This window comes from Erinaceus europaeus, chromosome 2, assembly GCF_950295315.1.
Source record: "Erinaceus europaeus chromosome 2, mEriEur2.1, whole genome shotgun sequence".
Taxonomy (NCBI): domain Eukaryota; kingdom Metazoa; phylum Chordata; class Mammalia; order Eulipotyphla; family Erinaceidae; genus Erinaceus; species Erinaceus europaeus.
In genome coordinates, this window is record NC_080163.1 from 125,514,732 (window position 1) to 125,658,910 (window position 144,179).

A 144,179-nucleotide genomic window follows, 5' to 3' on the forward strand; every position below is an offset into this window, starting at 1 on the left:
AAGATTTTATTTACTATTGGATAGACAGAGAGAAATTGGTAATAAACGATAAATAAAAATTAAGAGGAGAGGGGGCATAGAGAGGCAGAGACAGAGAGGTACCTGTAGCCCTGCTTCACCACTCATGAAGCTTTCCTCCTGTAGGTGGGGACCAGGGGCTTGAACCCAGGTCCTTGAGCAGTGGAATGTGTGCACTTAACCAGGTACACTACCACCTGGCCACTGGAAAAATAATTTTTCCCCAAAGACTATTATTATCTTTACTTATTTATTGGATAGAGACAGCCAGAAATTGAGAGGAAGGGGAAAGATAGAAAGGGAGAGAGGCAAAGAGATACCTGCAGCCTTCATTCACCACTGATGAAGCTTTTTCCTTGCAGGTGGGGATTGAGGGCTTCAACCTGGTTCCTTGCTCATTGTAACATGTGCACCACCACCTGGCCCCCCTGGAACAATTCCTTACTGTAGAGAAATTTGGAAAGTACAGGATAATAAAAACTAGTGCATGTCTCACATGTGTGAGGCCCTGGTACTGAGCCCAGGCATCACATATGATGGAGGGTGTTCTGGTCTCTAAATAAAATTAAAGGAAAATAAAAGCCACTCATCATCTGATCACACAAAAAGAAGGACTACTGCTATTTAAGTTTTAATATATTTCTGTCTAGCTCTACAATGTGAGCTATTTCCTGGCCCTATGTGATGTATGTGTTTATAACATCAACTTTTTTTTTATATTTATTTTCCTTTTTGCCCCCCCCCCCTTTTGGTACTTATTGTTGTTGTTATTGATGTCACTGTTGTTAGATAGGGCAGAAAGAAATGGAGAGAGGAAGGGAAGACAGAGGGGGGAGAGAAAGAGAGATACTTGCAGACCTGCTTCACCACCTGTGAAGTGACTCCCCTGCAGGTGGGGAGCTGGAGGCTCAAACCGGGATCCTTATGCTGGTCCTTGCACTACACGCCATGTGCGCTTAACCCGCTGTGCTACTGCTGACTCCCTACACCAACTCTTCTGTGGAACAAGATAAAGATGAAATTTTAAAATGTGACTATAAGAGGACATGCTATTTTAGTCATGGTCACTGGATTTTCAACATAAGTAACTGATATATACCAGTTTCTAAATATCTTTATTTACAAACCTATGTCAGTTTGAATGACACATATATGATATAAAAAAAGAGTATGAAAAGTATTTACAATGAAGCAATTATTTTTATATAGCTTATCTGAATACCTGTAGCAACCTTCTATAATTATGAATTAACTAACTGTGAATGAAACCAATCTTATGATTCACTTAGAAAGTTTTAAGCTGGGTATGGTCTTGGTACTTCTGGAATTAAAAGCTTAATAGAAGTATGTCTGGAAATCAGCAACTGGAACTAGACTCTCCCAGGACAGAGGAGAGAGAAGAATTGGGACAAAGGACATGCTACATGATGCCCCACAGTATCAGCTGTGCTATTTGTCTGACTCCAGAGTATTCAGATGCATTCCAGATTAAGTCTACAGTTGTCTATATGTTCTGGTACATCTTGAGAGCCCATAGGTGCTATACTTTTAGACTATAGGGTGAGGGGGCACACAGTAGCCTAAGAAATAAACAGTCCTATATTTATTTGAATATCTGCTAAACTGTCAAGGATTCATTTCTAAAATACAAGTTTGCAGACAGAAGTGAGTCAGTTAATCTTTAACTGAAATGCATACACAATATAGTCCAGCAACTGCTGTACTTACAAAACCATGCACACCTTATTTATCTCTAATTTTAAAATAATTCATTTTCTTGTTGGGTATGCATGTGAGCAATGGAGAAAGTGGTGCATCTGCAATACCTGAAATAAAAAAAAAAAAAGAAAATAGTCATAAGGGCAGAGACATGAATATGTAATGCCAAGACTGGAGTTGATCATGTAACACCCATTAAGCAAAAAAGTAGAATATTCAAAATAGGGCAAGATGGGATAGCAGACTGGAGCTATGAGAAAGCTCAGAGATAATTCGTAAGCACAGAGAACTGAATGTAGTATGCTTTTAATTCTTCTAGCTTGTAATATAAGCTACTTACCAGCTGGTGCTAAGGATTTCAATGCTTCCAGAAGATTCGGACTAGAGAACTTTACTAGGCAACGGAGGGGTTCTTCTCTATCAGCCAAGACGCTTTGGTTTAAGTCACTTTTGAATTTTGTTTCCAGCTGTCAACACATATATTTATAAATGACTATGTCATTTGGAATGTGAAATGCAATGAAACCAGCTTGTACATTTCATTAAGTCTTATAATCAGAAATATAAGGACCAATGGGGGTGGAATAATTTAATTTGCTAGTTATGAATGTAGAGGGGCAACTAGAATATTAAATGGTATCACCTACAAAATGCTGACAATGTATCATGCTTGGCACACAAAAAAAGCTGGATGTCATTTCCATCCTCTGTTGTACTTTGCCAGGGCATTAAGTTTGCATTCTTAATGAATACTGTCTTTTGTAACCTGTCATTTTAATGTAAAAATGTATGCCTTTTGAGTCACTATCATGATTGCTAACTATGGAAAGTTTAAAAAACATACAAGAGGAGCACAGTGTAATGAGTCCCAGTGCATTGGTAAGCTGAAACAAGGATCAACTAATTCTTGTTTCATCTATGGTCCTACCTTCCTTTGTCTACTGCCTACCATAAGGTTATTTCTTTTTTATTTATTTATTCCCTTTTGTTGCCCTTGTTGTTTTATTGTTGTAGTTATTATTGCTGTTGCTACTGATGTCGCCGTTGTTGGACAGGACAGAGAAATGGAGAGAGGAGGGGAAGACAGAGGGGGAGAGAGAAAGACAGACACCTGCAAACCTGCTTCACTGCCTGTGAAGCGACTCCCCTGCAGGTGGGGGAGCCGGGGGCTCGAACCGGGAACTTTATGCCAGTCCTTGCGCTTTGCACAACGTGTGCTTAATGTGCTGCACTACTGCCCGACTCCCCACCATAAGGTTTATTATAAGCAAGTTAAAGATACCATAATATGTACCCTGGGAGGTGGTGCAGTAGGTAAAGGGTAGGACTCTCTAACATGAAGTCCCAACTTTGATCCCTTGGATCAAATGATAATCTGGTTTTATCTCTCTTTATACATAAATATTTACACAAATATACAAAAGCTAATATATTAAGTATTAGACCCCAAAAGGGCTATTTTTTTAAATGAAACCCATGTAACCATCATCACAACTAAAAAAATTTACTTATAATTCCTTAGTATCAAATATGCAAGTAATGCTACTTCAGTAGGCATTTAACTCTTGGATTCTAATTCAAAGTTTCTTTTTCTTAAATGGACTCTTATAACTTAAGAGGCTGTATATAGAAATATTTAGAGGATGATTAACTCTGAAGCTAATTCCAAGAAAGAAAGAAAAAGCAAATATAGCTAAATTTTAACAACTGGGAAATCAGAGGTGGGGGAAATGATGTTCACAGTAACATTCTTGTCAGTTTTCTAAAGGTTGACATTTCTCAAAATAGAAAATGTGGGGAAAAGTCAGTAGCAACTATGAATTAATGTGTACCTTGATTTATAGACTAGAGCCATTCTAAGATGTGTATAAAAGGAAAAATTTCAGATTAAATCTTGTCTTTGATCAGTGCTTCCTTTACTTTAGTGTATAAAATCAACTGAAGGGCTTGTAAAAATAGACAGCTGGGTACCCCTTCAGAGTTCCTGATTCATCAGAACTCCCTTGTGGCCAAGACTCTGCATTTTTTTCCCCATCAGCTAATCTCATGAATTTTTTTTTTTAAAAAGATTTTATTTATTTATTTATGAGAAATATAGGAGGAGAGAGAAAGAACCAGACATCACTCTGATACATGTGGTGCTGGGGATCAAACTCAGGACCTCAAGCTTGAGAATCCAAAGCTTTATCACTTCGCCACCTCCCGGACCACCCATGAATTTTTTTATTAGTGACTTCACAATGATTTAAAAGATTATAAGAGTACAGGGTGTAGTTTCACACCACATTCACCATCAAAGTTCTGTGCCCCTACCCTGCCAGTGATAACCACTATAATTCTCACAGAGTCTTAAGAGATGGTCTGGCTACTTTTTTCTTTTTTTTGGCAAGTTTATGTGTTTCAATTCTTTAGATTCTACATGTTAGTGAAACCATCTGGTAGTTGCCTTTCAACTCCTATTTTGCTAATAAAAATATACATTTCTTAGCTATTCCCTTGTCATGCTGATACTGCTTATCTGGAGACCACACTTTCAAAAGTCACTGTCCTAGAATAGGATTAAAATATGTTATTCAGGGAACCCAATTTAGAAGATGCCAATCTGGCATTGCAACTAAAAGAAATCAAAGTTCTGTGTTCCCACTCTCCCATCTCCCAAGGATAAGCACCATAGTTTCATAAGTCTTAGACTTAAGATTTCTTAGAAGTCTTAGAAACACAGCACTTTGGTGGTGGGTGTTGTGTGGACCTGTACCCTATAATTTTACAGTCTTATAACCCATTGCAATCACAAACAACAATACAAAACCCCAAACAACAACAAACCAAATCAAGTCAAAGAGGTGTTAGGCCTGAGTGGATCATGGTAGATTTAAAGTGTTGTCAGGTTTGTGGGGTAGAGGGTGCCATGAGTATGAACATGGGCTTCATTATATAAACTGATTAAACCTTTTTTTCTAAATTATCTTTATTTGGTAGAGAGAGAGCCAGACATGGAAAGGGAAGGGGGAGATAGAGAGGAAAAGAGACAGAAAGACGTCTGCAGAACTGCTTTACCACTTGTGAAGCTTTCTTCCTGCAGATGGGGATTGGGGGCTTGAACCCAGGTCCTTTGTGCATTGTAACATGTGTGCTCAACCAGGTGTGCCACCACCCAGCACCCCCATTTTTTAATGCTTTATTTTATTTTAGTGAGAGAGAGAGGGAGAGAGAGAGAGAGAGAGAGAGAGACCCTAAGACCAAGATCAGAGCACTGTTAAGGTCTAGCATATGTTAACACTGGGGATTGAAGCTGGGACCTTGGAGCCTCAGACATGAAAGTCTTTAGTAGACCATTAGGTTGTCTCCCTAGCCAAAAAGCTTGAGCTTTTTAATTATGGCAACTAGTTTCTCGCCTACCTAGCCTTCCTAGCAGGCAGTGGCACATTTCTGGCATAAGCTAAGTTTCTGGTGTGAATTATGCAACTGATTTCCTTCATGTGATGACAACTGCATCATATCATGACTCATTCACTCACTTTTTTTTTTTTTTTATTCAACACTTTCTTTTTTGCTTCTTTGCTTTTGACCACAGCACTGGTTAGCTCAGGTTGTTGACAGCGATGGGGATTAAACCTGGATCCTCTTACACACAGGTCCTTGTGCTACCACTGTGCTATTTCCTTGATCCTCAACAAGTATTTCTGAACACTGTGTGCAAGTATTTTTTTTCCAGGTATGTATGGACTACATTTTTTTCCTTCAAAATTTGTGTAGCCAGCTATACATAACTGAATTAATATGTAAGATGAAATGAAAAGACAAATTCAAAGGTCTCTTTTGCCAACAGAGGAACTTATAAATATGATAGCTCCTAAATTTATTATGTAAAATTAAAATGACAAATGAAAAGGAAACATTTATAAGAGAGAAATACTGATGTAGAGCATTACTCTTGGTACTTGTGGTGCTGGGGATCAGACTCAAGATCTTATACATCCAAGTTGGGTGCTCTGTCACAGAACCACCTCTGCAGTCACAGTACTTGTTCTGTTTGAAAAACTGCAGTTAGTGGATATAGGCATCTCCTACCTTATATTGTGCAAATTCCAGTCTTGGTAGAGGACAGTACCCAAAAGTTTCTTGAGTCACTCTTTGGACTTGCTCTTTTTCTATTCTATTTTCATGAATGATCCTTGAATCCACTGCAGGTGAGTTTTGAAAAGAAACAGCTATTAGCAATATATTTCACAATAGTAACCCCCTTTCATTTTAACTTTAAATGAATTTTAAATTTTCATTTTTAGAAATTTATTGGGGTGGGGCAGGTGGACAGTGGCAGACTCGGTTGAGTCCACTTGTCACAAAATTTAACTTTAGCGTTTTAACTTTAAAATAAAGCTATTTTTACTTTTGATTGTACTAACTTTTTATTTTTAAACAGGATTTTGCTGGAACTTGGTGTAGGCACAATTTCACCATTCCTGGTGGACTCTACTTTTCTCTTTTTCCAGATAGAGGGTGATGGGGAAGATAGACCGAGAGAGGGGAGAGACATCAAAGTACCAATCTGCTACTCATGAAGCTTCCCCTTTGCATGGTAATCCCATATGGTAGTCAAAGCCTCACTCCTGACTCCTGCAATGATTTCTTAGTGTAGAAAAAGTATAGGCTGATTAAAAAAAAAAAAAAAAAACAACTCATGTTTCACATGTGTGAAGTCCTAGTTTTGAGCCTAGGTACCACATATGATGGTGTTCGGTCTCTCTTGCAATAAAATGAAATAAAAAATAAAATAAAAAACACCCATAATTCTAGCACATAGAGATAAGCACTGTTAAGAAAGTCTAGTAAGAGTGGTGGAATCGTATAGGCACTGAGTTCTAGTGATAACCCAGGTGGCAAATAAAATGCTTATCTCATGAATTCTTTGCCTCATCACTGTAAAGAGAGAAAAATTTTCATTTTTAGAAATTTATGGAGTGGGGTGGGTGGGCAGTGGTTTACCTGGTGAGTACATATGCTACAATGTGCAAGGACCTGAGTTCATGGCCTCAGTCCTCATCTGTGTGTGTGGGAGGTTTACTAGTGGTGAAGCAGGGCTACAGACGTCTTTCTCCATCTTTATCTCCCTTGCTCCTCTCAATTTCTCTCTTTCCTCTCAATAACTATTTATTTATTTTTTATACCAGAGCACTGCTCTGCTCTAGGTTATGGTGCTGCAGGGACTGAACCTGGGACTTTGGAGCCTTAGACATGAATGCCTTTTCGTATAACCATTATGCTATCTACTTCCACTACCACCACCCCCCAAAAAACCATTCCTTATATGGATTTTGTGTTTCATTCTACTAGTTTCTTACTCTTTCCTCTTGACATTTCTAGGAAGAATTATGTCATCTGTGAGTAGTGATATAGTCAGTAATGATTCTTTGCAAGGAGCTTATTATTTAGTGCATTAAGATTGGGTTCCAAAAGTAGACAGATTGGGACTCAACACATAGTTTTGTCAGTTCCTCACTCTGTGACTTTACCTGCAAGTCATACCTTTTCAAAACCACTTTCCTGATGAACAGAGCTTATTCATGAAACTATGGGGAAAATTAGGGGGTATATGTAAACATCTTAGTATTTGGCAAAAAACAAATGCCCAACTACTAGTTAAAAATAAATTTTTTCCCCAACAACAAAAGTCCTGGACCAGATGGCTTCACAAATGAATTCTACAAAACTTTCAGGAAACAGTTAATACCCATACTTCTTAAGCTATTCCATAAGATTGAAGAAACAGGAATACTCCCTTCCACCTTTTATGAAGCCAACATCACCCTGATACCAAAAGCTGATAGGGACAGAACAAAAAAGGAAAACTACAGACCAATATCTCTGATGAACATAGATGCCAAAATATTAAACAAGATCTTGGCCAACCGGATACAGCAACACATCAAAAAGATTGTTCATCATGACCAAGTGGGATTCATCCCAGGAATGCAAGGCTGGTTCAACATCCGTAAATCAATCAATGTCATTCATCACATCAATAAAAGCAAAGCCAAAAACCACATGATTATCTCAATAGATGCAGAGAAAGCCTTTGACAAAATCCAACACCCATTCATGCTCAAAACTCTACAGAAAACGGGAATAGATGGGAAATTCCTCAAGATAGTGGAGTCTATATATAGCAAACCTACAGCCAACATCATGCTCAATGGAGAGAAGCTGAAAGCATTCCCCCTCAGATCGGGGACTAGACAGGGCTGTCCACTGTCACCGTTACTCTTCAACATAGTATTGGAAGTTCTTGCCATAGCAATCAGGCAAGAGAAAGAAATCAAAGGGATACAGATTGGAAGGGAAGAAGTCAAGCTCTCACTATTTGCAGATGATATGATAGTATACATAGAAAGACCAAAAGAATCCAGTAGAAAATTACAGGAAGTTGTTAGGCAATATAGCAAGGTATCAGGCTACAAAATCAATGTACAAAAATCAGTGGCATTTCTTTATGCAAACACTAAATCTGAAGAAGAAGACATACAGAAATCACTCCCATTTACTGTTTCAGCAAAATCAATCAAATACCTAGGAATAAAGTTGACCAAAGAAGTGAAAGACTTGTATACTGAAAACTATGAGTCGCTACTCAAGGAGATAGAAACTGATAGCAAGAAATGGAAAGATATCCCATGCTCATGGATTGGAAGAATAAATATCATCAAAATGAATATTCTCCCCAGAGCCATATACAAATTTAATGCAATACCCATCAAAGTTCCACCAGGCTTCTTTAAGAGAATAGAACAAACACTACAATCATTTATCTGGAACCTGAAAACACCTAGAATTGCCAAAACCATCTTAAGGAAAAGAAACAGAAATGGAGGCATCACACTCCCAGACCTTAAACTATATTATAAAGCCATCATCATCAAAACAGCATGGTACTGGAACAAAAATAGGCATACAGACCAGTGGAACAGAATTGAAAGCCCAGAAGTAAATCCCAACACCTATGGGCATCTAATCTTTGATAAGGGGGCCCAAAGGATTAAATGGAAAAAGGAGGCTCTCTTCAATAAATGGTGCTGGGAAAACTGGGTTGAAACATGCAGAAGAATGAAATTGAACCACTTTATCTCACCAGAAACAAAAATCAACTCCAAATGGATCAAAGACCTAGATGTCAGACCAGAAACAATCAAATACTTAGAGGAAAACATTGGTAAAACACTTTCCCACCTACACCTCAAGGACATCTTTGATGAATGAAACCCAATTGCAAGGAAGACCAAAGCAGAAACAAACCAATGGGACTACATCAAATTGAAAAGCTTCTGCACATCCAAAGAAACTATTAAACAAACAGAGAGACCCCTCACAGAATGGGAGAAGATCTTCACATGCCAGACATCAGACAAGAAACTAATCACCAAAATATATAAAGAGCTCAGCAAACTTAGCCGCAAAAAAGCAAATGACCCCATCCAAAAATGGGCAGAGGAAATGAACAAAACATTCACCACAGAGGAGATCCAAAAGGCTAACAAACATATGAAAAACTGCTCTAGGTCACTGATTATCAGAGAAATGCAAATCAAGACAACACTAAGATACCACCTCACTCCTGTAAGAATGGCATACGTCAAAAAGGACAGCAGCAACAAATGCTGGAGAGGATGTGGGGACAGAGGAACCCTTTTACATTGCTGGTGGGAATGTAAATTGGTACAGCCTCTGTGGAGAGCAGTCTGGAAAACTCTCAGAAGGCTAGACATGGACCTTCCATATGACCCAATAATTCCTCTCCTGGGGTTATACCCCAAGGACTCCATAACACCCAACCAAAAAGAGGTGTGTACTCATATGTTCATAGCAGCACAATTCATAATAGCTAAAACCTGGAAGCAACCCAGGTGCCCAACAACAGATGAGTGGCTGAGAAAGCTGTGGTATATATACACAATGGAATACTATGCAGCTATCAAGAACAATGAACCCACCTTCTCTGACCCATCTTGGACAGAGCTAGAAGGAATTATGTTAAGTGAACTAAGTCAGAAAGATAAAGATGAGTATGGGATGATCCCACTCATCAACAGAAGCTGACTAAGAAGATCTGAAAGGGAAACTAAAAGCAGGACCTGATCAAATTGTAAGTAGGGCACCAAAGTAAAAACCCAGTGGTGAGGGGTAGGCATGTAGCTTCCTGGGCCAGTGGGGGGTAGGAGTGGGCGGGAGGGATGGGTCACAGTCCTTTGGTAGTGGGAATGGTGTTTATGTACACTCCTAGCAAAATGTAAACATATAAATCAGTAGCTAATTAATATGAGAGGGGGAAATCAATTGTATGCCTCAAAGTTTCTCAAAAGACAAACTGAATCTTTTTAATATATAGGCTATGTATTTGATATGCGGACTCTCTCAAAAGCCTAGACCAAGTAGATTAGAAGCTTCCAATAGCACAGCTATATACAAGATACTGGGTACTGTCCAGCAAACCATAACAAAGGGACTTTTCAAAGTTAACCCAATTAACAAATAATGTGATGATAATATTAACTATTGATTGTCTTTTTGAACCCTAAGACAGCAGGAACCTCACATCTTCACTATAGAGCCCCTACTTCCCCCAGTCCTGGAACCCTTGGATAGGGCCCACTTTCCCGTATGCATCTCCCAATCCAAACCAAATAACACTGCATCTGCCGATTACAACCTAACCAAAGCAACGATTGCTACCTCAACATGCTTTACCTCAGAATGTATCCAGAGACTTCACATGTGGAATGACAACCCTTCAGCTTCATTACTCGGGTGAGACCTTTCCTTTAATAGTACACTCTAATTTCATCTCAGGTAGTTCACTTTCTAACAAAGTCCCATAACCTAGATATACACCAGTTTCTGTGAGAGAGAGCTTATGTGCACACGTATCCATAAACTATAAAATATATACCTGAAAGCAGGACTACACTAGAGTTTGCAGTGAGTACCTCCCTAACACTTCCTCTCCACTATTCCAAGCTTGGGATCCATGATTGCTCAACAAATTGTTTGGCTTCATATGTTAACTCTCTTTTCAATCACCAGGTTCCAGATGCCACCAGGATGCTGGCTAGGCTTCCCTGGATTGAAGACCCCACCAATGTGTCCTGGAGCTCAGCTTCCCCAGAGTCACACCCTACTAGGGAAAGAGAGAGGCAGACTGGGGGTATGGACCGACCAGTCAACGCCCATGTTCAGCGGGGAAGCAATTACAGAAGCCAGACCTTCTACCTTCTGCAACCCTCAACGACCCTGGGTCCATGCTCCCAGAGGGATAGAGAATGGGAAAGCTACCATGGGAGGGGGTGGGTTATGGGGATTGGGTGTTGGGAATTGTGTGGAGTTGTACCCCTCCTACCTTATGCTTTTGTTCACTAATCCTTTCTTAAATAAAAAATTTAAAAAAAAAGAAAAGAAAAAGAAATGGTAGAGAGACTGTATGTGTTCATTAGAACTTGATTTATTTAAATCATATTGACTTTAGTTTTAAATGCTACTAGCACAAATAAAACGAGATTTTAAAAGAAAAAAAATAAATTTTTTTGGGGGGAGGGCTATTATTTTTTTATGCCATGCTAGTAAATTTTATTTATTTACTTATTTAAATTATTTATTGGATAGAGAAAGCCAGAAATTGAGAGAAGGAGGGAAGATAGAGAGGAGAGAGACAGAGAGACACCTATAAACCTGCTTCACCTCTTGTAAAGCTTTCCCCCTGCAGGTGGGGACTGGGGGCTCGAACCCGGGTCCTCGTGCACTGTAATATGTGTGCTCAAACAGGTGCGCCACCAACCGGCCCCCTCTAGTGAATTTTAAAAGATCTATTGGGTTATAACTTAATTTCCCTCCTTCAAAAGGAACTTAACTGTTTTGAGGGTAGTAATTATGAATCGAATTCCTAGTACATTGTTTTACTGAATTAACAGAACTCTAAAAAGGTTTCCAAATTAGTTTTATTTTAAAACACACATACTGTTTATATCTAGACCAAGGCTTCTTTCTTGTAGAGGAGTAGTGTAGTTGTGAGTTTCAAAGGTCTGGGGAAAAAAAGGAAAAGGAAACATCTTAAAGTACAGATAGTAGTTTCAGTACACAAATATATTTCAAAACTTGTATCTATTTCTCCCAACAACAAGTCATTCAAAATCAAATCTAGCTCTAGTTGAGTATCTCTCTTAGAGCAGAATTTAAGTAGAAACTTGTGGCCACCAACATGACTATTTTGTTTGAGGAGCTTTGTATTTTGTTAAAATAGTAATGGTTATTACAAAAATACATGTGGTGACTGAAAAAGCCAGATGAATCAAAGGTAGTATTTGAAATTTGATGTTTCATCTTTATAGCTACGGCCTTAGAGGTAACATAGTGAATAAAGAGATGGACCCTCAAGTATGAAGACTCAAGTTTGATCCCTGGCATTGCATGTGCCGGAGTGATGCTCTGGTTTGTGCTCACACGCTCTCCCACTCCCCTTTTCTCTTCCCTCTCATGTTAATCCATAAATCAATCTTTTAAAAAATAACTAATATTCCTTTCAGAAAAATATCTTTCCTACTATATGTCCTAAATCTCTCAAATCCTCCTCCCACTTTCCTCCTCAATTTTTTTTTAAATAAGTGCCTGACAATGTGATTTTCCCTGAGAATGCAAAAGTCAGAGAGGGGACTGCTATAGAAGAAAATTATTATTTAACTTCTTGATGAAAGATTTTTTTTTTCTCTTAAAGAACAGCTTACAGAATGTCATTCTTTCTTCTTGAATAATTAATTAATTAATTTTTACCAGAGCACTGCTTAGCTCTGGCTTATGGTGGTGTGGCAGATTGAACCTGGGATCTTGAAGCCTAAGGCATGATAGTATTTTTGCATTACCATTATGCCATATTCCCCATCCACAGAAAGTCATGGCTTCATTCTACTTAGAACAGATGAAAAGTAAGTATAGTGTTACATCTAAGGGCTGAAAAGTTACTTATAGGACACTCAACATATAAGCATAAAAAATGCAGATGGAAAAATAAAAACCCTGAGCTTTTCAGTAAGAACAGGTCCACTTTTCTTTCTTTTTTTTTTTTCCCTTTTGTTGCCTTTGTTGTTTTATTGTTGTTGTAGTTATTGTTGTTATTGATGCTGTCGTTTGAAAGGACAGAGAGAAATGGAGAAGAGGAGGGGAAGACAGAGGGGGAGAGAAAGATAGACACCCGCAGACCTGCTTCACTACCTATGAAGCGACTCTCCTGCAAGCAGGGAGCCAGGGGCTAGGACCGGGATCCTTACGCCGGGTCCTTGCACTTTGCACCACATGCGCTTAATTAACCCACTGTGCTACCACTCGACCCCCCCGACCCTATTTCATTCATTTTTTTTTCCCCCGTATCTTATTTATTGGATAGAGACAGCCAGCAATTAAGAGGGAAGGTGGTGACAGAGCGGGAGAGAGACAGAGAGACACCTGAAGCACTGCTTCACCACTTGCAAAGTCTTCCCCCTGCAAGCGGAGACTGGGGTTCGAACCCAGGACCTTGCACACTGCAACATATGCGCTCAACCAGGTGCGCCACCACCCGGCCCCCCCACTTTTACTCTTAAAGGTGAACTAATGGACTACAATTTTAATGAATAAATTATATTGTGGAGCTTAATAAATTAATGCTTTCTCCTTTCCTTATAATTCCTATGTAAACTGCTTCACTGATAGGATAGTTTTTTTTCCCTTCCTCTTTCAGCACCAGGGCCTAGTGTAGTTCATGCACAACACTCCCCAGTAGACTTTTTAATTCCTTCTTTCTTTCAGATATTGAAAGAGATGAAGAGAGAATGGGAGAGACACACACTGTCCACAGTGTTTCTCCTGCTATCAATCATAGTTTCCATGTAGTACCTGAACTTGAATCCAGATCCTGTGCATGGTAAGGTATGAGCTATTGACAAAAACTTACATTCCATCCACTCTTACATAATAGAGTAATATAGCTAGTTTCAAAAAACAGTATCAAGTTACTTTAAAGAGAAAATAAATTCTAAATGAAACATCTTTTTAAAATTAATTAGTATAAATACAATTATTAAAAGATATTCATGGTAAATTATTGTTTCTATCCATGTTAACTAACTGAAAGCTTTCTCTACCTTGGTAATATCTGAAGTGATCTCTTTGTTGGAGGCAGAGTCCACTGGCTTCTAACTAAAGTGTGAGGAGAAAATGGAAACTTATCTTTAAAGAGAATAACTGATCAGCTTACCTGATTATATTGTTTAAAAACAATAGCTTTTAGAGAGTCCAGATAATGGCTTCTGAGGTCCATTTTTACAATCTGATGGTGTTTGCTAGCAACTATCAGTGCCTTGAAATGAAAATTAATAAAATTATTATGAGTACTGTCCCTGTGAATAGCTTCCAGTTAAGCACAAAAGAAACTCAAACATTTTAATTTCATGTTTTTTATTCAGTTAAAAAAGAAAAACCAAAAATAGGGGATAATGGCACTGTGATTCTCTCAGATGAGAATATTATACCAGTTTTAGAAAAGTGATCCCATTTAAGGTTAGGACTGAAAATAAATTTACTTTATTTGTAGGAAAAAACAATGAATACAATATACATTAGCATTTTAGAATATATATATATATTTTTTTCCTCCTCTAGGGTTATTGCTGGGCTCGGTGCCTGCACCATAAATCCACCGCTCCTGGAGGCCATTTTCCCCCCCCTTTTGTTGCCCTTGTTGTAGCTTCGTTGTGGTTATTATTATTGCCCTTGTTGACGCAATTTGTTGTTGGATAGGACAGAGAGAAATGGAGAGAGGAGGGGAAGACAGAGAAGGGGAGAGAAAGATAGACACCTGCAGACCTGCTTCACCGCCTGTGAAGTGACTCCCCTGCAGGTGGGGAGCCGGGGGCTCGAACCGGGATCCTTACACCGGTCCCTGTGCTTTGCGCCACATGCGCTTAACCCACTGCGCCACCGCCCGACCCCCAGAATATCTTTTTTAAAAACATTTTTAAAAATTTTCTTTATTTATTGAACAGAGACAGACAGAAATTGAGAGGGAAGGGGGAGAGAGAGAGAGAAAGGGAGAGAGAAAGAGAGACACCTGCAGCCCTGCTTCAACTTTTTTTCAACAGTTTTTCAAGGGAAAAACTTGTGAAGTTTTTCCCTGCAGGCTGGGCCTGGGGGCTTGAACCCAGGTCCTTTAGCACTGTAATGTGTGCGCTTAACCAGGTGTGCTACCACTGACCCACCAGTTTAGAATATCAATCACTTAATACTACAGTGATATTGCCACATAGAAATGTAAATATGTATGGCTTTAGGACAAATATTGAAGAAACAAGTGTATATCAAATGCAGCTTATAGAAGCTTCTCATCAGGGGAAAAACTGAGTGAATGTCTCAAAACTTTTTAATGTACTGACCATAGGCCCAGTCTTTTAATGTTGACTCCCTAAAAAGCTTAGACCAGGGAGAACAAAAGCAACCAGTGGCATTACTCTATAAGACACAACTACATATAAATAACGTCAAAGGACATAAATTATGGTGATGTTGTTGTATATGATACAGCAAATCCTAACAAAGGGATTTTCAAAGTTAACCCAATTGCCAAATAATTTGATTACAGTAATAACTATTGCTTTCTTAAACCTTAAGACAGCAGGAACCTCCTGCTTCCTCTATAGAGCCTATATTTCCCCCAGTCCTGGAACCTCTAGGGTTCAATACAACGAGTACCCCCTCAGCAAGCTTCACTTCAGACTGTGTCCAGAGGCGTGGAATGTCAAACCCTTCAGCCTCATGACTTGGGTGAGACCTTTCCTTTCATAGGATTCTCTAATTCCATTTCAGGTGGTTCATTTCCTAACAAAATCCCAAAACCTAGATATAGACCAGGTCCCATGAGATAGGGCATATGTTCACATGTATCCATAAATTAGGGCAACATATATACCTGAAAGCAAAAATGCACAATAGTCTTCAGTGAGTCAGTACATGCAGTAAGCAAGTAGAAAGACCTAAAAAGACACCATAAAGTTCCTAATGAAATAGTGTCTATTTACAAGTAGATAACCTCCTCACCTACTTCCTATTACACTTCCCTCAGTCATTCCAAAGCTAACCTTATCCAAGTAAGGACTGCAAAAGCTGAATAAGGGCAAGAGGCTGGCATACTTTAATGATGGCTCTTTAGTCACTATCAGGCCACCTCATCAGCTGGGGCCCTAGTCGGGGAGCCCTGAGATTTCCAAACAGACAAGATGGGCCTAGACTTTGAATAAATTTCTCTCTCCATTGTTACCGGTCATCTCTATCAGGGACAACACAATAGACCCCTCTGTGGGCCCCCATTGGATCTTGCCCTCAACATGGATCAACCATGGCAGACAATGTTCCATCCTCCAAAGGGAGGATGGGCAACATACTCTATCTTCCACTTGAGGAAGATGGGTTCTAAAATTGGGGCAGCTTGGAACGTTCCTACTTATGACCACAGAATGTGAGCTCAGACCTACAGGGATGCAAAGGTCACATAGGCTCCTAAGCTGAATATGAGCTCCAGATCACATCAAATTGATGGGGTTTACAGTCAACAATATTTATACCCCTTTCCCATTTTAGGGAGCTACTCTCTTCCCTGATCCAGCTTTCTGTGCCTTTTCCAGCCATGACATCATCTCCCCAGACAATAACTTGGGTCCACCTGCACATCAGATGTCAGGCTCAGAAAAAAGAAAAACTAGTATAGTCATGGGCCCTTTGGAATATACCTAAAATAGGCCTACTAAGTAGCTACAAAATGGAGACCCTCAAATCTGCATTAATCTATCCGTTAGGTTCATGATTAGTCAACAATTTGTTTGGCTTTATATATTAACTCTTTAATATATAAACTCTTTAATATATGTAACTCTTTTTCAGCCACCAGGTTCCAGATGCTACCATGATGCCAACTGGACTTCCCTGGGCAGACAACCCCACCAATGTGTCCTGGAGCCCTGCCCCACTAGGGAAAGAGAGAGACAGGCTGGGAGTATGGATCAACCTGCTAATGCCCATGTTCAGCAGGGAAGAAATTACAAAAGACAGACCATCCACCTTCTGCACCCCATGGTCCATACTCCCAGAGGGATAAAGAATAGGAAAGCTATCAGGGGAGGAGATGGGATACGGAGTTTTAGTGGTGGGAATTGTGTGGAGTTGTACCCCTTATTCTATGGTTCTTGTCAGTGTTTTCTTTTTATAAATAAAAATTATACATATATATTAAAGAAGCTTCTCATCTTTTGAGGAGACAGGTTAGAAAACTGAGGCAGGGGGGGCAGGCAGTAGCACACTGGGTTATGATGTGCACATAGTACAAAGCACAAAGTGCAAGAACCAGCACAAGGATCCTGACTCCCCACCTGCAGGGGCGGGGGGGGGGTTGCTTCACAAGTGGTGAAGCAGGTCTGCAGGTATCTATCTTTCTCTCCTCCTGTCTTCCCCTCCTCTCTCAATTTCTCTCTGTCCTGTCCTACAACAGCAGCAACAATAATATCAGCAACAACAATGGAAAAAAAAAAGATGGCCACCAGGAGCAGTGGATTCATAGTGCAGGAACTGAGCCCTAGCTATAACTCTGGGGGTGGGGGTGGGAGAAGAAGTAACTTGGGAGGTGGTACAGTGGATAAAACACTGGATTCTCAAGCATGAGATCCCAAGTTTGATACCTGGTATCACATGCACCAGACTGATAATCTCGTTACCCCCTCCCTCCATAATCAATCAATCAATCAATCAATCAAACAAATCGTTTGGAAAATCATCCACAAGAGAAATGGACATTAGCTCTGAGAGTAATATGACACGTGGACTCATCTGGCTGTAGGTGAATGTAGGATGGAGTATGGAGCATGTAGTATGGAGGAAGAGACCCCAAATGTAAAGAAGCATAGTTAAGTGTTAAAGAAAAGTAGAAGCTAGCAGTAGAAATCTTTGTGCCATTGCAATAAAGAGCCAAAGAACTGAAATGATACGAAGTCTGCTCACTGGCTTCTTGAAATTTAAGTCCTGAGTGTGCCAGTTTACTCTGGAGAGCAAACAGCCTGGACGCTGTAGCTGCTCACATACTATCACCTGAGAGTTGGCTCTGCAACCAGTCTGAGATGACTATGAGGAAAAGTAGTGGAAAAACAGCACCTGCCAGACCAATTTGGGTTGGTTTGTTTTTGGAGGAAGGTTCTAGGAAGCCTGGGGAACCAACCAAATAAACAAACATAAAGAGATCTTAGCAGACTATGAATAGACACACCACCTTCTGTTATGCTGTCTTCTTGTATACAGAATATTGAGGGGGGCATGGTTAAAAATGGAAATGATCACTAACAGGCAAATGATACAGTTGTAAAAAAGAAGTGAGGTTATTCAGATGTAACCAGATGGGAATGCTTTGTTACATTAGAAAAGCAAATTATAGGACTAGGAGATAGCATAATGATTATGCAAGAATTTCATGCCTGAGGCACTGAGCTCCAGGTTTGATCCCCCGAATCTCTATAAACCAGAGCTGATCAGTGCCCTGGGGTCAGTCTCTTTTTCTCTCACTAAAATAAAATATTAAAAAAATTATAGATTCTCTGTACCACCTTGGTTTTTTGTGGTGCACTCCCCCCCGCCCCCCAGCACTGCTCAGTTCTGGTTTATAGTGGTGGAGGTTTCCCCATGATAGGTATATTTTACCGTCAGCCAAATCATCATCATGTTCCACCATAGGGAATAATTTTAAAGGCTGTTTATCTTTAGAAACTTTTATGTTGAGTGAAGTGTTTATATTAAGTATTCATTATCTGTATAGTTTAAGACAGCAATGAAGAACTCCAAACTAATGCTTTCTTCTGAGTTTTCACTTACAGAATAGCACTAGGTCCTGTTGCTTCCTTTACTTAATGTGGAATAAACACAGGGCCTTGTACATACACAATACCACTGCTGATAGGCCTGCCTGTCCAACTTTTTTATTCTTTCCTTCAGAGAAAGAGAGAGGAAGACAGCATAGATTAATGCTTCAACACCCATGGGGCTCTTCTTGTGCCTCAAGGTAGTCCCATGTACTGTCTGAGCTCTAATCCAGGGCCTTGAGCATGGAAGCAGTACATTCTATCAGGTGAGCTATCACCCAGTCCTACTTCCTGCTTCTTTAAAAAGTACATATAGTATGTAAAAAAAGTGCTCACTGAGTAGTTTAAACTGACACAGACCTTTGGGATAAGCTTAATATTATTATAGAATTGTGTGTAATACATATTATATAATTATAATATATATATTATAGTAATATTGTAGCTTAGAGAAATTGGTTCCATACCTGACCCAGAAGGGGAAGAGTACTCTTCAGCAGAGAGGAAGAAATGAAGACATACGGAGACTGGGAATAATAGACCACATAAGTAGGCTTGTACTGGTTTGGCTTTTTATACTGGGTTCCCCAGGCAATTCGAATCCAAACTGCATTCTCCTCAGTGTCTCTGAAGCTGACCGTCACCTTATTAAAAAGAAATTCAAATTTCCTAATTAAATTATCATTGTGGCACCAACACAATGCTTTAGGTGTGAAAGAGGTCCTTATTGTTTGCACACGGACTGAGACATGGGTGCCTTTTCCTCTATTTTCTTTTCTTTTTTTTTTAAGATTTAAAAATATATTTATTCCCTTTTGTTGCCCTTGTTGTTTTATTGTTGTAGTTATTATTGATGTCGTTGTTGGATAGGACAGAGAGAAATGGAGAGAGGAGGGGAAGACAGAGAGAGGGAGAGAAAGATAGACACCTGCAGACCTGTTTCACCGCCTGTGAAGTGACTTGCCTGCAGGTGGGGAGCTGGGGGCTCGAACCGAGATCCTTACGCCGGTCCTTGTGCTTAACCCACTGCGCTACCGCTCGACTCCCGCTGAAAAGATTTCATTTTAAAGCAGTTATCTCATTTGTAAGGCTGCCTTCATAAATTTATGCAGGTAGAGGAATATAATTTTTTCTGGAGAAGCCCAAGAAAATAATGAAACCTGAGTCAATGAAATAGCTTACTTGGATAATGTAATGCTTTGCCACGTGTATGACCCAGGTTCAAGCCTGACCCCTACTATATTGAAGGAAGCTTCAGTGGTATGGTCTCTTTCACTCTTTCTGTTTAAAAGAAAATAATGAAAATATTTGATGCCACCCTGACTGGAAGTTGTTTGCTTTCTTTTTTCCTTCCTCTTTCAGAAGGCTTTGCAGGGTGTGTGTGTGTGTGTGTGTGTGTGTGTGTGTGTGTGTGTGTGAGAGAGAGAGAGAGAGAAGAGAGATTTGGGGGGAGCGGGTTAAGCACACGTGGGGCGAAGCGCAAGGACCAGGATAAGGATCCCAGTTTGAGCTCCCGGCTCCCCACCTGCAGGATTGTCGCTTCACAGGTGGTGAAGCAGGTCTGCAGGTGTCTATTTTTCTTTCCCCCTGTCTTCCCCTGCTCTCTTCATTTCTCTCTGTTCTATCTAACAACAATGACATCAATAACAACAATAACTACTACAACAATAAAAAAACAAGGGCAACAAAAGGGAAAATAAATAAGTATTAAAAAAAAAAGAAATGAAAAGGTACACACTCCCTTGTTTAAAACAAACAGGTGCTGAGTAGTGTGTCCTTTTCAAGTACAGCTCAGCCCTAAGAGGTGCTCAGTGTACTTCTGATAGCCTGAATGGAAGAAGATAGGGTCTTATTCTGAAAAGACTCTCTGTGTCATATTACAAACACAAAAATACAGTAAAAGGTAAAATAAAAGTACAAGAGACTGAATGTAGTAGATGAATGTGCCTGTTTACTAGAAGAAAACTGGTAGCATTCCATGTATATAGAAAGTCTATCTGTCTAGTCCAGAGTCAGGATACTTTAAATGGGGAGCTCAGAGAGGGGTGACCTCCATGAATCAGATGCACCACTGGTGTACATGTCAAAATGTATGTTCTTCTAGAGAGATGATGCTTCTCATCAATAGTTTGGTCTCTTAAGTAGTGTTGGGAAGACCACAGCTGCATGTGAAAAAATGCAAGTAGACAATTACTTAACACCACACACCCAAATCAGCTAAAAATGGATTAAAGATTTGTATAATAGACTTGAAACTACAAAATATGTAGAAGAAAACATACTTCAGGACCTGAATGTTAGAGACATAAATGGAAAAGTGAAACAAAACAAAATGCAACCAAACCTTCCACAAGGATAAACAGGTAACCTAGCAACCAGGAGAAGATATTTGCTTATCACATATTTGACAAGGAGTTGATATAGAAAATACATAAGGGGTCAGGTGATGGTGCATCTGGCTAAGTGCTCACATTACAGGGCACAAGGACCTGGGTTCAAGTCCCTGGTCCCCACCTGCAGTCGGAAAGCTTCACAAGCAGGGCTGCATGTGTCTATCTCTCTAGGTCCCTCACTCCTCTCTCAATCCAATAATAAGTAGTAAAAATATTATAAAAAAATACACAAAAAGTGGGGCTAGGTGGTGGCACACCTGGTTAAGTGCACACACCATGGTGACCTGGGTTCAAGCTCCCAGGCCCCATTTGCAGGGGTAAAGCTTCACAAGTGGTAAAGCAGGTCTGCAGGTGTGTCTGTCTGTCTGTCTGTCTGTCTCTCTAAATTTCTCTATCATATCAAATAAAATAAGTTTAAAAAAAATTAGGGCTGGGGTAGATAGCATAATGCAAGGAGACCCTCATGCCTGAGGCTCCAAAGTCCCAGGTTCAATCCCCCAACCACCATAAGCCAAAGCTGAGCAGAGCTCTGGTTAAAAAAAAAAAAAAAAAAAAAAATATATATATATATATATATACATATATATAATAAAATTAAACAAATAAATAACTGTGAATAATTAAAAAAAAAACCCAAATCATAAAAACAGTGGCCAAGATCTGAACAGTTGGCTCCAAGAAAGATATACAGATAGAAAAGGTGTGGTACATTGCAAGTTTGGACAGTGAATTGCATACACAACATATAAGAGTATAAAACTATACCCAGGAGTCGGGATGTAGCACAGCAGGTTAAGCACACATGGGGTGAAGCACAAGGACCAGAGTAAGGATCCCAGTTTGAGCTCCCAGCTCCCCACCTGCAGGGGTTTTGCTTCACAGGTGGTGAAGCAGGTCTGCAGGTATCTATCTTTCTTTCCCCCGTCTTCCCCTCCTCTCTCCATTTCTGTCTGTCCTAACAATGATGACATCAATAACAACAATAACTACTACAACAATAAAAAGGGCAACAAAAAGGAAAATTAAAAAAAAAACTATACCCATTAAATCTTATAATTTTGTAAGCCAATGTAAAAACACTAATAAAAATTCTTTAAAAGGCAAGAATATAGGTAAGATTTTGGGGGTCTCCATTTTGGAGAAAGCTAGTAGGTCTATTTTAGGTATTATTCCAAGGGGTCCATGACTTAACTAGTTTCTGTCTGAGCCCAACAGCTAACATGCAAGTAGACCAAAGTATTGTCTGGGAAGATGGTGTCAGAGTTGGAAAAAGGACCAGAAAGCTGGGTCAGGGAAGAGAGTAGCTCCCAAATATGGGAAAAGTATATCAATACTGTTAACTCTAAACCCCATCAATTTGATCTGGGGCCCATATTTAGCACAGGAGCCTGTGTAACCTCTGCATCCCCATAGGTCTGAGATCACATTCTGTGGTCATGTTGTGGGGTAAGCGTCAAGAGACCACCTGAGACCAGTTCAGTCAAATTTGAGAGTCTTTATTAAGGCAGCCGGTGACTACACTCACAGCTAAAAGCGCTGCTCAGAGTGCAGTGAGTTCAGTGTAGCACAAACATTTATAGGGGTAGGTGCAGGAAGCAAGCTAGGTTACAGAAACCCAACATGCGGTGGTTAAGGCAGTCTGTTACTGCAGTCAGGACAACCATTATGGAAACAATCAACAATTAATCAATAATTTGAGAACACTAAGATATACTCCTTGTTGGCAAGTAAAGTGGTTGCACAGGTTCAGGTTCAGGTCAAGATGGAGTCAGTTATGCTAAGGAAGTGGAGACCCTGTCACAGCCATAGCTAGCTAGGAACATTCTAGACTGCACTAATTGCCAGACCTACTATTCTAGATCTGTTCTGCTTTATATCTTAATGCTTTTTCAGCCACAAGTTGCAGATGCCATCATGACGCCAACCTGACTTCCCTGGTCAGACGACCTCACCAATGTACCCTGGAACTCCACCTCTCCAGATCTCTGCCCCATTAGGGAAAGATAGAAACAGGCTGGTAGTATGGGTCAACCTGCCAATGTCCATTTTCAGTGGAGAAGCAATTATAGAAGCCAGACCTTCCACCTTCTGCACCCCATAATGATCCTGGGCCCATGCTCCCAGAGGGATAAAGAATAGGGAAGCTTTCATTGGAGGCGATGGGATACAGAGCTCTGGTGGTGGGAACTGTATCCCCTTATCCTACGGTTTTGTCGATAATTTTTATTTTATAAATAAATTAAAAAAATACAAAGACAGAGAAATGGGAGGGTCACAGAGCTTTGGGGGAAGGTACAATGTGAAACTATATCCCTGTAATCTTACAATTTTGTAAGCTATTATTAAATCACTAATTAAAAAAAGAGAAGAAGAAAAAATTTGATGTGTTATCCAAATACCTTTAAAAATCAATGGGTTGGACTGGGAAGATAGCATTAACTGTTATGCAAAAGACTTTCTTGGCTGAGGGTCAAAGTCCCAGTTCAATCCTCAGCACCACTATAAACCAGAGTTGAGCAGTGCTCTGGTAAAAAAAATAAATACATAAATAAACACATAAATATTAATAAATAAACAGGCTAGGAGAGCTGTATTTTCACACAGTATAGTCCCAGCTCAGATTGTTTTCAGGTGTGCTATCTCACACTCTTGCAGCAAAGAAAATTCTCAGATACTTTAGATCTCCAGAGACTTGACTGTCTTCCCTAGAAAATTAACTACTTAGTAAGTAGCATCCTGCAGTAGTAAAGATATAGCATTTTCATAGAATTAAGTTTGACCATTCCTTAAGCTTAAATTGGATGATGAGTCCTACCCAGAATCCTAACTGGTTTGGCTAACCTGGGGCCCTATAACCACAGTACTTTCTTTTTTTTTTTAATTACTTAATTTTATTTATTTTTCCTTTTGTTGCTCTTGTTGTCTTTTTATTGTTGTTGTAGTTATTATTGTTGTTGTTACTGATGTCGTCATTATTAGGACAGAGAGAAACGGAGAGAGGAGGGGAAGACAGAGAAGGGGAGAGAAAGACAGACACCTGCAGACCTGCTTCACCACCTGTGAAGCGACTCCTTGCAGGTGGGGAGCCGGGGGCTCGAACCGGAATCCTTAAGCTGGTCCTTGCGCTTTGCTCCACATGCGCTTAACCCACTGCGCTACCGCCCGACTCCCACCACAGTACTTTCTTTTTTTAAAATTAAAAAAAAAATTTATTTATTTCCTTTTGTTGTCCTTGTTGTTTTATTGTTGTAGTTATTACTGATGATGTCGTTGTTGGACAGGACAGAGAGAAATGCAGAGAGGGGGAGAGAAAGACAGACACCTGCAGACCTGCTTCACCACCTGTGAAGCAACTCTCCTGCAGGTGGGGAGCTCGGGGCTCTAACTGGGATCCTTACGCCGGTCCTTGTACTTTGCACCACATGCACTTAACCCACTGTGCTACTGCCTGACTCCCCACAGTACTTTCTAATTCCCATAAATTGCCAGTAACTGTCCATAGTCCCACAAGCCACTAAACACTTTAGAACAAAGATTAGTATGAAAATCAGATGAAGCTTACAGCAGATAAAACTGCCAAGTCAAGAATTGGTGTAAGGATCCCGGTAAGGATCTATTTCACATAGACTATCAGAAAACATGATATACAGGCATTAGAAAAGCAGGAGTTTTCCTTCTTTTGTGAAAGCGAAAACACTGTCTTTGGTTTGTTTCTTCTTGGTAACTTTTTGGTGACTTACATTTCAGATAGTTTTACTGCTACAGTGTATAGTTTATTCTCTTACACACACACACACACACACACACACACACACACACACACACACACACACACACACACACTCTTTGTCTCTTTCAAAAATCCCTGTGCCACGGGCTCCACCCACCTCTCCACAGATGCTCTGTTCCTTTGCCTGCCTGATTCTTAACCCAGTTATTAAAGGGCAGGCGTTAATCTGAATTCTGTGGCTAGAATTCTGGGCATCTATAAATTGATATTTATCATCTCCTTTAACAGTGAAGGGAGGTTTTGTTGTCCACAGTCTTCTGATATCAAAACTAGGAGCCAGGCAATTACTAGCAAGGTCACTGGAAGAACTCCAGTTGGTCTGCCTACCAGGATGGAGCCAAGATCTGGAGGCCCTGCTGGCAGCTGTACTCCTGAGAAAGGTGAAGATAAATTGTGAAGAGGGTTGGGGGTCATGCACAGGAACCATACTATTTCATGTGCTAATGGGACTCCCATCACTGGAAGGAGACACCATAGAGAGAGAGGAAGAAAGAGTGAGAGTCTAAGCACTAAGCTTTCTTCAATGAAGTGGGGACAAGGCTTGAACCTTAGTTATGTACATGACAAAGCAACATACTATCCACGTGAGCTATTTGCAGGCCTAAGCAAGGAACTTTAATAATTTCCCTCAGAAATCTCATGGTAGGAAGCACTGAGGTTTTACAAGGATCAAGAGCCCTGAATTAGGAGGAAGGAGAGGAAAATGTTTAAATAATTATAGCTTATCTTTGATATGGGATAGAATAGTGTAGATAGTAACTAAGGTAGAGTCTTACCAAACCAATTCAAGGTAGTTGCAAATATTATGTGCACTGATGCCATGAGATTATATTTCATTAAAATTCAGATAAATTTTATTCTTACATTTTTTAATGCTCTCTGAAGTATTCTCTTAAATGAACTTTTGAATTGTTCCATATCAAAAAGGTCACTGTCTTCACCTGTCAAAGTGAAAATAAAAATCAAAACAAAGGAGCTGTAAGGTCTTCAACAAGTAGACTTAATAAGTAGTCTAGAAAGTATGTATCTAATACAATCTCAAAGATCAGTAATGATCAAATCTCACAAATGTTATTGGTACCTCTGATGTAGTATCACCAAATATGTTTTTCATTTTCCTACAAATGAGTAGAAATCATCTCCTTATATAAGAAAAAAGATTTAAGAGGATCATAACTATTATTCATTTTCAAACTGTCAAATTATCAAATATAAATGTTTCATTTAAAATTTAAAATAGCAGCTAGGTAAGTGTTCAGTAAGCAGAGTGCAGAACTTGCATGTGTGAGGCCCTGGGTTCAGAACACCAGGAGGGTGTTCTGGCCTCTCTTTCTCTTATTTATTTACTTATAAATAAAAATAAATGGAAGACATTACCTGGTTCTTTACTCATCTGGAAGACATCCCAAATTTTCCGGTGCCGATGACGCTGAGTATCTGAAAGGAGGAAGAAGAGCTTAGTACTATCCTACCAAACGACTTTCAAGTAGCATATATTTTCAATATTATGAAAACCAGAGACAATAACATAATTCATTAAGTTGTACAAGTTCTTATTCAAAATATATACTTTATAGGGATCAAGTTTGTTCTGGATAAAAAATTATAATTATTCAAATGTAGATGTTCAGCATTTATTCTACTCCTCCTTGGTCCATTCCATAGAGTACTGCATTTAACTAGCATGTCAGGTACCACATGTTCTCCTTCATGTGCATTTTTCAGGGCTGCTCACCTCTCTGGAGCACTCTTGTTTTTGCTTGCGGTGCACCTCACTCTGTTTTCTACTGAGATAGAAATGGCCAGAAACAGAAAGGTCTTACTATTATTATCTCTACTTTACTACGAGAACGCTATGACTTAGAAAGGTGATGTAGCTTGGCAAAAGTCACAAACCTGGTGAGTGACAGAGTTAGATTTTAAAACCAGTTTTACTTAATTCTAGAATCAGAATCCCTACCTAAAAAAAATGCCTTTCTCATTAAAGGTGGCTTGGTTAAAGATAAACCCAGACTTACAAAGGAGGTCTAAGAGGGCTGCGTCATTGAGACTGGCATGCTTCTCCTGAAAGAAAAGATAAATTACTTTGTTAATGTGGTAGAAGGTTTGGTTTTACCTCATTTACATCATTTTAAGGTTTCCTTAAACCAGACTTAGCTCCCAGTTAATAACAACTCCAATCTCCTGATCACTGTCTTGGCACTTACTCTGAAAACTATTTTCCCCAAATCTACTCCTCACTTGCTATATTTAACTGTCTATTTTGCTTAACTTTGTTGAGGTAATATTGATATAGAAAAATAGCATTTACTTATTTCTTATTTCTCCACCAGGACTTCAAGCCTGCATAACTCCACTATTCCTGACAAACTATTTTGTGTGCTTATTTATCTGAATGTTTTCAAATAGAGGATGAAAGGAGAAAGAGATGGTGAGAGAGACAGGAGGTGGAGAGACACCAAGGCACTGCTTCACTGCTTGTGAAACCTCTGTGTTGTGTGGTGGCCGAGGGGGTCACAAATGTGAACTATACTGGTGAGTCATCTCCCAGACACCCAAACTACACTTAACATGCATGCCTAGGTAAGTTTTGACATGTGACTGTATAATCAAAGAGTCACTGGTGGTGCACTGGTGGTACACTCAGTTGAAAATACATGTTACCAAAAGCCTGGCTGGGTTCAAGCCCTTGGACCCCACCTGCAGGAATGAAGCAATGCTGTGGGTGTCTCTCTCCTCCTCTCTATCTCCCCTTCCATCTCAGTTCCTCTGTCTCTATCCAATAGATGAATAAATTTTTAAAAATCACCATAATCAAGACCCTATTCCCAATTCTGTGTCCTATTCTTTCATTCTTTATCTTTCTAGCCCAGTCTTTTACTATATTTGAGAAATAAAAAAAGGGGGGCACTCTTTCCCTCTACCTCTTCCTCCTCTCTCAATTTGCCCCTATTCAATAATAAATAAATACATAGATATGTAATTTTAAAAATAGGGAGCTGAGCAGTGGTATACTTAGCTGAGTGTGTGGGTTACAGTATGCAAGGACCCACGTTCAAGAACCCAGCCCCTGCCCATAGGGGGGAAGCTTCACAAGCAGTGAAGAGGTGCTGCAGGTGTCTCTCTTTCTCTCTCTCGTCTCCCCCTTTCCTCTCAAATTCTCTGTCTCTATCCAAAATAAATAAATAAATAAATAAATAAGAAAAATTAAACAAAATAGAAAAAAATCAACTCCAATATCACTTTATTGAGGAAATGTTTATAGGGGCATGTTTCCACCTTTCCCCAGGATAGTATTTTATTTAAAAGTGCATGAGGGAGGGTACAGTGGATATGGAATTCTTTGTACTATACAAGCTACCTTGCTGAAAGTCTGAAATTAAAAACAAAGAATAAATAAGCAGTTATGTAAAAAAGGGTATTTCTTAGGCTGGGGAAACAGCATAATGGTTATACAAAAGACTTTCATGCTTGGTGCTCTGAGGTCCTAGTCCCTAGCACCACTGCAAGCCAGAGCTGAACAATATTCTAATTAATTAATACTAATTAATACTCACCCAGTATCGCTAATTAAAAAATAAAATAAAATATTAAAAAGGTATCTCCCCACACAATTATTTTCCCACTATTTCTTAATATACATATTTTAATTTTACTCATTTTATTGGATAGAGACAGACAGAAACTGAGAGGGGAATGGGGGACAGGGAGAATGACAGACATCTGCAGCAATGGTTCACTGCTTGTGAAGATTCAGGCTTTAATCTGGGACTTTCTGCACTATAATGTGTGCTTTACTAGGTGTGTCACTATCCAGCCCCATCTGCCCACACAATTGAAACATATTTGAGTATTATTACTTTTCATTGTTGACAATCTGATGGGTTAAGATAAAATACTACTCATTAGATTTGTATTGTTTGAGAGTCCAAGGCTTTATCCACAGTGCCACTTCCCAACCCTTACTTGTATTTTTTTTTTCCCCATGAAGTTCTTTTTTTCTAGTTGAGCATTATATATGTCAATAACTCAAAAATAAGTTTCGTCTCCAATATGCCCTCATAGTTTCAGAATTTTACAGCAGACTTAAAATTTTATTTTGGGGGGGGTTGGGTGGTGGCGCAGTGGGTTAAGTGGCACAGGGATCCCACTTTGAGCCTCCGGCTCCCCACCTGCAGGCAGGTCTCTTCACAGGTGGTGAAGGAGGTCTGCAGGTGTCTATCTTTCTCTCCCTCTCTCTGTCTTCCCCTCCTCTCTCCACTTCTCTCTGTCCTACCCAACAACAACAACAATAATAATAATAACAACGATAAACATCAAGGGCAACAAAAGGGAAAAAATATCTTCCAGGAGCAGTGAATTTGTACTGTAGGCACTACTAGTGTAGGAATCTCAGCAATAACCCTGGAGGGAAAAAAAAAATATTTTGGGGGTGGATGTTGGCACAGCAGGTTAAGCACACAGTATGAAGCGCAGGGACCTGCACAAGGATCCCAGTTCAAGTCCCCGGTTCTCCATCTGCAGGAGAGTTGCTTCACAAGCAGTGAAGCAGGTCTGCAGGTTTCTATCTTCCCCCTCACCTCTCAATTTCTCACTGTCCTATCCAATAGAAATGACCACCAGGAGCAGTGGATTCATAGTGCAGGCACTGAAACCCAGCAATAACCCTGGAGGAAAAAAAAAAAAGCCTTATTTTAACCAAAGGAAGAAAGAAAAAGTCATGGAGTTCTAGACTAACCATTTTACCTCACAAAGCCGAATCAAATCCTGAATAAGAACTTCCTTCCTCTGCCGGAAGTTAGTAGACTGCAGTTGACTTTCAGACAAAAAGTCCCAGGTTTTTAGGACTTCCATAATTTCAGTCATTGGGATTTTCAAGATGGTCCTCCTGATAAATTCAGCAATAGTTTCATCCATCTCTTTGACTCTAATAAAAACAAAAACAGCACAACAAAGTATTAATCAAATACAGAGTTTAATTTACTTTTTAGTTAAGATTTTGATATATAGGTTAAATATCCAAACGTTTCTGGCAATCTGCAAACAGCACAGGAGGATTACTTTATTTCCTCAAGTTATTTTTACATATGTATGTACATATATATACTTTTTAAAAAAGAATTTATTTATTTGTGAGAAAGATAGGCAGAGAGAGAGAGAGAAAAAGAACCAGATATCACTCTGATACATGTACTGCCAGGGATTGAATGTGGGACCTCATGGTTGAGAATCCCGTGCTTTATCCACTGAGCCAACTCCTGGACCACTATATATATTCTTTTTATTGGATAGATATAGCCAGATATCGAGAGGGTAGGGAAGATAGAGAGGGAGAAAGAGACAGCTGCAGCACTGCTTCATTACTTCACAGCTTTCCCCCTACAGGGGAAACTGGGTCCTTGTGCACTGTACCTGGCCCTTGTATATTTAAATTTGTTTTAGAGTTAAAAAAAAAAAATTAGCGCTGGGGATTCTGGTTAAGCGCACGTGGTGCAAAGCGCAAGGACCGGCATAAGGATCCTGGTTCGAGCCCCCGGCTCCCCACCTGCAGGGGAGTCACTTCACAAGCGGTGAAGCAGGTCTGCAGGTGTCTATCTTTCTCTCCCCCTCTCTGTCTTCCACCTCTTCTCTCCATTTCTCTCTGTCCTATCTAACAACGAAAACATCAATAACAATAACTACAACAACAATGGCAACAAAAAAGGGGAAAATAAATAAATATTTTTTAAAAAATTAGTGCATTCTAGCAGCCTAGAAGCTGGTATAGTGGTAGAGCTTTGAATGGTAGAGGTTCTGAGTTTGATCCCTGGTACTGAATATACCAGAGTGCTGTTCTGGCCTCTCTGTCTCTATTTCATGAAATAAATTAAGTCTGAAAAAAAATTAGTGCTATCTCTCTCTTATCTAGAGTAATGATATTTTTCTTTTCTTTCTTTTATCTATTTTCTTTTATTTGACATTGTCAGGGCCTCACCACTTTGGGCTCTTTTCAGACAGAGAGACAAAGAGACAAATACAACAGTCACCAAAGTTTCCTTCAGTGCAGTGAAGTTCTGGGTTGTGAGTATGGCAAAGCTGTCACACTATCCAGGTGAGCAATTTTGCTAGTCTAAGTGTGATCTTTTAATGGTAATGTTATGTAAATCATCAATTTATTATTTGTAGGTTCATTTAACAAAGTACAGAATACCAGTGTGTTTCAGGCTCTAGGCATAGGGGATAGTTACATCTTTAACTAAAACAACAAAAATCTCTGACAGTATGGGCTTTTTCATTTATTGTGGACAGAGAGGCAATAGGAAAAACACAACATATATATATTCAAAAGTGTTAAATGCTGTGGATAAAGTAGGGCAGTGTTAGAGGAAAATATCAGTAAAGAAAATGGAGCAGATGGAGGTAGTGGGAGTGGGAGGGAGAACAAGCCATATCCAGAAGCTGATATTTGAGCCAATCTTGGCAGAACAGTGAATATCAGGTGGCTAACTGGTAGACAAGCTTTCCAGGTAGAGGGAATAGCAAGCAAGTACAGATGTCCTGGGGCTTTTAATAGACTGAGAAAAGTAGCTGTCAGTGAAGCTGGAGGAAATGAAGGCAGAGATCATCGCTTGTATTCTGACAACTGGTTACTGGAGGAGCTTGGGAAGAGACTGAGTATGTTTTCACTTGTATTTCCTACCAGGACCCAATGGCATGGTTCTAAGAATGTGCCTAAGAAGCAGGGCAGAAGCTTACCTACTGCAATAATTCAGGTGAGGCAAATGTTGTGCCAAGACAGAGGTGGCAGCAAGAAGTCCATTTCTAGATCTATTTAGAGAGCTCAAAGGATTTCCTAATGGGTTAGATATGGGATGTGAGAGAAAGAGAGGAATCAAAGATGCTATCACCAGGCTACCTAAAGAAAGAAATGACTATAACCTGTGATGGGGATGTTTGGGCTAGGGAGAAGGCAGGAGAAAAACTCAAGAATTCCATTTTGAACTGGTAAAGCTGAAGAATCCATATTGAACTGGTAAAGATGAATTGTTAGACCTGGTTAGTTTATTTTATTATTTTTTTTAATTGTTTATTTTAGCAGAGCACTGCTCAGATCTGGCTTATAGTGGTGCTGGGGACTGAACCTAGAACTTCAGAGCCTCAGACATGAGTCATTTGTATGACAATTATGCTATCTCCCCCCCCATCCTAGGTTTAGCATAGAGTGTCTCTAGACATGCTTAATTCTAGGCGAAGTTGGCAGAACGCCATTCTATAGAATTCACCATCAGCAATGAAAAGCCCTTGAGTGAATTCTTGTGATTTCTGTAACTACTTAATGTCTTTTGCTTACAGCCTGACATGTAGGTAATAACTGAAATGACTCAGTGGAAGAAAGCAAAACTTAACAAACCTGAGGTTCTGAGTTGGTTAAGCGCAAGAATGGTGCTCCGGTTCTCCCTCTCTCATGAAATAAGAGATTCTTCGTGACGAAAAAGGTCCCTCTTTTCTCTTCAACAAACGTTGATGGAAACAGTGGGTTAAGACATGCAGAAGAATGAAACTGAACCACTAGATTTCACCAAATACAAAAGTAAATTCCAAGTGGATCAAGGACTTGAATATTAGACCAGAAACTATCAGATACTTAGAGGAAAATATTGGCAGAACTCTTTTCCACAAAAATTTTAAAGACATCTTCAATGAAACAAATCCAATTACAAAGAAGACTAAGGCAAGTATAAATCTATGGGCCTACATCAAATTAAAAAGCTTCTGCACAGCAAAAGAAACCACTACCCAAACCAAGAGACCCCTCACAGAATGGGAGAAGATCTTTACATGCCATACATCAGACAAGAGGCTAATAACCAGAATATATAAAGAGCTTACAAAGCTCAACAACAAGAAAACAAATAACCCCATTCAAAAATGTGGAGAGGACATAGACAGAATATTTACCACAGAAGAGATCCACAAGTCTGAGAAACACATGAAAAAACACTCCAAGTCTTTGATTGTCAGAGAAATGCAAATAAAGACAACAATGAGATACCACTTCACTCCTGTGAGAATGTTATACATCAGAAAAGGTAACAGCAACAAACGCTGGAGAGGGTGTGGGGTCAAAGGAACCCTCCTACACTGCTGGTGGGAATGTCAACTGGTCCAACCTCTGTGGAGAACAGTCTGGAGAACTCTCAGAAGGCTAGAAATGGACCTACCCTATGATCCTGCAATTCCTCTCCTGGGGATATATCCTAAGGAACCTAACACACCCATCCAAAAAGATCTGTGTACACATATGTTCTTAGCAGCACAATTTGTAATAGCCAAAACCTGGAAGCAACCCAGGTGTCCAACAACAGATGAGTGGCTGAGCAAGTTGTGGTGTAGATATACAATGGAATACTACTCAGCTATTAAAAACAGTGCCTCTGTCTTGGATGGAGCTTGAAGAAATCATGTTAAGTGAAATAATTCAGAAACAGAAAGATGAATATGGGATGATCTCACTCTCAGGCAGAAGTTAAAAAACAAGGTCACAGAAAAAAAAAACACAAGTAAGAACCTGAACTGGAATTGGCATATTGCACCAAAGTAAAAGACTCTGGGGTGGATGGGGGGTGAGGAAAATACAGGTCCAAAAAGGTTGTATTGTTATGTGGAAAACTGAGAAGTGTTATGCATGTATAATCTATTGTATTTACTGCTGAATGTACATTAACTCCCCAATAAAGAAATAAAAAATAGCGTCCCTCTTAGGTAAATCTATGTCGTCAGGAGCTGCAACAAGAAGCGGAATACGTAATGCAAAGCAGGAGGAGGAAGAAGACCGAGTCAAAGTTAGCTACAAATCAAAATTAAGTAACTATCAATCAAAACTTGGGGGCAGGCGGTGGCGCACTTGGTTAAGTACACACACTACAGTGTCCAAGGAGCCAGGTTTGAGCCCCTGGTCCCCACCCGTAGAGGGAAAACTTCAAGAGTGACGCAATAGAACTGCAAGTGTCTCTCTCTCACTCTCTCCCCTATGCAATAATGAATAAAGTAAAATTAAAAATATATATATATTAAAACTCCATAGGTGGCAAACCGGTAAAATCCACTCCTCCGACAGGAGCCCAGGTTCGACACGTGACATACCGGGGCGTGGCTACAGCTGACGCATGCCCTACGTAAGCCCCCGCCCACCACGGGCCGGTCGACGTCACGACAATCTCCCCGCCCCCTTTCACCTCAGCCTCCAGCGCTCCAGCGCGTCAGCCCGCCCAGTCTAAGACCGAGCGCCACCCCCGCACTATGGCAGTGGCGGAAAAGTCACCTTACAGGCCTCGGAGGTGGCTTCCTACAGGCCACCCTTGACTTCGGGGCGCGATGCTGTGTCTCCGGGGGTCTCTTACCGTCCCACATAGCCGGCAGCGTCCCTCCTGGGCGACCGGTTCCCGCCCGCCGCGCCTTCAAAGCCGCCAATGGCTCTTCCCGCTGCCGCGGGCCCCGCCCCGCAGCTCCCATTGGGGATCCGAAGCCAAAGCCGGAGGAGCCCTGGGGGGGGGCGCTGCAGGGATTCGACCCCCCCCATCCCATACGCCGCTCTCCTAAGCTGGAAATCTTGTGGAAACGAGGCGACACTCTGTCCTCACGGCCGGCGCGCGGACCTGGCGCGTTGCGTGGACCCCTCGGCGCCTCCGTGGTTTTGCCCTCCCCCTCCCAGGCGCCTGAGATAGAGCAGGCCGGCCGGCGCCTGCGCAATGGAGCCGGCGGGGGGGGGCAGGCCCACGGGGTCAGCGTGGAGGACGCCCCCGCCCCCACTCCCACCCCATCTCACCGCGCGATTACCCCGGCGGTGCCCGGGACTCGGGCTTCGGGGTCACAGTGTTGGAGGCTGAGTCCTGCCTCAGTCCTCCAGGTACAGCCGCGAGTCGGGTGAGTCTTTTGTGGGGTTGGGGGTGGGGGTCGCCCAGGACTGCGATGTCCTGCGAAGGTGCGAGCGCGGGGCTCCTCGCCTGTCCCTGCCGGGAGTACACGTCCACAAAGGGGGGAACTGGGGGTGACAGGCGCGCGCGCGGGGCGGGGTGGGGGGCGGTCGCTGCCCGGTCTCCGGCATTTGTATATTGGCAGAGCGCTGGCTTGGGGTTATTCCGCTCAAGGCCGGACTAGAGCTGGGTGGCTGTGCGACTCAAAGGGCACAACCTGCACCCACCGCCTAGGGGTGAGAGACGTGAACCCCGGCGCTCGAGAAGCTCTAGGGTGATGACTCTCTAGTAGGAGTTGGAACAGGCGAGTGGGAGTTGGGGGTTCGGTGGGCACCCTGCATTTGGGGAGAAAGTGTGCGCCCCCACCCCCACCCCCGTCCTGTCTTGTGTAGGGTCAGATAGGCACCCTTTGCAAGGGGACACCCCGTTTTTTGAGTTGAAATTTTACGGAGCTTGGAATGTCATCTACTGTTTTAATGAGGGGGTTCTTGAAGTCAATCCAAGTTCTGGAAAACTTCGACTTTTTAAACTTTAATATATTAATTAATTATTATTATTTTTAATTCAAAGCAAGCGAAGGGATTCTGTTGTGTTCTTTTGTACAGCCAGGGTTAGCTTAAGGACTCCGCACCAAGACTGAAGGAACGTGGAAGGTGGTCCCAGTAGCCTAGGGGTGTGGTGGCTTGCTTACACCTTGTAAATTGGTGTAATCACATTGTTGGCCACGGTGTGCACTATGAGCAGTTTGCCTCCTCAAGATGGATTTCTCAGAACTTACAAAGAGAGAGCCCTGACTGTATCTCCATTCATGCATATATGTCACCAGACTTGATTTTATTTGAGAGCGAGAGAACGCAAGAGCACACCAGAGAATCACTCTGGCACATGCTGTGCCTGGAGATCAGAATTTAGGACCTCATGCTTCAGAGTCTAGTGCTTTATCCATTGTACCGCTTCCCAGGCCGCAGGTCACTCAGATTTTCTAGTTGATTAAAAATGAACCTCGTTCCCCCTTATCTTAAAACAAAATCGACAAAAACAGACTATTGAGGCCTGAGCCAGTTCTCACATCTTTAGTCATTCTGAATTCCAATATCTGACAGACATGTTTGGGGCGTTTGCTTTGTACATTTATAATATAAGCATAGCTCCTCAACACCCTATGCTTTTTTGAGGTGTGTGGACGAAGTTCCTCCCGAAATTCAAGTAAGTTCTGACAAATGCTTGTTGGTGGTAAAAGCTGTGATGTAGCCCATTCAATGTGTGGTAGTGGGAGTTGGAGCCCTTGAGACCTCCTCCCCAGGCCAGCCCAAGGTTTGCTCTCAGTATCACAATGGGGCATGGTTTGTACTTGCACTAGTCACTTCATATCTGTTTATGTTTGGTCACTTAGTGGTTTTGTGCACTGATTAAGTGGTTTTTGCTGTCTGGGCTACCTCTGCTTAATAGGGTTTCATAAGTTTGAAAAAGGCAGAAAAGAACTAATTAAGCTAATACCAGAGCTGAGTTGTGAACTTAAACAATTAACTTTAGAAAGCTTTAAGCGTTAGTTTACAGTTTTTCCTGGAGAACACATTTTTCAGACTTTGGATAAAAGATTTTTCTGGCTTGTTTTGCTTGTTTTAAGATGACATTATAAATTGCAATTGTGGTGTAAATTTCTAGTGCAGCCACACAATAGCAAAATCTTTCTAAAGAACCTCAAGTGGCATTAAAATTGAGGATTTCCCTCCTGTGATTATAGATCTGCTGAAATGTGTTATTAGAATACTTACTCCCTGTTTACTAGAGTGAATGTTTTGCTTACTCTTGGTTTATTTATCTTCTAAGATTACGCCATCTGGTGGTTAAAATATGTTTGTCAAGGAATACTCAAGGAAAATTTTACCTGAGGTTAGGTAGATGAAGGTGGAGTGAATAAAAAAATGGACTCCAAAAATGGACTTAAAAAAAAAATCTTTCTTATGTGATAAAGTTTCCAGAAAGAGAAGGTGGGGGGAGAGGGAGAGAGAGAGAGAGAACACAGAGAGACACTTCTGTACATGCAGGTGCTGAGAGTCAATCCAGAAACCTCAGGCATGCAAACTACCACTTTGAGCTATTTCCCTAACTTCGGGTTTTATGCTTTATTCCCTTTTATTCCCTCTCATCATATTCCCCAAGTAAAAGTTTTTGATTTGTTTTGTGTTTTTTTTTTTTTTTTCCTGACCCCATTAGCCAGTTATGGAAACGTTAGATTGTCACAGCTGAACATTTTTAAGAATTTCATAAGTGGCTTGGGAGGTTGCACAGCAGAGCATTTGCTATGTAAACATGATGTTCTGAGTTCAATCCCATCATCATATGTGCCAGAGTGATACTCTAGTTTTCTCTTCCTTCTCTTGTTCTCTCATTAATAAATACGATTTTTAAAATTTTCACTGGATGATTTTGGTATTGATTTGGTTATTCTTGAGGAAGGAGTTGGTTCGCATGGGGAGAAAAATTTTATAAATGTGAGATACTATATCTCTTCCGATGTGTATTAAATGCCACTGAAATGTGGGACTGAAGTTTTCTTTAACAGAATAACAATTTGAATGGAATTTATTTCTCTATTGCAGAGGCCTATACAGAAAGCCTTATCAGAAATGAATATACCTTTTATCTTTAAGTAGTACAGCTGGTGTTCGTAATTATTGTGGCACTATTCTTGTGAAATTATTTTCTGTATTCTTAGTAGTAGCAAATGTTTATTCTTTGAGTGTGGGTTTTATTTTTTTATTTTATTTTTTTTAATTATCTTTATTTATTGGATAAAGACAGCCAGAAATCGAGAGGGTAGGGGAGATAGAGAGGGAGAGAGAAAGAGAGACACCTGCAGCCCTGCTTCACCATTTGCACAGCTTTCCCTCTGCAGGTGGGGATCAGGGGCTCGAACCCGGGTCCTTGAGCACTGTAACATGTGCGCTCAACCAGGTGTGCCACCACTTGGTCCCGTGGGTTTTATTTTTAAAGAAATGCCTTTTAAAAAGTCTAATTTTGAACTTGGATTTGAGAAGAAGCTTAAGAATCAATGCAAGAATACATGGTCTTCACTAATGGTTTCCTATTTAAACCTAATATCAGAGTTATTTTCATCCTGAGCATTCCCCTCTCTGGAATGTTGACATTATGAATAATATTTTTAATTTATTTTTTTTTTAAAAACTTACTTTACTTCTTGTGAGGTAAAGTTTCACAAGAGAGAGAAGCCAGGGCATGTAAGTTCTGTACTTTACCAACTGAGTTCTTTACCTAGACACCACATTTCACACATGACTCATTGGGAAAAATAAATTGTTCTTGATAATAGATGGACCTGTGTATGTGTGTGTGTGTGTGTGTGTGTGTGTGTTAGTGTTTTACTAGGACCTTACTCATGCACAATTTTACTACTCCAGGACTGCTATTTTATTAATTCAGAGAGAAAGACAGTTATATAGATATCCTCCACTAACCCCCCCCTCCAGCTTCCCCTGGTGTCATGATACTCCATGTGTTGTTGGGGCTCAAACTATCAATGAGCATGGCATATATGAAACCTCATTTTTCTGAGATAAAATTTTTGAATCATTAAAAAGACTATAGTTAGTGCCAGACAAATAAAACTTCAACTTTGGTGTATTTCCAGTTTATATGCTGGATACAGTGATCTGCTTTGTCCTTCATTTAATTTTCCTCACTAGGGGCCTCATTCATTTAGAATAACTTTTTCAGATACAGAAAACCCACAAGCACTGAAGCTTTCTTAAATGTGGGGAGCTGGACTTGAACCTGGGTTGTGTATACATGGCAAAGCAGCACACTAAGTGAGCTATTTTGCCAGCCCCTGATTTGTTATCTTAAGTGGTATGTTTTTGTATGTATTTCTAGTAGTTACTTAATGGAACTGGCATTTTTGTAACTTAAAAAAATTGAATTAGTAGGTATATGACACTTTTTCATAATTATCTATTTACACATTTTTAGTTATTTGATGAAAGTGGGTGGTGATTTGGCAGTTTGAATTTCTTGGAGTTTTTTAAAAGTGTATTACAGTATAGTTTACATCTAATAGGTTTTATTTTATTTTTTAAAGATTTTATTTATTAATGAGAAATGGAGGAGAGAGAAAGAACTCTGGTACATGTGTTGCAGGGGACTGAGTTCAGGACCGCATGCTGCAAAGTCCAGTGCTTTATCCACTGTACCACCTCTCAGACCACCATGCAATAGATTTTATTCATTGTAATTGTAATTTTATTAAATTTACATCATTGTACCATAATTGTCACAGTTCTGTTTTATAATATTTCATTACCCCAAAAGATTTTTCATTCCTATTTGAAAATTTAACCCAACTGTTATTTTCAGACATAGGCAACTAATGATCTGCTTTTTGGTCATGCTCTTTTCAAAACATTTTCACAAATTTATATTTATATAATATAGTCTTTTGAAATAACTTTATTGAGCTTAGTGTTTTTGAGATCCCTCCCTGGATTTTCTTCCTTTCTTTCTCTCTTTCTTTTTTTTTTGTTTTTGCCTCCAGGGTTATTGATGGGTCTCGGTGCTGGCACTACAAATCCACTGCTCCTGGAGGCCATTTTTTCCCTTTTTTTTTTTTGACAAGAGAGGAGGGGAGGATAGAGAAGGGAAGAGAAAGACAGGCATCTGCAGATCTGCTTCACAGCTTGTGAAGCAACCTCCCTGCAGGTGGGGAGCTGGGGAACCCGAACCTTCCGTAGGTCATTGCACTTCATACTATGTGCTCTTAACCAGTGTGCCACCGCTTGGCCCCCATCATTTTGTACCTCTCAGTTGCTAGTTGGTATTTTATTGTGTAGGTATGCCAGTTTTCTTTTTATTAATGATTTAATAAACTAAGATAACGGGTATAATTCCACATTATTCCCACCACCAGAGTTCTTTGTCCTCATTCCCTCCCCTCCATTGGAAACTGCCATAGTTCTCCCAAGGTCATATATGGGTTGGCTGTTAAACACACCTCTCTCTCTCTCTCTCTCTCTCTTACTCTCTCTGTCTGTCTGCAATAATTCTCCCAAGGTCATAGGTATGGGTTGGCTGTTAGTTCTATTAAACACACACACACACACACACACACGTTTTTTTCTATGGTCCTGCCTTCACTTCTAGGTCACACCTATGCATATTCTTTTCAGTATCCTTCCTTTTTTCCTCTCTTCTCTCAGGGTACTGATGGAATTGGGGTTCAGAGCCCTTTCTGATCATCTTCCCTTATCATTTCTCTTCCTCTGAGAATATGGACCAAAGTTCTTTGTGGGTGCAAAAAGTGGGAGTTCTGGCTTCTGTAATTGCTTTTCCACTGGACATGAGTGTTGGCAGGTTGATCCATACCCCCAGCCTGTTTCCATCTTTCCTTAGTGAGGTAGGGCTGTGGAGAGGTGGGGTTCTGGGACACATTGGCGAGGTCATCTGCCCAGGGAGTTCAAGATGGAATCATAGTAGCATCTGTAGCTTGGTGTGCCAGTTTGTTTTTCTATCTACCAGGTTATTGGACATTTTGATTATTTTCATTATTGGCTGTTGTCACTAATGCTGCTATGAATAATATATATCTGATTATATATTTTCATTTCTCTTGGAGAAATGTTAGGAGTACAGCCAATGAGTCATGTGGTAGGTTTATGTTTAACTTCTTTTTTTAAAAATTTATTTATTTATTTAAGAAAGGAGACTAACAAATCATAGTATGGGGGGGGGGGTAGAACTCCACACAGTTCCTGCCACCCAATCTCCATATCCCATCCCCTCCCCAATTGAGAAACTGCCAGATTATTTTCTGATGTGTTGATTACTTTATCCTAGTAACAATGCATAGCATCTATTTTTTTCACATCCTAAACAATGCTTACTCTTGTCTGACTCTTTGATTATAACTATTATGGTAGCTGTGTAGTATTGGCAAGGTTATAACACTGTTGGTGGGAATGTAAATTGTGCAAATAGTATTTCATTGTGGGCTTTTTTTTTTTGAGTTTCTAACTTCCTACTTTGTGAATGAATTAAACTTAATTTCAGCTTGTTTTAAGTATAACATTTTCATTTTGTACATGCATATGCTAAATTTGAAAATCTTTTTACATGTTTCTTCTTTTAACTTTTTTTTTTTTAATTTTTTATTTATAAAAAGGAAACATTGACTAAGCCATAGGATAAGAGGGGTACAACTCCATACAATTCCCATCACCAGAACTCCGTATCCCATCCCCTTCCTTGATAGCTTTCCTATTTTTTTCTTTTTAATACTTATTTATTCCCTTTTGTTACCCTTATTATCTTATTGTTGTAGTTATTATTGTTGTTGTTATTGATGTCATCATTGTTGGATAGGATAGAGGGAAATGGAGAGAGGAGGGGAAGACGGAGATGGGGAGAGAAAGACACCTGCAGACCTGCTTAACTGCCTGTGAAGGGACTCCCCTGCAGGTGGGGAGCCGGGGGCTCGAAACGGGATCCTTACACCAGTCCTTGTGCTTCGCATCACATGCGCTTAACCCGCTGCCTTACCGCCTGACTCCCGAGCTTTCCTATTCTTTAACCCTCTGGGAGTAAGGACCCAAGATCATTGTGGGATGCAGAAGGTGGAAGGTCTGGCTTTTGTAATTGCTTCCCTGCTGAACATGGGTGTTGGCAGGTCAATCCATACTCCCAGCCTGCCTCTCTCTTTCCCTAGTGGGGAAGGGCTCTGGTTAAGTAGAGCTCCAGGACACATTGGTGGGGTTGTCTGTCCAGGGAAGTCTGGTCGGCATTATGCTAGCATCTGGAACCTGGTGGTTAACAAGAGAGTTAACATACAAAGCCAAACAAATTGTTGACCAATCATGGACTTAAAGGCTGGAATAGTGCAGATGAAGAGTTGGGGGAATCTCCATTTTGTAGATAGCTAGTAGGCATATTTTAGTTATATTCCAAAGGGCCTGTGGTTATATTAGGTTTTCTTTTCTCTTTTTCCCCCGAGCCTGAAATCTGATATACATGTGGATCCAAGTTATTGTCTGGGGAGATGATGTCATGGTTGGGAAAAGGACCAGAAGGCTTGATCAGGGAAGAGAGTAGCTCTCTGATATGGGAAAGGGGTATAAATATTGTTGACTGTAAACCCCATCGATTTGATGTGATCTGGGGCCCATATTCAGCCTAGGAGCCTATGTGACCTCTGCATCCCTCTAGATCAGAAGTGAAGAAGTCCCCCTGCAGATGGAGACCAGGGGCTTGAACCTGGGTCCATGTTCACTGCCATGTGTGTATATAACCAGGTAAGCCACCGCTTGGCTCCTTACATCTGTTTCTTTTTTCTTTTTTTTAAAAGATTTTATTTATTTATGAATAAGATAGGAGGAGAGACAAAGACCCAGACATCACTCTGGCACATGTGCTGCCAGGGATCAAACTCAGGACCTCATGCTTGAGAGTCCAAAGCTTTATCACTGTGCCACCTCCTGGACCACCCATCTGTTTCTTACTTCTCTTTATTTAGGTCTTCTCAGCCAGATGTTAGGAAGAAACAGTCTGTATTAGTTTACAATGAGAGACTGATTAGTGGGTCTCTAAGCTTGTCAATGGACTACACTTTTTTTTTTTTTAAGTTATTTCTTTCACCATAGAGAGAAAGAAAGAACCAGAACATCACTTTGGCATATGTGATGGTAGGGATTGAGTTTATATTTGAAAGTCTACCTCTCTACCACTGAATCACTTCTCAGAGTGAAGAGCAGGGTCCTTTTTCTTTTCCTTTTTCTTTTCCTTCCTCCCTCCCTCCTTTCCTTCCTTTTTTCTTTTTCTTTTTTTTTTTACTATCATTATTTGTTGGATAGAGACAGCCAGAAGTCAAGAGGGAAGGGGGTAATAGAGAGGGTGAGAGACACCTGCAACACTGTTGCACCACTTGCAAAGCTGTCCCCCTGTAGGTGGGGACTAGGGGTTCAAACCTGAGTCCTTGAGCATTATAACACATATGCTCAATCAGGTGCAACACCACCGGGTGGTGGCCCCTCTTATATTTTCAAACGATGCTCTCTGTGTTTATTGGAGTCCGGAAACAGGAACAGAAACACAAATGAAGGCCAAAAGGCTAGGGTTCCTAATCAAGTGTGCAGAGAACAATGATGCTTCTCTCTCTCTCTTTTTTTTTTTTTTGGGTCTAGCAGGCTATCACAGCATAAATATGCACACAATTTATGAGACTCTTTATAGATCTCATTTTCCTCTCTAGTGTCTCCTCCTGGAGCTGTATTTGTTTTTATTATCAGTTTTCATCTGAATCCACAGAGGGATAGAATGAGTTTGCTTTTGCTTCTTGACCAAGAATTTGCTGATTTCTGAAAATTTTGTGAGAAGACATTGCAAGGACCAGTTGACCTGCACAATTTGATGGTGGAGAAAAGGAGAGAAAGCTTTCCCTTTCTCTCTCTCTCTTTCTTTCTTTCTAGAGGAAATAAATTTATTAGGGTATATCAAATGGGGCTTAAAGTGAATAGGTCAGGGAGAGAGAATGTTTAGGAATAGACACCAAGAATAAACATAAAGATTTAGAGGAATGGGGTAAAAATACTTGACCAGTCCCCTTCCCCAAATTCCCTACCTCTAGCCAGTGATATAGTTGTAGACGTTAGGGCCAGAGTAAGAGGGGGATCAGGAACCATAGTGGAGTTAATTTAAAGCCTGAGCAATCAAGGACTACACATTTTAAAAAGATAAATACACCAGTTCTCTTAACTGGTAGAATGTCATCTGAACAAAATGAGTCGTATCAGTTTCAGAAATGTGAGAAAAATAATTGAAAGCAGGCTTATTTATTTATTTATTTATTTATTTTGCCTCCAGGGTTATTGCCGGGGCTCGGTGCCTGCACCCGGAATCCACTGCTCCTGGAGACCACTTTTTCCCCTTTTGTTGCCCTTGTTGTTTTATCATTGTTGTTGTTATTATTATTGTTGTTGTTGTTGATGTCGTTGGATAGGACAGAGAGAAATGGAGAGTGGGGGAGAGAAAGATAGACACCTGCAGATCTGCTTCACCACCTGTGAAGTGATCCCCCATAGGTGGGAGCTGGGGGCTTGAACCAGGATCCTTACGGTGGTCCCTGCACTTTGCTTCACGCCAAAAGCAGGCTTATTAATGCAGGCACCGTTTCTGCTTGGACACTTTTAGGATTTGGTATCTTGCTTTTTTTTTTTGTTTTTTTTTCTGGACCTCTTAACACTCTAGATAACTTGCTGAATATGTTAAATCATTGGACAAAGAAACTGAGGCTGAAGTATAAAATTTTCTTTAAATTTTTATTTATTTATTTATTGGATAGAGACAGCCAGAAATCGAGAGGATAGGGGAGATAGGGAGAGAAGAAGAGAGACACCTGCAGCACTGCTTCACCACTTGCAGAGCTTTCCCCGGCAGGTGGGGACAGGGGGCTTGAACCTGGGTCCTTGAAGACTGTAACCACTACCTGGAATATAAAAATTAATCTAATTCATCACCAGCATTCTTTTCTGATAAAGATCACTTCAGTTCTCACTGAAAATAGTTTCAGGTAGCATTATCAGGTATATTCACACATATTCAAGACACTCTTGTATCCACAGGTTGTTCTGCTGTGCCTCATCACCTTCTCCTAAAGATGCATCCTGACTTATCTCCACACTTGCACACTGAAGAATGCAACGTGTTGATTAACTTGCTTAAGGAATGTCACAAAAATGTAAGAGTTCAAAAAACCACAAGCAGTGCACTACCGCCCAGCCCCCCTGACCTCTTTCTCTTTCTTGGTGGACAGAGAGAGAGGACCAGAGGTTTATTTATTTATTTTGCCTCCAGAGTTTTCATTGGAACTTCACACCTGTATGATTCCACTGCTTTTGATGAGTTCATTTTTTAAGAATGGAAAAAGAAGGAAAGACATCACAGCACCTCTTGTGAAGCTTCCCCTTTGGATGGTGCTCCCATATGTTGACCATGGGTTCAAACCCAGTTCCTTGAGCATGGTGAAGTATATACTCTACTGGTTAAACTATCTTCCACCCTCAGGTTCATAAAAGAGAAAATATGAAATATTTACTTTTTGTAAGGATCAACATTGATTTTTGGTGCTGACTTAGTGTTTAAATTCTGTATGTAGTCAGTTACAGAAAGAGACAGAAAAGGGAAGATGATCTACTCGCAGAAAGATGCACTACTTCACTGCTCATGATGTACCCTTTGTGTGGTGCTCCTTTGTGTTGACTGGGGTTCTTGAACCTGAGTTCTCAAAACATTGTAAAGTATATATCCTATCTGGTGAGCCATCTCCTAGCTTCCTTTCAGAAGAAAAAAAAAATATATATATATATATGTGTTTGATTAGGGGAGAGAAACCAGAGCATTCTTAACAAATGCAATGACAACCAAACTCAGTATCTCATACTTGAGAGTCCAATGCCACTTGCTGGGCTGCTCAGAAGAATTTTTTATAATTAAGAATAAACAGCTGGAGCTAAAGATGAACTTAAAAATTAGCTTTATGGTGTATTGCACCAAAGTAAAAGACTCTGGGGTGGGGTGGGGGTGGAGAGTACAGGTCCAGGAAAAGGATGAGAGAGGACCTAGTGGAGGTTGTATTGTTATGTGGAATACTGAGAAATGTTATGCATGTACAAACTATTGTATTTATGGTCGACTGTAAAACATTAATCCCCAATAAAGAAATTTAAAAAATTAGCTTTATAGTATAAAATTAACAGTTAATAAAATGAAGTCTGTTCACTTTATTGTATAAACTTTGTACAGTAAAATTCATCAGTTTTAAGGGTGTAGTTTGAATTTTGATAAATGTAAACACCCATGCAACTGCTGTCGCAGTAATTTAAAAACATTTACTTCACACCAAAAAGAAAAAGAAAATTTTGTTCCCTTGTATTCCTTTAATACTAGGACTGCCTTGCTTTCATTTCTGTAGATTTGTAGTAAGTTTCAAAGTCAGATAGTGTAAATCCTACAATTTTTGCTTCTTCCAAAGTTTATTTTAGTTAGTGTAGGCCATTTTCATTTCCATATAAGTTTCAGAATCAATTTGTCAATTTTTACAAAAAGGATATTTACCAATTTCTATTTGATACTGGACATTGCCATTTGGCAGACAGTTTGTTTACTTAAGTAAATGTTTGATTCTTAAGACATGTTTTAAAGTAATTTTAAGGCATGTTTGGAGTAACTTTTACTCTAGTATTAGTTTAACCCTATTTATTAAGGCATGATTCTCTATTTTGTTTTGTGAAAACTCTATCCTTAGCCCTGTGTGAGCTCTGCATTTTCTGCTTATGGCTACTCTGTTCTTTATAGTTATTCTGGCTTATATAATAAATTGTCATACTGTTTGAAAATAGTTGCTTCACAGTATTTTTTTTTCCCCCCAATTTTGTAGCTATTTACAATGGAAAGGCTAACTTTTTTTTTTTTTTTGTCTCCAGGGTTATTGCTGAGGCTCAGTGTTGGTTGTTGGCATTATGGATCCATTGTTCCTGGTGGCCATTTTTTCTTTTTTTGTTTCCATTTTATTGGATAGGCCAGAGAAATTGAGACGGGAGGGGAAGGTAGACAGGGTGAAAGACCCTGTAGATCTGCTTCACTGCTTGTGAAGTGTGATACCCCCCACCCCCATAGGTGGGGAGCTGGGGCCTTGAACCAGGATCCTTGCACAGGTCCTTGTGCTTTATACTATGTGTGCTTAATCTGGTGTGCCACTGCCTGACCCTTGGCTAACTTAACTTTTTACCAGTATTTCTTCCTGACTAGAAGAAGCCTTTTTTTTTTTTTTAACGGAAACGAGAGAGGGGAATTGAGAATCAGAACATCACTCAGGCATATGCGTTGCCAGGGGTTAAATTCAGGATCTCATGCTTGAATGTCTGACACTGTGTCTAATACACCAACTCCAAGGTTGCAGAAGTTTTTAAGGTGGATTTTATAGGAAATGTCTCCAGGAAAATTATATAGCCATTTGGAAAAAAGCTAAAATTAGAGCCACATTATATATATATAGAAATGAATCAGGTAATCCCGGGAGGTGGTGCAGTGGATAAATCATTGGACTCTCAAGCATGAGAAATCAGTCAGTTCTGAATGAACCAAATATATAAATGTCAAAAATGAAATCACTAAAATATATAAAAAAAAAAAAGGTGAATTCTTCTATGAGTGTAGAGAAAGGCTGCCAAATGAAGATTCAAAATTCTGAATGTTGCACTATGTGTTTTAAGACCTTCATGAAACTGGCTCCTATTTTATGGACTTGATCACTCTCCCACACTTCTTAATCCTGCATGTTCATTTCTGAAGTCATGCTGGAGCATGGTATTTCTTTTCTTTCATTTTATTTCTTCTCCTCCTTTTCTTTTTTTTTTTTTTAACCAGAGCACTGCCCAGCTCTGGCTTAAGGTAGTGCTGCTGGGGATTGAATCTGGGTCTTCTGGAATCTCAGGCATGAGAGTCTCCGCATATAACCATTTTGCTATCTCCCCTGCCCAGTATGGCGTTTCTCTCTTCTCTGTCTTATACTTGATTATTGCCTTCCTTGGAGCCTTCCTCACTAACTCCACTTCTTGTTTGCTAGACCAGGTTTTACCCCTGCCTCCCATTTTATTTAGCTTGATTTATCTTTCCTCTTCCCTTTTTCCTTTCCTGATTCTCTTGTGAAGTTTTTCTGTACTCTAGTGAAACCACATATAGTACATTTCCTATTTCATGGTGGCTTTCACACTTGATCACAGAATCTTACAATCTTAAAATAAAAATGAAAGCATAAAAGAACTTTTGTTTATGTGAATGCTATCTCCCAATATTTACTGAATTAAACATCGAAACTGAAAACTGGGAGATAGCTCACTGAATAGAGCATGCACATTACCATGAGTGAGGGCACCTGGCTTTGAGCCCTACCACCACGCCTAGGGAAGTTTTTATATTTATATATTTATTTATCTATCATCTTTCTATTTCTCTCCTCTCAGTAAACAACAACAACAAAAATACTGGTAGAGGTAGAGTAGGATAAGTACTGAACTCCAGTGATAACTGACAAAATTTTTTGTGCAAACGTTCTAATTATGGTCCTATTAAAATTCAGATTCTTGGGAGTTGGACGGTAGTGCAGCGGGTTAAGCGCAGGTGGCACAAGGTGCAAGGACCAGCATAAGGATTCCAGTTCAAGCCTCTGGCTCCCTACTTGCAGGGGAGTCGCTTCACAGGTGGTGAAGCAGGTCTGCAGGTGTCTGTCTTTCTCTCCCCCTCTCTGTCTTCTCCTCTCTCCATTTCTCTCTGTCCTATCCAACAATGATGACATCAGTAACAACAACAATAACTACAACAATAAAACAAGGGCAACAAAAGAATAAATAAATATTAAAAATATTTTAAAAATTCAGATTTTTTTTTAATTTATAAAAAGGAAGCATTGACTAAACCATAGGATAAGAGGGGTACAATTCCACACAATTCCCACCACCAGATCTCCTTATCTCATCCCCTCCTCCCCTGATAGCTTTCCTATTCTTTATCCTTCTGGGAGTATGGACCCATGATCATTGTGGGATGCAGAAGGTGGACGGTCTGGCTTTTGTAATTGCTTTCCCACTGAACATGGGTGTTGACAGGTCGATCCATACTCCCAGCCTGCCTCTCTCTCTCCCTACTGGGGGAAGGGCTCTGGGGAAGCGGAGCTCCAGGACACATTAGTGTGTTTGTCTGTCCAGGGAAGTCTGGTCGGCATCATGCTGGCATCTGGAACCTGGTGGTTAACAAGAGAGTTAATATACAAAGCCAAACAAATTGTTGACCAATCATGGGCCTAAAGGCTGGAATAGTGCAGATGAAGAGTTGGGGGATCCTCCATTTTGTAGATAGCTAGTAGCCATGTTTTAGTTATATTCCAAAGGGCCAGTGGCTATACCAGTTTTTTCTCCCCTCCCCTCCCCTCCCCTCCCCTCCCCTCCCCTCCCCTCCCCTCCCCTCCCCTCCCCTCCCCTCCCCTCCCCTCCCCTTCTCTTTTCTTTTCCCCCTGAGCCTGAAATCTGATATGCAGGTGGATCCAAGTTATTGTCTGGGGACCAAACTTCTGATGCTTGACTTCAGTCTTTATTAATCTACTTTGGCACAATTATATTTTCTGCTATGATAATAGTTTTAGGACTTGAAACAAGTAGGAGATTTTTATTTTTGCTTTTCAAGCCAAGGGGACATTGAGCTTCAGATAGCCATATATTTCTTTATATTGTGAATTAGTTTCTTAACTCCTAATAATATGGTTTTGTTTTTCTGATATTTAGTGATGATATTTTGACTGAAGGCAAATAAGAAAATGGCTCTGATACCAAGCATTTATGAGATAGCTTTTTTAAGTTTTAAAATTTTTTTATTATCTTTATTTATTTACTGGATAGAGACAACCAGAAATCAAGAGGGAAGGGGGGATAGAGAGGAAGAGAGACAGAGAGTGACACCTGCAGAACTGCTTTACCACTCGTGAAGCTTTCCCCCTGCAGGTGGGGACCGGGGACTCGAACCTTGGTCCTTGCACATTGTAACATGCACTCAACCCAGCCCCCTGAGATAACTCTTGTATAGGGCTGAGTATTGGCTAGTGAAGTTAATCTCACTTATGTTAGTATAGCTGTGCATTGATATCACTTCCTGTGGTAGAGGATGGATTATGCATGGATTTGAACATATACTTAAAAGAAGAGATATTAGGTAATAAAATTGTTGACACTGTGTGAGTCTTTGCCAGGTTACTATACTTTACTTACAATAAGAAAAAGCTTTCATTTCTACCCATAGAGCATTTATTCCTTCTTTGTAGGAAGCATAGGCTTGCTTATTTGTTTACTTTATACTTGTGATTTAACTATTTGACAAGGTAGCACATTAAATCCATTTCTGTTGGAATAAGAATTTAAATTTTATGTGCCAAAGATGTTAGCATATTATAGGATGAAATATTTTACTACTTTTATTCCTTTTAGCACAACATTCTGAAATTTTTTGGTCATTGCAATGATCTTGATCTGGAGATGAGAAAATGTTTGAAGAAAGAGGTAAGAAATGTGTCAAAGAGTGGGTATGGTTAAATAATAGAACATTTAAAAACCAAAGTTATGTATTAATGTTATTATTAAAATTTTCCTCTACAATTTAATATAATTAAAAATATTTTTGAGGGTCGGGTAGATAACATAATGGTTATGCAAAGAGACTCTAATGCCTGAGGCTCCCAAGTCCCAGGTTCAATCCCCTGCACCACCATAAACCAGAGCTGAGTAGTGCTCTGGTAAAAAAGAGAAAAAGGGAGTCTGGCAGTAGTGCAGCGGGCTAAGCACACATGGCATGAATTGCAAGAACCAGCATAAGGATCCTGGTTCGAGTTCCTGGCTCCCCACCTGCAGAGGAGTCCCTTCATAAGGGGTGAAACAGGTCTGCAGGTGTTTATCTTTCTCTCCCCCTCTCTGTCTTCCCCTCCTTTCTCTATTTCTCTCTGTCCTATCTAACAACAACAACATCAGTAACAACAATAATAATTACAACAACAATAAAAAGCAACAAGGGCAACAAAAGGGAAAATAAATATAAAAAAAAGAAAAACTTTGACAAATCTTTGACTTCATATATATGTCTTCTTCTAAAGCCAAAGGGAGAAATAAAAACCCCTCCTGGAGACAGTTTGAGAATAGTTCTGATTTTTCACAAGCACACAAATGAAAACAAATTTCTTATTATAATAGAAATTCCTTTGCATAAATTTTGAGGTTTGAGAAATTGAATCTCTATTTAGTAGAAAGATATCAGTTAGCTATTAGCTACTGTAGTAGCCAAAATTCTAGGCTTTAATTTTCTTTTATAAAATGAGGATGGTTGGGGCTCTTTGAAGCTTTAACTTTTTAAATTTACTTGTAATTATGGTATGCACAAATCATAGGAATCTAGCTTGACTTATTTGGAAAATTCCATTTCCATAACTTGGACTTGGAGCCAAAGTTCCTAGTGTTTTTGCTTTTTTGCTTCAGGGAGTGAGTGCAGAACCTTACATGTGTATGATACCACTGAGCAGCCTCCCTGGCCTAATTTTTACTCAATATTTTTAGAGAGACAGAGACACAAGCATCCTTCCACCACCCAGAGTTCTTTATTGTTGTACACAGCTCTTCCATGTGGTACTGAGTATCCAGCTTAGGGTTTAAATGTTTTTTTTTTGTTGTTGTTTTGTTTTGTTTTTGTTGTTGAACTACCTCCTGGACTCTCAGAATACCTAGAATATTATCTTTTAACAGAGATTGATAAACAAGCAGCGAGCAATTTACACCTTTGAAAAGACATTTCTGTCCTTTATATGAGATGTTTTATTGGCAGAACCTTTAAAAATATATAACCAAGAATTTGTCTTCTAATTTTTAATTTTGTACTTCTTTCCCATTCCTATTAACCTCATTTTGAAAGATATACAGTACTTGAAAAATGTCCAGCGTCTTTTTTTTTTTAACAGAGCACTGATCAGCTCTGGCTTGTGGTGGTGGTGGTAGGGGATTGAACCTTAGAGCATCAGGCATGAGAGTCTCTCTGCATAACCATTATGCGATCTACCCCCGCTCTGCATCTTTATTCTTTTATTTTCCACTGTGGTTCCTCCCACCCCTCACCTATTATTCCCTCATCTTCCTCTTGGAGTCTTTCAGTTTCTACTGTTTAAAAAACTGTTTGGCGGGGGTCGGGCGGTGGCGCAGTGGGTTAAGCGCATGTGGCGCAAAGCGCAGGGACCGGCGTAAGGATCCCGGTTCGAGCCCCCGGCTTCCCACCTGCAGGGGAGTCGCTTCACAGGCGGTGAAGCAGGTCTGCAGGTGTCTATCTTTCTCTCCCTCTCTCTGTCTTCCCCTCCTCTTTCCATATCTCTCTGTCCTATCCAACAACGAATTGCGTCGACAAGGGCAATGATAGATAATAACCACAACGAAGCTACAACAAGGGCAACAAAAGGGGGAAAAATGGCCTCCAGGAGCGGTGGATTCATGGTGCAGGCACCGAGCCCAGCAATAACCCTGGAGGAGGGAAAAAAAAAAAAAAGAAAAAGAAAAAAAAAAAAAAACTGGCGCTAAGCACAAGGACCGGCATGAGGATCCCGGTTCGAGCCCCCGGCTCCCCACCTGCAGGGTAGTCGCTTCACAGGTGGTGAAGCAGATCTGCAGGTGTCTGTCTTTCTCTCCTCCTCTCTGCCCGCCCCTCCTCTCTCCATTTCTCTCTGTCCTATCCAACAACGACGACATCAACTACAACAACAATAACTACAACAACAATAAAAAGACAACAAGGGCAACAAAAGGGAAGATAAATAAATAAAAAATTACAAAAAAAAACTGTTTGGAGTTCAGAGTTAATTTTCTTTTGTTTGCATAGATGTGTACATGCATAAATGCTTTAAATTGAGCTTTGCAAAAAGTTTATAAATCAAGGCTAATGTATATAGAAACTAAACTTAAGATGGTTTAATAAATTGTACATCGCTGGGGGCCAGGCAGGGCAACACCAGGTTAAGCACACATAGTACGATGCACAAGGACCCTTGCAAGGATCTCGGTTCAAGCCCCTGGCTCCCCACCTGCAGGAGGATTGCTTCATGGGTGGTGAAGCAGGTATCTGTCTTTCCCTTTCTCTATCTTCCCCTCCTCTCAATTTCTTTCTGTCCCATACAACAACAACAAAATGGAAAAAATGGTGCCAGAACCAATGGATTTGTAATGCAGGCACTGAACCCCAGCGATAACCCTAGAGGCAAAGAAAAAAAATATATCATCTGGGTGTGATTATGCTATCTGTGTTTGTAAATTTACACTTACTGTTGGCACAATAATGAAATCATGTCAGGGTACATTTCTCACTAAATAATGAATGACTAAAGTCCATACTGTTTTACTTGGTATGACAGCTTTTTCCCTAAGTTTGGATTTTCTTTTTCTCTTAACAATTCAATAATATTTCTATAGATTTAATGATTAGATCTTCATGTGAAAAATTTCTTCCCAGGTGATCCTGACTGTTTGTGACTGGTAGAATGTTGTAGATGTTTGTTTTGTGGTTCACCTGAGTTTGTTTTCATATAAATTTCAAATTTTCTCCTAGACTTATTTTCTAGGTTGTCTGTGTGGTTTTTATGTTGCTTCATTAACTGATTTATAGATGTTTTCCTGTCCTTTTATTCATTCTGCTATCTCTGAACCTGTGCTCATTTATTTTCTCTATGCTTTTAATGCTTTCTTGTTTTCCATTTATTGCTTTTAGTGTGCTCCCCCTACCATTTCCTTCATGTGTCATTTGAATACTTCACTCCTTGAAGCTTTTAACTAGAAAAAGAATCTGGCCACTTCTTTCTGAACTTCTTTTTGCTGCTATATTGCTACCCTCTCTCTTTCTATTGATTGAGTCATTGCTTTTGCAGCATTCTCTTTCTTCCTTCCACTTATTTTGGTTTTTGGTTGGTTAATTGACCTTATTCTATCTGCACTGTTTGGTAGAGTTTTGTGAATAACATCATCTTCATCCTCTCCCTTCCATTTATTCATTCATTCATTCATTCATTCATTCATTCATTCATTTATTGCCTCCAGGGTTATCCCTGGGGTTTGGTGCTGGCACTATGAATCCATTGCTCCTGGTGGCCATTTTTCTTTTCTTCCATTTTATTGGATAGGACAGAGAGAAATTGAGGGGTGGGGAGATAGGGAGAGAGAAAGAAAGATAACTATAGACCTGCTTCACCACTTGTGAAGTGTTGCCCTTTGCAGGTGGGGAGCCAGGGGCTCAAACCCAGATCCTTGCACTGGTTCTTGTCTGTGTTTAACTGGGTGCACCACTGCTTGGCCTCCTACTCCTCTTATTTTTATTGTTGCCCTTGTTGTCATTGTCATTGTTATTGGATAGAACAGAGAGAAATCGAGAGAGGAGGAGACAAGAGAGGGGAGAGAGAGAAAGATAGACACCTTTAGACCTGCTTCACCGTGTGTGAAGTGACCCTCCTATAAGTCGGGAGCCAGGGGCTCTAACCGGGATCCTTGCACTGGTTCTTGCACTTCTCACTGTGTACTTAACCCACTGCTCTACCACTCAGCCCCCGCTTATTTTTTATTTTATCTTAGCTGTGTGTGTGTAATTTTTTTTTTTTTTGTGCTGATGACTTATGCCTGTATGAGCTTACTGCTTCTGGACTAACCTTTTCATTCTTTTTACCTGAGAGAAGGACATGGCAAACAAGCGAGAGAGCAAGAGAGAAAACACAGCATCAGAGCTTTCTCTTGGGCTATGGCATTTCCATGTGGTACAGGGGCTCAAATTCAGGCCTTGAACATGGCAAGGCACATGCTTTATAGGGTGAACTATCTTCTGGCCCCTTAACATTTTTTTTTTTTTTAATTTTTGCTATCAGGGTTATTACTGAGGCTCAGTGTCTGCACTACTATATATTTGTAGAGGGAGAGAAGGAGAGGCATGGTTAGCATCACCTTGCACATAGTAATATGTGCACTGTACTGGGTGCACCTGCTAACTCCTGCCTTAATATATTTTAATTTAGACTGTATTTTACTTAGTTCTCAGACCTGTTTTACGCTTTACTGCAAAGTATTTTCTGAGCCTTATCCTTAAGACCTTTTCAACATGACTGCAGGTGAAATTGGAAGGTAAGTAATGTAATTAAAGACAGATAGTACATGCTTTTCTCAGAGCAGGTATTCCTCCATGTTCTAGGATAATTAGAAAAAAAAATTAAGTGACTTGTGAAATAGCTCACCTGGAAGGTACCTGCTTCACCATGTATGCAACCCAGGTTTTAACTCCTTGCCTCCGCAACACTGTCAGGAAGCTATGATGCCAAGTGTCTCTCCTCCCTTTGTCTCTCCCTTCCTTTCTGAAAAAGTCCAGAGTGGTGAAGCCCCAGTGGCAAATAAAAAACTTAAGAGCAGTGAAATGTCCTCTGCCAATTTAAGGAAAATTTAATGTGTAATAAGTAGTATTTGGTTTTGGTTAAAGACACTTTTTGCTTCATCTATAGTTTAAACTAGCCTGTTAATGAAGAAGAAAAAAAAATTGAAAGTGAGCATTCCAAAAGAAGATATGTAGAACTCTATTCAGAGCTTTAGACTTAGAAAACTTAAAGATCATCTGTTCCAACTTCTTGTATTTGAGGTTACTGTTCCATAAGATAAAATAACTCAGAAGATGTGAATCTTCACACTATTGTCTCCGATTGATGAAGGGAGTCTAATCAAGTCCTTAGTTTTTTTAATCACTAATTTTTCATTTCTGTAACTATTTCCATAACCTTGGTTTCTTTTTTATTTATTTTTAGATTTTTGTTACCTTTGTTGTTAAGTTATTATTGCTGTTATCGATGTCATCGTTATTGGATAGGACAGAGAGAAATGGAGAGGAGGGGAAGACGGGGAGAGAAAGACAAGACACCTGCTTCATGCACCTGTGAAGCAAATCCCCTGCAGGTGGGGAGCCAGGGGCTGGAACTGGGATACTTATGCATATCCTTGCACTTTGTGACACATGTGCTTAACCCGCTGCGCTATCGCCCAACTCCCCATAACTTTGGTTTCTTTTTTTTTTGCCTCCAGGGTTATTCCTGGGGCTCCGTGCCTGCGCTACGAATCCACTGCTCCTGGAGGCTATTTTTCCCATTTTGTTGCCCATGTTGTGCTTGTTGTAGTTGTTACTGTTGTCAGTAGCTGTTGTTGTTGTTGGATAGGACAGATAGAAATGGAGACAGGAGGGGAAGACAGAGAGGAGGAGAGAAAGACACCTGCAGACCTGCTTCACCGATTGGGAAGCAACCTGCAGGTGGGGAGCCAGGGGCTGGAACCATAACCTTGGTTTCTAAAAGATTTTGCTGTCAAACAGTTCACATACACTCAGTTTTTTCAACTTTGATTTTCTCTTACTCTACCCTTGTCCCTTGTATCATCAATGGACCCTTTATCTATATCAACTTAATATATTATAAGCATATAATATTTATATATTATAAGCATTGTTATAAATAATTTATATTTTATATTTACATATAAAAGCTACTACATCTAAGTTATTCTGCTTTAAACATGTGCTTTTTAAAAAAGTGCCAGACTCTTGTTTCCTGTCCTATTTATTGATTCATACACACACACACACACACACACACACACACACACACACACACACACACACCAGAATTTTAGGCTGAAAGCCTCTGAGTTGAAAGCTGCATTTAGATTTAATTCATTCTAGAAATAGTTTCAGTTACTATTCATGATAAAAAAAAAATCGGGGGTCCGTTGGTAGCGCAGCGGGTTAAGCACACTTATTGCAAATCGCAAGGACTGGCTTAAGGATCCCAGTTTGAGCCCCCGGCTCCCCACCTGCAGGGGAGTTGCTTCACAGGCTGTGAAGCAACTGCAGGTGTCATATCTTTCTCTCCCCCCCCTTTGCCTTCCCCTCCTCTCTCCATTTGTCCTATCCAACAGCAGTAATAACCACAACAAGGCTACAACAACAAGGGCAACAAAAGGGGGGAAAAATGCCTTAGGGGCAGTGGATTCATGGTGCAGGCACTGAGCCCCAGCAATAACCCTGGAGGCAAAAAAAAAAAAAATCAGTAGGGGGCCGGGCTGTAGCTCACTGGGTTAAGTGCACACTGCATGAAGCAGAAGGACTGGCTTAAGGATCTTGGTTCTAGTCCCCGGCTCTCCACGGGGAGATGCAGGGGCTTGGGTGTTGCCGGTTAAGCGCGCATAGCGTAAAGAAAGCGCAAGGACTAGCAAGGACTAGCATAAGGATCTCTGTTGGATCCCCCAGGTCCTCATCTGCAGGGGAATCGCTTCACAAGTGCTGAAGCAGGTCTGCAGGTGTCTGTCTTTCTCTCTCCCTCTCTTTCTTCCCCTCCTCTCTTCATTTCTCTCTGTCCTACCCAACAATGGCAGTAGAGACAAAAATAACAATAATAATAACAACAAAAGGCAACAAAAATGGGAAAAAATGGTCTTCAGGAGCAGTGGATTCATAGTGCAGGCACCAAGCCCCAGCAATAACCCTAGAGGCAAAAAAAAAAAAAAAATCAGTTGACTGTTACATATGATGCAATAGGATTATATGATTATTTAAGAGCCAGTTGCTCTTTTTATACTATTTGTATAGACATAATATGTCTATTCATAAGGACTTGTAGATAGACTTAATATAATTCTCATCTAGGTATAGTACAGCAGAGCACTGTTTTTAACGCTGGTGTTTTTTTTTTTTTTTTATCTCCCTGGTTGCTGGGGATCAGTGCCTGTACTATGAATCCATTGCTCCTGGTGGCCAGTTTTTCCATTTTGTTGTTCTCATCATTACTGTATTGTTGTTATTGCTGCAGTTGTTGGATAGGATAGAAAGAAATCAAGAAAGGAGGGGAAGGCAGAGGGGGAGAGAAAGACACCTGAAGACCTACTTCACTGCTTGTAAAGCGACCCCCTGCAAGTGTGGGTGGGGGTGGATCCTGGTGCTGGTCCTTGTGCTTCACACCAAGTGCACTTAACCACAGTGTGCTGCCGCCTGGCCCCCGACTGTGGTGTTTTTTATACGGGATACTTTTATTAAAGTGCCTTAGGAAAGGTGCTTTATAGATGGATAGTAGAAGACGGAAGCCATATTCTGTGGAATAGATGTTAGAGGCCAGTGATGTTAATCCTGAAAAAGAGATAGCAAGTGGGTTATCAGAAATCAAGAAACTAGAAAGATTATAGAAGACAAAAAAATAGAGGGTAGTAGGAGTATTAACAGGGAACCACTTACTGGTTAAACATAAAAAACTTTTAGGCGACATGGGTGGTAGCGCAGCAGGTTAAGTGCACATGGTGTAAGGAGGACTAGCATAAGGATGCTGGTTCGAACCCCTAGCTCCCCACCTGCAGGGGAGTTGCTTCACAAGTGGTGAAGCAGGTCTGTAAGTGTCTTTCTCTCCCCCTCTCTGTCTCCCCTCCTTTCTCGATTTTTCTCTGTCCTAGCCAACAACAACAATAACAGCTATAACAATAATAACAATAACAACCACAATAAGGGCAACAAAATAGGAAAAATGGCCTCCAGGAGCAGTGGATTCGTAGTGTTGGCATGAACCCTAGCGATAACCCTGGAGGCAAAACAAAACAAAACAAAAAACTTTTGAACAAATATAAGTATCCAACAGTTAAACAGGGTACTACCTCAGTGAGTGTCTTATAACTAGACATATTCAGACAGATTAAATGACGTCCTAGATTGTGAGCTTCTGGAGAACAGGAACAACACTTATTCATCCTAACTATTTATTGAGGGGCTCAGGTGGTAGCGCAGCGGATTAAGTGTGCATGAAGCGCAAGGACCAGCGTAAGGATCCCAGTTATAGCCCCTAGCTCCCTGCAAGGGAGTCACTTCACAAGTAGTGAAGCAGGTCTGTAGTTGTCTGTCTTTGTCTCCCTCTCTCTCTCTTCCCTTCCCCTCTTCATTTCTCTCTGTTCTATCCAACAACAATGACACCAGCAACAACAACAATAATAATAACCACAACAACATTAAACAACAAGGGCAACAAAAGGGAAAAATATTGAGTTCATATATTTGGTATATGGTATATTATGGTATCAATTCAGCAAATATTTGTGTAATATTATGTAGGTGCTGTATACTGAATGAAATGATATCAAATACTCTAAGGTCACTGCTTCCAATTTCAGATCCAATGAAACAAATGGAAAATAAAAATTTTGTTAGTAATTTTCATTTTGTAAAGCTTTCTAAATTTTTTAAGATGATGCCTTTTTAAATTTGTATTCCCTTTTTTTGCCCTTGCTTTATTGTTGCAGTTGTTGTTATTGATGTCATTGTTGTTGGACAGGACAGAGAAATGGAGAGAGGAGGGGAAGGCAGAAAGGGGGAGAGAAAGAAAGACACCTGCAGACCTGCTTCACTGCCTGTGAAGCGACTACCCTGCTGATGGGGAGCCGGGGGCTCGAACCAGGATCCTTACTTACGCCTGTCCTTGCACTTTGCACCATGTGTGCTTAACTCGCTGCACTACTGCCCAACTCCCAACTTTCTAAATGTTTAAACTGGTACAGATAGTGATCTAATCGATTTCTTTTTGCCCCTCACTTTCCTTTTATTTTCTAGTACCATGAAAAGAGGATGAAGAGCAGGGAGCATGGCGAAGCGATGCGAAAGAAACTTTTCAATCCTTCAGAGTAATCTGAAAAATGAATTCCATATTCACTGGAAACCTTGGTTGAGAGAAGAATTATGGACTCTTGGCTGATAGCCAAAAGAATTCTGTCTTCATTTGGTCTTCGTAATCCTTTGAATGGAAAGTGACCTATGAAAAGTCAAGCCATGGAGACATATGGAAGCTTGGATTTTGAGTATTTGTTGGGCAGAACCTTTCGTACTTTGTACTATACCAGTGTACTTCATTTCTGACTTCTTCTATTTGTCTGCAACTAGTTATCATTTAAGTAACTTATCAAATTCAATAAAATAACTGATGTTAAGCATATTTTCTCTATTCTCTTAGATCCTCCTAGATTAAGGACAGAATAGTTCCACAAAACTTCCCTTTTGACAATGTGACATTTTTGGAGCTTAAACACTGAAGACATAACCTAGGGCAAAAAACTTGAAGAAGTCCCATTCCAACTGTTAACTGATATGAAAATATTTCAACTTTATTGCTTATATGATAACTATTTTTTTAAAGATTAGTTAACAATGGTACAATTGCATTTGGATGGGATCTTTACTTTGCTGATTTAAGTGTCCCCCCCCTTCCCTCCTGTTTGTGGGGGGGCGGTAATGGTTTACAGCACAGTTGTTATTGACACATAAGTACAGTTTCCCAGTTCCAAATGATGGGTGCTTGTAAAACATCTTTATCCCTCAACTTAGGACATCAAGCCTCCTTCCCCTTACCCCCGCTTGCACTCCCTCCCAGAGTCCTTTGATTTGGTGCAGTAAACCATCTCTAGTCCAAGTTTTATTTTGTTTTCCTTTTCTGTTCCTGCTTCCCAAGTTCTACCTACAATGAGATAGTATTTATCCTTCTCTTACAGACTCATCTCACCCAAGCCCAGGTGAGGCAAAGATTAGGAATTTTAGAGTTTCAGGTCTTTGATCCATTTTGATCTGATTTTGGTGCATAGTGTTAAGTGGTGGTCTAGTTTCATTTTTCTGCACGTGGTTGTCCAATTTTCCCAACACCATTTGTTGAGGAAACCTTCTTTTCTCCATTGAGTGGTTTTGACCTTTTTGTCACTTTTAGGTTGTATATGTGTGGTCTCATTTCTGGGCTCTTGATTCTGTTTCATTCATCCAAGTGTCCATTTTTATTCCAGTACCAGGCTGTTTTAATTACTACTGCTTTATAATATAAACTGAAGTTGGGAAGTGTAATACCTCCATGTTTTTCCCTTTTTTCTCAGGAGTGCTTTGGCAGTTGATAGTTCATTTGTGATTCCACACAATTTTTTTTCCTTTATTGGGAGATTAATGATTTGCAGTCAAAGTAAAATACAGTAGTTGGTACATGTATAACATTTATCAGTTTTCCACATAACACTCTAACTCCACACCCCACAAATTTTTAGACAAGTCATTCAGTTTCTTTGAATGTCATTTGTCAGGCTGAGACGCAGAGGAGAGAGAGAGGAGATCAGGGCAAAGAGGGAACACAAATCTTTTTTCTCGCGGGCACCTCAGAGTTGGGTGAGAGTGCAGCAGTTCGGGCCACGTGGAGCTAGCAAAAATGGCCGCCTCCCACAGCACCCTTCTCTTTGTCTAATCCCCGAGGTGAAAAAGCGAGCGAGGGGCGGAAGAAGAAAGGCTTTATAGGGCAAAAACTGGGAGTGACGAGCCAGGACAGGATTGGTTGGGAAAGGCACTCTGAGAATATCGAATTAACTCTTGTGAAAACTGGCAACAGCCTGAGGGGACAACATGGCGGAACAGGCTCTCTGAGAATGTCCCAACTCTCGTGGGAACTGGCAATAGCCTGAGGGGACAACATGGCAGATGTGACTGCATCTGCACAATTCCCCAGCAGTCATTGGGTTGTCACAGGCATTGTATCTAACTTACAATATCTACAACTTTTTTTTTCTATTTTATAAACTAGTTTTTAATGTAATACTCTTTATATTCTGTGTCTTTTTTATGTTGACCTTGGTTAATCAACATTGATTGTATTGCTCTGTCCACTTTGCCATCTCCTTTTCTGTATCTTTATTTTCTCCTATTATTTGTGTTCCTGGTTCTATTCTACCACTGACCACTTAATTAAAAGTTGGAATTCCTTTGCTTGCTTATATGTGGGATTCCTTTCAGTTATTCTTGCAAGGCAGGATTGATGGGGGTGAATTATTTCAGTTTCTGTATGTTTGAGAAGATCTTTACTTCTCCCTTATAGTTGAAGGATAATTTGGCAGGATAGAGTTTTCATGGTTAGCAATTTTTTTTCCTTCAAGGTTATTGCCTGCACCATGAATCCACTGCTTCTGGAGGCTATTTTCCCCCCTTTTGTTGCCATTGTTGTTTTTTATCGTTGTGGTTATTATTATTCTTGTCATTGATGTCATTGTTGTTGGATAGGACAGAGAGAAATGGAGAGAGGAGGGGAAGACAGAGTAGGGGAGAGAAAGACATCTACAGACCTGCTTCACCGCCTATTAAGTGACTCCCCTTCAGGTGGGGAGCCAGGGGCTTGATCCCCTTTCGGGTCCCTGCACTTTGCACAATGTATGCTCAACTCACTGCGCTACTGTCTGACCCCTGGTTAGCAATTCTAATCTTTTAATACTTGGAATATGTCATTTCACTCCTTTCTTACCTAGTCTAGGGTTTGTGGTCAGAAGCTTGGTTCTACTTTGTATGTTAAATTCTCCCATTTCCTAGCAGGCCACAATATTTTTTCCTTGTATTTGCTTTTGTAAAGTTATACTATAATATGTCTTGGTGTGTTCATTCAGCTTGCTGGATGTATGTGTGTCTTGTTTGTTAGTTTTTGGATATTTGTGTTTTGAAAATTGCCCAAATATAGAAAGTTTTCCTCAATGACTTTGTTTTTTATTGCCGCCAGTGTTATTGCTTGGATTCTGTGCTTGCACTGCAAATCCACTGCTCTCAGCAGCCATTGTTTCTCTTCCTTTCTATATTATTTGATAAGAGAGAGAAGCTGAGTGGAAAGGGTGAGGTAGAGAAGGAAAGACAATTGCAGACTTGCTTCACCACTTGTGAAATGTCCCCCCCTGCACATGGAGAGCAGGAACTTGAACCCAGGTCCTTGTGCATGATAATATGTATATTCCAACAGGTGTGCCACCACCCAGACTTCTGCTATGATTTCTTTGAATATGTTCTCTCTTCCTCTCTTTTTTTTCCTCTGGGATCCCAATAACTCTCATATTTTTCTGCTGGTATCTGCTATTCTACATGTATTGCTTCATTTCTTTCAGAAACCTTTCCTCTTAACAGCTTTGAACTCTTAGACTGTGATAGTTTATTCTTCTAGCTCTGATATTCTCTCCTCAGCCTGATTTAGTCTACTTATTAGGCTTCTTTTGCATTTTTTTAAATTAACCGATAAACTAATTATGCAGGTGTGCAAAAATGACTTTTTAAATTTATATTTTATTTATTTATTTTTTTCTTTAAGATTTTATTTATTTATGAGAAAGATAGGAGGAGAGAGAAAGAACCAGACATCACTCTGGCACATGTGCTGCTGGGGATCAAACTCAGGGACCTCATGCTTGAGTGTTGAAAGCTTTACCACTGAGCCACCTCCCGGACCACTATATTTTATATTCTTGTTGGAGATAGAAACTGTGGTGGAAAGGGGAAATAGAAAGAGAGATAAAGAGAAACACTTGCAGCACTGCCTCACTCCTTATGACACTCCCCCCACTCCCCAAATATGGGGGTCAGGGACTTGAACCTGGGTTCTTGCACTTGGTAACATATGCATTCAACTAATTGCCATCCTCTGGCTACTACTTAAATAAGTCTTAACTCTATCCAAAGTGTCCTTTATATCTTGTGGCTGTGTTGAGAGTTTTCTTTGTGCGTTTTGTAACTCTTTAGTGAATTGATATCTGAGTTCTTGAATTTGTATCTGTATGTTATGGTTAGATTATTGAATTGCCTTCATAGTGAGTTTTCTGAATTCTATCTCCAACATTTTTTCCAGGTCTTGTGTATTTGATCATTTATGTTTTCTCCATGTTTTTGGTTAACTGTGGTTTCTGTTGTTCAGACATCAGGTGGCACTGTGGCAATGCTGTTTATATGTTGTGTGTATGGGGAGAGGGAAGATTGTACATATGTGCCTGGAAATTTTAGTTCCTGTGACATCAAAATAGGGTATTGCTGCCTTGTTTCTGTCTGTACTTTTCACTGTAGGCCTGCTGTTGGAGCCTGGGCAGAGTTCACAACACTTGTTGTTGAACATGCTTTCCTCTGATAAATTTATCACCTTCTTTGGGTCAACCATGTATTTGGCTGCTGGCTGCCACCTCAAGGTATTTCTATTATGAGAGGTTCTTCCAATGATAGCTCAGTTTCTTCAGAAGTTCCAGTTATAATGTGCTTGGATTCCAGGTGATTTTTCATTGCTTTATCTAGTTGGTAGCTGGAGTAATCTTTCCGTGGCTGCTACTCCATGGCCACATCCCTGGAAGCTCTATGGATAGGATTTGCTATACTATGCAAATACGCCTTTCCTGGATATTAATTATCTCTTGGGCATTGACCTTAGTCCAATATGTCTCTTCTCTGCTGGAGACAAGTTTCTGTCTCTTATTTGTTTATTTATTATTGGATAGAGAAAAATTGAGAGAAGGGGAGATACAGAATGAGAAATACAGAGAGACACCTACTGTGCTACTTCACCACTTGTGAAGCTTTCTGTCTGTAGGTGGGGACCAGGGATTGAACCCGGATCCTTGTGCACTTAACCAGGTGCACCACCACCTGGCACTGACAGTATTCTGTTTCATAAATTCATCTGTAGTAGTCTAGCAATTTTCTTTTTGCCAAGTGTTTCCAAGCCCTGTGACAATCAAAATCAGTATCTTCTATCCAGAGCCATAGCAGTAGTTTAATCTTAGCAGATGAAGTATCAACAGACTGAACTGTGAGTTTTGAATTCTGTGTATATGTTTAGCATGAGGCCTTGTTGGTATCAGTGTTTAATAAGTCATTTTCCTGTCATAAGAGGCAACCAAAGGACTGAAAATTCATTTAGTAAGGTATTTACTCAGGGTGACAGAAGTTGATGAGGTAGAGGAAGAGGAGACTTAGTTATAAGGTTCCTTTCAAGACTGGGATTTATGAATATTTAGTCTTCCTGTCCATCTTAAAGTCAGGCAGAAGACATTTTGCCCTTAGAATGTTTTTTTTTTTTGAGGTTACATGTTATATATTTTATTCTTTTTTAAAAACTTTCTTTATTGGGGAATTAATGTTTTATATTCAATAGTAAATACAGTAGTTTGTAAATGCATAACATTTCTCAGTTTTTCACATAACAACACAACCCCCACTAGGTCCTCTGTCATCCTTTTTGGACCTGTATTCTCCCCACCCATCCACCCCAGAGTCTTTGACTTGGTGCAATATGCCAATTCTAGTTCAGGTTCTACTTGTGTTTTCTCTTCTGACCTTGTTTTTCAATTTCTTCCTGAGAATGAGATCATCCCATATTCATCCTTCTGTTTCTGACTTATTTCACTTAACATGATTTCTTTAAGCTCCATCTAAGATCGGCTGAAAACAGTGAAGTCACCATTTTTAATAGCTGAGTAGTATTCCATTGTGTATATACACCACACTTGCTCAGCCACTCATCTGTTGTTGGACACCTGCGTTGCTTCCAGGTTTTGGCTATTACAAATTGTGCTGCTAAGAACATATGTGTACACAGATCTTTTTGGATGGGTGTGTTGAGTTCCTTAGGATATATCCCTAGGAGAGGAATTGCAGGATCATAGGGTAGGTCCATTTCTAGCCTTCTGAGAGTTCTCCAGACTGTTCTCCACAGAGGTTGGACCAGTTGACATTCCCACCAGCAGTGCAGGAGGGTTCCTTTGATCCCACAACCTCTCCAGTATTTGTTGCTGTTACTTTTTCTGATGTATGACATTCTCTCAGGAGTGAAGTGGTATCTCATTGTTGTCTTTATTTGTATTTTTCTGACAATCAAAGACTTGGAGTATTTTTTCATGTGTTTCTCGGCCTTTTGGATCTTTTCTGTGGTGAATATTCTATTTGCCCGTAGAATCTTATAATCTGACAGATAGACTATTATAGTTTTGCTGTAAATGCCTTGATTATGTAGGAGGCATAGAAAACAGAAACAACATCCATACCCTGCCTTAAGGAATAAGGAACCATCCCAAGCAAACTATTTAGCAGACATGACCTTTGACAAATGGAGTAAGAATGGAATACATTCTGGGGAACCTCAGGTCATTTAGCATTTCTGCACTATGAGACCTGGGTTTAGGAGGTTTAGAAGTGGCTTTGAATTCTGTTAGAATTTCACTGCTGAGGTGATCAGATGCAGATTTTAATAGAGTTTGGGAAATTTCTGGAGAGGGTTTAATTGGAAGTATGATATGTTTCAGTTTGTATTTTAGTAAGATTTTTCTGGCTGTAGTTTGGGGGATAAATTGAAGAAGAGGAGGCAGTTATACCACAAGAGAGCAGTTAACTTTCTTTGCCCTGAATTAAGTGAGAAATGAGGACCTGAATTAAAGATTTGGCTTAATAGGAGTAGCTAGATTTAAGGGAATATATAAAGGTAGTATCAAAGAAGGGTGAGCAGTGGCACATCCAGTTAAAAACACATATTACCAAGCATAAGGACCCAGGTAGGAGCCATGGCTCCACACCTGCAGGGGGAATGCTTCATGAATAGTGAAGCAGATCTGCAGGTATCTATTTTCTCTCTTTCCCTCCCTCCCTCCTCCCTTTCTTCCCTCCCTCTCTCCCTGTCTCTGTCCTCTCTCAAGTCTTTGTCCTATCTAACAAAAAGTAAAAAAAAAAAAAAAAAAAAAGGAAAAAATGGCCTCCAGGAGCAGTGTATTCATAGTGTCGGCACTGAGCCCCATTGATAATCCTGGAGGCAGAAACAAAAGTTAATGAACAAAAAGGTAAGAGTCAACATGACTAAGTTGGTGTAGGGCTTAAGGGAGAGTCTAGGATGTCTCAGGCATTTGGTGTAAGCCTATAAGCTAATGTTGCTCTCTCCTCGGGAAGGGAGTGCAGGGAGAGGTGCAGATGGGGAGTAAAGAGGTGAGTATGCAAGATCTTGTGAAATGGGCTTTTAGGTCTCTTGAGTATTCGGATGTGGAAAATTTTAGACTTAGTACCTGGAATAGAAGAATTGGGAAATAGCAGCATGCAGACAGATGGTAGCTAAAGGTTCTTTGTTGTACCAACAAAGTTTCATACAGTGGGATGACATTATGGGTTCATTTCATTTTTGAAAAGTATGTAAGTAGTAGTACACTTAGAGCATTCATACAATTAATAAGTTTCACAAAGTGAAAGGCTAGTATCCTTTAAATAATTTATTTTATTTTTATTGTTTATATTTTTATTTATGTTCTTTTTAAGATTTTATTTATTAATGAGAAAGATAGGAGGAGAGAGAGAACCAGCCATCACTCTGGTATATGTGCTGCCGGGAATTGAACTCAGGACCTCATGCTTGAGACTCCAGTGCTTTATCCACTGCACCACCTCCCGGAACACTTTTTATTTATTTTATTTATTTTATTTTTTAATTAATAGAGGAGTGTACATAAACACCATTCCCATCACCAAAAGGCTGTGTCCCAACCCCCTGCCCCATGAAGCCAAACATACTCCCTCACCCTTAACCCAAGGTTTTTACTTTGGTGCCCTACTCCAAATTCCACTTTTAATTTTTTTATTTATTTTTGCCACCAGGGTTATTGCTGGGGTTCAGTACCTGCACTAAAAATCCATTGCTCCTAGAAGCCATTTTTCCTATTTTGTTGCCCTTGCTGTTGTTGGACAGGACAGAGAGAAATCAAGAAGGGAGGGGAAGACAGAGATGGGGAGAGAAAGACACCTGCAGACCTCCCTGCAGGTGGGTAGCTGGGGGCTTGAACCGGGATCCTTACTCTGGTCCTTGCACTTTGCTCCATGTGCACTTAACCCACTGTGCTACCACCTGTCCCCCTAACTTTTATTTTAACGAGATGTAGAGAGACCAGAGCACAGCTGGCTCATTTCTGGCTTATGGTGCTTGGTATTACTTAACTTGGGACCTCTGAGCCTCCGGCATGAAAGTCTTGCATAACCATTATGCTGTCTCCCTCTGTTTCTCTCTCTTTCGTCAGTCCTTCCTAACTTCCTTCCTTCCTTCCTTCCTTCCTTCCCTCCCTCCTTCCTTCCTTCCTTCCTTCCTTCCTTCCTTCCTTCCTTCCTTCCTTCCTTCCTTCCTTCCTTCCTTCCACAGAGGAAAATTAAGGTGGAAAGGAGAGAGAAAGAGATACCTGTAGCACTGCTTTACTCCTGAAAGTTTCCCCCTGCAGGTGGGGACTGGGATGTTTGATTATAGGTTCTTGAGCATTGTAATAAACACACACTACCAGGTACATCACTCTTTGCCCCTTTTTATTTTTTATATCTAAGTGGAAAAAGTAAAATTTTATTTGTTTTGAAGATCATGTTGGAGGATATTTTCTTGACCTCATAGTACAAAGGATTTTTAAAAAAATTATATTAGTGATTTAATATTGATTTACAAAATTATGAGGTAACAGGCATAATTCCATACCATTCCAACCACCAGAACTCTGCGTCCCCATTTCTATCATTGGAAACTGCAGTAGTTCTCTCAAGGCCACACACATAGATTGACTATTATTTCTGTAACTATATATACATATATTTGCCCACTTTTTTTCCCTATGGTTCTGTCTTCTCTTTCTGAGTCACACCTATACCTGTTATTACTTCCAAAATACTCTTCCTTTTCTTCCTTTTCTCACTCCAGATCCTGATGGAATTGGAGGTCAAAGCCCTCTTCATATTTCTCCCCTTCTGGGAGTATGAAGCAAAATTGTTTATGGGGTGCATAAGGTGGGAGTTCTGATTTTCTGTACATGGACATGGATATTGGCAGGTTGTTCCATACCCCCAGCCTGTTTCTTTAGGGCTCTGGAGGGGTGAAGTTCCAGGACACCTTGGTGAGGTCATCTGCCCAAGGAAGTCAGGATGGAATCTTAGTAGTTTTTGCAACTTGGTGACCCCCCTTTTAATGTCCCTATACTATTTCACTTCCCAAAGTATTTTTAATTGACAAGATGAGTCTTCTGTGCATTTACATTAATATTTCTGGACAGGAGAGGGAGCTCCATATATGGAAAAAGATCAGGCATAGAGGTAGAAGGCAAACCATTTATAGGAAATTGTACCACAATTTTGCCAGTGCTTTTTACTGTCATCACTGGATCAAAGTAAGGAACAAGGTGTTAGTCAACTGGACCTGTCATTTGTGGCCGTAAACCCACACAGTGTCCTGTGATGACTAGGATATGAATGCTGAGTATTTATACAAATTTGAAAAGCCTGGACTCTGAGAGGAAGAGTAGTGTTAGGTTCTTAGAAGATCTTAAAAAGTCAAAAAGCAGAAGAAAATGGTGAGTGAGATCTGGAGATTAGTATATGTTGAAAAGAATGACAGAAAAGGAGAAATTAGTAAATTATGGAGAAGTTTTTTTTGAAGATGTAGAATTTTATTTGGTAATTTTGTTAGTGATTTAATATTGATTTACAAAATTACATGTCAACAGGGGTATAAATCCACTTCATTCCCACCATCAGGCTTCTGGATCTTCAGTTGCCCTACTGCAAGTCACCACATGGGCCAGCCATCATCTCTACAACTATCTGTCTACATTTATACATAATTGCCTCATTTTTTTCCCCCATCCAATCCTCTCTTGCCTTCCAAGCCACTCATAACAACTTTACTACCTCCATATGTCCCTCTCCTATTCCTTCTCTCTCTCGGTGCTGATGTAGCTGAAGGTCAGATCCCTCTTAGCTTCTTCCTCCTATCACTTCTCCCCTGCTGGGAGTATGGATCAAGGTTGGTTTTGGGGTATAGAAAGTAGGAGTTCTGACCTCTGTACTTGCTTCCTCACTGGATGTGGGTGTTGTCAGGTCAATCCATACCCCCAGGCTGTTTCTATCCTTCTCTAGTGGGCCAGAGCTCTGGAGATGTGAGGTTCCAGGACACACCGGTGAGGTCATCTGCCCAGAGAAGTCAGGTTGTCATTATGGTGGCATCTACAAATTGGTGTCTGAAAGGTGGAAGGACATAAATTGAGATAAAATGGTTTATAAATAGGAACCAAAAAGTAGGGATAAATCAGATGAGATTAGGAATCTTAGGGTAGAAGAAAGCTAGAAAGTCCATCTTAGTCATGTTCCTGGGGCCACACAGTTATAATAGTTTTGCTTGAATTTGATAACTAGCGTGAAGTTAGATATAAATATTGTCTGAGAAAATGGTGTTAGAGTAGAGAAAGGGCTAGATGGATTATGTCAGTGAATAGCTCCCATTCTTAAAAAAAATCTGAGGATACAATTAACTATTTACAGCCATCCACCTGACCCAGAATATATATGGCACTAGAGCCTGTATAACTTCTGAGTCCTTATTGGTCTGAGCTTGCAGGGAGGTAGGGATCCGTTAGAAGTCTAGGCCCATTATATTTGTGTGGGAGTCCAAGGATTCCCTAACTAGGGCCCCAGATGATGAGGTGATATACTATTGACCAAAAAGGCCATTATTAAGTGGGCCAGTCTCTTGCCCTTAGAGGATGTAGAATTTTATAAGACCTATGCTGACAATTACAAGATTTAAATAAACATTAGAAACTTGAAGTACTATAAGAAATGTGGGACCAACAAAATAACTCACTTCAATAGTGCACTGCATTGCCATGTGTGCAACCCAGATTTTTAAAATATTTATTCCCTTTTGTTGCCCTTGTTTCTTGTTGTACTTATTATTGTTGTCGTTGGATAGGACAAAGAGAAATGGAGAGAGGAGAGGAAGACAGAGGGGGAGAGAAAGATAGACAACTGCAAACCTGCTTCACCGCTTGTGAAGCGACTCCCCTGCAGGTGGGGAGCCGGGGTGGTCTGGTAGTGACTACAAGGGCCATCGTTAAAGTATGCTGGTCTCTTGCCCTTATTCAGCTTTTGTAGTCCTTACTTTATCTGACATGGTTGAATTTAGAGTGATTGAGGGACGTGAAATAGGGAGTCAGTGAGGAGGGTAGTTCGTTCTAAGGAGAAAATATTAAGTACCTTATGATGTGTTTTCTTAGGTCTTTCTACTTGGTTGCTGCATTTATTGAGTTACTATAGACTCTTGTGCAATTTTACTTTAAAGTATGTATTTTCCCCTAATTTGTGGATACATGTACACATGTGCCCTATCTCATGGGCCTTTGTCTATATAATAGGATCTGTGGCTTTGTTAGGAAGTACATCACCTGAAATGGAATTAAGGAGTCCTATGAGCTAGGACAAGTTTCGCCAAAGTATTGGATGGAGCTGGAGGGTTTCCATAGCAGGCCTGGCATCTCTGGACATGGTTCAAAGTAAACATGTTGAGATGGCACTGGTTGCATTGATTTGGTTGAGATCAGTAGATACAATATCAAATTGTATGAATCAAGAGAAGCATGAAGGAAAAGGAGTAAAGCCCCAGAGGTTCCAGGACAGGGAGAAATACAGGTTTATAGAGACTGAGGAAGGTTTTTTTGCTTTCTTAAAATTTAAGAAGGCAATAGATAATTATTCTTATAACCATGTTATTTGGGAACTTGGTTTACTTTGAAAATCCCATGGTTAGGATTTACTATACTATACAAGACCTTACTGTGATTTGTGTCATTTAATGCTATTTACAAATAACTATATCTTATATAATGGCAAGAACGGTTACTTCTGGTCTTGATCTGTGGTTATAGGTGATTTAATATTTCCAAAAAAGTTATTATTGCATTAACAATTTAAGCCCAGTGTTAAAATTCAATCAGTTTACTCGTTTGAAACCTTAGTGCTTCGATTGAAGGAATATATACTCAGAACTGAAGTCTAGGCATCAAAAAGCTCAGGATATTCAATCTATTTTCCCCCTCTCATATTGATTAAATAATGATTTATAAGACTATAGTTTAATGGGAGTATATATTAACACTATTCCCTCCAACAAAGGTCTGTGTCCCTACCCCCACCCCCTACAGTGGAAGCTGAAAATCTACCTTTCCTCACCACTACCACCATCCCCAAGATTTTTACTTTGGTGCAATACTCCAAACTCAGTCAAATTCTGCTTAGTGTTTCCCTCTCTGTTTTTCTTTATCAACCTCTGTTTATGAGTGGGATCATTTTCTTTCTGGCTTATCTCATTTAACATAATTCTTTCTAGCTCTATCCAAGATGGGTCAAAAAAGTGTGATTCATTATTTTTAATAGCTGAGTAGTAAGTATTCCATTGTATATACCACAACTTTTTCAGTCATCCATTTGTTGTTGGACACCTGGATTGTTTCCAAGTTTTGGCTATTACAAATTATGCTGCTTTGAGCATAGGTGTATACATATCTTTTTGGATGGATATGTTTGAATCCTTAGGATATATCCCTAGGAGAGGAATTACTGGGTCATAGGGAAGGTCCATTTCTAGCCCTGTGAGGCAACTCAAATTTGAACCCAGCCCCCACTGCATTGAAGAAAGCTTTGGTGCTGTTGTCTCTTTCATTCTCTCTGCCCCTTTCCCTTCTCTGTCTCTAGTTTAAGAAAGAAAAGGAAGGGAAACAAAATTTTTCTTTCAGAAAGTATTAAATGTCTCTGCAAGATTCAATATTTCTTCTATAAAGAATTGGAGCACTGTCTCCATTTCTGCTTTCTGAAGACCAAAAGTTCAATTTAAACATCTAACAACCAGTAGAAGTTCAGTAAATCCACTTAGGGGGAGGAGGGGAAAAGGAAGAAAAAAGAAAACAGACAATTTATAATATTTACTGTTTTTCTTTGGTATAAAAAACAGTGCTGCCAAGGCATATTTCATTCTATCAAGTCAACATCACTGAAGATGGAGCTGCTGAACGGGTGCAAAATAGTCTCTTGAGCTGGTACCAGTTTATTTATACCAACCAGGACACACTATTGCCATGTGGGAGAAACTACAAAGCATCACTGAATTGATTGATTGCCCATTGATAGTCTCCTTTCCCACATTCAGTCTTTTATCATTTGAAAATACCTGTAACCTAAGATGTACACTGAAGCAAGACTTGGGTGACAGAGCAGTTGGAGTCCAGGACTCCTGGAGTTAAGAGTCTCCAGAGACATGTCCTTTTGTGAGAGTGAGTAACCATATGCTAGGTGGATGTTGGAAGGAAATGTTACCTGCCTAGGCCATGATGGTTGGGTTTGTGCCCAGGAGCAGAGTTCAGAAATCCAGATGGCTCTTACCATCAACTCCCTTCTCCATAATCATATTACCTTTTTTTCTTCTTGTTTTTTGTTGTTTCCCTTTAAAGTTTCAAGGATCAGCTTATTGCCCTAATATCTCTTAATGTTGTGTGTGTATGGGGTGGGTGGGTGGGGGCTTGAGGGGTAGCACCTTTACCAACAGGATTATATCACTTTCCTCCAATATGGAAATAAAATAGTCAGAAAATCCTACTACTCAGAAATGCTTTCCCTGCTCCTGCCTATCCTCTTTCCAGGAATAATAATAATAAGTAGTAGTAGTTTTATTTATTTATGTCCAGGATCTACACTTGTATGATTATACTGCTCCCAGAGGACTCTTTGGTTTCATATTTGAGGGTGGAGTGAGGGGAGGCAGAGGAGTGCTGTTTCACTGTGCTTCCACAGTGTTACTTCACTGATTATGAAGCTTCTCTGGTGCTGTGCACATGCTCCCATATGGTCCTCGGGACATAGACCCAGATCCTTACACAATGGTTAAGTGTGTGTGTACTATACTGGGTTATTTCCCAGCCTAGGTATTTTTGTGGAAAATATTTTATTATTTTTTTTCTTTATTTTTCTTTATTCCTTTTTGTTGCCCTTATTTTTTATTGTTGTAGTTATTGTTGTTATTGATGTCGTCATTGTTAGATAGGACAGAGAGAAATGGAGAGAGGAGGGGAAGACAGAGAGGGGGAGAGAAAGACACCTGCAGACCTGCTTCACCGCCTGTGAAGCGGCTCCCCTGCAGGTGGGGAGCCGGGGACTTGAACCGGGATCCTTACGCTGGTCCTTGCACTTTGTGCCATGTGTGCTTAACCTGCTGCACTACCGCCTGACTCCCATGGAGAAGATTTTCTATGATATTATGTTCTCATCTTGCCAGCATCTGATCACAGATAGTGGCAGGAAACTGTTGAGAGAGAAAGGTGAATGAAAGCAGCTTGGCTGAGCAGTTCTCTGTGATGGAAAAAACTGGTTAGAAGTGTATTGCCTCTGACACAACTGTGAGAAGATAGTGACAGCTCCATGTTTGTGGGAATGACCTTTATTCTGTTGATATTATCACTGTAGCAAAAAGTTCACACACATGCCACACACACGTATATATATATATGTGTGTGTGTGTGTGCATACATTTAAATATCATTTTGCCATGTTGGTTTCAGATTTTTTTTTTCTCCAGGGTTATCACTGGGGCTCGGTGCCTGCACTACGAATCCACTACTCCTGGAGGCCATTTCCCCCATTTTTGTTGCCCTTGTTATTGTTGTTGGATAGAACAGAGAGAAATCGAGAGAGGTGAAAACAGAGATGGAGAGAGAAAGATTTGTATATCTGCTTCTCCACTTGTGGTTAGTTAGTAACAGATATAAACTATAGCAATAAGAGTCATTGAAAACAAACACCAGTTAAAGAACCTCAAGGTATTATATATGCTAAGAAGGATGATAAAAAAATATAAGGAGGAATAAAAAGTGCTAGAAAACTTACAGCATTTTGTTTCTTCTCTCTGATTCCTTACCCTGTTATACTACCTATGTTCACTTAAGCTAAATCAATGCTACCAGTGCTGCCATGCCATTTTATGCTGCTACTGACTTGTTACAGTGGACTGTCTCTAGACACCAAGCCTGAGATGACAATCTCCCAACTCCTCTAAACACTACAACAGCCAAGACATATACTGGCAAAAACTATATATCAAGTAAAGGACAATTATTGTCCCTATGACAACCTTTATTAAGATTATCAAACGAGTTAATGCAGAAAAAATTGAGGCTAAGACCCCACTTAAACCCTATTTCCTCCCTAACTTGAGGCCAAATCCCATAAATCTAATACCAATTTGGATACAACAAATGACTCTCAATTCTTTAACAACTGGGAGAAGGTCTAAGCTTATCAGATAAAGAACTGACTACAAAAGCTAGAAAAGGGCAAAGACTACCTCACTTAAGAATGGCCATTTTTTGGTCACTATCAGGCCACCCCATCACTAGGGTCCTAGAAAGGGAATCCTGGATTTTCCCATAGATATAATGAGCCTAGTCCTCTGGTAGATCCCTTTCTCTGCTATCACTGGCCACATCCATTGGGAATGTCATCATACGCCAGCCCTCTTGTGGGCTTCTTCAGGACTATACCCTCACTATGAACTAGCAATGGTAGGAACTGCCCCACTCACCTAAGGGAGGCTGGGTCATCCTACCCTGTCAACCAAAGAAGACTGCTCCTGAAATGAGTGCAACCTAGAGTATTATCAGCTATGACCATGGACTGTGAACTCAGACTGACAGGGACTTGGAGATTCTACAGACTCCAGTACTAAATATGAATAGTTATGGGCTTAAGATTGTTATGGTAAACAGTTAATTGTATTTATATACTTTCTTCAAGTTGAGAACTACTCTCTGTCCTAATTCAGCTTTCTATTTCTGTTCTCCACTCTGACACTATATTCCCAGACAATATTTTTGTCCACCTCCATGTTAGCTATCAAGCTGAAGCAAAGATTACTTATAAGCTCCTAGGAGCATACCTAAAATAGACTTTCTAGCTTTCATCCACCCTAAGGTCACTACATTGATCTGCTGTATTCATTCTTTATGGTTCCTGTGTATTAGACAGTTTGTTTTGTTTTCCATCTTACTGCATTTCAGCCAAGTTGCAGATGCTACTATGATTCCATTGTCCTTCTCTGAACAGATGACTTCACAAATACTTCCTGGAAACTCACCTTTCCAGAGCCCTACCCCTCTAGGTAAAGATAGGAACAGGCTGGGGCTATGGATGAAACTGCCAGCACTCTTGTCCAGTGGAGAAGTAATTACAGAAGTCAGAACTCCCACCTTCTGCACCCTAAAAAGAATTATGGCCCATACTCCCAGAGGGGTAAACAAAGAAGTTACCAATGGGAAAGGATGGGACACAGAACTCGTGGTAGTAATTGTATGGAATTATACCCTTACTATCTTATAACCTTGTAAATCAATATTAAACCACTCATAAAAAAATTAAGGAAAAAATAAGAAAATTACATCATTTAAAAAGAGGGGCACAAAGCGTAAGGATCCTGGTTCGAGCCCCCGGTTCCCCACCTGCAGAGGAGTTGCTTCACAGGCAGTGAAGCAGGTCTGCAGGTGTCTATCTTTCTCTTCCTCTCCTCTTACAATGAGTACCACCTCAGCATGGTTCACTTCAGACTGTATCCAGAGATGTCAGGCGTGGAATGTCAAACCCTTCAGTCTCATTACTCGGGGGAGACCTTTCCTTTCATAGGATTCTCTAATTCGATTCCAGGTGGTTCAATTCCTAACAAAGTCCCAAAACCTAGATATAGACCAGGTCCCATGAGATACACCATATGTTCACATGTATCCATAAATTAAGGCAAAATATATACCTGAAAGCAAAAGTACTCAATAGTCTGCAGTGAGTCAGTATAAGTTCACAATGAAATAGTGTCTACTTAGACTTAGATACCCTCTTCACCTACTTCCTATTACACTTCCTCATTCACTCCAAAGCTAACCTTATCAAAGCAAGGACTGCAAAAGCTGAATAAGGGCAAGAGACTGGCATACTTTAACTATGATTCTTTAGTTACTATTAGGCCACCTCATCAGCTGGGGCCCTATTCAGGGAGTCCTGAGATTCCCAAACAGACATGATGGGCCTAGATCTTGAATAAATCCCTCTCTACGTTGTTATTGGTCATCTCTATCAGGAACAACAAAATAGACCCCTTTGTGGGCCCCCAACTTGGATCAACAATGGTAGAGAATGTTCCGACCTAGAAGGGAGGCTGGACTCTATGCTACGCCTGAGGAAGATGGGTCCTGATATTGGGGCAGCTTGGAATGTTCCTACTCATGACCACAGGATGTGAGCTCAGATCTACAGTGATGCGGAGGTCACATAGGCTCCTAAGCTGAATATGAGCCCCAGATCATATCAAATCGATGGGGTTTACAGTCAACAATATTTATACATTTCTCTCTGTCCTATATAACTGACAACATCGATAACAACAACAATAATAACTACAACAATAATAAAAAACAAGGGCAACAAAAGGGAAAATAAATTATTAAATAAGAAAAAAAGATAGAGAACTGTATGTGTGGTGCTGTATATAAAAGTATTAAGGGGGCCGGCTGGTGGCACACCTGATTAAGTGCACACATTACTGTGTGCAAGGACCTGGGTTCAAACTCCTGGTCTCCACTTGCAGGAGGAAAGCTTCACAAATAGTGAAGCATTGCTGCAGGTCTCTTTCTCCCTCTCTCTCTCCTACTCTCCACTCAATTTCTCTCTGTCTCTATCCATAATAAATAAATATTTCATTTAAAAGTATTGCATATAACATATACAAATAGAGTCTATATAAATACATCTAAGAGTTTTTCTTAAACTGTTCTTGTCTCACCATTCTTTGCTTCAACATGTTCTAAGCATTTTTCCTCCCTTTTCACACTTTAAAATTGTCTCTTATTTCTATGGCTTGGCAGACATTTGGTGACACATCTTGTTAAGCACACACATTACAATGTACAAGAATGCAAGTTCAAGTCCCTGCCCCTTACCTGCAGGGAGAAAGTTTCACAAGTAGTGAAGCACTGCTGCAGGTGTCTCTCTCCTTCCTTCTCTGTCCCTCCATCTCAATATCTTTCTGTATCTATTTAAAACAAGTAAATAAAAGAAAAAAAATAAAAAATATTTCTACAACTTTTGTTTCTGGATCTGCTTCACTGTGTATCACCTTGCTGAGAATTAAATGTGCCTTGTTTCTTTCCCTGGGGCACTTTTTCAGTAATACTTGAAAGCAAACTCCTTTAGTTTTTATGTACCTGGTACTATTTTAATTGCTCCTTCATGTTTGAATCATAGGCTTGTGGGTAAAGTACAGCTGACTATTGTCTTAAAAACTCTACTCTCTCTGGTCTCAATGGTTCCTGAAGAAAAATCTGATTTGAGTCTGAATATAAATAAGTCACTTTTTTTTTTTTGCCTCCAGGGTTATCATTGGGACTCGGTGCCTACCTACACTATGAATCCACTGCTCCTGGAGGCTATTTTTCCCCTTTTGTTGCCCTTATTGTTTATCGTTGCTGTTGTTATTACTGTTATTAGTATTATTGTTGTTCGATAGGGCAGAGAGAAATCGAGAGAGGAGGGGAAGACAGAGGAGGAAGAGAAAGACAGACATCTGCAGACTTGCTTCACCACTTGTGAAGCAACCCCCCCCCCCCGCAGGTGGGGAGCTGGGGGCTCGAATCAGGATCCTTATGCTGGTCCTTGCATTTTGTGCCATGTGCGCTTAACCTGCTGTGTCACCACCTGGTGCCCAGTCACTTTCTTCTTTTCCCTGATAGCTCATACATTTTTTTCTTTGTCCTTAACTTTTAATTATTTCACATTGATGTGTCTTAGTGTACATCCATTTGGGTTTAGATATTTGAGAGTTCTGTCTACTTTCTGAATTTCTATATCCTTACCATATCCCAGATTTAAATATGGTTTCCACTCTCTTCCAAGACCACTAAAATTCTGATATTTGCTTTTCTAATGGAGTCTTCAGTCTCTTGAACAGTTGTCACTTTTTTTTTTTCTAAACCTTTTTCCTCCTTTTTCTTTGAAGTAAAGAACGTGGTCATTTTGCCTTCTGTTTCAAATGCTCTCTTTTCTAGATGGGTAAGCCTGCTTACTTGAGTTGCTATTTAGAAAGCATCCAAAGTGTTTCTCACACCCTATAACTGTTTTCGTGTTTTCTATTTTCCTATCAAATGCATCTTGTAAGTCACGGATATATATATATATATTTGGCCTCCAGGTTATTGTTAGGGCTTGGTGCCTGCACTATGGATCCACTGCTCCTGGAAGCCATTTTTCTCTTTTTTTTTTTTTTTTGCCCTTGTTGTTGTCCTTATTGTTGCCATTGCTGTTGTTGGATAGGACCAAGAAATTCAGACAAGTGGGTAAGACAGAGAATGGGAGAGAAAGATAGACACCTGCAGATCTGCTTCATCACTTGTGAAGTGACCCTCTTGCAGATAGGGAGCTAGGGGCTTGAACCTGGATCCTTATACCAGTCCAAGTGCTTCACTGCTGTGCTACCGCTGGGCCCCCAAATCATGGATTTTTAGCAATCTATTTCTCCACATTAAATTGAGTGCTTTGCATTTTTTCTATTTCCTGACAATGTATTCCCTAAATTCTTTCTCTGGTAGTTCTTCTTGATCTCCATCATTAAGTTTCTGTTTGCCATATTGGTTTTGCAGAGTCAGCATTTTACTAGTTTTACACATCTATTTTGGTTTTTGTTCTTGGCCAGCAGGTGAGATTGAGTTCTGCTTTGTATGTGAGTTGCATGGTGTGAGGGAAGGCATCTGAAGAAGTGATGTGGTATTATAGTGCCCTATGTCTCCTTAAACAGAGCCCTGGTCTAGGGTGTGGGTATAGGAGAGATCTCAGACCTTCTTCTCTTCCCAAACTGATTCCTGAAAGTGGGAACTATGCTTTGTCATAGTCACTTTCCCACCTGCTGGGTGGTCTGACCCATTCACCAAGGTCTCTTCTCTTGATAACTGAGATACCTTAGAGTTTTGTTAGCTTCCCTGGTGCTACAAATGTACTGTTCAGTTCCCTGGTTCCCCTGGATGTTTCCTATGGATTCTTCAGCTTTAAACTGCAGTACTGAGGTTTTTTTGTATTTTTAATTTTTTTTTGTTTGTTTGTTTATCAGAGCCCAGCTCAGTTCTGGTGTATGGTGATGTGGGGACTTTGGAGCCCTAGCATGAGAGTTTCATCACACAACCTTTCTTCATAACAACTGTTACGCTATCTCCCTTGCCCATCTGAACTCATATATTTAAGTTAATAGTTGTTGAACACCTGTGGTTAGATTCTTTCATTCTGCTGTGTAGATTTGAAGGAATTATGAATATGGTGCCCACTGGCTGCCATATTTCTGCTTGTTTCTTTCTTTTCCTTCCTTTCTGGTTCTGCTGTCCATGAACAATCACCAACCTTCAGTTTGTGATGTTTCTTTCTTTATCAGGAACTGTTCTTTGATGAAATCTGTAGCATTACTTTGTTGTATTTTTTTTCTGGGGGAAGATCCTGCTTTTCAAGATTAGGTCACCATAGCTATGCCCTGGAAGCCTTTAACTGCATTTTTAAAATTAGTAACTTAATACTGATTTACAAAATTATAAGACAATGGGTATAATTCCACAGTTCCCACTACCAGAGTTCTGTGTCCCCATTCTCTGCATTGGAAACTTCAGTAGTTCTCCCAAGTTCACAGACATGGACTGACTATTATTTCTATAGCAATCTATCTATATTTATACATATTTTACCATTTTTTTCCTGTGGTCCTTCTCTTCCTTTCTAAAGTCACACCTACATATATTACTACTACTGAATGTCCTTCCTCTTTTACTCTTCTGTCTCCGGGTCCTGATGAAATTGGAGGTCAGAGTCCTCTGTTCATCTCCCCCTAACACTTCTCCCCCTATGGAAGTATGAACCAAAATTCTTTATGGCATGCAGAAGGTGGTGCTTCTCTACTGGACATAAGCATTGGCAGGTATATTCATACCCCCCAGCCTATTTCTATTTTTCCCTAGTGGGGCAGGACTCTGGAGAAGTAAGATTCCAGGACACACTGGTGAGCTCATCTCCCTTGGGAAGTCAGGATGGAATCATAGTAGCATCTGCAACTTGGTGCCTGAAAGACAGTAAGATATAAAGCAGAACAAAATTATTTATTTAAACAGTTTTAAATAATTTTTTATTTATTATTATCTTTATTTATTGGATAGAGACAGCCAGAAATCAAGAGGGAGGGGGGTGATAGGGAGACAGACAGAGATACCTGCAGCCCTGCTTCACCACTCTTAAAGAGCGTATCTCCCAATATGAACCCTCTACTTATTAGCAGTTACTCCTATTCACAGCTCTCGCTTATTACAATTACTAATATATTTTATTATGGATTTGCCTATTTTGGATATTTTACATAAATAATACAGTATGTGTCGGGCTAGCGATGCGAGGGAGAGAGATGACCCAGGAACCAAGCTCGTGGCAGCAAGGCGTTACAAATCTTTATTCATTTGAGTGCCCCAGAGTCTGGCGGTAGCACACCTGGTTAAGCCACGTGGTGCAAACCGCAATGACTGGTGTCTGCCTCTAGGTCTGCACCTCTATGCTTCATCAGCTAGGAGAAGGAAGAGACCGAAATAGAAGTGGCTTGACAATACCATACATGGTTAGGAAAGGGGCGGAGAAGGGCAAAAGGTGCTGGGAATGGTATGGACCTCTCCAGCAACTGTTGCTAGGGGTTCAATTGGTAGGATTAGCAATATCCTGCGGGGAATTAGGAAGGAGACCTTTAGTCATTTGTAAGATAAAGCAGAAGATTGATATGTAGATAATAAAAGGAATGCAGGGTGGAGCAGGGTTAATGTTTTAAGGAATGCCAGCTCTGGCTCCTGGAGGCAGGAAGATGCAGGATGTTTTGTGAGGCAGGGAAGGCTTATATGGCCTGCGACCTTTTGAGGTTCCTGTGTCCCCTTTTGTTCAACCCCTCCGTAGAGAGAGAGACTAACAGGAAGGACTCACCTCTTAGGTCAAGCCCTACCAGGCTCCACCACATCCCCACAACCTCCCTACATAATATGTGGTATTTTGTGATGAACTTTCCACATAACTTAATGTTTTCATGGTTATCCATACCACAGCATATACCATTTCTTTTTATTGCTAAGTAATAGACAAAGTTCTTTCTTGAGGAATTTCAGCCTGAGGGGCTGGGCGGTTAAGCACACATAATACCAAGTGCAAGGACCCATGCAAAAATCCCAGTTTGAGTCCCCAGCTCCCCACTTTCAGAGGGCTTGTTTTGCAAGCAGTGAAGCAGATCTCGCTTATGATAATTACTAAGCTACTTTATTATGGATTTGCCTATTTTGGATATTTTACAAAAATAATACAATATATGTTGGGCTAGTGACGCAATGGTGAGAGATGACCCAGGAACCAAGCTCGTGGCAGCAAGGCAATACAAATCTTTATTCATTTGAGTGCCTTTTGCCTTCTTTCTCTCCCCTTTTGCCTTCCCCATCACTCTCAATTTCTCTCTGTCCTAACAACAATAATAACAGCAACAACAATGGGGAAAAAAAGATGGTTGTCAGGAGCAATGCAGGCACTAAGCCCCAGTGATAACCCTGGAGCAAAAAAAAAAAAAAAAAAAATCAGCCTGTAAACACCAAAGAATAATGGGATCAGAAAATTGATAAAATGATTGAGCCATAATCTTGTAAACCCCAGTATAATTGGGTAAATGGTATTTAAATTATCAAACAGGTGTTCAAAACCATTAAGTGAAAGAGAAAGTTTGATGGGAAAGTACAAAATGTTTTATTCAGACTGAGTACTGTTGAACCTATTGATCACTGTGTGCATTGTTGTATTTATTTGATAACATTTTGTTGAGTTTATTAGAGGAATGCTAGTTTAATAGAATGACTTGGGAAACATTCCCTCTGTGTTTGTCCACTGGAAGAGATTGTAGAAATTTGGTATAATTTTTAAAAATATCTTTAAGGAATCAGCAGTGACCCCATTTAGGCATGGTGATTTTGTTTTGAGTGTTTTATTAGTTGCTGATTCAATTTGTTTAATAGATATAGTCTTGTTCAGATTGTCTTTCATTTTGGGTGAGTTTTGGCTAATTAGATCACTGAAGGAATTGGACAATTTCTTCCAGATCATCAAAATTGTGGGCATATAGAACTATTCCTAGTTTTATTTTTTTTTTCCTAGTTTAATTTATATTTTTTTATTACTAGTTTAATTTTCATTTTTTTATTCCTAGTTTAATTCATTTTTTCTTTTTGGATGTATCTCCACACTGTTTTCCATAGTAACTGTACCATTTCACATTTCCTCCAATAGTGTGCAAGTGTTGCCTTTTCTTTACATCCTTTCCAATAATTTCTTTCTCTTTCTCTCTTGCCAGGGGCTTGGTGCCTGCACTATTAATCCACTGCTCCTGTGGTCATTTTTTCAGTTTTTTTTTTTTTGGATAGGACAGAGAGAAATTGAAAGGGGAAAGGAGACCGAGAAGGAGAAAGACACCTGCAGACCTGCTTCACTGCTTGTGAAGCAACCCCCTTGCAGGTGGGGAGCCAGGAACTCAAACCAGGATCCTTGTGCAGATCCTTTACACTTCATACTATGTGCTTAACTCAATCCGACATTGCCAGGATCTCTAATTTTTTTTTTTTTTAATTAGTGTTACATTCTAACAAGTATGAAGTGACTGACCATTTTGGGTCTGATTTATTTTTCTCTAATGATTGGTAATGTTGGGCATTTTTTTTCATATATCTGTGGATCATTTCTTAACATTTTTGCTTGAAAGCCTAACACTTTATTCCATTGTACCTCCTCTGAAGCTGCAGCCTCAATTTTTATTTATTTTTTTTGCCTCCAGGGTTATTGCTGGGACTCAGTGCCTGCACCATGAATCCACTGCTCCTGGAGGCCATTTTTTCCCTTTTTGTTGCCCCTGTTGTTGTAGCCTTGTTGTGGTTATTATTGTTGTTGATGTTGTTCATCGTTGGATAGGACAGAGAGAAATCGAGAGAGGAGGGTAAGACAGAGAGGGGGAAAGAGAGATAGATACCTGCAGACCTGCTTCACCGCCTGTGAAGAGACTCCCCTGCAGATGGGGAGCCGGAGCTCCAACCGGGATCCTTAAGCTGGTCCTTGGCGCTTTGTGTCATGTGCACCTAACCCACTGCACTAGGCCTGACCCCCTGTAGCCTCCATTTTTTTGGACAGTGTCTACTTGGTTCTTCAGCTCATTTGTTAATTGACTTGTTCTGTTTTTTCCTTTTATTAGAAGTTTCATATATGCATGTTTATTTATGTGATATATGACATGTACACATATATAGGCTGTTAACCTCTTATCAAATAATTTGCAATTTATTTCATCCATGGCGTATTTATTTATTTATGTCATTGGGGCTTTACTGTTATGAGCTTAATTTGTCAAGGAAGTAAAAAAAGAAAGCCAGAGTGGGAGAATGAATTGACCTGTCAACGCCCATGTTCAGTGGGGAGACTATTTTAGAAGCCAGACCTTCCACCTTCTGCACCCCATAATGACCCTGTGTCCATACTCTCAGAGGGATAAAGAATAAGAAAGCTATCAGGGGAAGGGATGGGATACAGAGTTCTGGTGGTGGGAATTTTGTGGAGTTGTATCCTTCTTATCCTATGGTTTTGTCAGTGTTTCCGTTTTATAAATAAAAAATAAAAAGAGAGCCAGAGAGAGGAGGATATCACAATACCAAAGCTTTCTCTGTTGCCCTACTCTCTCCAATATGGTACACCTGGGGGCTCCAACCTTAGTTGTGCACCTGGCAAAGCAGGCATACTATTCAGGTGAGCTCTTTTGCTGGCCTAGCATGACTCTCTTAGGTGGTGTCAGGCTTTCAACCTGGGTTGTACGCAAGGCACACATCTTACCCAGTGAGCTATCTCTTTGGCATTGTGATTATGCTTTAACATGGTAAGGTATCCTTACCAGAGTAATCATAGAAAAAAATGAAAAGTATATGGAATTTACTTTAAAATACCTACAGACAAAGTAAATGTAGAGGGATTAGATGAAACAAGATTGTCCAGGAATCAATAACTTTGAGATTGAATGGTAGATTCATAAAGGTTTATCAATAATGAATGACTAAAACTTTACACAATCCTTTTTCAAAAAGTTCCTAGATTCTTAGAGTCAGAGAATATTTTTCATTTAGAAATATAGCATGTCAGAAATATGTACTTCTCTGAGTAAATGACTCAGCTGTTGGGTCTTCTTGTTCCTAAACATTTAAGATTTATTTATTTATTGTAATTAAAGGTTACTGGGTTTTTCTGCTGAAGATAAGAGCAACCTTAAAAAAAATGCGGGATCAACTAGGAATACCAAAGGAGACCACCCGGGACCGAAACAAGACAGGACTAGAATGACCACAGGAACCCAGTAAATCACCAGTGAGTACAAACACATGTGGCTGGTGACAGAGAGGAGAGAGGAGCCTAAGGAGAGATTAAGTGACTGCTAACAGTTCAGCAGTTTATCAGTGGAGACACCACCTCCAGTCTGCTCCACCAACAAGGGGACAGCTTAAGGGAGGAGAGGACTCCCCAGAGACTCACCAAGTGCAACTCTGAGTCTCCATTGCTACTACCCTCAGAATCTGGAGCAGCGACAGGGAGGGACACCAGGGGACAGAGTTCTAACCAGGAATCTCAGGAGAAGACCTATACCTCGGTGGCATAGCTGAGGGGCTGTGAAAGTCTCTTTGCATAACCACTGGATTATCTCTGCCACACCCTGCTTTATCTCTTGGTCAGGAGTCAGTGATTAAGCTAAGAAGCCTATTGATAGTTTAAAAGCCCTCAGGCTCCCATAGCCTACAGGGAAGAAAAAAAAAAAAGAGGCTTTTAAACCACTGAGCTCCAACTCAGGGATTGAAACAACTTTTAACTTTCACCACTGTGAACCCTTTAATTAACTTACTTAGACACAAGTCAATCCAGGCAATAGTGATCAATAATTTGAAAAGTGCTGATAAAGGGAACTCATAACATAATATATAAAATGGTTAAAACGACAAGAAATAATATTGGAGAATTGAACCAGAACAAGAGTCCAGCTAAAAGTGCTCCAGAGGGTGAAGCACAAAATAATCAGTTCAACATCCAAACATTAGCTAAGGAAATAATAACAGGAGTGAGTAAAGAATTTGAGAAAATTGTAATCAAAAATACAGGAACAACAAATGAGAATATGGAAGAAAATACTAATTATCTTATGGTCATTAGAGAGCTGAAAGCTGAAATCGCTGAGCTAAGAATGCAACTAGCTGAACAAGCTAAAACAGTATCAGAGCAGGGCAACAAAATAGATGAACTCCAGAAAATAGTAGAGGGCAGAGAGACTAGAATAAATGGGGCTGAAGACAGAATTAGCAAGATTGAGGATGAATTAGAGACAACTAAAAAAGAAGTAAGAGATCTCAAAAAGAGTTTAAGAGATGCTGAAAACAACAACAGAGTCCTATGGGATGACTTCAAAAGAAACAATATACGCATTATTGGCATATCAGAGGAAGAAAGAGAAGGAGAGGAAGAAAGCATTTTTCCAGGCCATAATAGCTGAAAACTTCCCTAGTCTAGACAACATCAAAGACATAAAGATTCAAGAATCCCAGAGGGTCCCAAACAGAATTAACCCAGACCTGAAAACACCAAGACATATCATACTTAGAATGGAAAGGAATAAGGATAAAGAAAGGATCCTGAAGGCTGCAAAGAGAAAAACAAAGAGATACCTACAAAGGAAAACCCATAAGATTAGCAGCAGACTTCTCCATACAAACACTACAGGCCAGAAGAGAATGGCAAGATATCTATCAAGTGCTCAATGAGAAAGGCTTTCAGCCAAGAATACTATATCCTGCTAGACTGTCATTCAGACTAGAGGCATCAAAACCTTCTCAGACAAGCAACAGTTGAAGGAATCAACCATCACCAAGCCTGCCCTGAAAGAAGTTCTGAAAGGTCTCCTATAAACAACCAGACCATCACAAATAGGACATATATCAAAACACTCTAAAACTCTACAAGAATGGCGTTAAAATATCTTCAATCTTTGATATCAATAAATGTGAATGGCCTGAATTCACCTATTAAAAGACACAGAGTAGGAAGATGGTTCAGAAAACACAACCCAACAATATGCTGTCTACAGGAAACCCACCTAACTCAACAAGACAAACACAGATTTAAAGTAAAAGGATGGAAAACTATCATACAAGCCAATGGCCCACAAAAAAGGGCAGGAACATCTATTCTCATCTCTGACATGATAGACTTTAAAATAGACAAGATTAGAAAGATAGGAATGGACACTACGTAATGCTCAGAGGATCAGTCAATCAAGAGGACTTAACAATTATTAACATCTATGCACCCAATGAAAAGCCATCTAAATACATCAAACTTTTACTGAAAGAGCTACAGCAATATATTAACAGTAACACAATCATAGTAGGGGACTTCAACACCCCACTCTCTCAGCTTGACAGATCATCCAGGCAGAAAATCAATAAAGACATGAAGGAGCTAAATTAAGAGATAGATAAACTAGAACTATTGGACATTTTCAGAGTCATTCATCCCAAGAAACTGGAATACACATTTTACTCAAATCCACATGGGTCATTCTCAAGGATAGACCATATGTTAGGCCACAAAGACAGCATCAGCCAATTCAAGAGCACTGAAATCATTCCAAGCATCTTCTCAGACCACAGTGGAATTAAACTAACACTTAACAATCAACAAAAGATTAGTAACAGTCCCAAAATGTGGAAGCTCAACAGTACATTTCTTAACAACTTCTAGGTCAAAGAGGAAATCAAGGAAGAAATCAAAATGTTTTGAGAGTTCAATGAAAATGAAGACACAAGCTATCAAAATATTTGGGACACAGCTAAAGCAGTCCTAAGAAGGAAGTTCATAGCTATACAAGCACACATTAGGAAACAAGAGAAAGCACAAATAAACAGCCTGATTGCACATCTTAAAGACCTAGAAGAAGAACAACAAAGGAACCCTAAAGCAACCAGAAGGACAGAAATCACTAAAGTTAGGGCAGAAATAAATAACATTGAGAATAGGAAAACCATACAAAAGATCAATGAAAGTAAATGTTGGTGCTTCGAAAGAGTAAACAAAATTGACAAACCTTTAGCCAGACTCACAAAACAAAAAAGGGAGAAGACACAAATAAATCGGATACTAAGTGAAAGAGGAGATATCACAACAGACACCGCAGAAATTCAACATATCATGCGAGACTTCTATGAACAACTATATGCCACCAAGCTAGAGAACCTGGGAGAAATGGACAATTTCCTAGATACCTACGAACTTCCAAAACTAAGTAAAGAGGAAGTGGATAACATGAACAGGCCCACCACAGCTAATGAAATTGAAACAGGTATCAAAAATCTCCCCAAAAATAAAAGTCCTGAACCAGATGGTTTTACAAATGAATTCTACAAAACCTTCAAAGAAGAACTAATACCTCTACTTTTAAAAGTCTTCCAGAAGATTGAAGACACTGGAATACTCCCTGCCAGCTTCTATGAAGCCAGCATCACCCTGATACCAAAAGCAGACAGGGACACAACCAAAAAAGAAAACTACAGACCAATATCTCTGATGAACATAGATGCGAAAATATTGAACAAAATTCTAGCCAACTGGATAAGCAGTATATCAAAAAGATTGTTCATCATGACCAAGTGGGGATTATCCCAGGCATGCAAGTTTGGTTTAATATACGTAAATCAATCAATGTGATCCACCACATCAACAAAAGCAAGACCAAAAACCACATGGTCATATCAATAGATGCAGAGAAAGCCTTTGACAAAATACAACATCCCTTTATGATCAAAACACTGCAAAAAATGGGAATAGATGGAAAATTCCTGGAGATAGTGGAGTCTATATATAGCAAACCTACAGCCAACATCATACTCAATGGTGAAAAACTGGAAGCATTTCCCCTCAGATCAGGTACTAGACAGGGCTGCCCACTATCACCATTACTCTTCAACATAGTGTTGGAAGTTCTTGTCATAGCAATCAGGCAGGAGCAAGGAATTCAAGGGATACAGATTGGAAGAGAAGAAGTCAAACTCTCCTTATTTGCAGATGACATGATAGTATACATGGAAAAACCTAAAGACTCCAGCAAGAAGCTTTTGGAAATCATCAGGCTATACAGTAAGGTGTCAGGCTATAAAATTAACATTCAAAAGTCAGTGGCATTCCTCTATGCAAACACTAAGTTAGAAGAAATTGAAATCCAGAAATCAATTCCTTTTACTATAGCAACAAAACAATAAAATATCTGGGAGTAAACCTAATCAAAGAAGTGAAGGACTTGTATACTGAAAATTATGAGTCACTACTCAAAGAAATTGAAAAAGACACAAAGAAGTGGAAAGATATTCCATGTTCATGGGTTGGAAGAATTAACATCATCAAAATTAATATATTACCCAGAGCCATCTACAAATTTAATGCTATCCCCATCAAGATCCCAAGCACATTTTTTAGGAGAATAGAAAAAATGCTACAAATGTTTATCTGGAACCAGAAAAGACCTAGAATTGCTAAAACAATCTTGAGAAAAAAGAACAGAACCGGAGGCATCACACTCCCAGATCTCAAACTGTATTATAGGGCCATTGTCATCAAAACTGCTTGGTACTGGAACATGAATAGATACACTGACCAGTGGAATAGAATTGAGAGCCCAGAAATGAGGCCCCACACCTATGGACATCTAATCTTTGACAAAGGGTCCCAGACTATTACATGGGGAAAACAGAGTCTCTTCAACAAATGGTGTTGGAAACAATGGGTTGAAACATGCAGAACAATGAAACTGAATCACTATATTTGACCAAATACAAAAGTAAATTCCAAGTGCATCAAGGACTTGGATGTTAGACCACAACCTATCAAATACTTAGAGGAAAATATTGGCAGAACTCTTTTCCGCATAAATTTTAAAGACATTTTCAATGAAACGAATCCAATTACAAAGAAGACTAAGGCAAGTATAAACCTATGGGACTACATCAAATTAAAAAGCTTCTGTACAGCAAAAGAAACCACTACCCAAACCAAGAGACCCCTCACTGAATCGGAGAAGATCTTTACATGCCATACATCAGATAAGAGTTTAATAACCAACATATATAAAGAGCTTGCCAGACTCAACAACAACACAACAAATAACCCGATCCAAAAATGGGGGGAGGACTTGGACAGAATATTCACCACAGAAGAGATCCAAAAGGCCGAGAAACACATGAAAAAATGCTCCAAGTCTCTGATTGTCAGAGAAATGCAAATCAAGACAACAATGAGATATCACTTCACTCCTGTGAGAATGTCATACATCAGAAAAGGTAACAGCAGCAAATGCTGGAGAGGGTGTGGGGTCAAAGGAACCCTCCTGCACTGCTGGTGGGAATGTCAGTTGGTCCAACCTCTGTGGAGAACAGTCTGGAGAACTCTCAGAAGGCTAGAAATGGACCTACCCTATGACCCTACAATTCCTCTCCTGCGGATATATCCTAAGGAACCCAACACATCCATCCAAAAAGATCTGTGTACACATATGTTCTTGGCAGCACAATTTGTCATAGCAAAACCTGGAAGCAACCCAGGTGTCCAACAACAGATGAGTGGCTGAGCAAGTTGTGGTATATATACACAATGGAATACTACTCAGCTGTAAAAAATGGTGACTTCACCATTTTCAGCCGATCTTGGATGGACCTTGAAAAAATCATGTTGAGTGAAATAAGTCAGAAACAGAAGGATGAATATGGGATGATCTCACTCTCAGGCAGAAATTGAAAAACAAGATCAGAAGAGAAAACACAAGTAGAACCTGAAATGGAATTGGCGTATTGCACCAAAGTAAAAGACTGAGTCGGTGGGTGGGGAGAATACAGGTCCATGAAGGATGATAAATGACATAGTAGGGGTTGTATTCTTAAATGGGAAACTGGGGAATGTTATGCGTGTACAAACTATTGTATTTACTGTTGAATGTAAAACATTAATTCCCCAATAAAGAAAGAAATTAAAAAATAAAAAGGCAAATGCAGACACTGAAAAACAAGGAATGGAGTATATTCTGACCATGATGTGTATATATCCACATAGACATCTACTCATAATTTTGAGGGCTTTTTTGTCCTCCCCTACGACCTTATTTTTCATGATAAATCCACACAAATGCAAAATACCTTTCAGACTTTATTGAAGTCAGAATAGTGCTATGGTGAGGGGTTTAGAATCATACAGGCCTATTTCAGTTCCAACTCTGTCATGTGCAAGCTGTGGTAATGGAGGAAAAATTTACTTATAAGCATTGGGAATTGGTTTTTTCAACTGTGAAATGGGGATAATTATAGTACCTGCTTTATGCAGGATCAAATGATCACATTTCACATGTGGTGAAGTATAAATTATCACTTGCTTGGAATGCTGTGACTGCAAGTGGAATTCCATTGCTTGTATACTTATGTCCACGTGCTTGGTGTGTGTGTGTATCAGAAAATGGAAATAAAAGCTTTGCCCTTTGAAGACAAGTGTTTGTCTGCTTTTAAAACGTCATTTCACTTGAACTATATAACCTCTTATTTTAGCACAATAACTCTACTCCTCTATAGTGAATTTATGCAAAACTCTCATATTTTAATAATTGGCTCATCAGAAGTGTGAGCCTTCAGAATGGGGGGAAGCAAGCATTGGCCTTTCCATTCCCCCCTTGTTCCCCTATAACAATATGAAAGACAGAGAGAAAGAGAAAAAGGATGAGAGAAATAATAGCACTAGGGGATGGAGTCAAGATGGAGACCAGAAGCCAAACCTAGGGAAGTTCTCTTAAAGGAAATCTCTTCTGAACCTGATTTATCAAATCTGAGAAATGTTATGCATGTATACACTATTGTATTTACTGTTGAATGTAAAACATTAATCCCCCAATAAAGAAATTTAAAATGTAACTCCCAAATATTTGTCTAATTTTTCTTTGAACTTGATGAGTCTTCTCACCCTCCCCATGATGAAGAGCATGAAAACCAGGCTTATGGATTGAAGAAAGCACTATTAGATATCACCTGATCTACACAGTTGAGCAAGACCTAGCCTGTGTCTTACAGAAACTCTGGGACATAACCTGCATATCTTCTAGAAGGAAAATGCGGTAGTGATGTGAAAAGAAAGTTTTAGAGTAAAAAAAATTTTGTTGTTGGCATTTTGGCTTCCCCCAGTGTCTTTGGTAAGTCACTTCTTTCTTTGCACCTCAGTTTTCTCAGTTGTCAGACGAAGAGACTGCTTCACAACTGTGTGAATCAAAGAAGAACATGGCGTTGTTTTTGAGCTTTTAAACAGATGCAGATATTCATTTTTCTGGAGAGTGTGTATCAGATTTCTTTTGACATCCAAAATGCTGTCAGAACAAATTGGAGTGCCCCTGAATGGGCTATAGTTTCTCTGGACTGGGTCTAGGGAGGCTCTGAAGGAAAATGTTCCCCTTTAAGTCTTGTTCTCCACTTTCCCAGTTTCCTCCTGGAAGGAACCTTATTCACAGGATGTGGAAATTTTGCACAACCCATATTGCTGTGTCTCTCAGAACATGCAGAAAAGCCCAGCTCTGAAAGCAGAAGGTATGAGAGGTCACAACCCCTGGTGTCACTCTGTACTTTCATACAAATCATATGGAGCCATCAAGGCACGTCCTCCAGTGGACTTTATGTTGGACATTACGGTATGAAAAATCAGACATGGGGTTTCCAAGTTCTTTGAAAAATCTACTGGACTTTCCAAGTTTCAGATCTGGCATTGTCCAGCGTAATTTCCGATAGTGGTAGAAATGCTTATGTAGCTGTAATTCAGTAGCTACAAGTTGTGCAGGTGAGTATTGCACTCTTGAACTATGGCTTTCATAGCGGAGAGACTGATTTTTAGATTTTATTTCATCTTAATGAATTTATAATCATTCAGCCACATGTGTCTATCGATTCTCACATTGAACAATGCTGGACAATACTGGAAACATTCTGAGAAAGTTTGGAGGACAAGTAGGCAGGCCAAAGGTTTGACTTCTCTTCCTAAGGAAGATCTCTGGCTAGTAGACCTGGCACTAGTTTTGCCACACACTTTTTTTTTATATAAGTAAATATTTTTTATTTGAATGTTTTATTTATTGGATAGAGACAGAAATCAAGAGGAGTGGGGGAGGAGGAGAGACAGGGAGATGCCTGCAACACTGCTTCACTGCTCATGAAGCTTTTCTCCCTACAGGTGGGAACTGGGGGCTTGAACCTGGGCTACTTGTACATAGTAATTGTGCACTCAACCAAGTGCACCACAGCCTGGCCCTGACACCCATTTGTGTATGGATTTATCCTGACCGTTAGCTTCCTCTCTGTGAAACTTCCTGATCTGTAAAATGCTAATTGAGGGAACTGGATTAAATTCTTGACTCTTGTGATTTGCCTTTTACTTGCATAGCATGTGGGTCTTCTGTGACTGCTTTAATAAAATACCATAAACACTATGGCTGAAAAAACAAAAGGTTATTCTCTTTTAGTTTTGAAGATTGGAAGTCCAGAACTAGATTCACTGGGCAAAATAGTGTTCCTATCAGAGACTCTAGGGGGAAATCCATTTCCTATCTATTCCTACTTTGGGGTTGCTGATGGCATGCCTTGGCTGGTAGCCACATCACTGTAGTCTCTGTTCCCCTGGTCATATGCCCTTATCCTCATCTACATTTGATCTCCTTCTTATGAAGGCCCCTCTGATGGCACTTAGAGACTGCCAGATTGTCCAGGATCATTCCCCTCTCAAGACCCTTAATGAAATCACATCTGCAAAGATCCTTTTACTCCCCCTTTCCATACTAGATGCTATTTACAGATTCCAGTTATTAAAACTTCATTTGTCTAGGAACTGATATTCAGCCCATTCCACCTAATAATGTTTAATACTAGGGGTAGGGGGTCTCCTTTCTCTTTCTTTCTTTCTTTCTTTCTTTCTTTCTTTCTTTCTTTCTTTCTTTCTTTCTTTCTCACCAGGGTTATCACTGGAGCTTGGTGCCTGAATGAAGAATCTATCACTCTTGGTGGCCATTTTCATTTTTTTAAAATTATAACAGAGAGAAATTGCGAGGGGAGGAGGAGATTGAAGGAAAGAGACAGACACCTGTAGACCTGCATCACTGTTTATGAAGCTTCCTTCCTGCATAGGGAGCAGGGGCTTGAATTCATGTCCTTGTGCATGTAACAAGTGTGCTCAACTGGGTGTGTGCTGGCCTGCTTTAAATTAAATACTGTGGCTGTGCAATTGAATGTGTGAATGTGGCTGCTTGCCCACATTCTCTCCCAGGGAGATTTTTCTTAGTTTTCTGAATAGGGACTTGAGTTTGGTTAAGAAGCAAGCAAGCAAACAAACAAAACCCTTCCTTTTATCTTAATTTACTATGTCAGACCATCTTGACCAAAAGGCAATTCATTAATGAGTTCCAGTTCACACATAATCAGACTGAAAAAATTCCCTGTATTACCCTTAGTCTCCAAAACAGGTGAAGGGGGCTCTGGCTGGAATTCCAGTCACTGTACTATATCTGAGTGAGAGGAGAGAGCATTTGTTGGATCAGCTGGGTAAGTGATGTTTCTCTGGTGGTGTATCTGTAAATTTGAAAATATAAAGGATTGGCCCTGACACAGCCCAGGAACAGCTTGTAATGCTGATTTGGAATGTCATGTTTTACTGTTACTTAATCAAATCTGAGAGCAGTGGTTAGGAAAGTGGGTTTTGTAAATATTTCCATGAAGCTTTCACATTTCAGTGGAAAACAGATGCCAAATGTTTTCATTATTATCGATGTTCGAAGTTATTGGAATAAAACACAAATCTACTCTTCGGTAGACAGCAAAATGCCAGCAATGGCCTAGGGTGGGAGGAGGGTGGGGAAGAAGAATGAATTTGTTAAGTTTTAATGAGAAATAAGTTGGCTGGAAGACTTTTATTTTATTTTATTTTATTTTCAAAAGAGGCCTGAAAGGGAAATATTTATCACCAGAAGGATATAGAAACACGATTATAATTTTGTGTGAGTCATAACACTGTGTTGTTCAACCGGGGCACAAAAATGACTTAGAGGCAGAATACAATTACTTCACTTGTGTCTCTTAAGAGCACTGCATTCTGTTGGTCTGCTCATGTCCTTGGGTGAAAGGACTCAGTGTCTGTTCTGTTCCCCAAGGTGGTCAGTGACTTTATTAGTGGTTATTTGTCTGGAGTGCCTTTCGGAGACTTAATAGTGATGTGTTTGTTAGGTGCCAGGCACCAGTGTTTTGTGCTTGAACTTGTATTGTCTCAATTAATCTTCATGTTATACTGTCTAGTAAGCATCACTATCCCTGTTTTATAGATGAGGAAACTGAGGCTTATAGAAGTTTGGTGATTTGTCCAAAGTCTCTCAGCTATAGAAGTCACTGACAAGGTCTTGAGTCAGTGCTCTCTGATATAGAGCCAAGCTCCTAGTCACTTGCCCTTTCCTCTCTGAGTAAGATAAACATGAGAACTCCCTTCACTTTCTCTCAAAAGCCCAAGTAATGGCTCCTGCGTATTTTGCTCTGCTATATTCATTCTTGGTCACTGTCATGGGAATGGTCAGGGGGATTATTAGTTGCATAAAGTTTGGGATGCTTTGTAGTGTCTGAGCATTTATGCATTTTTTACAATAATTATATATGTATATATTTTTCCTCCAGGGTTATTACTGGGCCTTGGTGCCTGCACCATGTATCCACTGCTCCTGGAGGCCATTTTACCCCCCTTGTTGTCCTTGTTGTTTTATCACTGTTGTGGTTATTATTATTGTTATTATTGGTGTTGGATAGGATAGAGAGAAATGGAGAGAGGAAGGGAAGACAGAGAGGGGGAGAAAAAGATAGACACCTGCAGACCTGCTTCGCTGCTTGTGAAGCGACTCCCCTGCAGGTGGGGAGCTGGGGGCTCAAACCGGGATCCTTATGCCCGTTCTTGCGCTTCATGCCATGTGTGCTCAACCCGCTGCGCTACCCCCTGACTCCCTATAATAATTATATTTCTTCAACCTCCCTCATAATTCTTTATATATATTTGCCACCAGGGATGTCACTGGGTTTCAGTGCCTGTAGGATGAATCCATTGCTTGCTCCCAGTGGCCTTTTTTTTTTTTTTTTTTTTAAATAAAGACAGCAATGGTGGAGTGAGAAAGAGAGAGAGAGACACCTATAGTACTGCTTCACCATCCATAAAGTTTCTCCATTGCAGCTGAGGACTGGGGGTTTGAACCATGATAATATGTATGCTCTATAAGATAAGGCACCCCCCATAATTCTAAGTGGGAAAAGAGACAGAATTTGGTAGCTTCCTAGATAAAGAAAACAAAATTTTCTCACATCTAAGGAAAACGTCAATTTTTACAGGCAAGATTTTTTTCTTCAAATTTTGAGTCAGTTTTTTTTTTATTTTTTATGAGTTAACACCCTAGTTTCCAAAGTGTACTTGTAGTGGGCACTTGTTCTGTGAACTGGTTCCATAGAATACTTTGTTTGGGAGTCAGGCGGTAGCGCAGCGGGTTAAGCACACGTGGCGCAAAGCACAAGGACCAGTGTAAGGATCTAGATTCAAGCCCCTGGCTCCCTATCTGCAGGGGAGTTGCTTCACAGGTGGTGAAGCATATCTGTAGGTGTCTTATCTTTCTCTACCCCTCTCTGTCTTCCCTTCCTCTCTCCATTTCTCTCTGTTCTATCCAACAATGATGATATCCAGAACAACAATAATAACTACAACAATAAAACAACAAGGGCAACAAAAGGGAAAATAAATAAATATTTAAAAAATTTAAAGAAGAATACTTTGTTCATGCATACATTCTTTCACCCAACCTGTATTTAGAGTTCCCACAGTGTGCCAGACTCTGGGTTGGTGTTGGGGTCATAGGTATGGCCATGACGGGTCTTACTTCTTCTGGGTTCCCAGGGTTTATAGCAATGAGAACTCTGTTGCCATTTTAAGCCGACAGGTTCTCACTGTGTGACTCTGCTTCTTGAAGTGAATCACTGAAGTCCCTCACCAGGAGGTAGCACACAATACTACCACACATTTCCATCAGCCCTCAGAGGGTGCTATGGCCCATGGTGGAGAACAGGTGCAGAGAGGATAGATTTGGAACTAAGAGAAATTAGAAGTAGTCCCCAATGCCTTGTGTATGATACACATTTGTCTTTTTCTAGGAACCTGGGCAGACTAAATTAGGGTAATAGAAGGAGGTATTTTTTTCCCCATTAAAAAAATTTGTGATTAAATAGTGGGTTATAAGGTTACAGTAGTTCCACACCACACCAGAGTTCTATTTCCCCACCTTCCCACCACCTAGAGATAATCACCATAGTTCTTACAAGTTTTAGAAACAGTTTTGCTTGCTTCTATTTTTTTCCTAGTTCATGTGTATTAGTTTTCTAGATTTCACATAATGAGTGTAAGGTACCCTGTTTCAGACCTTTGTTTCCCACCTGCGGGGGGAGAACTTCAAGAGTGATGAAGAGGTGTGCCAATTGTCTCTCTTTCTCCCTCTCTATCTCCCCTTTTGCTCTCAATTTATCTCTCAAAATAAATAAATTAATTAAAAAACAGTATTGGGAAAAATCTTATTAAGTCCACTGTGGTTAGTGTGTCAACTTGTCTTTTTCTCAGAACATGTATTTTTATTTATTTATTTATTTGTATTAGTGACTTATAAAAATATGAGATAACATGGGTATAATTCCACACCATTCCCATCACCAAAATTTTGTGTCACAGGAGTAGGGCTGTAGCACAGCGGGTTAAGCATAGGTGGTGCAAAGTGCAAGGACCTGCTTAAGGATCCCGGTTCTAGACCCTGGCTCCCCACCTGCAGGGGAGTAGCTTCACAGGTGGTGAAGCAGGTCTGCAGGTGTTTATCTCTCCCCTTCTCTGTCTTCCCTTCCTCTCTCCATTTCTCTCTGTCCTATCCAACAACAATGACATAAATAACAACAACAATAAAACAACAAGGGCAACAAAAGGGAATAAATAAATAAAATAAAAAATAAAGTTAAAAAAAAATTTTGTGTCACCATTCCCTCCTTTGGAAACTATAGCAGTTCTCCCAAGGTTGCGGATATAAGCTATTATTTCTATAGCTATCTATCTCTTGTTATATGTATTTGGCAATTTTTTCTATGGTTCTGCCTCCATTCTTTTCCTTTTTAAAAATTTAATTTATTTGTAAAATAAAAAATAGAAAATATTGACAGAACCATAGAATAAGAGGGGTGAAATTCCACACATTTCCCACCACCAGATTCCATATCCCGTCCTGAGCATTGGAAGCTTTCCTATTCTTTATCTTTCTGGGAGCATGGATCCAGGGTCATTATGCGGTGGGTGGTCTGGTGTTTATAATTGTTTCTCTGATGGACATGGGCATTTGACAGGTTGATCCAAACTCCCAGCCTGTCCCTATCTTTCCCTACTGGGGCAGGGTTCTGGAGAGGTGGGGTTCCAGGGTACATTGGTGAGGTTATCTGTTTGGGCGAGTCAGGTTGACATCATGGTAGCATCTGCAACTTGGTGTTTGGAATATGTATTCCTTTGCTTCCTCCTTTCTTGTGGGGCTCAGTTCAGTAGTTCTTGTAAGGTGGGGCTGATTGTGGCAAATTTCTTTAGTTCTTGAATATTTGAGAAAACCTTTATTTCTCATTCATATTTAAAGGATAATCCTTTTTAAAAAATGGACTTATTTTATTTAAAAGTACAAAGTTGACCTAATGTGTAAGGATCACAATACAGAATCCTAAACTCCATCAAAAGAATCATGAGCTTAGGTGTCAATGTGAAACTATAATTTGATTGAAGAATTATGCATTTGTCTAGGTTGTCATACTTAATTTTTGGGATATCATCCTTTATATTTTATATAAATAGGATTATTTCCTTTTTTATAAAAGAATTTTATTTATTTACTTATTCCCATTTGTTGCCTTTGTTATTTTATTGTTGTAGTTATTGTTGTTATTAATGTAGTTGTTGTTGGATAGGACAGAAAGAAATGGAGAGAGGAGGGGAAGACAGAGAGAGGAGAGATAGATAGACACCTGCAGACCTGCTTCACCACCTGTGAAGTGACTCCCCTGCAGGTGGGGAGCTGAGAGCTCGAACCTGAATCCTTATGCTGGCACTTGCGCTTTGCGTCACCTGTGCTTAACCCGCTGCGCTACCACCCGACTTCCTTTTAACGTTTTTTTTAAACATTTATTTATTCATTCCCTTTTTGTTGCTCTTGCTTTATTGTTGTAGTTATTAGTGTTGTTGTTATTGATGTAATCGTTGTTGGATAGAAGAGAGAGAAATGGAGAGAAGAGGGGAAGACAGAGGGGGAGAGAAAGAAAGACACCTGCAGACCTGCTTCACCGCCTGTGAAGCGACTCCCCTGCTGATGTGGAGCCAGGGGCTGGAACTGAGATCCTTACGCAGGTCTTTGCCCTTTGTGCCACGTGTGCTTAACCTGCTGTGCTACTGCCCAGCTCCTGATTATTACCTTTTTTTTAAAAAAAAATTTATAGAAAGGAAACATTGACAAAAACCATAGGATAAGAGGCACGGGTACAACTCCACAAAATTCCCACCACCAGAACTCTGTATCCCATCCCCTCCCCTGATAGCTTTCTTATTCTTTATCCCTCTGGGAGTATGGATCCAGGGTCATTATGGGGTGCAGAAGGTGGAAGGTCTGGCTTCTGTAATTGCTTCCCTACTGAACATGGGCATTGACAGGTCAGGTGGTGGTGCACTGGGCTAATAAGTGCATATAGTATGAAGGATAATTTTGCAGGATACAATATTCGTGGCTGTAATTCCTTCTCCTTTAGAACTTTGAATATGTTATTCCACTCTCTCCTTGCCTCTAGAGTTTGTAGAGAAATCTGATGAATGTCTTATAGCTCTGCCTTTGTATGTAACTTCTTTCCTTTCCCTAGCAGCCAGCAATTTTTTTTCCTTGTTGACTTTTGATAGTTTTACAATAATGTGTCTTGGCTTTGGTCTTTTTGTATTTATAAATCTAGGTAATTGCTCTACCTCTTGAATGAAAATGTTCTAAAGGTTTCCTAAGTGAGGGAAGTTCTCAGATAAAATTGCTCTGAAAATGGACTCTTGTCCACCTCTTCATTTATACCTATCACTCTTATATTCTATCTTTTGATGGAGTCTGCAATTTCACAGAGAGTTTCTTCAGTCTTTCTAAAGCAACCCTCTCCCTCATCTTTGAATTGAAAGAGTGAGCTGGCCGTATATTCTAGATAGGAGATTATTTCTTCTGAAATCTACTTTCTTCTGAATCTACTTCCTAAGCCTTCTGCCTGGGCATGGATTGCAGTTAGAGTGTCTGTTATACCCTGGATTTCTGACTGAAGTTCTTCTTTCAAGATCTGAAGATTCTTAGTTAACTCTGTTATAATTTCCTTTTTTTTTTTTTTTAGTTTTATTAGTGATTTAATATTGATTTACAAAATTACATGTCGACAGGGGTATAAATCCACTCCATTCCCACCACCAGAGTTCTGGACCTTTAGTTACCCTACTGCAAGCCTTCATATGGGCCAACCATCATCTCTACAACTATCTGTCCACAGTTACACATAACCACCTCTTTTTCTCCTGATACAATCCTCTCTTCCCCTCCAAACCACTCTTGATAATATTACTACCTCCATATGTCCCTCTCTTTTTCCACCTCTCCCCCCCCAAGTGCTGATGGAGCTGGAGTTCAGAGCCCTCTTATCCTCTTCCCCCTACCACTTCTCCCCCACTGGGAGTATGGATCAAAGTTGTTTTTGGGGTGCAGAAGGTGGGAGTTCTGGCTTCTGTAATTGTTTCTCTGCTGGACATGGGCATTGGCAGGTGGATCTATACCCCCAGCCTGTTTCTGTCTTTCCCTAGTGGGGCAGGACTCTGAGAAGGTGGGGTTCCAGGACACATTGGTGAGGCTGTCTGCCCAGGGAAGTCAGGGTGGCATCATGATAGAATCTGCAACTTGGTGTCTGGAAAGTGGCAGGACACAAATTGAGACAAAATGGTTAATGAACAGGAACCAAAAAGTAGGATTAGAGCAGATGAGATTAAGGATCTTATGGCAGAAGAAAGCTAGAAAGTCCATCTTAGGCATGTTCCTGGGGGCACACAATTATGATAGTTTTGCTTGAGTTTGATAGCCTGAAATTAGATAAAAATATTTCTTGAGAGAATGTTGTCAGAATAGAGAAAGGGGCTTGTTGGTATGTTTCATATTGGTTTGCTCCCCTTCCCCCGACCTCTGAGAGAATTGGTTTGGCCCTTGCTAGTTTCACTTTCTCCCCGCTTTCTCCCCGCCCCCTATGCTAAGGACTTCCAGAGTCCCAGCAGGAGCTGCGGAGGGAGAATGATGGGGAGGCACATGGTGTGGTGATTTGCCCGCTCGTGAATAAAGATTAAACTGCAGCTTCTCAACCCAGCCGTGTGTCCCCGAGTCTCTGTCTCTGTCTACTGCCGCGACGCTATCCCAGCATGCTGGAGCCTCCGAACTTAACAACAGGGGCTATAAAGTTGGATTAGGGTACTGAGCAGCTCCCATTCTTGAAAAATATTCTGTAAATACAATTAACTACTGCCATCCACCTGACGCAGGGCATGCGTGTGTGTGTGTGTGTGTGTGTGTGTGTGTGTGTGTGTGTGTGCATGCATATACATATATTTACACCAGAGCCTTTGTGACCTCTGAGTCCCTGTTGGTCTGAGCTCACAGCTCATGGTCACTTCTGGGAACATTGCAGGCTGCACTTATTTCAGGACCAGTTTTCCTTGAGTGGCAGGGCAGGATACCTTAGCCTTCCTTCAGAGAGTGAGGAGTCCCTACTATCACTGCTCTATAGTGAGTTCAAGGTCCTGGGAGGGCCCACAAGAGGCTTGTGATGCTGTTCCCGATGGAAGCAACGAGTGGTGGTGGAGAGAGGGATCCATTAGAAGTCTAGGCCCATTATATTTATGTGGGAGTCCAAGGATTCCCTAACTAGGGCCTCAGATGATGAGGTGGTGTGCTATTTTTGTGTGTTTTAATTCCATAGTAACAAGCTCTTTTAATTCTTGCTTAATTTCTTCGAGAGTCCTCAACATAAGCTCTGTAATCTGTCTCTGAGAGTTTCTCTAAATCTGTATTTCCTTGGATTTTTTTTGTTTCATTTCTGACTGGCTGATACGGCATAGTTGGCTGTTTAGTTCTATTTCTCTGCTTGCACATTTTTTGTGTGCTCGTTATTGATGGCCAGCAGGTGTTGCTATTGTGATCTCTAGGTTTCTCTTTTTTCTTTTTCTTTTTCTTTTCTCTCCTCCTCCTCCTCCTCCTTCTTTCTTCTTCTTTTAAACCAGAGCACTGTTCATCCCTGGTTTATGGTGGTATGGGGGATTGGACCTGGGACTCTGGAGCCTCAGGCATGAGAGTCTGTTTGCATAACCATTATTTCTATCTACCCTCCACCCAAGGTTTCTCTTGTTTGTATAAACTGTGGTGGGTGGGATGGGGTGAGGGGTGGTGGCTGCTTTGGGCTGTCTTGTGGTCACAAATGCCCTGTTTTATGTGTGTCCTTGCCTTAAATTCAGAAGGGTATATTCAGCTTAAGAGCCTATATGACCTTTGCATCCCTGTAGATCTGAGCTCCCCACCCAACTAGGGAAAGAGAGAGTTAGGCTGGGAGTATGGATCGACCTGTTAACACACATGTTCAGCAGGGAAGCAATTACAGAAGCCAGACCTTCCACCTTCTGCATCCCACAATGACCTTGAGTCCATACTTCCAGAGGGATAGAGAATAGGAAAGCTATCAGGGGGAGGGGATGGGTTACGGAGATCTGGTGGTGGAAACTGTGTAGAGTTGTACCCCTCTTATCCTGTGGTTTTGTCAATGCTTCCTTTTTATAATTAAAAAAAAATTCAGAAGGCTAATGCCCCCCTGAATCAAGGACTGAGAGGTTATTGCCCCTGACTTTTTTCTTCTGGCACTAGTAACAATGTTACTTACTGTGCTTAAGTAAAATCGCCAAAAGGGCACAGCTCAGCGCCTGCACCTGCACCGCCCAGAGCTCTGATTTGACTCTGCTGTACTTCAACCTGCACTTGCACCCCTTTTAGCTCCAACCACATGTGAGCACCCACCTGAGGCTGCAGAATGTTCAGCTGTAGATTGTGACTTCAGTTGGGTCTCTTATTGTATTTATTTGTTGTTTTGAGAGGAGAGGTGATTTGGTCCCAGTTATTCCATGGCCATGTCTCCTCGAAGTCCCGAACATGTATTTTTCTTCCTCCAAGACTTTTTGGGACCTTTTTGCAATCCCACTGCTCCTAGTGGCCTCTTTTCTTTTTTCCCTTCCTTTCCTCTTCCTTCCTCTCTCTCTCTCTCTCCCCCCCTTCCTTCCTTCCTTTATTTCTTTTTGCTTTTCTTTCTCTCTTCCTCTCTCTCTCTCTTTCTTTCTTTTCTTTCTTTCTTTCTTTCTTTCTCCCTTTCTCTCTTTCTCTCTTTCTTTCTTTCTTTCTTTCTTTCTTCCCCCTCTCTTTCATGCTCCCATATGGTGGCTGGTGGCTTGAACGTGGGCTCTTGTACATGGTAAAGTTTATACTCTACTATGTGAGCTATCTTCCAGTCCCTCTTAGAATTAATTAGTATCAATTTTCTGTGTTTCCTGTAATAAGTTATTACAAACAACAACAACAATTTTTTTTCTATAGATGGAGCCCAGAAATCTGAGGTCAAAGTATTGGCAAGGTTTGGCCCTCTCAAATGATATAGAATGGAGAGGATGCTGCTTCTTCATTCTTCCAGTTTCTAGTGATTATTATCATCACTCCAATATCTACATTCATTTTCACATTTTCTCCTTATCTCTCCTTTTCTGTATCTTAAAAGAACACTTGTTATTGGATTTAGGACAACCTGGACATCCAGGATGGTTTCATTTCAAGATTCCTTAATTACAACTGTAAGACCATCTTCCCAAATAAATTTATACCTATAGATTCTAGGAATTGCAACCTATACATATATTTTGGGGAGGCACCACTCAGCCCACTGCAACATAGTTGCTCCTTGTTGTGACTTCATGATGCCACTATATACCATAGTTTTGTTTTTAGCCTAAAATGTGGTTCTTCACTCATAAAAATAGAAATAAATAGAAAAGTACTCACTGGTACTCCATGGAAAGCATTAAGTCTCGTTTTATCCAAGTTGGATAATTGCTTAGTTTACAATTGACAGAAGAAGGAAAAATATTTTATTAGATGAAATAAAGTGAAATGTAAATGTTTGGATAATATATTCATTTTTAAAATATTTATTTATTTATTTATTCCCTTTTGTTGCCTTGTTGTTTTATTGTTGTAGTTATTATTGTTGTAGTCATTCTTGGATAGGACAGAAAGAAATGGAGAGAGGAGGGGAAGACAGAGAGGGGGAGAGAAAGGTAGACACCTGCAGACCTGCTTCACCACCTGTGAAGCGACTCCCCTGCAGGTGGCAAGCTGGGACTCAAACCAGGATCCTTACCCCGTCCTTGCACTTTGCGCCATGTGTACTTAACTGTGCTTCCGCCTGACTCCCGATATATTCATTTAAAAAATATTTTATTTATTTTAATGAAAGAGATATATAGAAATACAGAGATGCAGAGAGAAAGATCAGAACATTGCTCAGCTCTGGCTTATGGTGGTGCCAGGGACTGAATCTGGGATCTTGGAATCTGGGATCTCAGGCAAGCATATCAACCTCAGGAACTTGCCTATCCATTATGTAGTCTTCCCAACCCTGGATGATACATTCATTACAGTGTATGCTCCTAGCTTTTTGGGAGAGATGTGGTGGTCAATTCAGATATGTTTCAGGCCAGATGTGAAGAGGCTCAACATCAGAAAGAGTTTTGCTAGGAAAGAAAAGTATGAGTAAGATTAGTAGAAAGTAGATGGCTCTGAGAAGAGAAAAACTAGTTACATTCTGAACCCATTTAATCTCCTTTGAGAGAAGGTGATAATCAGACCTAAAAAAAAGACAGATTTGGATATAGGAGAAGAAAGAAAACTATGGTTTTGGAATCAGACTTGCTTCATTGTTTTTCACATATCACATATGATAAGGGTGAAGTAATATGCTCTCCTTGGGTTTCTTTTATCCTTCTTAACTTTCAGGAAAATCTCACTCCCTGAAATAAGTTTATTTCTTTTTTAATTTTTTTACAATATTTACTTATTTTCCCTTTTGTTGTCCTTGTTGTTTTATTGTTGTACTTATTATTGTTGTTATTGATATCATTGTTGGATAGGACAGAGAGAAATGGAGAGAGGAGGGGAAGACAGAGAAGGGGAAAGATAACTGCAGACCTCTTCACTGCCTGTGAAGCGACTCTCCTGCAGGTGGGGAGCTGGGGGCTCGAACCAGGATCCTCTGACGGTGCTTGCACTTTGCACCACGTGCGCTTAACCCACTGTGCTACCACCCGACCCCCACAAGTTTATTTCTTACAACACACACACACATACAATATTTGCCTCATAGGGTTGTTATAAGAGTAAGCTGATTTGTCCTCTGTGAGAGTAACTTATTCACAATGGAGCTCATAATATCTTTTGAATGAGTATCTGAGCTAGAAAGGGCACCAGAGAGTGACAGACTGGGAACACCTACAGTGTGGCTATGCTATCACAATTCTACAGTCACTGATTTCTTCAAAGCTTTAACTTTACATGAACACACTGGATTTCAGTTTCTAGCAGATGGAGTAACTGGAATGGACTAGTTCTCCCATCATAAACAACTATTAAACTGACAAAATATATGGGGCAAATCCTGTCAGGCAGGCAGAGCTGTGATCCCTGAGAGACAGGAAACTCAAGAATTGAGTCATTCCAGAGGGGCAATAATTCATTGGTGGCATGAAGGGCTGAAATTCAAGCATAGCACAGTGCACCACAGACTGAATGAGGGAAAAATCAGAGTTGGACACAACTGAGTCATTGTGGCAGGATGTTGGGAGGAAAGGAGATGTCAGAGAGAGTTGTGTGTGGACATCCCTGAGCCTTCTAGATATGTGCAAATCACCACAGCCACCATCAAGCTGCTGTTACATAGTTGAGAACATAGTAGCAACTGGAGATGCTGGGGCTAATTTGGCCTCTAGATTTGGAGAGATCTCATTAATGAGTGTTTAATAGACTGACATTCAGTTAAGAGTTTGAAGGCCTGGGGGCCGGGCAGTAGCACAGAGGGTTAAGTACACATGGCATGAAGCAAAAGGACAGGCACAAGGATCCTGGTTCCAGCCTCTGGCTCCCCACCTGCAGGAGAGTCGCTTCACAAGCAGTGAGGCAGGTCAGCAGGTGTCTGTCTTTCTCGCCCCCTCTCTGTCTTCCCCTCCTCTCTTGATTTCTCTCTGTCCTATCCAATAACAACAATGGCAATAACAACAATGACAATAATAACAGCAACAAGGGCAACAAAAATGGGAAAAGATGGCCTCCAGGAGCAGTGGATTCATAGTGCAGGCACCAAGCCCCAGCAGTAACCCTTGAGGCAAACAAACAAACAAACAAACAAAAAGAGGTTAAAGGCCAGAATTAGGGGTAAGGCCTAAACTATTGAGTGAAGTTTCTCAACTTTGACTATTAACATTTTGAGTGTGTGGGCAGGGTTATCCTGTGCATTATAGAAATTAAGGAGCATCCTAACCTCTACTCAAAGACATGACAAGATGCAGAGTTAATAAAGCCCCAAAACTCCCAGGTTCAGTCCCTAGTACTACCATGAGCCAGAGGAAATCAGTGTTTTGGTCTCTCTCTCTGTTTCTGAAAATAAATATCTTTAAATTTATTTTTAATTTAAAATTTAAAAAAATTTCATTTATTGTCAGTCACTGGACTGACTTTTTGAGATAGAAATAGAAAGAGAGAGGGAAAGACACTATAACACTGAAGCTTCCTGACTATCATAGGAGTTCCATGTAGTTTACTGGGTGTTCAAACCAGGGTCACACACATAGCAAGGCAGGTGCCCTTCCAGGTGAGCTATCTTGTCAACCATATATATATTAAGATTCATATTGGGAAACACTGGGCTTACCACAGACCTGCGCTAATAAAACAACTAGTAAAAGATGGCTAGCTAGTAACTGAACTCTGGAATGAATGCCTCTTGGGAGAAGATAACAAGTCCAAATATATATCCTAAAAATAGCAGGAAACAAAAACTAAACTCAAGATGGTGCAGATATTGGAGTTCAGAAGTGAAAACTCTAAAGCAGCTACGCTTAACTATGTTTAGAAAGTTAAAAAAGGAAAAAAATTAAGGTAATCCTGGTAAGGACTTTAAGACTACCAAAAAAGAACATCTAAAATATACACCCTAGCTTTTTCCAAAATTGAGACTCCAAATCTCATCTGCTATAATCTTACCTTTAGGTTCCTGATTATTAAACTATTTGTTCTGCTTTATATCTTAATGCTTTTTGGCCACCAAGTTGCAGTTGCTTCCATGACCAAGGTGAATTCCCTGGGCAGAGGACCTCACGTATGTGTCCTGGAACCCCACCTCTCCAGAGTCCTGCCCCACTAGGGAAAGAGAGAGACAGGTTGGGAATTTGGATTGACCTTCCAATGCCCATGTCCAGCGAAGAAGCAATTACAGAAGCCAGACCTTCCACCATATGCACCCCATAATGACCCTGGGTCCATACTCCCAGAGGGATAAAGAATAAGAAAGCCTCCAATGGAGGGGATGGTATATGAAACTCTGGTGGTGGCATTTGTGTGTAATTGTACTCTTTTTATCCAATGGACTTGTCGATCATAATTAAATAAATTAAAAAAAGAAATAAAATCCTAAAAGTGAAAGTAAAAACTGCAGTGTGTAGTATTTACAGATATTTAGCCTCAGATTTGTGGAAACAGAAGTCAGAGTCAAGGCGCTTTTGATGGTAGCTAATTTTGAAGAACAGAAATCAAGGAGATTTTAAAGTGTGAACTAGACCTCAGGGACTTGTGTCACAATATCAGATGATCTTAACAATATATGTCTAAAGGTCCAGAAGGAGAAGGAAGCTGAGAAAGCCACCAGCAAACCTGACTCATAAACAATACTAAAGGATATTATTCAAATGTAAAAGACTTCAGTCCATATTGAAATATAAAGACCAATCTAGAGTCCATGTCATATTAAGCAACAACAATAAAAATTGTGTAGTAAAAGCAAAAATAATTTTTACTTCACATGACCTTCCACATCCCCCTCAAATTCAAGGGAAACAAATCAAAAGTTCATAGTAATAAACCTTTAAATCCTTTTGGAGATCCAAAATACGTCCACAGAATCTTTTTCTTGAGGATGGTGGTTCTAGGAATTAAACTCAGGATCTCATACAAATGAATTATGTGAAGACTAATGAGCTTTATATCCCTAGCAGTATTTATAAGGACTCAATATGTTTCTGTTAGAAATAGAAGAGGTGGGGCCAGGTGGTGGCACACTGGATTAAGCACACTTGACACGAAGTGCAGGGACCTGTGTGAGGATCCCGGTTCCAGCTCCCAGTTACCCACCTGTGGGGGGGTGCGGGGGTCCCTTCAGAGGCAGTGAAGCAGGTCTGCAGGTGTCTGTTTTTCTCTCCCTCTCTGTTTTCCCCTCCTCTCTCGATTTCTTTCTGTCCTTTCTAACAACAACAAATAGGAAAAAAAATAGTTGCCAGGAGCAGTGGTTTCATAGTGTAGGCATCGAACACCAGTGATAACCCTGGAGGCAAAAAAAGAAAAGAAAAAGAGGGGGCAGGTGGTGATTCATCCTATGTGGAGCACATGTGACCATAGGAGACCTCAGTTCAAATCTCCAGTCTGCATCTGCTGGGAGAAGCTTCATGAGCCGTGGAACTGCTGTAGGTGTCTCTCCCCTTATCTAAAAGAAAGGGCATAGAAATGGCCAGTGAGAATGGTGGAGTAGTGCAGGCACTATTCACAGTGATAAAACCTGGTAACAAGAACAAAACAAAAAAGAAAGAAGAAGAAGGAAAGAAATAAATTAAGCCAGAAAGAAAGGAAAGATATAAATAGAAGGTGGGGGAAGTGATGGTGAGTGTTTTGCAAGGCTGAGTCATAGAAAGCCTTGCAGAGGGAGTTGTGCGGTAGTGTAGGGGGTTAAGTACAGGTGGCACAAAGCACAAGGACCTGGGTAAGGATCCTGGTTCGAGTCCCCAGCTCCCCACCTGCAGGGGAGTCACTTCACAAGTGGTGAAGCAGGTCTGCAGGTGTCTATCTTTCCCCCTCTCTGTCTTCCCCTCCTCTCTCCATTTCTCTCTGTCCTATCCAACAACAATGACATCAATAATAACTACAACAATAAAACAAGGATAACAAAATAAAATAAATAAATAAATATAAAATAAAAAGAGTTAAAAAAAAAAGAAAGCCTTGCAGATTCCTCCTTGTTTTTCTGGATCTCTCACTCTGGGGAGGCCAGCTATCATGTTGTTAAGACACTTACTCATCAGTCCTCAGAGAACCAAACATCTCAAACAAATCAGATTAATCAAGTAAATACAAAAATAAAACTAAAAAAGAGAAGCTTTTGGACTTTGAGACTACATGTGCCACTGGAATGAACCTTTTTGAAAGTGAAATTTTGAATCTATTTAACCTTAAGATGATTTTAGCTCTGGCTGACATTTTTTTTTCTACATAGAGAGAGAAAGAGAGACCCAGATCATAGCACTGTTGGTCTACTTCTAAATTCTGCTTCTAAGACCCCTTCTGTTTCATTGGTTTAATCCCCCCTGCTTAACACTGTATTCTATTTACCACTGTAAACCCCCTGCTTAACACTGTATTCTATTTATTCTATAACCACTGTTAACTAAGCACCACCCTGCCTCTAGGACATTGGTTTAATCCTCATTGTTATGCACGCTTTTTCCTTCTCCCCACCCCCTATCCTACATACATCCTCTTCAGACCTGACACTTCTGCCTCAGGATATATAGGGACAGGATTGTGATTAGAGATAGCTTGGATTGCGCTGCATTCCACATGAATAAAGACTGAACAACCTAACATTCAGCCATGAGTCCCTAGTTGTCTCTCTCTACTGCCTGTGAAGCTAGCTAGCCCGGCAAATGGTGCCTTGAATAGGAACTGGCATATGGCGCAACAACGTGGGACCTAATCTGCCCATCCCTCAGATAAGTAAAGCCGTTTTGCTACCTATCCTCTATGGGCTGCCTTTCAACTTATGAAGAGATTTCCCAAAGCCTCTACTCTTTCATCATGAGACAGTTTCTCTGTCTCTGCAACATTTTGCTCTGGGCCACACTTTGGTTCCCTAACCGGGAACTTTGGTTTCTTATGACCGTGATCGTAGAGCTTGGAAGATGCATGGAGATTTCCCCTGGGACTTTCTGGACTCCCTTTCGCATGTTTTCCATGGAGAAGGACTACTCTAACTTGAAGAGCATTCTCCAGTACCCTGGCAGTCCCCAAGAATAGAGACACGTGGTTAGTTCTACCCTGCTGATTCAATTCTTTCTTCAATGGGAAGATGCTTTTAAAAATGGGTGCTGCAGCAATCTAGCAGGAACCGTCAAAAGCACTCTAAATAGAATTTCGAGGAGCTTTTTGGACTAGGACGCTGTCCAGAGACTCATGCTGCTACATGGTGAGATCTGGATAATATGGTTCAAGGTGAAAGAAATTGCCTACTGCTTTTCTCTCGATTCCCCCCCTCGTTGTTCTTTCTGAATATTTTAAGTTTGCTGTCTGCTTTCAGTTGTGTTTCTCAAGAGAGTGATTTGAATGACTGAATTTTTGTATGACATTGACTTAAAAAAAATGTTGGACGCAGTCATGATTTCTAGAGACATCCAGAAACAGTCCAAAAAATTGGGTTTTCTTTTCTTCTTTTGATTTCTTTTACATCTTGTTATAAATCTGAAACGTTTAGTCCTGAAAACTGTATGAGTTATGGGCGGTGTAGATAGAGCAATAGTTATGTTAATGATTCTCATGCCTGAGGCTTCTAACCATGGTTCTTCTATTGAGCTTATGCTGTTTAAACAACCTTAAAAAGTTTTGTTTCACAAGTAAGTGAATGACAGCTGTCATGTCTTCACATGAAAAAGCATCTGCTCAAATGAAATCCCCGGAAAACCATTTGGACCCCTGTTCTCTGACATTGCCCACAAGATGGCACGACTACACCAACCTCCCCCCAAACCAATGATGTGACCTGGCACGACCTGAAAAATTTGATTCACAGACTCCAAAGCTCACTCTCTACAGAAAAGTGGAATTACAGTCGTTGACCTTCCCCATCGAGACAGACATGCAGCGTTTCATCCCCTGGCATTTCTTCTTTGTCATCTGCTTTGGACTGACACTTCTATCAGACTTGAACACCTCTTGAACACTTTACACAACTTTACAGCAGCTTCCCTTTATACTGCTGGGTTTCTCAAAGACTGACCGCAGCAGTCCATGGACTTTGCAGCCAACGCCTTGGGTCTCTATTGGCAGCAGCCCCTCGCCTGTAGGCCCTGTTCCCAGAGGCAGGAAATCCCCCCTCCTTACTAGGTCCTGCCTGCAGAGGCAGGAAACGCCTTTGAGGCATGAAATGCCTACAGAGGCAAGAGATGCCCACAGAGTCAGGAAACGCCCTTTGAGGCATGAAACGCTCATAGAGGCAAGAGATGCCCAGAGAGTTAGGAAACGCCCTTTGAGGCATGAAGTGCCCCCAGAGGCAAGAGATGCCCCAGAGGCAAGAAACACCCTTTAGTCTGATAGGCACTGCCCTTTGAGGCAAGAAACGCCCCCCTCAGACCTCCCCTTGGCATAACACTGGTTCTTGCTGCTCTCTTACTTGTTCCTCCAGGTCTTCTGCCAGTTCTTTTGAAAATGCCTGTATGATATAGGTTTCTGTTCACCCCACACTCCTGATACTATGGCCATTAGTTAAAAAGAAAGGGGGAAATGTTGGTATGCTTCTAAATTCTGCTTATAAGACCCTCTGTTTTGATCATCACATTAGGTTCACTTGTATTACTTACAATGTGGTCTATTTACATAATCACTGTTTTACCTGGTTCCTGCCCTGCCTGCAGGGAATTGGTTTAATCCCTACTGGTTAGATGGAATCTTTCTATGTTCTGTTCATGCTCTTTTTTTTGCTCTGCCCCCTCTCCTAGTCATTTTCCCTTCCCTTGCCACTTCCGGTGAAGAGATACATGAAAGGCAATGTATCTTATTAATAAACGAGATACTGCTTCCCAGCTCAGCCATGAGTCCCTGGTCGTCTGTCTCCTACCCGCAAAGCAAGACCGGCAAATGGCACCCTGAATAGGGACTGGCATAGCACTAAAGCTTCCTTCAATGCATTGGAGGCTTGGCTTGAACCTGGGTTGTGTGCATAGCAAAGCAGCACACTATCCAAGTAAACCATTTACTGGCCCACATCATATATATATATATATATATTTTTTTTTTTTCTTTTTTTGCTACCAGGATAATCACTGGGGCCCTGCGCCTGAACAATTCCTCTGCTACTTGAATAATTTCTTCTTAAAAAATAATTTTATTTGTTCTTATTTTAAAAGATTTATTTAGGAAAGAGATGAGGAGAGAGGGAGAGAAAGAAATGTAGTCTGGGAGGTAGTGCAGTAGATAAAGCATTGGACTCTCAAGCATGAGGTCTTGAGATCCCTAGCAGCACATGTATCAGAGTGATGTCTGGTTCTTTCTCTCTCTCTCTCCTCCTATCTTTCTCAGTAATAAATAAAATATATATAGAGAGAGAGAGGGAGAGAGAGAGAATGAATTTGAGAGAGAGGCAGGCACTGCAACACCAAAGAAACTTCCTTCATTATGGTAGGGGGAAGATTTGAACTTGGGTCACACATATGGCAAAACTGCACACTATCCAAGTGAGCTATTTTTTGGCCTTCTGACTGACATGTTAATGGCAATCTCAAGCCTGAATAGCTCAGGTAAACCTCTTCAAAATTCTTAACTCACAGAAACAGTAAGATAATAAATGTTATTGTTCAGAGCTGCTAAATTTGAGGATAATTTGTTATGCACCAAAAGATAAATCCAGTCATCTAAGTATATGTGCTATCACTTCTTACATGATCCAGCAGGTCTAAAGTTCCTCATTCTATTTCTTATTTTCCACTTTTCTCAAAAATTTCACAAGTACCTGTGCTGTTTAGGCTTCTTCCCTTTCCCTCCCCTACTCTCTAATTCAGCTAGTTTGCTTTTATTCGGTTTAGCTTTTCCCAGTGCAAATCCTGATCCCTGTTTCTGTGTTTTTTCAACTGATTAGCCTGATTTTCCCAGTAAGAAGCCAAAGTGGGGGCCAACAGGGTGGGAAGGAGGCAGAAGGAGGATATGTTGGCCCACTAACACTAGCTTTCCTTCAAACTGAGAATATGGGCAAAAGTAACAAGCTCATAAACAGCAGTCACTTTTGTTCCTATTACATTGGTATTTATAAGCCAAATTTATTACTTGCTTACTTTATATTAGATCTGTTCAAGATGTGTGTATTTAACCTTAACAACAAATCTTAATAAAATAGGTGCTATTATCATCCCATTTAAAAATAGTCTATTAATGATGGAGGGGAAGGGAGAGAGAGAGAGAACCATAGGAATACTCTGGCATATGTGATGCCAGGGGTCAAATCTGGTACCTCATTCTTGAGATTCCAGTGCTTTATCCACTGCACCACCTCCTGGGTCACATATCCCACTTTTAATGAAGAAAGTTGGAAGGTTGAAGCAGAAAGAAATTTAGATACTTGCCCACAGCCACAGAGTTGTCAAGTGACAGGGTCAAGGTAACTTCTAAGCCCATGGCTTAAATCCCTATGCTTAGAGCATCATCAAATTGTACTCAATTTGGCTCGAACTTGTTCTTTTTTTTTTTTTTTTTTTGCCTCCAGGGTTATTGCTGGGGCTCAGTGCCTACACCATGAATCCACTGCTCCTGGAGGCTATTTTTTCCCCTTTTGTTACCCTTGTTGTTGTAGCCTTGTTGTAGTTATTATTGTTTTGTTGATGTAGTTCACTGTTAGATAGGAAAGAGAGAAATCAGGAGAGGACGAGAAGACAGAGGGGGAGAGAAAGACAGACACTTGCAAACCTGCTTCACCACCTGTGAAGCAATTCCCCTGCAGGTGGGGAGCCGGGGGCTTGAACCAGGGTCCTTATGCGGGTCCCTGCCCTTGCGCCATATGCACTTAACCCACTGCACTACCATTAGACCCCCTCGAACTTGTTCTTAACTTGAATGAAAGGACAGGAATGTTTTCTCACAGATTCAAAGCCAGCTGAGACATATTTCAGCCTGTGTCATTTTATCTTCTTTGTTGGGCAAGGAAGAAATTCAGGGCCTCCCATTACAAACTCACAGTCATCTTTCTCTTTCTGAACCGCAGATGAAATCTGTGAGTGGAAAATTCTCAAAATTTCTAGATTTTGAAAATGAAGTCTGATATATATATTCTTTCACTTTTTCACACACACACACACACACACACACACACACACACACACACACACTACTGTCCCATTTCTCATGTATTACAGTGACTGGACTGTCACACAGAATTGAAATGTCATACCCTTGATGCATTCATTATCCAACATATATACCTTTCTCAATATGTAACATTTGATATTGAAACTGTTTACCTTCTGTTGCCTATGCTGTTCTGGGTTTCAGGAAGGACACATATCTTTTTTTTAATACTATTTTTTATAATTAAGAGAGCAAAACAATAATGCAATAGAAAACAGTAGGGAAAATTACTCATAACCCAATTTCCCATGACACACTCATCAAGCATCTACTTGGGCTACTGTATTCTGATTTGTTAAGTCCTTGTTTGGGCCCACAAGTTGAAAACTCTATATCTTAGGATTTTCTGAAACTTTGTCTTGTCTATAGCTGAAATTCTGTTCAATTTAAAAGCCTGGTAACTTTATGTCCTCTTTTCATAAGCCCTGCTGGAAGGTCCTAGTGATGAAAGGTATACTTGCCATAGATTGAGTTGCTTCATTTTTATTGTTTCTGCTTATTTCTCATTTTGATTGATGGTGTTATTATTGTCTGTATTCATCTTCTGTCTCTCTCTAGGGGCTTTATACATCCACACCCTTTTTCATGTGACTTCTAGGAGTGACTCAGCTAAGTGCAATCTGTTGGGTTGTCAGAAAAGTCATGATGTATGTTCTATGCAAAAATGTGTCATGATTTTTCCAATATTGTGTCCTTTAGAACAACCCGATATTGCTTCCAGGAGTTATTTAGTAAGTGAAATACATAATCAGATTGGCCATCTGACTTGCTTTGGCCAGAGGACTTATATACCATATTCAAAAAGAAGCTTTTGGGAGTTGGGCTGTAGCACAGTGGTTAAGCACACGTGGCACAAAGCTCAAGGACTGGTGTAAGGATCCCAGTTCAAGCCCCCAGTTCCCCCCCTTCAGAGGAGTCGCTTCACAGGCGGTCTTTTTCTCCCCCTCTCTGTTCTTTCCCTCCTCTCTCGATTTCTCTCTGTCCTATCTAACAACGACAACATCAATAACAACAGCAGCATTAAAAACAAGGGCAAGAAAAGGGAAAATAAGTAAATATAATAAAAAAGAAGCTTTCAAGGAGATTGCACAGTCTGGCTTCTCTTGCATTCCAGCCTTCTGGCACAACATCTACATGTCCCAGTTATTGGCTTCTCCTTCCACCTGAGTCATGGAATGAGAAGACGCTGAGTAGATGCGCAACTGAGTTTAACCAGAGTGTGAGAAAGATGTCTTGTTGTTGTTAGTCACTGAAGTTCTTTGAGGTGTTTATTACAGAAAATGCTAACTAAACAATTGGTTCTCTGGGTGAGTTAGGAGGAATCCATGTTCTGAGAAAAATATTTCTCTTTGGAGATATCTAAACTACTTCCAATACCTTTCCAAAATTGCAGCCTAAGAGTCTGTTTCTAGTGATAGGATTCACATATTGGCATGCATCTTTTATTTTAAAATGCTTTTGGCATGCATTTTTTATCTTGTAGGATATAAAATAAAACATGATGATTAAGGTGGAGTCCTGCCTCCTAAATTCTGGTTTGTCATTCACTTCTGTCATGACTGTGAGCAATTTCCTTAGCCACTAACTTCTCTAAGTTTTGCACAAAATTAGAGATACAAAAGAATATAATATACTTTAGAGTTGTTTCCATTGAAGAATGTAATGTGGCATTACATTAGTTCCAGGCATATGGCATGATTCAACATTTGATTAAATGATTAACACATCAATGAATGATAAAAAGGTAGAATTTTTTATGATAAAATCTCTTAAGATCTACTTTTAATTTTTTTCTTTTTATTTATTTATTTCCCTTGTTTTTTTTACTGTTGTTGTAGTTATTGATGTCATTGTTAGATAGGACATAGAGAAATGGAGAGAGGAGGGGAAAACAGGGGGAGAGAAAAAGAGACACCCGCAGATCTGCTTCACTGCCTGTGAAGCGACTCCCCTGCAGGTAGGGAGCTGGGCTCAAACCCGGATCCTTACGGTCCTTGTGCTTTGCAACACGTACGCTTAACCCGCTGCGCTACCCTCCGATTCCCCAAGATCTACTTTTTTAATAGTTCTTTATTATTCCCTTTTGTTGCCCTTGTTTTATTGTTGTAGTTATTATTGTTGTTGTTACTGTTGTCGTCATTGTTGGATAGGACAGAGAGAAATGGAGAGAGGAGGGGAAGACAGAGCGTGGGAGAGAAAGATAGACATCTACAGACCTGCTTCACTGCTTGTGAAGTGACTCCCCTGTAGGTGGGGATCTGGATGCTGAAACTAGGATCCTTATGCCGGTCCTTGTGCTTTGTGCCACGTGCACTTAACCCGTTGCTACCCGTGACTCCCAGGATCTACTTTTAAATGAATAGACAGCTTTCTAAAGGAGACATATTCATGGCCTTCAGAAACTGAAGAAAGGCTCCACTTTATTTATCACTAGAGAAATGCAAATTGAAACTACACTAAGATTCCATCTTAGACTTGTGAGAATGGCCTTAATCCATAAAACTGGAAATAACAGGTATTGGCCAGGTTGTAGAGAAAAAGGGACTTTGTTACACTATTGGTGCGAATTTGAACTGGTACAGCTCCTTTGGAAAACTATATGGGAAGTCCTTATACAAATAAAAATGGAATTACTTTATATACCTTAAAGTAAAAGTGACTGCCTGCTGTGATTAGACTTAGTACACTCAGCAAGCAAATAGAAGACATTATAAGGTGTCTAATTATGTATTTTTTACTTAGACCTAGACACCACCCTCTCCTACCTCCTACTTAACTTCCCTCAATTACTGTATCTACTCAATTAACTACACAAAATCTCTCTGACAGCAACAGCATTAATATCACCCCCTTGATGATCTCTAGAAAAAATACTGTATACAATTAGCCAAGAGGAAAACTGGCAAAAGTATATATATCAGTTAAAGGACAATCATTGTCCCTATGACAACCTCTATTAGAATCAGACAAGTAAAACTTAAGATCTCACTTAAGCCCTAGGCTTATTTCCTCCCTAACTTGAAACCAAACCCCATAAATCTAATACTGGTTTGGATACAACCAATGACACTCAACAATTTAATAACCGGGAGAAAATCTAAGTTCATCAGTTAAAGAAAGGACTACAGAAGCTGGCTAAAAGCTAGAGACTGGCTTGCTTAATGATAGCCTTTTTGGTCACTACCAGGCCACCCCATCACCAGGTGCTCTAGTCAGGGAATCCTTGGATTTCCACATAGATACGATGGGCCTAGACCTCTAATAGATCTCTCTCTATACCATCACTGGTCACTTCCAAGAGGAATATCATCATAAGCTCTCTTGTGAGCCTCTCTAGGACCAGGCCTTCACTATGAATTAGCAATGGTAGGGACTGCCCCACTCTCCAAAAGGGGGCTGGGTCATCCTACCCTGCCACTGGAGGAAGACTAGTCCTGAAATGAGTGCAGCCTAGAATGTTCTTAGCAGTGATCATGAGCTGCAAGTTCAGACTAACAGGGAGTCAGAGGTTACTCAGGCTCTTGTGCTAAATATGAATATATATGGACCCTGGGTCAGATCTGTGGGGTAAGTAATTAATTTTAATCATAGATTTTGTTCAAGTTTAGGAGATACTTTCTGCCCTGATCCAATTTTCTAGTCTTATTCTCAACTCTGACACTATCTTCCCACTATATATATATATCACCTCCAGGGTTATTGCTGAGGCTCAGTGACTGCACTACAAATCCACTGCTCCTGGAGGCCATTTTTTCCCCCATTTTGTTGCCCTTGTTGTTTATCATTATTATTGTTGTTGTTATTGCTGTCGTTGTTGTTAGATAGGACAGAGAGAAATCAAGAGAGGAGGGGTGCCGGGCTAACGTGAGGGTGTTTCTTCCCGGGCACATGCTCTCTGGGTTGGAGAGAACTCCACGGGAGCCAACCTGGGCTGCTGCTTACTCAGCAATGCTGGGCTAGCTTCACAAGCGGGAGACAGACGACCAGGGACTCATGGCTGAGCTGGGAAGTAGTATCTCTTTATTCATGTGGAACGCAGAGCAATATAAGCTATCTCTAATCACAATCCTGTCCTTATATATACTTGCCAAGTAGGGTGGAAACAGGATGTGACATAGAGAGGGTGGAGCGAAAAAAGACTGGTGGAAATCAGGGTGTACTAGGAGAGGGGGCAGAGCAAAAAGGCATCATGAACCAGTGGGGATTAAACCAATGCCCTACAGGCAGGGCGGTGCTTAGTTAACAGTGGTTATGTAAATAGAATACAGTGTTAAGCAGGGGGGATTAAACCAATGAAACAGAAGGGGTTTTAGAAGCAGAATTAGAAGCATACCAACACAGCAACATGGGAGAGAGACCAGGAACTCATGGCAAAGCGGGAATAAAGTGTCTTTATTGATCAGAGACAACGCTTTTATATATTTGGAACTGGAAGTGGCAAGTCAGAAAAGGAAATGGCTAGGAAAGAGGGTGGAGAAAAGGAAAGAGCAGGAAGGTAGAAAGCTTCTGTATCAATGGTAGCTAGGGTTTTAACTGTCGGGATTAATGTACCCTGCAGGCAGGGCGGGTCTTGAGGTAGAAAGAAGATAGATCAGGCAAAACAATGATTATGTAAATAGGCCATAGTGTCAGCAATGGAAGATGGAGCAGGGGGGCTGCCCAACAGAGGGGAAGACAGAGAAGGGAAGAGAAACATAGTCACCTGCAGACCTGCTTCACTGCTTGTGAAGCGACCTCCCTGCAGGCAGGGAGTCGGGGGCTTGAACTGGGATTCTTATGCTGGTCCTTTGCTTTGTGCCAGATGTGCTTAACCTGCTGTGCTACCACCCAACCCCCTCCACACAATATTTTTAGTTCATCTCCATTTTAGCTATCAAACTTAAGCAAAACTACAAAAGTCATAGGCTCTGAGGATCATACCTAAAATAGACTTCTTAGCTTCTTTCCATTCTAAGATCCCTGTTCTTATTTGCTCTATTCTGACTTTTTGGTTCCTATTTATTAAAATTTTGTCCTGCTTTATATCTTACCACCAAGGTGTTCAGGCACCAAGGTGCAGATGCTACTGTGATTCTGTCTTGAACTCCCTGGGCAGGTGGCCTCACCAGTGTGTCCTGGAGCCTCACCTCTCCAGAACCCTGCCAGGAGCCATTTCTCTGCTTGATAGATGATATGCTTTGAGACACTGGAACCCCTCAAGACAAGTGTTAATTCCCCCCTGGACAGGCCATTTCCCCTCAGGTAAACCATTTATCAGTAATCAAGTGAGTCAACACACAGTTTGGTTTCCGCCATTTGTTGCAAGGAACATTCCGCTTTGAAGTTTGCTCCCCCTCCTCCAGCATTCCCTCTCCTTCCCCAAAGCCTTATAATGCCTGTGAACACAATAAAATTTTGCAGCTTGATCAGAAACCTGTCTTACTGTCATTCTTTTGTGTCTCGTGTCCCTTTCATTCCAGGTCTTTTTGGGTTCCTAGCCCCTGCTCACTGCCCTGCTGGTCGGGGCAGAACCCTACCCTACTAGGGAAATATAGAAATTGGGGGTGTGGATTGACCTGCCAAACACCTAGGTCTAGTGGAGAAGCAGTTACAGAAGCTAAAACTCCCACTTTCTGTATCCAAAAAAGAATTTTGGTTCATACTCCCAGAGGGGAGAAATGTTAAGGGAAGATGACCAGAGGTCTCTGAACTCCAATTCCATTAGGATCCAGAGAGAAAAGAGACTGAAAAAAGAAGGAAGTACTGATTAGGTGTGACTTAGGAAGGAAGAGAAGGTAGGACCATAGGAAAAAGGGCAAATATATAAAAATATAGACAGTTATAGAAATAATAGTCAACCCATATCTACAACTTTGGGAGAACTTCCAATTGGTAGCTTCCAATGGAGGGAATGGGGATACAGAACTCTGGTGGTGGGAACAGTGTGGATTTGTACCCCCATTATCTTATAATTTTGTAAATAAATATTAAGTCACTAGTAAAAGAAAGACAGCATAACCATGTAATTAACTTCCATATGGAAAGTCAGTGGTTATTTATTAAGTGGGCATGCACCTAATGTTTTACTTAGGAAAGAGTGTATTGAAAAGTTAACTACCACTGTAAATTCTAAAATTTAATATCTATATATTTGCAACACACAATAAAAAAAAATCATTCTAGCAAAAAATAAGTTATGGGATATATAGTCCATGGAGTACTACTTTGCAATAAAAAAAACAATATTGTGTCCTTTAGAACAAAATGAATGGAACTAGAGGAGAGTAACCTTAGCAAAATAATTAAAAAGGTGAAAGACAACTACTAAATGGTCTCACCCAAGCAGAATCTAGAAAGCAGAAACCCATGAGCTTGTGGTAAACAAAAAACCCAGACGTAAACAGTCTCTAGGACTTTTTGAGAATCATAGTGGTTATTGTTGGGGGCACACAACTTTGGCGGTGGATGTGGTGTGGAACTACACTCTGTAATCTTACAGTCTTGTAACCCTCTATTAATCACAAATAAAAATGGCTTGTAAAAAAAAGTAATATCTACTCTCTTAGCAGCTTTCAAATATGCAGTAATTACTGCTAACTATAGTCACCATACTGTCCTCTGTATCCCTAGGTCTTATTTATTTTGTTACTGGAATCTTATACTTCTTGACTCCCTTCACTTGTTTTGCCTGCCCTCTACCCTTCACCTATGACAACCACCAAAGTGTCATCTTATCTCTTTTCTCTTCTCTTCTCTTCTCTTCTCTTCTCTTCTCTTCTCTTCTCTTCTCTTCTCTTCTCTTCTCTTCTCTTCTCTTCTCTTCTCTTCTCTTCTCTTCTCTTCCCTTCCCTTCCCTTCCCTTCCCTTCCCTTCCCTTCCCTTCCCCTCCCTCCTTCCCTTCCCTTCCCTTCCCTTCCCTTCCCTTCCCTTCCCTTCCCTTCCCTTCCCTTCCCTTCCCTTCCCTTCCCTTCCTTTCCTTTTCTCTTCTTTTCTTTTCTTTTTTTTGCCTCCAGGGTAATTGCTGGGGCTCAGTGCCTACACCATGAATCCACTGCTCCTGGAAGCCATTTTTTCCCCGTTTGTTGCCCTTGTTGTTGTAGACTTGTTATTGTTGTTGTTGATGTCATTTGTTGTTGGATAGGACAGAGAGAAATAGAGAGAGGAGGGGAAGACAGAGGGCGAGAGAAAGATAGACAGCTGCAGACCTGCTTCACCGCCTATGAAGTGACTCCCCTGCAGATGGGGAGCCGGGGGCTCGAACCGGGATCCTTACGCAGGTCCTTGTGCTTTGCACCATGGGCACTTAACCCACTGCGCTACCACCCGGTCCCATTGTTCTTTTCTTTCTTTTCTTTTTTTTTAAATTTATTTATTTATAAAATGGAAATATAGACAAAATCATAGGATAAGAGGGGTATAATTCCCTCTACCAGAGCTCCGTATTCCATCCTCTCCCCTGATAGCTTTCCTATTCTTTAAGCCCATGGGAGTATGGACCCAGGGTCATTATGGGGTGCTGAAGGTGTTCTGGCTTCTGTAATTGCTTCCCTGATGAACATGGGCGTTGACAAGTTGATCCAGCCTTTCTCTCTCTCTTTCCTAGTGGGACAGGGCTCTGAGGAAGCAGAGCTCCAGGACACCAATGGGTTTTGTTTTTAAATTTTATAAAACCCTTATAGGTTTGATATGAAGGATAAATGCAACAAGAGATAGTTATGAAATATATTGCTAATGCACTTTCTCCCCTTGAGTGGCTCCATTTGTCCATTTAAGCTACCAAAAGAGAAATTCAAATTTACAAAGAAGAACAGCTGGAATAGGGACTTCTAGTCCAGGACCACAGGGGTGCAGGTTGCCCTCACCTCTGATTTCTAGTCGACTTTATTCTTTTCTCTTGAAGTTTTATTTTCTCCAAAGCCTGTGAGATAAAGGACCCTCTGTGCTTTCCTTCTTCATACAAACCATTTTATGTCTTTCTTTAGAAAAGAACTCTGATAGCACCAATAGAGTCATCTTTCCATCCTTGAGTCACTCTCTCTGTCCTGGGGGTTATTCCAGGGAGCTGTGCCAGGGTCCCAGTCTCTGTGACCAGAGACTAGAACACTGTACAAAGAGTATCAAGATAGCAGCACCACAACCAAAGTTACTATGAAGCCCAATAATACTATTCCTGTCACTCAGATGGGGTCGGTGGATGTTGATGGCAGTATGGAAAACATATGGAAGGTTGAGTGGTGGTACACCTGGTTGAGTGCACACGTTACAGTGCTCAAGGACACAGGTTCAAGGCCCTGGTCCCCACATTCAGGGGCAAAGTTTTGCGAATGGTAAAGCAGTGCTGCAGGTGTTTCTCTGTCTCCCTCTATTTCTTCCTTCCCTCTCAATTTCTGGATGTCTCTAGCCAATAAATAAATAAAGATTAAAAAAAAAAAGAGGGAGTCGGGCTGTAGCGCAGCGGGTTAAGCGCAGGTGGCGCGAAGCACAAGGACCGGCATAAGGATCCCGGTTCGAACCCCGGCTCCCCACCTGCAGGGGAGTCGCTTCACAGGTGGTGAAGCAGGTCTGCAGGTGTCTATCTTTCTCTCCCCCTCTCTGTTTTCCCCTCCTCTCTCCGTTTCTCTCTGTCCTATCCAACAACAACGACAACAACAATAATAACTACAATAATAAAAAACAACAAGGGCAAGAAAAGGGATTAAATAAATAAAATTAAAAAAAAGAGTGGTCTAGGAGGTAGTGCAGTGGATAAAGCATTAGACTCTCAAGCATAAAGTCCTGAGTTCAATTCCTGGCAGCACATGTACCAGAGTGATGTCTGGTTCTTTCTCTCTCTCCTCCTACCTTTCTCATTAATAAATAAATAAAATCTTAAAAAAAAAAGAAAAAAGAAAAAGAAAGAAAGAAAACACATGGATGGCAATTGTATGATCCTGAAAAAATTTCTTAATCTCTGTGAGCTTTTATTTCTTCTTATGAAAATGGGGATAGTGGCCTATGAGGTGGCACAGGCACTGGACTTTCAGATATAAAGTCCCCAATTTGAATCCCCAGTATCACATGTGCCAGAATGATGCTCTGTTCCCACTTACCTCTATTTCTCAATAATAATAATAGTAGTAAAAAGCTTTTGAAGAAAAAGAACATGGGGATCATAATTTCTTCCCTGCAGGTTCACTATTCTTTCTTTTCTTCTTCCTTCCTTCCTTCCTTCCTTCCTTCCTTCCTTTCTTTCTTTCTTTCTCTCTTTCTTCCTTTATTTTTTTTGCCTCCAGGGTTATCTCTGGCATTCGGTGCCAGCACTACGAATCCACTGCTCCTGGAGGTCATTTTTCCTATTTTGTTGCCCTTGTTGTTGCCCTTGTTGTGGTTGTTATTGTTGTTGTAGCTGTTGTTGTTGGACAGGACAGAGAGAAATCAAGAGAGGATGGGAAGACAGAGAGGGGGAGAGAAAGATAGACCCTGCAGACCTATTTCATCGCTTGCAAAGTGACCCCCTCTGCAGGTGAGGAGCAGGGGCTCAAACCAGGATTCTTAAGCTGGTCCTTGCACTTTGGGCCATGTTTAACCTGCTGCGCTATACTGCCCAACCCCCCTGCAGGTTTACTATTAAATGAGATAACACAAGGCTCCTGGAGCATAAATACAACAAATACTGCTGATTATTCCCAAGTTCTGTTGTATTTGCATGGCATAATGCATTCCCCCCTTTCCTGGCATACCCAGTTCTTATTTCACAAGGAAAAACACAATTTTCAGGTGGAGCCAAGTGCCCTCATCAGTCACTTAGTGCTTATTCTTCCTGGAGGCAAGCCACAAAGGAAAGCTGATTGTTAGAGAGTGCCATTCTAAAGACAAGACTGGAATAGACAAAAGAGTTTGGTTCATTTTTTCAGAAGAATTTTTTTCTTTGAGGGTGACTGAAACACTTTCACTCATTACATTAGTAGGACTTAACCTTGACCTTATGACCCATTTGAGAATATGAATCAGTTGGCTCTTAAGAAAGATGCACACTTGCATAAACAATTTCAGGAGGTTCACAAAACCAGGGAAGTACAGCCATGAGGTCCTAGGTTCAAAGCCTCTGTTCTAGATGGGAAATAATGCCAAAAAAACTCCGATACCAGTATCCACTTAACTCTAATGGTGCTTGGATGGGCATTGCCAACTCTTTGTCCATAACATCTCTTTGTGCAAGCAACCATGTTTGGCCAGCATTTCTACTAATGAACCTTTCTTTATATTGTTTTAAAAATATTTTATTTATTTTATTTTAATGAAAGAGATTCAGGTAGAAACAAAGAGAGTGAAATCAGAGCACTGCTCAGCTCTGGTTTAAGGTGGTGCTGGGGATTGAAACTAGGGCCTAGGTGCTTCAGGCATGGAAGTCTTTTGCATAACCATTATGCTGCATCTGATGTGCATTTATTTATTTATTTTACTATTGATTTACAAAATTACAAAATAACGGGTACAATTCCACACCACTCCCACCACTAAAGTTCTCTGTCCCCATTCCCTCCATTGGAGACTGCAGTGATTCTCCCAAGGTCACAGATATGGGTTGACTATTATGTCTGTAACTATATGTCTATATCTATCTATGTATCTATCTATGTCATCTACATCTACATATTCCCATATTTTTTCCTATGATCTTGCCTTTTCTTCCTTTCTAAGCCACACCTATACCTATTACTACTTCTGAATATATATAAATATTTTATATATATATGTAATATATATATATATCCTTTCTCCGGGTCCTGATGAAATTGGAAGTAAGAGCCCTCTGGTCATCTTCTCCTAACATTTCTCCCACTATGGGAGTATGGACCAAAATTTTTTATGGGCTGCAGATGGTAGGAGTTCTGGCTTCTGTAATTGCTTCTCCACCAGACATAGGCATTGGCAGGCTGATTCTATCTTTTTCTGTCTTCCTGTTTCTATTTTTTCCAGCCTGTTTCTATCTTTCCCTAGTGTGGTAGGGTTATGGAGCTGTGAGGCTCTGGGACACATTGGTGAAGTCATCTGCCTATGGAGTTCAGGATGGAATCATAGTAGCATCTGCACTGTAGTGGCTGAAAGACAGTAAGATATAAAGCAGAACAAAATTTTTAATAAACAGACATCAAAAAAGTCAGAATAGAGCAGTTGAGAATAGGGATCCTGGAGTGGAAAGAAGCTAGGAGATCTATTTTAGGTATGTTCTTAGGGGCCCATGACTTGAGTAATTTTTGCTTGATCTTGATAGCTAACATGGAAATGAACTAAAAATACTGTGTGGGAAGAAGAGTTGATAATAGGGCTAGAAAGCTGAGTTAGGGTAGAGAGTAGCTCCCAAATGGAAGAAAGTATATAAGTACAATTAATTGTTTACCCCATTGATCTGACCTAGGGCTCATATCAATTCATATTTAGTACAGGAGCCTGAGTAGCCTCTGAGTCCCTGTCAGTCTGAGCTAGCAGCTGGGAACACTTAGACTGCACTCATTTCAGGACCAGTCTTCCTTGAGTGGCAGAGTAGGATGACTCAGCCTTTCTTTGGAAAGTGGTACAGTCCCTACTGTTGCTACTTTATAGTGAGGGAAAGTTCCTGGAGTGGCCAATGAGAGGGCTCATGATGACATTCCTCTTGGAAGTGACCAGTGATGGAGAGAGGGATCTATTAGAGGTCTAGCCCATCGTATATATGTGGGAATCCAAAGATTCCCTGACTAGAGCACCTGGTGATGGGGTGGCCTGGTATTGACCAAAAAGGCCATCTTTTTTTTTTTTTGGTGATTTTTTTAAAAAATAATTTTTATTTATAAAAAGGAAACACTGACAAAAACCATAGGATAAGAGGGCACACAATTCCCACCACCAAAACTCCGCATCCCATCCCCTCCCCTGATAGCTATTAATAGGAATATTCTTTATCCCTCTGGGAGCATGAACCAAGGGACATTATGGGGTGCAGAAGGTGGAAGGTCTGGCTTCTGTAGTGAGCTAGTCTCTTGCCTTTATTCAGCTTCTATAGTCCTTTCTTTATCTGATAAGCTTAGACTTTCTCCTAGTTGTCAAATTGTTTTTTTTTATTTTTTTCTTTTTTTTTTTTTACTTTTTTTCTTTTTTTTTTTCTCTTTTTTTAAATTTTTTTTATTTAAGAAAGGATTAGTGAACAAAAACATAAGGTAGAAAGGGTACAACTCCACACAATTCCCACCACCCAATCCCCATAAAGTTATCAAATTGTTATGTGTCATTTGTTATATTCAAACTGGTATTAGTGTTATAGGATCTGGCTTCAGGTTAGGGAGGAAAGATACCTAGGATTTTAGTGGGGTCTAAGTTAACCTTAAATTTTACTGTATTTACATGTTTGATGATTCTAATAAAGTTTGTCATGTAATTGTCCTATAGTTGATATATATATATTTCCAGTATATCTTGTGGCCAATTGTATACAGTGTCTCTTCTAAAGACTATCAAGGGTGGGTTTTCTGGAAGGTGGCACAGTGGATAAAGCATTTGACTGTCAATCATGAGGTCCCAAGTTCAATTCCTGGCAGCTGGCAGCACATGTACCAGAGTAATACTGGTGTACTCTCTCTCTCTCTCAACCTCTCTCTCCCCCCTCCTCTCTCTTCTCTCATTAATTAATAAACTATTTTTTAAAATAAAGTTTATCAAGGGGTGACAATAATGTTGATGCTAGACTAGGAGATGTATCTTACTTTCTTTTCTGTAGTTAGTTGAGTAGATAGAGTGACTGAGGGAAGTTAAGTAGGTGGTATGAGAGGTGGATGTCTAGGCTTAAGTAGTAAATATTTGATTAGACAATTCAAGGTGCCTTCTTTAGGCCTTTCTACTTGCTTCTCAGATTATTAGGTCTAAGTCTAATCACAACAGACTATTAAGCTCTTTTACTTTCAGGTATATAGTTGCTTCTAACTTATGGATAAGTGTATACGTGTACCCAGGTCCCCTAGGCCCTAGCCTATATCTAGGATCTGTACCTCTGTTAGAGAGCATGCCATTTGAAATGGAACTAGGTAGTCCCATGTGTTAGGGAAAGTCTTATCAAATTATTGGAGTTAGAAGGTTGATGTCTCAGGCTTGGTTTCTGTGGATACAATCAGAAGTGAAAAGGCCATGGTAGCATAATGTAGCAGTGGCACTGGTTGCATTGATTTAGTTGAGTTCAGCAGAAGCAGCTTAATAGGGTAAGGGATCAAGGGGAGAAGTATCAAGAAATACAGGCTGCTCTATTCCTGCTTTTTGGTTCCTGTTTATTATACACTTTGTCCTGCTTTATATCTTACTGCCTTTCAGCCACCAAGTTGCAGATGCTATTATGATTACATCCTGACTTCCCTGAGCAGACAAACTCACCAATGTGTTACAGAATCTCACTTCTCTAGAACCCTATCCCACTAGGGAAAGATGGAAACAGGTTGGGGGGCTGACTTGCCAATGCCCATGTCCAGTGGAGAAGCAACTAGAGACCAGAACTCCCACCTTCTGTAACCTGTAGAGAATTTTGGTTCATATTCCCAGAGGGGGAGAAATGCTAGGGAAAGATGACCAGAGGGCTCTAGATTCCATTTTCATCAAGACATGGGGGGGGGGGAAGGTATATTCATAAGTAGTGATAGTTGTAGGTATGACTTAGAAAGGAAGAGGAGGGGCTGGCAGTAGTGTACCGGGTTAAGCACTTGAAACATCAAGTGCTTAGACTAAAGGAATATATAATCTTATATACTCAAAAGTATAGAGTTAAAGAACTTGGAGACATTCAGTCTGTTTTTCCCCTGACATATTGAATAAGTAGTGATTTATAAGGTTATATGTTAATAGGAGTATAATTTAACACCATTCAATACCTTTTTTTAAATTTCAGGTAACTTCTTTATCTGGTCATGCACTGATGGTCATTTAGGTTGATCCCATATTTTAGCTGTTGCAAATTGTGTAGTTATGAATGTAGAGTGCATATATCTTTCATTTATTTATCTTTTTCATTAGTGTTGGTTGGAGACTTTAAAAGCTACATGTTTTAGTTTTTTTATCTAGTATAATGTACTCCTGTGAACAAAGAGGAGAACATTAAAATTTACGAATTTCTGGGAGTCGGGAGGTAGCTCAGTGGGTTAAGTGCAGATGGTGTAAAGCGCAAGGACCAGCATAAGGATTCCGGTTCGAGCCCCTGGCTCCCCACCTGCAGGGGAGTCGCTTCACAGGTCTGCAGGTGTCTGTCTTTCTCTCCCCTTCTCTGTTTTCCCCTCCTCTTTCCATTTATCTCTGTCCTATTTAACAACGACGACATCCTATTTAACAACAACAATAATAACTACAGCAATAAAAACAAGGGCAACAAAAGGGGAAATAAATAAATATAAAAAATTAAAAGAAAACAGTTAAAAAAATTTATGCATTTCCTCCTAGCAGTTCTGCACTTGTTTCTTTATTTTTAAAGTTAGATTATGAACATCTTAATTTCTCAGATTTCCAATATTCATATTCAGTTATATGAATGTATTTACCATAGATATTTGGTTTTGGTTATATATTTAAATTGATTTGTTGCTCACTACTAGCCTTTCTTTTCATGTTTTTTATATTACTGGTTCCAGTACAATTTAGTGAGGTTGTCTGCCCAGGGAAGTCAGGTTGGTGTCATGGTAGCAACTGCAACTTGATGTCTGAAAAAGCATTAATATATAAAGCAGAACAAATAGTTTAATGATCAGAAACCTAAAGGTAAGAATATAGCAGATGATATTTGGGGAAAAGCTAGAAAGTCTATTTGAGGTGTATTCCAAGGAGCCCATGACTTTACTATTTTAGTCAATAATATTTATACACCTTTCCCATATTTGGGAGCTACTCTCTTCCCTGATCCAGCTTTCTGGTCCTTTTTCTAGCCATGAAATCATCTCCCCAGACAATAACTTGGATCCACCTGCACATCAGAATTCAGGCTCAGGGGGAAAAAACCAAACCAAAACAAGACAAGACAAAACAAAACAACCAAAAAAAAAACAAACCTAGTATAGCCACATGCCCTTTGGAATATAACTCAAATAGGCCTAGTGGCTATCTACAAAGCGGAGATACCCCCCCCCCCCCCAACTCTTCATCTGCACTAGTCCAGCCACTGCTACATTATGCTACCATGGCCTTTTCACTTCTGATTGTATCCACAGAAACCAAGCCTGAGACATCAACCTTCTAACTCCAATAATTTGATAAGACTTTCCCTAACACATGGGACTACCTAGTTCCATTTCAAATGGCATGCTCTCTAACAGAGGTACAGATCCTAGATATAGGCTAGGGCCTAGGGGACCTGGGTACACGTATACACTTATCCATAAGTTAGAAGCAACTATATACCTGAAAGTAAAAGAGCTTAATAGTCTGTTGTGATTAGACTTAGACCTAATAATCTGAGAAGCAAGTAGAAAGGCCTAAAGAAGGCACCTTGAATTGTCTAATCAAATATTTACTACTTAAGCCTAGACATCCACCTCTCATACCACCTACTTAACTTCCCTCAGTCACTCTATCTACTCAACTAACTACAGAAAAGAAAGTAAGATACATCTCCTAGTCTAGCATCAACATTATTGTCACCCCTTGATAAACTTTATTTTAAAAAATAGTTTATTAATTAATGAGAGAAGAGAGAGGAGGGGGGAGAGAGAGGTTGAGAGAGAGAGAGAGTACACCAGTATTACTCTGGTACATGTGCTGCCAGCTGCCAGGAATTGAACTTGGGACCTCATGATTGACAGTCAAATGCTTTATCCACTGTGCCACCTTCCAGAAAACCCACCCTTGATAGTCTTTAGAAGAGACACTGTATACAATTGGCCACAAGATATACTGGAAATATATATATCTATATATATCAACTATAGGACAATTACATGACAATCTTTATTAGAATCATCAAACATGTAAATACAGTAAAACAGACTTCCCTGAACAGACAACCCCACCAATGTGTTCTGGAGCTCAGATTCCCCAGAACCCCGCCTCACTAGGGAAAGAGAGCGGCAGTCTGGGAGTATGGATTGACCTGTCAGTGTCCATTTTCAGAGGGGAAGCAATTACAGAAGCCATACCTTCCACCTTCTGCATCCCACAATGACCTTGGGTCCATACTCCCAGAGGGATAAAGAATAGGAAAGCTATCAAGGGAGGGGATAGGATATGGAGTTCTGGTGGTGGGAACTGTGTGGAGCTGTACCCCTCTTATCCTATGGTTTTTGTCAGTGTTTTCTTTTTTATAAATAAAATAAAAAAACCAAATCACAAAAAATAGTTTTTAGTTTATTTTGGATAGAGACAGAGAAATTGAAAGGGGAGGGGGAGGCTAAGAGAGAGAGAGAAACAGAGAGAAACCTGCAGGACTGTTTCATCACTCGTGAAGCTTCCCCTCTGCAGGTGGTAACCGAGGGCTTAAACCTGGGTCCTTGTGCATGATAATGTGTGTGCTTAACTAGGCGCGCCACCACCTGGCCCCAACTTCACTAATGTTTACGTGAGTCTGACCCTACCATGCAGGTGGGTGAAAGGTATTATCGGGGGGGAGATGGTGTCAGAGTTGGAAATAGGACTACAAAGCTGGATCAGGGAAGAGAGTAACTCCTAAATATGGGAAAAGTATATAAACACCATTAACTGGAACACCCACCAATCTGATCTGGGGCCCATATTCAGCACAGGAGTCTGTGTAACCTCTGCCTCCCTGTAGGTCTGAGCGTGCATTCCATGGTTATAGCTTGGAACATTCTAGGCTGCACTCATTTCAGGCAGAGTATTTTTTTTATTATTTATTTATAAAAAGGAAACACTGACCAAAACCATAGGATAAAAGGGGTACAGCTCCACACAGTTCCCACCACCAGAACTCCCTATCCCATCGCCTCCCTTGATAGCTTTCCTATTCTTTAACCCTCTGAGAGTATGGATCCAAGGTCATTGTGGGATGCAGAAGGTGGAAGGTCTGGCTTCTGTAATTGCTTCCCTGCTGAACATGGGCGTTGACAGGTCGATCCATACTCCCAGCCTCCTCTCTCCAGAGAGTGGGGCAGTCCCTGCCATTGTTATTCCACATGACCTCTGTTGGGCTAGCATTGTAGGAGGGAGAGATAACCCAGGAACCAAGTTCCTGGAGGTAGCAATACAAATCCTTATTCATGTGGGCACCTCAGAGTCTGGAGTGTAGGCACCTGGTTAAAACCATATGGAGCCAAAAACCGCAATGGCTGATGTCCACCTCTCCCTGCATGCCCCCCTTTCTCCTTTCCCCTTCCCCAGGACAAGCCTGCCCTGGAAGTGGTGTCACAATCCATACATAGGAGAGGGGCTGGAAAGGTAGAAAGTCCCCAGCAACTGTTGCTAGGAATCAGCTGGCTGGAATTAGCAATACCCTGCCAGGACTTAGGAAGGAGACCTTTAGTCAATTGTAAGACAAGGCAGGAGATTGATATTTAAATAATAAAGGGATGGGCCATTGGTAGCATGGAATGTAGGGTGCTTTGGGGGGCAGGGAGAGGATGGATGTCCCCTCAAGTCAAGCCCTGCCAAGTTCAACCACCTGCTCACAATTTCCCAACAGGCCTCAGATATTCTGAGTAACATTTTTCTTAGTGAATTATGCCCTTTTGAACTGAAAATTCATTTACTAGAAAAATTACTTGTAATGTATTTTAAGTATATTTCTTAAATCTCAATTGGGCTGTATATTAAAGAAGTCAAAGATCCCTATGCTTTTCATATCTCTTATCTTTAACAAATTCTCTTATTGCAGTTGTGAAGCAAGACTTTAATTTTAGTAATTAAAAATTTAAGCCAATCTTTCTTGGTTGTCCTCAATTAGATAGTTCCATAATATTGTTTTGGTCTTTAGTTTTGTTTTTTTTTTAATTTTATTGACTTTTTAAAATTTTCCCTTTTTGTTTCCATTGTATTTTATTGTTGTTGTGGTTATTGTTGTTGTTACTGATGTTGTCATTGTTGGATAGGACAGAGAGAAATGGAGAGAGGAGCAGAAGACAGAGGGGGGAGAGAAAGACACCTGCAGACCTGCTTCACTCCTTGTGAAGCCACTCCCCTGCAGGTGGGGACTCTTATGCTGGCCCTTGCACTTTGCCACACTTGTGCTTAACCTGCTGTGCTACCACCGGACTCCCCTTCTTTTTTTTTTTTTTTCCTCCAGGGTTATTGCTGGGGTTCAGTGCCTGCATCATGGATCCACTGCTCCTGGAGGCCATTTTTTTCTCCTTTTGTTGCCCCTGTTGTAGCCTGTTGCAGTTCTTATTGTTGTTGATGTTGTTCGTTGTTGGATAGGACAGAGAGAAATGGAGAGAGGAGGGTAAGACAGAGGGGGAAAGAAAGATAGACACCTGCAGACCTGCTTCATCGCCTGTGAAGCAACTCCCCTGCAGGTGGGAAGCCCTCCTGCCTGTCCTTGCTCTTTGCTCCATGTGCGCCTAACCCGCTGCGCTACCGCCCAACCCCCCTTCTTTGTTTTTGTAGCTCTTCAGTCTCCATTTAGAAAGTCTCATTCTGTTTTGTTTTGTTTATTTATTTATTTGTTGCCTTCAGGATTGTTGGTATTCTTTGTGTTGGTTTGGTCCCCTTTTCCCTACCTCTGAGAGAAATGGTTTGGCCCTTGCTAGTTTCGCGCCCCTCTTTCTCCCCGCCCCGTACGTCCAGAGTCCCAGCAGCAGCAGCAGCAGAGGGAAAATGATGGAGAAGCACATGGTGTGGTGATTTGCCTGTTCGTGAATAAAGATTAAACTGTAGCTTCTCAGCCCAGCCGTGTGTCCTCGAGTCTCTGTCTCTGGTTGTCTCTGTCTACCCCCGTGAAGTTAGCCCGGCCTGCTGGAGCCCCTGAACCTTAACAACAAATGGTGCCCACGTGGACCTGACCTGCGCATCTCTCAGATAAGTGAAGACAATTTGGCTACCTATGTACTATGGCCTTCTCTTCTGCTTGTGAAGAGCTCTCCAAAGGCCTCTGCCCTTTCTTCACGAGACTGTTTTGCTGTTTCTGGAACATTTATCCTGGACCACTCTGTGGTTTCTGCCCAACGCCAGCTCGCAGGAGCCCAACGCCAGCCCGCATGAGCTGGCTTTCCACCGCGTGGCACGGGGCATTGGGCGTGGGCTTCCTCCACGCTGCTTGGCTGCTGGGAGCAGGGCAGCAGACATGGCAGGGCCATGGGGCAGGGCCGTGGCAGCCTATCCTGGCCACCACCCCGTAGCACCTCCGCCTGCGCCTTCTGCATGACTGGCCCACCCGCCCTCGTGCTATGAAGTCTGGACAGATCCCAGACCACCCGGAGACCGCGGGCTCCCTGCTGAAACTGGGCCCCCTGGCCGAGATCTCAAGCTTGGGTCTGAAGGCAGACAAGCTAGAACACGCAGAGATTCATCCAGAGATTGCAACCTACAATTCCTAGAAGTGGAGCTGCGCGGGAATGGAGCTGCGCGGGAAGCCACCTCCGGATGGTGACCCCCCCCAACAACTAAGACAGTACAGATCTAAATTTGTGTTTAAAATGACATGTCTTTGCAACAAAGGTTTCTCTCCTTGTGTATTAAAGACCATGTTTACGTGTGTGTTTAAAGTTTGGTAACATTAACTTTAAGGTTAAAAATATAACTTTAAGGCTATATTCTTACCAGACAGAGTTAAAGGAAAAAGGTTTTCAACATAATTCTCATAAAGATAAAATTAACTTACATTTAAAGTCTGAGGTAAAAATTAGTTTAAATATCAATATATTTTAACCAAGTTGGTCTAAACAAAACCTGCGCACACCTAGGGTGTGTCTCCATCTTGAATGGGTGTAACAAAAGGTTAAATAGACTTGTTGATATGTAAAACTCTTGATTACCTTCTTTATTAGAAATGGTAGATTACACAATGGCTATGCTAATGATTCTCATGCCTGAGGCCTTTTTTCTTTCTATGGTTCATGTTTGCCTTTCCACATTTTATTGTTTAAACTTTAAATAGCCTTAGAATCGTGCTGGAAGAGACTTCCAATTTTGATAGTTATCAGTTGTGGTAAACTTCTAACCTGCTACAAGTTTTGTTTCATAAGTAAGTGAATTGCAGCTGTCAAGTTCTCTACAGAAAATCAGAATTCCGATGGCTGACATTCCCCATCGAGACAGACATACAAGAATTCACCCCCTGGCAATTCTTTGGTGGACATCTGCTTTGAACTTCTATCTTCTATCGGACTCACTGGTACACCTCGGACACTTTGCACAATACTAGCAGCTTCCCTTATGCTGCTGGGTTTCTCAAAGACTGACTGCAGCCATGCCTTGGGACTCTAGGCCTCACCCTCCCCCCATGCTAGAAAATGCCCATCGAGGCAAGTACGCCCCCCAGAGGCAGGAAATTTTTTTTTAAGCTGATAAAGTTTTGCCCAAAGGCAAAAAATGGCCCCTTCAGGCCTTCCCTTGGCAGCACACTGATTCTTGTTACTCGCTTACATGTTTCTTCATGTTTGTGCCAGTTTCTTTTTTGAAAATGCCTGTACGATATAGGTTGCTGTTCACCCCACACCCCTGATACTGTGGTCATTTAGTTAAAAAGAAAAGGGGGAATATGTTGGTATTCTTCGTGTTGGTTTGGCCCCCTTCCCCCTACCTCTGAGAGAAATGGTTTGGCCCTTGCTAGTTTCATGCCCCTCTTTCTCCCCGCCCCCTATGCTAAGGACATCCAGAGTCCCAGCAGCACCTGCAGAAGGAAAAACATGGGGAAGCACATGGTGTGGTGATTTGCCTGTTCATGAATAAAGATTAAACTTCAGCTTCTCAGCCCAGCCGTGTGTCCTCGAGTCTGTCTCTGTCTACCACCATGATGCTAGCCTGGCCTGCTGGAGCCCCCAAAACATTAACAACACAGGATTATCACTGGGGCTTGGTGCTAGCACTACGAATCCACTGCTCCTGGTGGCCATTTTTTTTTTCTTTTCCATTTTCTGTTGGATAGGACAGAGAGAATCTGAGAAGGGAGGGGGAGATAAAGAAAGGAGAAAGATAGACACCTGCAGACCTGCTTTACTGCTTGTGAAGTGCCCACCCTGCAGGTGGGGAGCCAGGGCTCAAACTGGGATCCTTTCATGAGTCCTTGCACCTGGTACAATGTGTACTTAATATGCTGTGCCACCACACCTGATTCCCTTATTGTGTTGTTTTATCATCTTGTCTGAAGATCTGTGCTCTTTTTTTAAGTTTTAAAAATTATTTTAAATTACCTTTATTTATTTATTGGGTAGGAACAGCCAAAAATCGAGAGGGAAGGGGGTGATAGGGAGAGAGAAAAAAAGAGACCTGCAGCCCTGCTTTACCATTTGCAGAGCTTTCCCCCTGCAGGTGGAGATAAGAGGACTCAAACCTGAGTTCATGCACATTGTAAAGATGTGTGCTCAACCAGGTGTGCCACCACCTGGACCCAAGATTTGTGTGCTTATTTGTTATAGTATAGTATGAAGTAGCAAGGGATTCCCTTCTGTTGAGTTCATCACTTCTGGCTGAACTTTGTTTTATATTTGCATGTCTTTCTTTTAAAAAATTATTTATTTATTTATTTATTTATTTATTAATGAGAAAGATAGGAGGAGAGAGAGAAAGAACCAGACATCACTCTGGTTCATGTGTTGCCAGGGATTGAATTCTGGACCTCATGCTCAAGAGTTCAATGTTTTATCCACTGCGCCACCTCCCAGACCACATTTGCATGTCTTTCTACCTCCCATCCTCCATTTCCTCTATTATTATTATTATTTTATAGTAAGTCTCGTCAGTGTTCCAGATATCATTTTTTTGTGTGTGTGCCATAATTTACAAAGTGATTCTCCTAGTATTGGATGCATTTATATTTATTATTTTCTTGTAACAGCAGAGAAAGAAAGAAACATAGTTGTAATGTATAGCTCTTTCTTTTTGTTAAATTATTTCCTTATGATAAGTTTCCAGGAATGAAAATTTTGGGAGTGTTTTATAATATTGCTTTCCAAAGAGGTCATTTTAATTTATGATGGCACAAGGTTCTACTTTCATTCCATCTTGGCCCATATTACAAATTGTTTATTTTGTGAAGTCTTGCCAAATTGAGTAGGATTAACATGATACTTTAATATTGCTTTAGCCTATATTAAATTTAATATCATGGACTTTCTCCCTATGCTTTTAAAAAAATCATCTGTATTGACCCATATATTTATTTATATCCTTTACTTATCTGTTGATCAAATCTTTTAAAATATATTTTATTTGGGGAGTCGGGCAATAGCATTGCAGGTTAAGCACATGTGGCACGAAGCACAAGGACCTGCATAAAGACCCGGGTTAGGGTATTCGGGAAGTAGCGCAGTAGGTTAAGCACAGGTGGTGCAAAGCGCAAGGACCAACGTAAGGGTCCCAGTTCGAGGCCCCAGCTCCCCACCTACAGGGGAGTAGCTTCACAGGTAGTGAAGCAGGTCTGTAGGTGTCTTTCTCTCCCCCTCGCTGTCTTCTTCTCCTCTCTCCATTTCTCTCTGTCCTATCCAACAACAACGACAACAATAGTAACTAAAACAATAAAAAGAAACAAAGACAACAAAAGTGAATAAATAAGTAAATAAAAAAAATTTAAAAAGATCCCGGTTCCAGCCCCTGGCGACCCACCTGCAAGGGGGTGGGGTTTGCTTCACGGGGGTAAAGCAGGTCTTCAGGTGTCTTTCTTTCCCCCTGTCTTCCCCTCATCTCTCCATTTCTCTCTGTCCTATCCAACAATGACAACATCAATAACAACAACAATAATAACTACAACAATAAAAAACAAGGGCAACAAAAAGGAAAATAAATATAAAAAATAAATTTTGTTATTAATAGTTTGTCACAAGATTATAAGATTCCAATGTACAGTTCCACACCACACTCACCACCAAAGTTCTTCATCCCCACGCTCTCACCTCCCAGAGATAATCAATGGAGTTCTCACAAGTCTTACGGTTTTCTTGCTTCTGTTTTGTTTAGAATTATTTTTTTTTGCAGTGGGGAGTTCAAGTCCTCATGAAATTGGGGCTCAGAGCCCTCTGGTTATCTTTTCCTATCCTTTACCCCTCTGGGAGTATGGACCAAAGTTCTTTATGAGGTGCAGAAGGAGAGCATTCTTTCTTTTGTAATTGCTTCTTTGATGGACATAGACATTATTTTATTTTATTATTTTACCAGAGCACTTCTCAGCTCTGGTTTACGGTGATGTGGGGGATTGAACCTGAGACTTTGGAGCGTCAGGCATGAGAATCTCTTTGCATAACCATTATATGCTATCTACCCCTGCTGGATATGGACATTGACAGGTTGATCCATACTCCCAACAATTCCCTTTTTTACTTTTAAATATTTAAGTCTATTAAGCTAGTCTTTTCCTTTGCAATCATTTTTGTCAAGAACATTTTACTTAAGCAATACATTTTGCAAATTGGAAAGTTCTGAGATGCATAATCCTTACTTCTGTTCAGTGCCTTTCACAGAATGGTTGATGTTTGTCAACACTTCATCTTCCATCTTTATGGGCCAATTTCTGGGCATCTCACATGAAGCAATAAATCCTGAGAACTTACGATTTTGGTGAAATTATCATCAGTAGTGGTAGAAGTGAAAATAAGCTTGATCTCCTGGAGGCAAGGATGATGCATTAACACTGAGGAAGGGAAAAAGGCAGGTGGCATCTCACCTGATTACCATCCCTTTGTGGTTTGAGGATAAACATTACTTCAAACTCAAGGAGGCATTTTGCTTGTGCCCACTGAATACCCAAATAATCAAGCATTATTTTTTCCTTGGCAGCTTCATTTAAAAAAGCAATTTAATTTATCATTATTTTAAACTAATTAATTAGTTAACTGAGGGTTAATGGTTTATAGTATACTTGGCATATGGGTAAAATTTCTTATCTCACCATGTTATATATCTGCAAAATACTCTCATCTCTAGCATAGGTTCTTTCCTATCATCATGCACCAGGTCCCCAAAGTACCATCCACAACCTCTTTTCTCCTCTCACTCCCCGGAGTCCTTTGCTTTGCTACAATACACCAAACCCAGCCTAATTTTTTACTTTGCGTTTTCTTTTTTTTAACATGCATGAGATCATCCTTTTATCCTTCTATTTCTGGCTTATTTCACCTTTTTTTAAAAATCCAAAACACTGTTCATTTATGACTTATGATACCAGGTATTAAGCTTGAGATCTAGGAACCTCACGCATGAATCCCTTTCGCATATTATACTGACCTTCTGCATCCTGTCCCTGCAATTCTTATAATAGTATATTATTTCTAATTCTTTGTTTAGGTCATTTTTAGGATCGATTTTATGTAGCTTCTTTGGAGATGTAGAAGTAGAATGGATCCTGATTTGCACAAGACCTCTTACACCCCATGGCAAGGTATACATGTGACAAATAACTGGGGTTCTCCAGAACTCTGTGATTCAGTTAGTCATAGCCAGAGATGTGTGTAAAATTATTCCCCTTGGTAGGACATATCATTGAATAGGAACAAGCTTCCTGAGCCTTGGGAAATGGAACTTGCTATAGAAAGCATCAGAATGAGGTCAAGGGAGAGTGTGACCTGGGTTAGGTCCACTGTATGCTATTTCCTAAATTGACAAATAAGATATTCTGTGGCTATTATGTTGAATTACCTCCTGGAAGTGTGGCTGTGGGTTATTTAGATCTTTCTAGTTCTGGGTAGTCCCAAGGACTGCTGGAGGAAGAAGAAAACACAGGGATTTGCATGGTACCATTATAAGACTGTTCAGAACTAGGAAATGTGTAACTAACTCTGTGACCTTTGTGTTAGGATTTCAGGTTAATGGGGAATATAGATATACTTTGTAACTTGCCTGACTTTATGGCAGGCATCTAAGTTGAGTGACCATCAGTAGTGTGCCTTCCTGAGCCAACTGGAATGCAGATATGGTGACATGAACCCTGGGTCCCTTGGATAAAGGTAGGCGAAGGAGGGTATGTCCTTGGGTTGGCAGATTATTGTGGTGGGGGGTATATAAACACACATACCTTTGTGGGTTCATTACTTAGACTTTTTTCTTTCTTTTTTTTAATTTATTTTTTATTTAAGAAAGGATAAATTAACAAAACCATAGGGTAGGAGGGGTACAACTCCGCACAATTCCCACCACCCAATCTCCATATCCCATCCCCTCCCGTGATAGCTTTCCCATTCTGTATTTTTTATTTCTTCTTCTTCTTCTTCTTCTTCTTCTTCTTCTTCTTCTTCTTCTTCTTCTTCTTCTTCTTCTTCTTCTTCTTCTTCTTCTTCTTCTTCTTCTTCTTCTTCTTCTTCTTCTTCTTCTTCCTCTTCTTCTTCTTCTTCCTCTTCTTCTTCTTCTTCCTCTTCTTCCTCCTCCTCCTCCTCCTCCCCCTCCCCTCCCCCTCTTCTTCTTCTTCTTCTTCTTCTTCTTCTTCTTCTTCTTCTTCTTCTTCTTCTTCTTCTCCTTCTCCTTCTCCTTCTCCTTCTCCTTCTCCTTCTCCTTCTCCTTCTCCTTCTCCTTCTCCTTCTCCTTCTCCTTCTCCTTCTTCTTCTTCTTCTTCTTCTTCTTCTTCTTCTTCTTTTTTGGCCTCCAGCTGGGTCTTGGTGCCTGCAATACAAATCCACTACTCCTGGAGGCCATTTTCCCCCCCTTTTTGTCATTATTATTATTGTTGTCATTGCTGCTGCTGTTGTTGGATAGGACAGAGAGAAATCGATAGAGGAGGGGAGACAGAGGGGGGAGAGAAAGATAGACATCTGAAGACCTCCTTTACTGCCTTGAAGCGACCCCCCCTGCAGGTGGGGAGCCTGGGGCTGGAACCGGGATTTTTTTTTTTAACTTCTTTATTGGGGAATTAACGTTTTACATTCGACAGTAAATACAATAGTTTGTACATGCATAACATTCCCAGTTTTCCATATAACAATATAACCCCCACTAGATGCTCTGTCAACCATCTTGGATCTGTATTTTCCCTACTCACCAACCCAAGAATCTTTTACTTTGGTGCAATACGCCAATTACAGTTCAGGTTCTACTTGTGTTTTTTCTTCTGATCTTGTTTTTCTACTTCTGCCTGAGAGTGGGATCATCCCATATTCATACTTCTGTTTCTGACTTATTTCACTTAACATGAATTTTTCAAGGTCCATCCAAGATCGGCTGAAAACGGTGAAGTCACCATTTTTTATAGCTGAGTAGTATTCCATTATATATATATATACCACAACTTGCTCAGCCACTTATCTGTTGTTGGACACCTGGATTGCTTCCAGGTTTTGGCTATTACAAATTGTGCTGCCAAGAACATATGTGTACACAGATCTTTTTGGATGGATGTGTTGGGTTCCTTAGGATATGTCCCCAGGAGAGGAATTGCAGGGTCATAAGTTTACTAGAGTTCCTCCATTTACTAGAGTTCTCCAGAACTCTCTGTTCTACACAGAGGTTGGACCAATTTACATTCCCACCAGTAGTGCAATTCTTTGACCCCACAACCTCTCCAGCTTTTGCTGCTGTTACCTTTTCTGATGTATGACATTCTCACAGGAATGAAGTGGTATCTCACTGTTGTCTTTATTAGCGTTTCTCTGACAATCAGAGATTTGGAGCATTTTTTCATGTGTTTCTCAGCCTTTTGGATCTCTTCTGTGGTGAATATTCTGTCCATGTCCTCCACCAATTTTTGGATGGGCTTATTTTTTTTCTTGTTGTTGAGCTTTGCAAGTTCTTTATATATTCTTGTTATTAGCCTCTTGTCTGATGTATGGCATGTAAAGATCTTCTCCCATTCTGTGAGGGGTCTCTTGGTTTGGGTAGTAGTTTCTTTAGCTGTGCAGAAGCTTTTTAATTTGATGGAGTCACATAGGTTTATGCTTGCATTAGTCTTCTTTGTAATTGGATTTGTTTCATTGAAGATGTCTTTAAAATTTATGCAGAAAAGAGTTCTGCCAATATTTTCCTCTAAGTATATGATAGTTTCTGGTCTAACATCCAGGACTTTGATCCACTTGGAATTTACTTTTGTATTTGGTGAAATCTAGTGGTTCCATTTCATTTTTCTGCATGTTTCAACCCATTTTTTTGAACACCATTTGTTGAAGAGACTCCGCTTTCCCCATTGAATAGTCTGGGCCCCTTTGTCAAAGATTAGATGTCCATAGGTGTGGGGATTTACTTCTGGGCTCTGAATTCTAATCCACTGGTCAGTGTGTCTATTCATGTTCCAGTACCAAGCAGTTCTGATTACTATGGCCCTATAAATACAATCTGAGATCTGGGAGTGTGATGCCTCCAGTTCTTTTCTTTCATCTCAAGATGGTTTTGGCAATTCTAGGTCTTTTCTGGTTCCAGATAAATATTTGTAGCATATGTTCTATTATCCTAAAAAATGGGGTTGGGATCTTGATGGGGATAGCATTAAATTTGTATATGGCTCTGGGTGGTATATTCATTTTAAAGATATTAATTCTTCCAACCCATGAACATGTAATATCTTTCCATGTCTTTGTGTCTTTTTCAATTTCCTTGAGTAGTGACTCATAATTTTCAGTATACAAGTCTTTCACTTCTTTGGTTAGGTTTATTCCTATATATTTTATTGTTTTTGTTGCTATAGTAAAAGGAATTTATTTCTGGATTTCACCTTCTTCTACTTAGTGTTTTCACAGAGGAATGCCACTGACTTTTGAATGTTAATTTTGTAGCCTGACACCTTAGTATATTGTCTGATTATTTCCAAAAGCTTCTTGCTGAATTCTTAAGGTTTTTCTATGTGTACTATCATGTCACCTGCAAATAGCGAGGGTTTGACGTCTTCTCTACCAATCTATATCCCTTTACTTCCTTGCTCCTGCTGATGGCAAGTACTTCCAACACTGTGTTGAATAGTAATGGTGATATTGGGCATCCCTGTCTAGTACCTGATCTGAGGGGAAATGCTTCCAGTTTTTCACCATTGAGTATGATGTTGGCTGTAGTTTTGCTATATACAGACTCCATTATCTTAAAATTTTTCCATTTATTCCAATATTTTATATTGTTTTGATCATAAAGGGATGTTGTATTTTGTCAAAGGCTTTCTCTGCATCTATTGATATGACCATGTGGTTTTTGGTCTTGCTTTTATTGATGTGTTGGATCACGTTGATTGATTTACGTATATTAAATCAAACCTGCATGCCTGGGATAAACCCCACTTGGTCATGATGAACAATCTTTTTTTATATACTGCTGTATCTGGCTGGCTAGGATTTTGTTCAATATTTTCGCATCTATGTTCATCAGAGTTACTGGTCTTTATTTATTTTTTTTTTGGTTGTGTCCCTTTCTGCTTTTGGTATCAGGGTGATGTTGGCTTCATAGAAGCTGGAAGGGAGTATTCCAGTGTCTTCAATCTTCTGGAAGACTTTTAAAAGTAGAGGTATTAACTCTTCCTTGAAAGTTTTGAGAATTCATTTGTAAAACTATCTGGTCTAGGACTTTTATTCTTGGGAAGGCTTTTGATAACTGTTTAAATGTCCTTGGCTGTGTTGGGCCTGTTCATATTATCTAGTTCCTCTTTATTTAATTTTGGAAGGACATAGGTATCTAGGAAATTGTCCATTTCATCCAGGTTCTCTAGCTTGGTGTCATATAGTTGTTCACAGAAGCCTTGCATGATATGTTGAATTTCTGTGGTGTCTGTTGTTAAATCTCCTCTTTCATTTACAATCTGATTTATTTGTGTCTTCTCCCTTTTTTGTTTTGTGAATCTGGCTAAAGGTTTGTTGATTTTGTTCACTCTTTCGAAGAACCAACATTTACTTTCGTTGATCTTTTGTATGGTTTTCTTATTTTTAATGTTATTGATTTCTGCCCTAACTTTAGTTATTTCTGTACTTCTGGTTGCTTTAAAGTTCCTTTATTCTTCTTCTTCTAGGCCTTTAAGGTGTGCAATCAGGTTGTTTATTTGTGCTTTTTCTTGTTTCCTAATGTGTGCTGTATGGCTATGAACTTCCCTCTCAGTACTTCCTTAGCTGTGTCCTAAATATTTTGATATCTTGTGTCTTCATTTTCATTGATCTCTTAAAACATTTTGATTTCTTCCTTTATTTCCTTTTTGATTCAGTAGTTGTTAAGTAGTATGTAGGAAGGTTGTGGGAATGTGGTGGATCCCGGCAGAGCTTGACCTGAGAGGTGAGTCTGCCCTGTTAGTCTCTCTCTACGGAAGGGTTGAGCAAAAGGGGGTACACAGGAACCTCAAAAGGTCACTGGCCATATAAGCCTTCCCTGCCTTACAAAACACAGCTGCTAGTATAGTCATGGACCCTTTGGAATATAACTAAAATAAGCCTACTATCTACAAAATGGAGACCACCCCCAACTCATCATCTGAACTATTATAGACTTTAGGTTCATGATTAGTCAACAATTTGTTTGGATTTATAGGTTAACCCTTTTTTTCAGCCAACAGGTTCCCATTGCTTCTTCTTCTTCTAGCGTTTGCCCTTCTTCCGTAGCCAGTCAACAGCGTCAGGTTGAAAGCTGTCAGGAGCTACTTGTTGCTGGCTTTGAAAGTGACTGTGATCCATGTGGATTCAGTCGGCTAGGAAGGATCGTCAGTTTCCCCAGTGAATGGGTACTCACGGGATGCACCACGAGAAGGTCGATCCAATGCATCCCTTCCATTTGCTAAGATGATGCCAATCGAAATTCCCTGGGCAGATAACTCCACCAATGTGTCCTGGATCTCCAATTTCCCAGAATCTTGCCCCACTAGGGAAAGGGAGAGACAGGCTGGAAGTATGGATTGACCTGTCAGTGCCCATGTTTAGTGGGGAAGCAATTACAGAAGCCAGACTTTCCACCTTCTGCACCCTATAATGACCCTGGGTCCAGAGGGATAAAGAATACAGAGGGGATATGGAGTTCTGGTGGTGGGAATTGAGTGGAGTTGTACCCCTCTTATCCTGTGTTTTTTTTATTGGTGTTTCCTTTTTATAAATAGAATTTTTTAAAAAAGAATATAGTTTCATACTGCTCGCACTGACAAAGGTCTGTGTCTCCATTCCTAATCCCCTAGGGTGGACCTGAAACTTCCCCTTCCACCCAGAGTCTTTTATGTCGGTGCAACACACCAGACCCAGTCCAAGTTCTGCTTTGTGTTTCCATTTTTCTTCTCATTTATCAATTTCTTCCCATGAATAAGATCATCCTATGTTCATTTTCTTTCTGGATTAATTCATTTAACATGATTCTTTCATGTTATGTCCAAGATGAATAGAAGAAAAGGGAATTCATTAATTTTGATCGCTGAGCAGTATTCCTTTGTGTATATATACC

At 40.4% G+C, this 144,179-nt stretch overlaps 2 protein-coding genes and 1 long non-coding RNA gene across 5 annotated transcripts; 2 read left to right on the top strand and 1 right to left on the bottom strand.

Moving 5' to 3' along the window:
- Nucleotides 1–1,114: 1,114 nt before the first annotated feature.
- On the bottom strand, nucleotides 1,115–34,408 carry CENPN (centromere protein N). The gene is made up of 11 exons (XM_007516625.3): nucleotides 34,205–34,408; nucleotides 29,571–29,751; nucleotides 26,843–26,888; nucleotides 26,202–26,261; nucleotides 25,689–25,765; nucleotides 19,109–19,285; nucleotides 14,009–14,110; nucleotides 11,741–11,804; nucleotides 5,809–5,921; nucleotides 2,078–2,204; nucleotides 1,115–1,844 (listed from the first exon to the last, which is right to left on the bottom strand). The coding sequence occupies exons 1-11, from the start codon at nucleotides 34,381–34,383 to the stop codon at nucleotides 1,762–1,764; spliced, it is 1,209 nt and encodes a 402-aa protein (XP_007516687.2). The 5' UTR covers nucleotides 34,384–34,408; the 3' UTR covers nucleotides 1,115–1,761.
- LOC132536744 (uncharacterized) lies at nucleotides 11,419–17,132 on the top strand. Its single transcript, XR_009548251.1, has 3 exons — nucleotides 11,419–12,210; nucleotides 13,561–13,675; nucleotides 16,684–17,132. It is a non-coding gene; the product is annotated as an uncharacterized LOC132536744 (long non-coding RNA).
- A 20-nt stretch (nucleotides 34,409–34,428) lies between the features above and the next one.
- CMC2 (C-X9-C motif containing 2) lies at nucleotides 34,429–61,927 on the top strand. Of its 3 annotated transcripts, XM_060185121.1 has the most exons (5): nucleotides 34,429–34,727; nucleotides 41,993–42,078; nucleotides 44,404–44,519; nucleotides 49,813–49,884; nucleotides 59,000–61,927. In XM_060185121.1, exons 3-5 carry the CDS (start codon nucleotides 44,439–44,441, stop codon nucleotides 59,072–59,074), a joined length of 228 nt encoding a protein of 75 aa, XP_060041104.1. In that variant the 5' UTR covers nucleotides 34,429–34,727; nucleotides 41,993–42,078; nucleotides 44,404–44,438; the 3' UTR covers nucleotides 59,075–61,927. The 3 variants fall into 3 exon arrangements, with proteins under 3 accessions (XP_060041104.1, XP_007516692.1, XP_016040845.1); XM_007516630.3 differs by lacking the exon at nucleotides 41,993–42,078; XM_016185359.2 differs by lacking the exon at nucleotides 41,993–42,078 and having other exon boundaries at nucleotides 34,429–34,710.
- Nucleotides 61,928–144,179: the final 82,252 nt, after the last annotated feature.

Excerpts from the sequence above, each read along its gene's own strand:
- CMC2 (XM_060185121.1), top strand. The coding sequence starts at position 44,439 with ATGCATCCTGACTTATCTCCACACTTGCACACTGAAGAATGCAACGTG. Across the intron at positions 44,520-49,812 it reads TTAAGGAATGTCACAAAAAT|CACAACATTCTGAAATTTTT; the intron begins GTAAGAGTTCAA and ends TATTCCTTTTAG. Across the intron at positions 49,885-58,999 it reads GAAAATGTTTGAAGAAAGAG|TACCATGAAAAGAGGATGAA; the intron begins GTAAGAAATGTG and ends TTTATTTTCTAG.
- CENPN (XM_007516625.3), bottom strand. The coding sequence starts at position 34,383 with ATGGGGGGGGTCGAATCCCTGCAGCGCCCCCCCCCAGGGCTCCTCCGG. Across the intron at positions 29,752-34,204 it reads GCTGCCGGCTATGTGGGACG|AGTCAAAGAGATGGATGAAA; the intron begins GTAAGAGACCCC and ends TGTTTTTATTAG. Across the intron at positions 19,286-25,688 it reads TTCAGAGAGCATTAAAAAAT|GTGACGGTCAGCTTCAGAGA; the intron begins GTAAGAATAAAA and ends CTTTTTAATAAG.